The sequence below is a fragment of the Oncorhynchus gorbuscha genome, linkage group LG09, assembly GCF_021184085.1.
Source record: "Oncorhynchus gorbuscha isolate QuinsamMale2020 ecotype Even-year linkage group LG09, OgorEven_v1.0, whole genome shotgun sequence".
NCBI classification, from domain to species: domain Eukaryota; kingdom Metazoa; phylum Chordata; class Actinopteri; order Salmoniformes; family Salmonidae; genus Oncorhynchus; species Oncorhynchus gorbuscha.
In genome coordinates, this window is record NC_060181.1 from 85,701,157 (window position 1) to 85,821,156 (window position 120,000).

The 120,000-nt window shown below is 43.7% G+C and overlaps 1 protein-coding gene and 1 long non-coding RNA gene across 5 annotated transcripts; one reads left to right on the forward strand and one right to left on the reverse strand.

Annotated features, from left to right (window-relative positions):
- Nucleotides 1-6,649: 6,649 nt before the first annotated feature.
- LOC124044204 (beta-galactoside alpha-2,6-sialyltransferase 2-like) lies at nt 6,650-107,336 on the reverse strand. Of its 3 annotated transcripts, none has more exons than XM_046363745.1 (6): nt 107,195-107,336; nt 40,272-41,380; nt 30,630-30,727; nt 29,347-29,448; nt 16,112-16,286; nt 6,650-9,666 (listed from the first exon to the last, which is right to left on the reverse strand). In XM_046363745.1, the coding sequence occupies exons 2-6, from the start codon at nt 41,284-41,286 to the stop codon at nt 9,419-9,421; spliced, it is 1,638 nt and encodes a 545-aa protein (XP_046219701.1). In that variant the 5' UTR covers nt 41,287-41,380; nt 107,195-107,336; the 3' UTR covers nt 6,650-9,418. The 3 variants fall into 3 exon arrangements, with proteins under 3 accessions (XP_046219701.1, XP_046219700.1, XP_046219703.1); XM_046363744.1 differs by lacking the exon at nt 107,195-107,336 and adding an exon at nt 93,392-93,603; XM_046363747.1 differs by lacking the exon at nt 107,195-107,336 and adding an exon at nt 79,259-79,442.
- LOC124044205 lies at nt 105,043-108,222 on the forward strand. Of its 2 annotated transcripts, none has more exons than XR_006840455.1 (3): nt 105,043-105,239; nt 106,304-106,848; nt 107,203-108,222. It is a non-coding gene; the product is annotated as an uncharacterized LOC124044205 (long non-coding RNA). The 2 variants fall into 2 exon arrangements; XR_006840454.1 differs by having other exon boundaries at nt 105,064-105,239; nt 106,684-106,848.
- Nucleotides 108,223-120,000: the final 11,778 nt, after the last annotated feature.

The window sequence follows — 120,000 nt, forward strand, 5'->3', positions numbered from 1 at the left end:
AACAAAGGGAGACAACGTGGAGATAAGGAGTAGCAAAATCTATATTTATTAAAGAAGTAACTAAGTATAATATACAATGGTGTGTGTAATCAGTAATCAGTAGTGTAAGTGAGTGTTTTGCATGCATGAATGTGATAATGCAGGGTGATGAAAGGTGCCAAAGCAAACAAACAAACGGCCACCAAGAACCACAACACAATCTACAACGGGTGTCTGCATGGAGAGAGTCTCCTCCATGAATGTGGAAGAGGTCTATTTATCCTGGGAGACACCTGGCCCAGGTGTTTCCCATGTAGCTGACGACCCTCTCAACTCCGCCCACCGGCATCCTAATAAGAAAACAAGAACAAAGACAGAATACGGCAGACAGAGTGGGAGGGTCGTCACATTCCCCCCATAAAACCGGGGACCAACAAGGACCCCGAACAACATACCAGCCTCCCGCGTCCCAAATTGACACAGGCCTCTGCGTCCCAAATTGACACAGGCCTCTGCGTCCCAAATTGACACAGGCCTCTGCGTCCCAAATTGACACAGGCCTCTGCGTCCCAAATTGACACAGGCCTCTGCGCCCCAAATTGACACAGGCCTCTGCGCCCCAAATTGACACAGGCCTCTGCGCCCCAAATTGACACAGGCCTCTGCGCCCCAAATTGACACAGGCCTCTGCGCCCCAAATTGACACAGGCCTCTGTGCCCCAAATTGATGAGGGTTTACGTGTTCACACTTACAATTTGCCCCAGCCAACCTCCTCCCCAGACCTCAGCAACCTTCGCACAGGAAGCAACATTTAAGAGGAAAGAAAACAAGACCAGGAGGGAGCAGACAGGACAGAGAGAACATGACAATACGAAACAATGGTTAGTCACGTAAACATTAGGAACAGGGCGCACGAGAGAGCGCATCAGCAATCACGTTTTCAGTCCCCCGGATGTGCCTCACATCGAGATGGAATGATTGTAAAAATAAACACCATCGCATTATCCTCTGGTTTGGACACATCATGGACCTCAAAAAAGTGAGGGGGTTATGGTCGGTGTAGACCACAATAGGTACTACCCCCGACCCGACATACACTTCGAAGTGTTGTAGCGCCCAAATGAGTGCTAGCGCTTCCTTTTCAATAACCGAATAGTTCAACTGATAATCGTTAAACTTTTTAGAAAAGAAACTAACAGGCTTCTCAATCCCAGACACATCTGCTTGCAGCAAAACTGCACCTGCCCCCACATGACTAGCATCCACCTGCAAGGTAAATGACAAATCCATGCGAGGAGCAGCCAGCACTGGAGTTGAGGTAAGCAACCTCTTTGAATCTTCAAAAGCGTGTTGACAACGAGTAGACCAAACGTAAACAGCCTTAGCTTTCAGCATATCTGTCAAGGGAGCGACCACAGTAGAGAAGTTATTACAAAAACTACGGTAATAACCAATCATGCCCAAGAAACGCATCAGTTCCTTTTTAGTAGTTGGTGGTGGAAAAGCATCAATAGCCACCACTTTAGCCCGAACAGGACGCACTTCACCCTGCCCAACCACTTTTCCAAGGTATGTAACGGTCGCCTGAGCAAACTCACATTTTGCCAGATTGATTGTGAGGCGACCTGCAGCCAGACGTTCAAACAAGGCTTGAATACGGGACAGATGTTCTTCCCAAGTATCTGCATAGATCACTACATCGTCCAAATAAACAGCGCACCCGGTCAGACCGGCGACAACCCTGTTCATAAGTCGCTGAAAAGTGGCAGGTGCATTGCGCAGACCGAAACTCATAACTGAATACGAGTACAGACCAAAGGGTGTAATAAAGGCAGAGATTTCACGTGCCCTACTCGTCAGTGGCACCTGCCAATAGCCTTTTAACAGGTCAAATTTGCTCACAAACTTAGCTGCACCGACTTGATCAACACAGTCCTCCATCCGAGGAAGAGGAAATGAATCTGGCTTTGTGACACTGTTTACCTTACGGTAGTCCGTACAAAAACGGTTTGTTCCATCCGGTTTACTGACCAAGATACAGGGAGAAGCCCAACTGGAGAAAGAAGGCTCTGCTATCTTACTCTCCAGCATGTACTTGACCTCAGCATCCAGACAACGTAGTTTCTCTGAAGAAACTCTATAGAACCGCTGACGAATGGGGTCAGCACCTCCAATGTCAATATCATGTTCTATTAAGTTTGTACGTGTAGGTGTATCAGAAAATAAACCTGGAAATCTCTGAATCAGACCAACCATCTCTTTCCGCTCATCAACAGGTAGGTGAGTGAGAAGACTGTCTAAAATATCCAGTGTTTCTGAATTTTTCAATCTACCCTGCAATATACAATCGTCAGGACCAGGAACATCTTCCTCCTCATGCACAGATCTAGCACGACAAGAACCCAAGGAAACAACGGTATCAGCCAAAAGAACAGGTTTACCGTCCTCTGTAGAATCCCACTGTTCAGTCTCAGAGGAACGTGCATAATAGGGTTTTAACAGATTTACATGGCACAGCTGGTGTGCTTTCCTCCGTTCTGGAGTGGCAACTAGATAATTTTGCTCAGTGTACTGGCGCACCACTGTATATGGACCTTGAAACTTGGCTTGAAAAGGAGAACCAACAATTGGCAGCAGAGCAAGAACCTGGTCACCTGGACTAAAGTGACGAGGCTCAGTTCGGCGATCAAATATGCCCTTCATCCTATCCTGTGAAGATGATAACTTCTCTTTAGCCATTTCACCAGCGGCATACAGCCGTCGCCGGAAATCACACACATACGAACACAGGGACTGAGGAGGCTCGGGAGACTTCCAGTCATCCTGGAGAACAGATAAAAGTCCACGCACCCTATGTCCAAACACAAGGTCATTTGGACTGAAACCTGTGCTCTCCTGTGAAACTTCCCTAGCGGCTAACAGTAACCAAGGCAACCCCTCCTCCCAATCCTTATCCATCTCAGTACAATAAGCTCTCAACAAAGACTTAAGTGTTTGATGGAAACGTTCCAGTGCTCCTTGACTTTGCGCGTGATAGGCGCTAGACACATTGTGTTTAATATGAAGCTGTTGAAGAACCTGACCAAACAGATTAGAGGTAAAATTAGATCCTTGATCACTCTGAATGACCTTAGGGATTCCAAACAATGAGAGAAACTGAGTCAAAGCTTTTAACACCGATTTAGTCGTGATAGATCGGAGAGGATAGGCAGCAGGAAACCTAGTGGTCTGACACATCACAGTGAACAGGTAACTGCTACCCTTTTTAGAATGAGGCAGAGGACCCACACAGTCAATAATTAGATACTCAAAAGGTTGGCTGAGTACAGGAATAGGAAACAATGGTACTGGTTTAATAGCTTGATTAGGCTTACCAGTTAATTGACAGGTGTGACAAGTTTTGATAAAATCAGAAACATCCCTCTTTAATCTAGGCCAAAAGAAATGTCTTAATATGCGATTGTAGGTTTTCCTCACCCCCATATGTCCAGCAACGTCACTGTGAGAAGTTTCCAACACCAACTCACGAAGCTTAACTGGTACAACAACCTGACTAATTGCCTCCCCCAGAAAAACACTATCATGAGACACCCACTTTCTCATCAGGACATCCTCTTGGAGAAAATAGCCATGGGCGACATCTCCCAACTGTTCTATAGGCACAATTTGATCACGCAACTCTTCCAACGTGGGGTCATCCCGTTGAGCATTGATTAGATCTGAGCGGGTTACAGATAACGGGATAACAGGGAAAACAGTGACATACTTTGTATTATTATCATTAGTCGGCGCAGTGACTAGTTCGCCACGGCTCATAGAACGTGTCACTGCACACGCAGAGAACACCTCTGGGAAACTCTGTACACTCTCATCAGGAATCCCAACAAATGACGGCTTAGTGGAAACCACTAGAGATGGAAACACAACTGGCCATACCCGCTCACCTGCTAAGTTATTCCCAAGGATAACGTCGATACCCTCAATAGGCAATGAAGGACGCACCCCACAACAACTTCACCCTTCACCAGCCCACAATCCAACATCAGTTTATGCAATGGAACTGACAGAGTGTTCAAACCTATTCCCCTAATTAGAACACTATTCCCCCGAATCAGTCTCAGCAGAAAAGGGTAACACAGACTCCAACACAAATGATTCAGAGGCACCTGTGTCTCTCAGGATCTTCACTGGCACTAGGTCTTTACTTCCTAACATAGACACAAAACCTTCTGTAATGAAAGGTAAATAGTCTGGATCAATATGGACTTTCACATTCTCCTGGGCCTGAGGAAATGAGTCAAGAATGAACTGATGTGGAACAGGTGCAGCTAACGCAGCAGGCTTAGATTTAGCGTAAGCACCCTTTGACCTGAGAAGTGGACATTCGTTTTTCCAATGACCTGAACCTTGACAGTAGTGACACTCCTGCCCAAAGTCAGCCTTACCATGGGAGTCAGGTTCAACCCTAGTTGAATAGAACTCTGCCCGAGAATCAAAGTATCTCGGTGAGCGAAGCCCAAATCTATCCGAACACCCCCACTCTTTCCGAATACGGGGTTTTGCAAAGACACTTTTGTGAGTCAACACATACTCGTCCGCCAAAACCGCAGCTTCAGCAACATTCTTTACTTTCTGTTCATTAATATAAGTGGCAATACGATCAGGAATTGTGTCCTTAAATTGCTCTAACATAATCAGATCACACAGCCCTTGGAAAGTCACAACTGCAGAGGCAGAACACCAGCGATTAAACTGTAAAGATAACTGTCGCGCAAACTCAACATGAGTCTGGTTATCGTCCCTTTTTAAAGTTCTAAATCGTTGGCGGTAAGCCTCAGGGACCAATTCATAAATCTGTAACACAGCTGTTTTAACTTTATCATAACTGGCACTGTCGTGTACACTAAGAGCTGAATATGCTTCCTGCGCTTTACCAGTCAGCACACACTGCAACATTAAAGTGCGGTCAGAATCAGGCCAACTCCTAGCGTCAGCAACCCGCTCAAACAACGAAAAGAATGTCTCGGGGTCCCTTTCATTAAACCGAGGCAATAACCGCAAGTTCCCAACAATATCAAATGTCTCTGGGGCACGACCAAAAGCGGAACTACCCCTAGGTAAATCTGGGTGACCTTCCCAAAACAAACTCTCCCCTGAGATCTTTCCTTCCCTAACCAACTCTATACGTTCTTGTTGCAACTTGATTTTAGCACGCTCCATATCTTGTTTAAATGCCAATTCCTTTTCATATTTCACACGATCATGCTCTAGCTTCTCACGATCATGCTCTAGCTTCTCACGATCATGCTCTAGCTGTAACAAAAGCAGTTCTTTCTGCTGTTCAAAAAGAAGGCTACTAGGACTAACCGATGGAATGGCCATTGTAACGTTATGGGAGACAACAAATCCTCAGCAGAGGCTGGCCCGGTGGTAACTTCAAGAATACCACTCTCCATCAGATTGGCTTTCAATATCAACCTAATAGAATTCTTTAGACGTTTATCACTAATCTCAACCTTGTAGTGTTCCGCGACCTTCAACAGCTGTTCTTTAGTACCTAAATCTAACAATTCCTCTGATGGAGAGCGAATGAACTTATCTACATAAGACGCCATAATCACACAAAAAACAATTCTCGCTCTTCCCTTCTGCTGAGCACACCAGAACACAACCCGAGAATTGACAATCACCCTGAGCACCACAGAAGAGAGATGAGATATGGAGCTTCCCCAAAACCTACAATAACTCAACCCTAGTCTTCGTGCAGATTTGCGGTGGGAATTTACGCACTGTAGCCCGCTGGCAAGGAAATAGAACTCCCCAGCATGCTGGCAAATTCCACCAAGCCACGGATGTGCCCCCGAGACAACTGCTCAGTCCACAGACACCACACAAAAATAACAAACATTAACCATGCCCAACATATTCCAAAAAATGAAACACGTCGCTAAACCTATCAGGGGAAAAAGGCTATAGCTCCGGGTAGCAAGTTCCACTACCCTACCCAAATCTCCCACCGAGGTACACAGCAGATTACTCACTTCAGACTGACGTCCCAACAGAAAGTAGAACAAGAGTTCAGGCTAGGCAGGGCCTGGAAACTAACCATTATACTCTCTCCAACATAGCACACAAACCAAACAAAAAAGGCAACCAATACTGGGCCGATCACACTCAAACACCATATTCAATCCAAACACGTACCTCCACGGTCTCCCAAACCAATAGTTCAAAGATCCCGGATGAGCCCCCACTTGTCACGAACCGGCTCAAAGCCCGTAACAAAGGGAGACAACGTGGAGATAAGGAGTAGCAAAATCTATATTTATTAAAGAAGTAACTAAGTATAATATACAATGGTGTGTGTAATCAGTAATCAGTAGTGTAAGTGAGTGTTTTGCATGCATGAATGTGATAATGCAGGGTGATGAAAGGTGCCAAAGCAAACAAACAAACGGCCACCAAGAACCACAACACAATCTACAACGGGTGTCTGCATGGAGAGAGTCTCCTCCATGAATGTGGAAGAGGTCTATTTATCCTGGGAGACACCTGGCCCAGGTGTTTCCCATGTAGCTGACGACCCTCTCAACTCCGCCCACCGGCATCCTAATAAGAAAACAAGAACAAAGACAGAATACGGCAGACAGAGTGGGAGGGTCGTCACACTAACACACATCTCTTATTTGCATTCTGTCACTGACTGCCAATATCAACCCCTTCCATGTTTTCCCTGGCCAGGGAATGGTCACTAGGCTGGCCGCTACAGAGAGAACTACAGTGACAAATAGGTTAGATGGACAAGTACATGATCTGTTTGTTTTCATTGGGTCAGCTGGGGATAAAGGTGAGGCTTAGTAGTTGTAAGCGGATTTGTGGTTGGAAACAACTGAGCCTCCATTGTCCATTCCAGCATGGCCAGATATTGATCCTACAGAACAAACTATTAGACTAGGTCTCTGAGAAATCCCCCATCTCCTTTCCTTTCCTTTACACACACACACACACACACACACACACACACACACACACACACACACACACACACACACACACACACACACACACACACACACACACACACAATAGCTAGCTGAAATATACTGTAGGCAAGTCTGGCACAGAGTCAGGGTAAATAACAAAGCCATTAAAACACAAAGTGAGTCTGGAGATATTACTGCTTGAAATCCCTGCCATGATAAGAAATGTCCTCCGGCAGCGCACCAGGGCAGGCTGCTGCAAGCTCAGGCAAAATAGTCATTTCAGACCAATATTGGAGTATTGAGTCAAAATGACGACGGTAAAGACATAATGAACGATAGTCTCAAGGTAGAACTATACTACGCTCTGCTGTATGCCTGGGAGGCAGGCTAGCTACTGAACCCTGCAGACTGAAACCCTCATTCTCTTGACTCCATCAAATGGCACAGTCAGGGTAGTGCTCGTAGAGAGAAGTGCCCTAAGGAGAGGTTTGATTACATTCAAAGTGACAGGTCAATCAGCGCAGTAGCTACAGCTGCTTTTAAAGAGGCGTCAGATTGCCTTTTAGCATGGGGTGGACACTGGACAGTATGGGAATTTGACTAGAGATCTCTCCTACTCGCCACTAATAGAACACAGGACGGTTTGAGCTATGGGCGGATTAGCAGGCTTCTTTAAATCTCAGCTATTAAACAATGAAATAAGCAACAAAAAGTTAAACAATGACACTGCAGTTAAATGGATGACATATGTGGATAATCAGTCTGAGGGTTTTGAAAGGCAACCCAGTGTTCTTTTGGCCACTAGACACAGGGTTATAGCTGTTTTGAGAATGTTTTGTGAGTCCTTTCTCTTACCACCTAGCTCCTTTCCACTAGCCTCATCATTTGGTGTACTGGATTAAACCTAAGAATGGGCAACCAATGTTTTTTCCAGGGTTTGGTACCCAACTACCCACCAGACATGCCTTTGAAGTGGCAGCCTGTCATTAGCCAGTCTTAAAGTGCTAAGCTTGGGGATTGGACAGGAGAGTAACATAAAGCGCAGTAGCAGCAAACAACACTCAAAATCATTAACAACAACAAATAAGAATAGAAAATAACATTTAAGGAATGTCAAATACAGCAACATGTGACAGTTGGAGATCAAAAACAATGTACCTCCATCTTGGTTAGATAATACTTAGAAGGCCAAGAGAGTTTGGTGTAGTTCCAGTGTGCCTGTATGTACAATGTACAGGTGTGTGTTGTGTATGTATTGTTTTAAGTTACATCTCCAATACAACTTCAGGTGTGTTACATGTTGTCGGCAGTGTGGCTAGTGGACGTAGAGTTTGTACCTTTTCAAAAGTGTGTGTTCGATCTGGACGTGTGTGAGACATTCAGTGCGGACCACTGCTCATTTTCTTAAACATTAATTTACCGCCCCATGAGAGCCATAACCCACCATTAAAAAACACAAACACCCACCATTAAAAAAACTGTGGACTGTCCTTTTAAGAAAGAAGAGCAACCAGAGCTCTGGAGAAACAACACTTCACAACAGCAAAAACATCCAAATATATCAAAACCGTTTCTCTATCTAAAAACACTTTCCTATTGCTACCCTAGACAGCTCTTCTCTCTTCCGGCTCAGCAATGGCAGAGATAGAGGTGGTCATATTGGGCATGTCTTGGGCTTGTTAACCCTCTGAAGAGGGTTGAAAAGTAGCTGATTGAATGTAATCTGATGACAACAACTGGTAACTGTAATCAGTTACGTTACCAGCAAAAATATTATCATCAGATTACAGATACTTTTGAAAAACTAGCTCATTACTTTTTGGATTACTTTTTAATTCAGAAAGGATGTTTGCGAAAAAATACATTATGACACCTTTCTGTTTTCTCAGTAACATTCAATTAAGCATTGAAAAAAAGCGGCAAGATTAAGTTTGTTCCACCTGAGCGAGTCTGACCGCGAGTCTGACCACAAGTCAGAGACCACTATGATGGCACACCAAATGATGACCACTATGATGACACACCAAATGCATTTGATGGATCTTTTGTCTTCTTCTACGTAATCCAAAAGTAACTGAGCGTAATCAGATTACGTTACGGAGTTTGGGTAATCCAAAAATGACATTACCGATTACAATTTTGGACAGGTAACTAGTAACTGTAGTTGATTACATTTAGAAAGTAACCTACCCAACCCTGCCTCTAAGGAAGGCAAGGTTTTGACCGATGTGGGTTCTGTTGATAAATCCTGACTTATGTAGTTAGACTAGAGCTGTACCCTTCAGTTTGATCCCATCCCACACAGAGGGGCTATGGCTTAGGTTCTCCACTGTTATACGTGGTTCTACATGGTTGCCTCTGGATTCCCCCTAAGGTCAGAGTCCAGAGGGTTCTTATTGCACCGTTTTCCCTTAGACGCATGGAGTCATGGTGGTTCCATGTGTGGCTTCCTAGTTCAGAGTTCACAGTTGACGGTGTTGAAGCCGGGGAGGGTGACACGGCCCTTCTTCTTCAGGTCTCTCACAGGGCCTGTGTTGATGCGCTGCACCAGACTCTTCTCATAGAGCAGCGGGTGGTACGCCCCCAGGGTGCATGCAGCGTCGTAGTAGCGCTCGTGGTAATGGCACAGGTCTGTCTGCCGCAGCGAGGGGATGTACTCGTACACATGGACCTCTTCGCACAGCGCCATCATCAGGAGGATGCCTGTAATTACAACGACAGGACAGAGCATGAGGGGTTAGATATTCTAGCATACACACAAAGTTACATTTTCCACAAAACACACAATCCATTAAGCTTTCCCGACATTTTTTTTTTGATCGACTGAAAGTCATCTGTTCTTTAGACGAATCGATTGGTAGGAATTTTAAAACGTGCATTTTTACATACATATACATTACTAAAATCAACTATATATGTATTGAGCTTGTTTGATGCTTTAAGCGCACTGTTAGATGAAATAAGGCAAATGACTCAAGAGGGAGCCAAAGATCAAGATAAGCAGAAGAAAAAAACCTAACCAGACTATCCTCCTCCCGCTCCTATTGGCTCTCACAGATTCTGCCTTCACTCTCCTGAAGTTGTCGGTTATAGGCTGCATGAGGAGTCAGCAACCTTTCTCACATGGAATGCCAATTTATCTTACATTTTCATGGAACAGTTTCATTTAATTTATAATAATGTCTTCGTATCTCAAATTCATTGTCATGAAAATGAATGAAAATGATACAAACCTAAAAAGTAACATATTGCCATTGCCAACTATGTATAAATAGCCAATAAAGCCAACAAATAAAAACATTGCAGACTGCAGATAGAAAATATCCTGATAAAAATAAATATCCTCTAAAATCACATTGGCTACACATGGCCTGTCACAACGAACATTGTATCAACTATTAACTTGGGTCTGGCCTAAAGCTGGTGCTAGCTAACTTGTAGTCTGGGGGGCCCTCAGAGTTTCCTGAGCCAGGGAGCTCGTTACAAACACAGCTGTAGGCTATTTGCGCAATAAGAGGTCATCAGGGGCCTGTTTTATGATGTTTCCACTGGATCAGAGGATGACATTCTCTTTCATGCTGAGTGGTTACTGAAAGGGAGAGAGAGAGCTGGAAGGATGTTTCCACTGGATCAGAGGATGACATTCTCTTTCATGCTGAGTGGTTACTGAAAGGGAGAGGGCTGGAAGGATGTTTCCCCTGGATCAGAGGATGACATTCTCTTTCATGCTGAGTGGTTACTGAAAGGGAGAGGGCTGGAAGGATGTTTCCACTGGATCAGAGCATGACATTCTCTTTCATGCTGAGTGGTTACTGAAAGGGAGAGAGCTGGAAGGATGTTTCAATCAGAGCTTGACATTTGAGGGTTAAAAGGGAGAGGGCTGTTTTCCATTCTCATTATGCTGATGTTAAAAGGGAGAGAGCTGGAAGGATGTTTCAAATACATTGAGGAACTGTTTTAATTCTCAATGGATGTAAAAACAGACGTTGAGAAGCTCCACAGCTCATTAGTGGTGGTGCGTTAATAAGAAACATCATCAGATCCTCAAATGGACACTATAGGTTTACTTCTATGCGTAATCTGGGGCGTGTCCTTACTCGACAGAAGCGCTTCAAACAAAAGACAATGACTAAATTGACAAAGCTTGTAAATGGAATGAAATAAACCAAAACTTGTTTCTCACAAGTGTGCACTCTGAAAAACAATGTGTCCCCTCGGACAACGAGAACAGTAAAATACTGGAATAATAATATATTGAATCCATTAACAGAAATGACTGTAACCAAACAAACATTGTAGATTAGAAAATATAGGAATTAAGTCAAAAGTTTGGACACCTACTCATTCAAGGGGGTTTCTTTATTGTTTTACTATTTTCTACATTGCAGCAGCAGTAACTCTGGGTCGACGGCACTTGAAAAAAAAATCAAAGTTCTTGACATTTTCCGTATTGATTGACCTTCATGTCTTAAAGTAATGATGGACTCTTGTTTTCTTTGCCTATTTAAGCTGTTCTTGCCATAATACGGACTTGGTCTTTTACCACATAGGGCTATCTTCTGTATACCACTAATCACTGAGCCAACTGATTAGCTGAAACGCATTAAGAAGGAAAGGAATTCCACTTTTAACAAGGTTAATTGAAATGCATTCCAGGTGACTACTTAATGAAGCTGGTTGAGAGAATGCCAATATTGTGCAATCTATTTTGATTTGATTTAACACTCTTTTGGCAAAGAGGCAAAGAGTGGCTACTTTGAGGAATCTCAAATAAATTTGGATTTGTTTAACACTTTTTTGTTTACTACATGATTCCATATGTGCTATTTCGTAGTTTTGATATCTTCACTATTATTCTACAATGTAGTAAAAAATAAAGAACACCTACTTATACTTTTGACCGAGAGTGTGTGTATGTATATGTATGTATATATATATATATATATTCTGGATACCCCCAAATCCATCCCCGTTTTCACACTCCTTAGTTGATCATTTTCTCTAAATCTAAATGCAAAGATTCCAGCCAATGTTTTAAGTAGGCAAAACTGTCATTGTCACTTTCACAAGATTTGTAGTAATCTGACATTTTAATTATCATCAAAACCAACGTAATAGCGAAGGAGTGTCTTTGATTTGATGGCCTGCACATTCGAGGTCTGCGCCACACAACCGTTGGACCCAATGAGGTGTTTCTGTGCATGAGCTTAACTAGCTAAAGTCGCCATGACGTCGCCTACAAGTGTTATCTGGGAATTCTGTTGGAGAAGCAGTTTCTGCCTATCTTCACACTGTACTGTCTTTGATGCTATACTGCTGATGCAGTGAGGTCCGTAGAGGGGCTTTTCCTCTCCGGCCTACCTCATTTCCTGTTTAGCTTTGAGACATCGGAGAGAAATGTGACAGGTCAAACTCAGGGAACGGATACATTTGTCCAACCTCTCGAGGGAGACGGAACAAAGGTTACACCAACTCACTCTGCGGGTGACCGTTCCACGACCTCTCTTGCTAGTGTGTGTTGTTGCTATAGACAAAAAAGGGAGAAGGTCACCAAATAACCAAAGTGCAAATGAAGTGTTATTTGCCAAGAATAGAAGTGACATCATATCAGAACTCTGTTCATACAACCCAGAGAAATTGCATGATACAGGTCATAGAACCATCAGCTGCCATGGTAACATGGAACAATAGAAACATGGAGCACATAGACAATGATAAAGGATCTCCATGTACGAGTCCTGGTTGGTTCATGCAACCAAAATGAGCAAAAAGAGAAGATGGATTATGATGTTTTTTGCTTGTCATTGCTGTAGAAACAGCCTTCCCCTCCACCTCTTCCTTCTGTCCTGCTCACCTCACCCCCTTCTGCCATATCTACCCTACCTGTTCCCCCCTCAAATCTCTCCCTCCCCACTAATATCTCCTCCCTTCCTCAGTTCTACAGGTGTTTCCTGATCCTGTTCCGGTGTGAACGGCGCTCCACAGAGAACGGCGTCTCCTCCATGCCCTCCAAGACCACCGTCATCCAGCTCAACCGGCGTGTCTACAGCAACACGGTGGCGTGCACCGCCCGGGTCTCCACTGGTATCCACAACCATGGCTGCAGCACCCCGGCCACTGAGCGCAACAATCCTCCCGAGGTCACTTCCTGAGCAGGCACGCCGGGATGACCAACGGGGAAGAGTGAATGATGACCGTTGGATGATGATGATACAGTAGCTAGCTAGCTGAGCGGTGTACTGTGCAAACCAATAGACCATCACAACGTGAACGCTCTGAGCCCCATGCATAAACACCCTCGGGGGTCTCTCCTCTGCTCGTGCCCAGCCACTTTGATTTGTTTACTGATCGCTGTATTTACCTGTGCATGTGTGTGGATGTGGGAGAGAAAATGTCCATGCGTGTGCAAGAGAATGTAAGTTTATGTGAGTGGATGGGGCGGAGGGTGTAATATAGTGAGCATGTGTCCTGCATGCATAAGAGGAAGTGTATGTGTATGTGTGTGCATGTGTGTGTGTATGAATTCTGTGTATGTGTGTATGAAATTTGTGTCTGTGTGTGGCTATGAATTCTGTGTATGTGTGTGTATGAATTATGTGTGTGTCAATTAAGTGTGTATGTATGAATTATGTGTGTATCTATGAATTCTGTACTGTATGTATGTGAATTATGTGTGTGTGTGTATGAATTGTATGTGTGTGAGAATTATGAGTGTACCATTTGATGTCACTCTGCTCTATTGACAGTCTGCTTGTCTTGGTGTAAATACCATCGCTCAACACACTGGCAAACCACAAAACACACAGCACCAAGTGAAAAGGTGTATCTCTGTCACCCCCCCCCCCCCACACACACACTCACTCACACACACTCCGACCCCACGCATCGAACACACACACACACACACACACAGCCAGTGCGTATCCCACTCCCAGCCTCCGTGCTGTCCGAACTGTGAAGACTGATTCCCCAAAGTAGTGACTACATAAGGCTCTGGAAAAAGTAGAATAAGATGCAGCCACGGACTAAAGTGCAATAAGCTATGGGATATATTAGGTATATTATATTGGGATATCCAGTAAAGGCTACAAGACTGAAAGTTTATCAAGAGAACAAAGACTACTTTCTACAGGAAATAGATGAGTTCAGCTCAGAAGGATACAGGTGACTGCTACACTGGTGGCTGTGGGTGATCTGGCAGCTGCGGGAGATCTGGTGGCTGTGGGTGATCTGGCAGCTGCGGGAGATCTGGTGACTGTGGGTGATCTTGAACTTTTCTATTGAGTAACTACATGGATTTCAAATACGGGGAACGGGACTTTGCCGGACCTGCCAGCATTTTGATTGGGGAGAATTGGCTTTCAATTCATGAATTCATGTGTGACGTTTGGGGTGCCCCCATTCTCCACATCTTGTGCCACCCCTCGCCCCCTTCATGCAAACCTGTACAAAGAAAGTGCTGAATTCAGTCTCTCTGTGTTTGTGTGATTTGTTGTTTCACTGGTCGACTGAGCAATCCAAACTGACCAAATTATCTAAACAATATGTAATATCACACTGCAATACACCACCACATCACTGGGGACAATAAAATCTTTGAGACATCGTTCCCCCCAAATGGGACTAAACGACTACCGTATAACTAAACAACACCCAAATCCCACCGCAACACAAAATACCGCCCTGTAACAGTAATGCTTGCATAATCTATTCAGAAATAACTGGTCTTAAGAGGTCGGGAGAAGGGGAGTCTGGGGAGTTACAGCAGAAGACACGTCAACTTCCTGTGGCTATTAAAAATCCACTGGAGTCTGCATTATCTACTCCACACACACACACACACACACACACACACACACACACACACACACACACACACACACACACACACACACACACACACACACACACACACACACACACACACAATTTAGACAATCAAGTACATTAAAAATAGAGAAATATGAAAGGCCAATCAATCAAGTGCTCATAAAGGACCAGCTCCTAGATGGCATCCAACAGTCTGTCTTCTGTTTACTCTGGTCAAATACTATGATTTAGCTGGTCCAGACTGTTCACTCTGGTCAAATACTATAATATAGCTGGTCCAGACTGTTTACTCTGGTCAAATACTATGATATAGCTGGTCCAGACTGTTTACTCCGGTCAAATACTATGATATAGCTGGTCCAGACTGTTTACTCTGGTCAAATACTATGATTTAGCTGGTCCAGACTGTTTACTCTGGTCGAATACTATGATTTAGCTGGTCCAGACTGTTTACTCTGGTCGAATACTATGATTTAGCTGGTCCAGACTGTTTACTCTGGTCAAATACTATGATTTAGCTGGTCCAGACGGTTTACTCTGGTCAAATACTATGATTTAGCTGGTCCAGACTGTTTACTCTGGTCGAATACTATGATTTAGCTGGTCCAGACTGTTTACTCTGGTCAAATACTATGATTTAGCTGGTCCAGACGGTTTACTCTGGTCGAATACTATGATTTAGCTGGTCCAGACTGTTTACTCTGGTCAAATACTATGATTTAGCTGGTCCAGACGGTTTACTCTGGTCAAATACTATGATTTATCTGGTCCAGACTGTTAACTCTTGTCAAATACTATGATTTAGCTGGTCCAGACGGTTAACTCTTGTCAAATACTATGATTTAGCAGGTTAAGGTGGTGGCTCAGGGGAATTAGAACAAACAGGATTCACACACACGCTCACACACACACCTCTACCTATTGTCATAATTGCTGTATCTAGGGCATAGAAAATTGCACATAATGCCAACCCCCCCCCACACACACACTTATGTCGTTGGCATGGCGACTGGGCCCCGAGGTGACAGGAGGACTGTAATATATAATAATAAGTACATTGTTCTGATGATGACATTCGCTAGATTTTAATAGCCCAATGAGTGGTGCTATAGGACGGGTGCTGTATGGCTGTTTTATAATAATACAATAACAGGACTCCAAGCACTCTATTACACAACATAGAGGTCGACTGGCCGCATCTCACACTCTCTAACGTTAACATTAGAACCACAGAGCCGGCTTTATAGAACCCCTGTGTAAGTGTGTGAGCGTAATGTGTGTATGCACGTGTACTTGTACGTGTATGCAATAGTCTCACCTATAAACCCAGAGGAGGGTGGGTTGGGCTGGATGGTCTCCTGGGTGTTGCCCTGGATCACGTCCCAGAGATGCCACACATATTTCGGGTGTAGGACGTAGAAGGGCTGGGTGGGGTGGAGCCTCCGGTGCTCCACGTACGGACCGAACAGGTTATAGTCTGGACTGGCATACCACTGTATGAGAGAGAGAGGGGAAAGAGAGAGAGGGGAAGAGAGAGAGAGTGAGAGAGGTTTGAGAGGGAGAGAGAGAGAGAGGTTTGAGAGGGGGAGAGAGAGTTTTGAGAGGGGGAGAGAGAGAGAAGGAGGGTAATAGTTATAGTCTACTCTAGACTGACATGCCTAAGACAAAAAGAGACAGACCGACACAAACAGACAGCGAGAGAGGCAGAGACTGACATACAAACATACAGAGACAGATAGTACTTTCCCTTCTGCAGTCATTTGCAGGTGTGTGTGTGTTGAAGTCGGAAGTTTACATACACTTAGGTTGGAGTCATTAAACCTAGTTTTTCAACCACTCCATAAATTTAGAGGTAAAAAACTACGGTTTTGAGTTATTAAAACTTGTTTTTCAACCACTCCACAAATTTCTTATTAACAAACTATAATTTTGGCAGGTCGGTTAGGACATCTACTTTAGGACGTCATTTTTCCAACAATTGTTTACAGACAGTTTATTTCACTTATAATTCACTGTATCACAATTCCAGTGGGTCAGAAGTTTAAATACACTAAGTTGACTGTGCCTTTAAAAACAGCTTGGAAAATTCCAGAAAAGGATGTCATGGCTTTAGAAGCTTCTGATTAGAGGTTGACCGATTAATCGGAATGGACGATTAATTAGGGCTGATTTCAAGTTTTCATAACAATCGGAAATCTGTATTTATGGGCACCGATTTTGCAGATTAAAAAAAAACATGTTTTAATACTTTTATTTAACTAGGCAAGTCATTTAAGAACACATTCTTATTTCCAATTATGGCCTAGGAACGGTGGGTTAACGTTTTATGGCTGCAGGGGCCTCTTGAGTAGCTTGGATGAAAGGTGCCCATATCAAACGGCCTGCTCCTCAGTCATAGCTGCTAATATTTGCATATTATTATTAGTGTTGGATAGAAAACACTGAAGTTTATAACTGTTTGAATTATGTCTGTGAGTATAACAGAACTCATATAGCAGGCAAAAACCTGAGAAATTCCACTTCCTGTTTTTTTCTTCTGGAGGTGGCAGATTTTCAACCAAGGTATTGAAATTACAGCAAGATATGGATGAGTTTTCACTTCCTACGCCTTCAACTAGATGTCAGCAGTCAATAGAACTTTGTCTGATGACTCTGTGAAGGGGGGTCGATTGACACAGGAAATAGTCACCACAGCCATGAGTGGACCATGCTTTCACCAGGTGCGTTCACAGATGAAGGACCTGTAACCTCAGAACCTTTGGACATTTTGTCACGTTATAGTGGACGTGCTTTGTGACTTTGGAATTGTTTACCAAACGCGCTAACCAAAGTAGCTAATTGGACATAAATAACAGACATTTTCGAACAAATCAAGCATTTATTGTGGACCTGGGATTCCTAGGACTGCATTCTGATGAAGTTCATCAAAGGTAGGGAAACATTTACATTACATTACATTTAAGTCATTTAGCAGACGCTCTTATCCAGAGCGACTTACAAATTGGTGCATTCACCTTATGACATCCAGTGGGACAGTCACTTAACAATAGTGCATCTAAAACTTAGGGGGGGGGGGTGAGAGGGATTACTTATCCTATCCTAGGTATTCCTTAAAGAGGTGGGGTTTCAGGTGTCTCCGGAAGGTGGTGATTGACTCCGCTGTCCTGGCGTCGTGAGGGAGTTTGTTCCACCATTGGGGGGCCAGGGCAGCGAACAGTTTTGACTGGGCTGAGCGGGAGCTGTACTTCCTCAGTGGTAGGGAGGCGAGCAGGCCAGAGGTGGATGAACGCAGTGCCCTTGTTTGGGTGTAGGGCCTGATCAGAGCCTGGAGGTACTGAGGTGCCGTTCCCCTCACAGCTCCGTAGGCAAGCACCATGGTCTTGTAGCGGATGCGAGCTTCAACTGGAAGCCAGTGGAGAGAACGGAGGAGCGGGGTGACGTGAGAGAACTTGGGAAGGTTGTATTTTCTGGTTTCTGTTGACTCCAACATGGCGGCTAATTTGGCTTCTGTTCTGAGCTCCGTCTCAGATTATTGCATGGGTTGCTTTTTCCGTAAAACTTTTTTTGAAATCTGCATTAAGGAGTGGTAATCAAATCACTTGAGGTTTTTGGAACTAGTGAATCTTAACGCGCCAATGTAAACTCAGATTTTTAAAAATATAAATATGAACTTTATCAAACAAAACATGCATGTATTGTGTAACATGAAGTCCTATGAGTGTCATCTGATGAAGATAATTCAAGGATAGTGATTCATTTTATCTTTATTTTTGTTTTTGTGAATGCTATAGTTTGCTGGAAAATGGCTGTGCTTATTGTGGTTTGGTGGAGACCTAACCTAATCTTTTGTAGGGTGGCAGGGTAGCCTAGTGGTTAGGGTAGGGCGTTGGACTAGTAACCGGAAGGCTGCAAGTTCAAATCCCCAAGCTGACACGGTACAAATCTGTCGTTCTGCCCCTGAACAGGCAGTTAACCCACTGTTCCTAGGCCGTCATTGAAAATAAGAATTTGTTCTTAACTGACTTGCTTAGTTAATTAAAGGTAAAATACATTTTAAAAAGTAGTGCTTTCGCTGAAAAGCCTACTTGAAATCGGACACTTTGGTGGGATTAACAACGAGAATAGCTTTAAAATTATTTAAGACACATGTATGTTTTAGGAATTGTAATTATGAGATTTCTGTAGTTTGAATTTGGCGCCCTCTATTTTCACTGGTAGTTGTCATATCAATCCCGATATCGGGATTGCAGCCATAACAGGTTAACTGCCTTGTTCAGGGGCAGAACGACAGATGTTCACCTTGTCAGCTCGGGGGATCCAATCTTGCAACCGTACAGTTAAATAGTCCAATGCTCTAACCACCTGCCTCTCATTGCATTCCACGAGGAGCCTGCCTGTTACGCGAATGCAGTAGAAGCCAAGGTAAGTTGCTAGCTAGCTAAAGTTATATTATAAAAAACAATCAATCAATCATAATCACTAGTTATAACTACACATGGTTGATGATATTACTAGTTTATATAGCGTGTCCTGCGTTGCATATAATCGATGCAACACTGGGGGATGATTTAACAAAAGCGAATTTGCGAAAAAAGCACAATCGTTGGACGACTGTACCTAACCATAAACACCAATGCCTTTCCTAAAATCAATACACAGAAGTATATATTTTTAAACCTGCATATTTAGCTAAAAGAAATCCAGGTTAGCAGGCAATATTAGCCAGGGGAAATTGTGTCACTTCTCTTGCGTTTATTGCACGCAGAGTCAGGGTATATGCAACAGTTTGGGCAGCCTGGCTCATTGCGAACTAATTTGCCAGAAATTTACATAATTATGACATAACATTGAAGGTTGTGCAATGTAACAAGAATATTTAGACTTAGCGATGTCACCCGTTAGATAAAATACCGAACGGGTCCTTATTTCACTGAAATAATAAACGTTTTGAAATTCGAAATTTGAAATGAGAGTTTCTGGATTCGACCATATTAACGACCAAAGGCTCATATTTATGTGTGCTATTATGTTATAATTAAGTCTATGATTTGATAGAGCAGTCTGACTGAGCGATGGTAGGCAGCAGCAGGCTCGTAAGCATTCATTCAAACAGCACTTTCGTGCGTTTTGCCAGCAGCTCTTCACAAGCACAGCGCAGTTTTGACTTCAAGCCTATCAGTCTAATGGCTGGTGTAACCGATGTGAAATGGCTAGCTAGTTAGCTGGGTGTGCGCTAAAAGCGTTTCAAACGTCACTCGCTCTGAGACTTGGAGTAGTTATTCCCCTTGCTCTGCAAGGGCCGTGGCTTTTGTGGAGCGATGGGTAACGCTGCTTCGAGTGTGGCTATTGTCGATGTGTTCCTGGTTCGAGACCAGGTAGGGGCGAGGAGAGGGACGAAAGCTACACTGTTACACTGGCAATACTATAGTGCCTACAAGAACATCCAATAGTCAAAGTTATATGGAATACAAATGGTATAGAGAGAAATAGTCCTATAAATACTATATTTAACTACAACCAAAAACCTATTACCTTGGAATATTGAAGTCTCATGTTAAAAGGAACCACCAACTTTCATATGTTCTCATGTTCTGAGCAAGGAACTCATACGTTAGCTTTTTTTACATGGCACATATTGCACTTTTACTTCTCCAACACTTTGTTTTTGCATTATTTAAACCAAATTGAACATGTTTCATTATTTATTTGAGGCTAAATCTGATTTTAATTGGTGTATTATATTAAGTTAATATAAGTGTTCATTCAGTATTGTTGTAATTGCCATTATTACAAGCACATTTTTAAAATATTTTTATTTTTATTTTTTTTAAATCGGACGATTAATCGGCATCGGCTTTTTTGGGCCTCCAATAATTGGTATAGGAGTTGAAAAATCACAATCGGTCGACCTTTACTTCTGATAGGCTAATTGACATAATTTGAGTCAATTGGAGGTGTACCTGTGGATGTATTTCAAGGCCTACCTTCAAACTCAGTGCCTCTTTGCTTGACATCATGGGAAAATCAAAAGAAATCAGCCAAGACCTCAGAAAAAAATTGGAGACATCCACAAGCCTGGTTCATCCTTGGGAGCAGTTTCAAAATGCCTGAATGTACTACGTTCATCTGCACAAACAATTGTACGCAAGTATAAACACCATGGGACCACGTAGCCGTCATACCGCTCAGGAATGAGACGCGTTCTCTCTCCTAAGAGATGAACGTACTTTGCTGCAAAAGGGCAAATCAATCCCAGAACAACAGCAAATGACCTTGTGAAGATGCTGGAGGAAACAAGTACAAAAGTATCTATATCCACAGTAAAACGAGTCCTATATCGACATAACCTGAAAGGCCGCTCAGCAAGGAAGAAGCCACTGCTCCAAAACCGCCATATAAAAGCCAGACTACAGTTTGCAACTGCACATTGGGACAAAGATCTTACTTTTTGGAGAAATGTCCCCTGCTCTGATGAAACAAAAATAGAACTGTTTGGCCATAATGACCATCGTTATGTTTGGAGGAAAAAGGAGGAGGCTTGCAAGCCGAAGAACACCATCCTAACCTTGAAGCACGGGGGTGGCAGCATCATGTTGTGGGGATGCTTTGCTGCAGGAGGGACTGGTGCACTTCCCAAAATAGAAGGCATCATGAGGCAGGAAAATTATGTGGATATATTAAAGCAACATCTTAAGACATCAGTCAGGAAGTTAAAGCTTGGTTGCAAATGGGTCTTCCAAATGGACAATGACCGTAAGCATACTTCCAAAGTTGTGGTAAAATGGCTTATGGACAACAAAATCAAGGTTTTGGAGTGGCCATCACAAAGCCCTGACCTCAATTCTATAGAAAATGTGTGGGCAGAACTGAAAAAGCCTGTGCGAGCAAGGAGGCCTACAAACCTGACTCAGTTACACCAGCTCTGTCAGGAGGAATAGGCCAAAAGTCATCCAACTGATTGTGGGAAGCTTGTGGAAGGCTACACAAAACATTTGACCCAAGTGAAACAATTTAAAGGCAATGGGGCGGCAGCGTAGCCTAATGGTTAGAGCGTTGGACTAGTAACCGGAAGGTTGTGAGTTCAAACCCCCGAGCTGTCGTTCTGCCCCTGAACAGGCAGTTAACCCACTGTTCCCAGGCCATCATTGAAAATAAGAATGAGTTCTTAACTGACTTGCCTGGTTAAATAAAGGTTAAAAAAAATGCTACCAAATACTATTTGAGTGTATGTAAACCTCTGACCCACTGGGAATGTAATGAAAGAAATAAAAGCTGAAATAAATCATTCTCTCTACTATTATTCTGACATTTCACATTCTTAAAATAAAGTGGTGATCCTAACTGACCAGGGCATTTTTACTCAGATTAAATGTCAGGAATTGTGAAAACTGAGTTTAAATGTACTTGGCTCAGGTGTATGTACACTACCGACTTCAGTTGTGTTGTGACAAGGTAGGGGTGGTATACAGAAGACAGCCCTATTTGGTAAAATACCAAGTATTTTATGGCAAGAACAGCTAAAATAAGCAAAGAGAAACGACAGTCCATCATTACTTTAAGACATGAAGGTCAGTCAATCTGGAACTTTTCAAGAACTGTGAAAGTTTCTTCAAATGCAGTCACAAAACCATCAAGCGCTATGATGAAACTGGCTCTCATGAGGACAAATACAGGAAAGGAAGACCTAGAGTAACCTCTGCTGCAGAGGATAAATTCATTAGTTACCAGCCTCAGAAATTGCAGCCCAAATAAATACTTCAAAGTTCAAGTAACAGACACAGTTCAACATCAACTATTCATAGGACACTACGTGAATCAGGCCTTCGTGGTCAAATTGCTGCAAAAAAACCTACTGAAGGACACCAATAAGAAGAAGAGATGTGCTTGGGGCAAGAAACACGAGCCATGGACATTAGTCCGCTGGAAATCTGTCCTTTGGTCTGATGAGTCTAAATTTGAGATGTTTGGTTCCAACCTCCGTGTCTTTGTGAGGCACAGAGTAGGTGAACGGATGATCTCTGCATGTGTGGTTCCCACCGTGAAGCATGAAGGAGGAGGAGTTAAGGTTTGGGTGTGCTTTTTTAGGAACACTGTCAGTGATGTATTTTAGAATTCAAGGCACACTTAACCAGCATGGCTACCACAGCATTCTGCAGTGATACACCGTCCCTTTTGGTTTGTGCTTAGTGGGACTATCATTTGTTTTTCAACAGGACAATGACCCAAAACACACCTCCAGGTTATGTAAGGGCTATTTGACCAAGAATGAGAGTGATGGAGTATTGGATATCAGAGCGACGTCAACTTACCAGCACTACGACCAGGAATACGACCTTCCCTAGACAGATCCTTTGTTCAAACGATCCAAGGAATTTGAACTGATTTCAGGGTCTGACCCAAAACAACGCAGAAGAGGTAGATGGAGTGGCCTTCTGGTCAGACTTCGGAGGCACGCACACCACCCACCGCTTCAGAGTATATTACTTGCTAACGCCCAGTCTCTAGATAACAAGGTAGATGAAATTAGAGCAAGGGTTGCTTTCCAGAGAGACATCTGGTATTGTCACATCCAAATATAACAGTGTAGTTATTCCCTCCGCAAGGCAATCAAACAATCGAAATGTCAGCATAAGGACAAAGTGGAGTCGCAATTCAACGGCTCAGATACGAGACGTATGTGGCAGGATCTACAGACAATCAGGGATTACAAAAAGAAAACCAGCCAAAAGAAAATTGCCCGCTTTGAGGATAGCACAGTGCCACCGACACGGCCTGCTAACAAGGACTAGGTGAGTAAGACATTTAAACGTGTCCTCAACGTCAACATTGAAGAGGTGACTCCGGGATGCTGGCCTTGGCAGAGTTGCAAAGAAAAAGCCATATCTCAGACTAGCCAATAAAATTTAAAGATTAAGATGGGCAAAAGAACACAGACACTGTACAGAGGAACTCTGAGCATCCCAGAGTCGCCTCTTCACTGTTGAAGTTGAAACTGGTGTTTTGCGGGTACTATTTAATGAAGCTGCCAGTTGAGGACTTTGATGACTCATCGGTTTCTCAAAATAGACAGTTTAAATGTACTTGTCCTCTTGCTCAGTTGTGCACCGGGGCCTCCCACTCCTCTTTCTATTCTGATTAGAGCCAGTGAAGGGAGTAGTACACAGCGTTGTATGAGAGCTTCAGTTTCTTGGCAATTTCTCGCATGGAATAGCCTTAATTTCTCAGAACAAGAATAGACTGACGAGTTTCAGAAGAAAGTTCCTTATTTCTGGCCATTTTGAGCCTGTAATCATACCCACAAATGCTGATGCTCCAGATACTCAACTAGTCTAAAGAAAGCCAGCTTTATTGCTTCTTTAATCAAAACAACAGTTTTCAGCTGTGCTAACATAATTGCAAAAGGGTTTTTTATTGGCTGATTTTTAATGGAATATCTACATATGTGTACAGTTGCCCATTATCAGCAACCATCACTCCTGTGTTCCAATGGCACGTTGTGTTAGCTAATACAAGTTTATCGTTATAAAAGGCTATGAATTAGCCCAATTTGGAGCAGGATGAAAAAACAATTGTTACGAGGACTGTGAATAAATGTTTCAACAAATTGTGGGCTGATAAGTGTTCATTAAATTAAAAAGGGCTGAGTGGTGAATGGCAGGCAGCTCTCAGGGACAGAGAGAAGGAGAGAGACAGCACAGTGATGGAGAGAGACTGGGTCAGCAAGTTAACAGCTTGACGTCTGGGCCCTACTGAGGTAAAACTATTAAACACACACACTGCCTTGAAGGTAGTGTGTGTAGATCTGTGTGTTTGTTTTGCAACATTTCAGGCAACACCTGCTAACCGTCTCCACTTATGTTCCCACCTGTTTAATTAAACAGCGTATTAGTCTAACAGCCATTGTAAAATGTATTCACCAGAGAGAGAGAGAGAGAGAGAGAGAGAGAGAGAGAGAGAGAGAGAGAGAGAGAGAGAGAGAGAGAGAGAGAGAGAGAGAGAGAGAGAGAGAGAGAGAGAGAGAGAGGCATGTCTCCTGAAGTGATGACATAACAAACAAGAGCTAAGGACTAAATAATTCAAATCTATTAGAAAAGAGAAGAACTAGGGGGGGGGGTGATTAACCTGCTGGACCCAGGAGTCCCATGAAGTCTATTAATCAGTGATTCACAATAATCATCATAGCCTTGTCCTTTACCCCAGGACTTATTACTGAGCATGCACCACAGCTCAGAGAGAGATAGGGATAAAGTGAGGGGGGTACATGAAGAAAGAGGAGGATCAGAGAGAGAGGCTGATTGGTCCTGTGGCATAATAATCGTGGAATAAAGAGAGGAGGTGAAAGAGGAGGGGGAAATGAGGAAGGGGAGACAGAGAAGGTAGGGAGAGAGAAAGAGAAGGTAGGGAGAGAGAAAGAGAAGGTAGGGAGAGAGAGAGAGAAGGTAGGGAGAGAGAAAGAGAAGGAGGGGAGAGGGAAAGAGAAAGTAGGGAGAGAGAAAGAGAAGGTAGGGAGAGAGAAAGAGAAGGTAGGGAGAGAGAAAGAGAAGGTAGGGAGAGAGAGAGAGAAGGTAGGGAGAGAGAAAGAGAAGGAGGGGAGAGGGAAAGAAGGAGGGGAGAGGGAAAGGAGGGGAGAGAGAAAGAAGGAGGGGAGAGAGAAAGAGAAGGTAGGGAGAGAGAAAGAGAAGGTAGGGAGAGAGAAAGAGAAGGAGGGGAGAGAGAAAGAGAAGGAGGGGAGAGAGAAAGAGAAGGTAGGGAGAGAGAAAGAGAAGGAGGGGAGAGGGAAAGAAGGAGGGGAGAGAGAAAGAAGGAGGGGAGAGGGAAAGGAGGGAGAGAGAAAGAAAGGAGGGAGAGAGAAAGAGAAGGTAGGGAGAGAGAAAGAGAAGGTAGGGAGAGAGAAAGAGAAGGTAGGGAGAGAGAAAGAGAAGGTAGGGAGAGAGAAAGAGAAGGTAGGGAGAGAGAAAGAGAAGGAGGGAGAGAGAGAAAGAGAAGGAGGGGAGAGGGAAAGAAGGAGGGGAGAGAGAAAGAAGGAGGGGAGAGAAAAGGAGGGGAGAGAGAGAGAGAAGGGGGAAACCTAAAACTAGCAGCCTTATGACTGTCAACATACATGTAGGTGGCGATAAAGAAGAAACCGTGAAATATATAAAAGAGGAAGAAGAGGTGGCAGAGGAGGGAAATAGGGAAGCAATGTCAGAGGAAAAGAAGAACAGAAAAGGAGGAGAAGAAAAAGGGATTGGAGAGAGGAGAAAGGAGGAGGCTTGCGGGTTATAGAAAATTTACATGTAATAATTAGACAGTGTGTGGGTGTATGATGTAGCAGTCTGTCCCATCAGGCCGTGGGTTAGAGAGACCAACAAGGCTAACTTGTCCACGTGTGGTCTTTCACAACTACAGTTCCTCATTAACATTACTATCCGGCGCCGACAGAGATGGCCGCCTCGCTTCTCGTTCCTAGTTTTTTACGTGTTATTTCTTACATTGGTACCCCAGGTAATCTTAAGTTTCATTACATACAGTCGGGAGGAACTACTGGATATAAGAGCAACGTCAACTCACCATCATTAGGAATACGACTTTCCCAACGCTGATCCTGTGTTTTGCCCACCACCCAGGACAGTGGATCATATCCCAGCCAGCGAACAAAAACAACGTCGCTGTAAAAAGGGCAGACGAAGCGGTCTTCTGGTCAGCAGACACATTGACGGCCCTGAACGAACTTCATTTGACTCTATGTAAACTGGAAACCACATATCCTGAGGATGCATTCATTGCAGCTGGGGATTATAACAAGGCTAATCTGAAAACAAGACTCCATAAATTCTATCAGCATGTTGATTGTGCTACCAGGGCTTGTAAAACCCTAGATCATTGTTATTCTAACTTCTGTGACGCATATAAGGCCCTCCCCCGCCCTCCTTTTGGAAAAGCTGACCACGACTCCACAGGAAGCACCCGCACAGGTCTGTTCAACGCTGGCCCAAACAATATGATTCCACGCTTCAAGATTGTTTCGATCACGTGGATTGGGATATGTTCCCCACTGCGTCAAACAACAACATTGACGAATACGCTGATTCGGTGAGCGAGTTTATTAGCAAGTGCATCAGCGATGTCGTACCAACAGCAACTATTAAAACATTCCCAAACCAGAAACCGTGGATTGATGGCAGCATTCGTGTGAAACTGAAAGCGCGAACCACTGCTTTTAACCAGGGCAAGGTGACTGGTAACATGACCGAATACAAACAGTGTAGCTATTCCCTCCGCAAGGCAATCAAACAAGCTAAGCGTCAGTATAGAGACAATGTAGAGTCGCAATTCAACGGCTCAGACACGAGGTATGTGGCAGGGTCTACAGTCAATCACGGATTACAAAAAGAAAACCAGCCCCGTCGCAGACTAGGATGTCTTGCTACTAGACAGACTAAACAACTTCTTTGCTCGCTTTGAGGACAATACTGTGCCACTGACACGGCCCGCAACCAAAACCTGTGGACACTCCTTCACTGCAGCCGATGTGAGTAAAACATTTAAACGTGTTAACCCTCGCAAGGCTGCAGGCCCCGACAGCATCACCAGCCACGTCCTCAGAGCTGGCTGGTGTGTCCTTATCCCAGTCTGCTGTTCCCACATGCTTCAAGAGGGCCACCATTGTTCCTGTTCCCAAGAAAGCTAAGGTAACTAAGCTAAACGACTACCGCCCCGTAGCTCTCATTTCCGTCATCATGAAGTGCTTTGGGAGACTAGTCAAGGACCATATCACCTCCACCCTACCAGACACCCTAGACCCACTCCAAATTGCTTACCGCCCCAATAGGTCCACAGACAACGCAATCGCAACCACACTGCACTCTTCACTAACCCATCTGGACAAGAGGAGTACCTATGTGAGAATGCTGTTCATTGCCTACAGCTCAGCATTTAACACCATAGTACCCTCCAAACTCATCATCAAGCTCGAGACCCTGGGTCTCGACCCCGCCCTGTGCAACTGGGTACTGGACTTTCTGAAGGGCCACCCCCAGGTGGTGAGGGTAGGTAACAACATCTCCACCCCGCTGATGCTCAACACTGGGGCCCCACAGGGGTGCGTTCTGAGCCTTCTCCTGTACTCCCTGTTCACCCACAACTGCGTGGCCATGCACGCCTCCAACTCAATCATCAAGTTTGCAGACGACACTACAGTGGTAGGCTTGATTACCAACGACGACGAGACGGCCTACAGGGAGGAGGTGAGGGCCCTCGGAGCGTGGTGTTAGGAAAATAACCTCACACTCAACTTCAACTAAAACAAAGGAGATGATCGTGGACTTCAGGAAACAGCAGAGGGAGCACTCCCCTATCCACATCGACGGGACAGTAGTGGAGAGGGTAGTAAGTTTTAAGTTCCTTGGCGTACACATCACGGACAAACTGAATTGGTCCACCCACACAGACAGCGTGGTGAAAAAGGCGCAACTGCTCCGTCCACAACCGTAAGGCTCTCCAGAGGGTAGTGAGATCTGCACAACGCATCACTACCTGCCCTCCAGGACACCTACACCACCCGATGTCACAGGAAGGCCATAAAGATCATCAAGGACAACAACCACCCGAGCCACTGCCTGTTCACCCCGCTCCACAAGGCGAGGTCAATACAGGTGCATCAAAGCAGGGACCGAGAGACTGAAAAACAGCTTCTATCTCAAGGCCATCAGACTGTTAAACAGCCACTTTAATCATGCAAAAATGTATCACGAGCCACTTTAAATAATGCCACTTTTATGTTTACATACCCTACATTACTCATCTCATATGTATATACTGTACTCTATACCATCTACTGCATCTTGCCTATGCCGTACTGTACCATCACTCATTCATATATTTTTAGGTAAATAATTCTTCATACTATATACACTTTAGTGTGTATAAGGTAGTTGTTGCGCCCATGCTCTACCAACTGAGCTACAGAAGGACCACACTCATCCCTTTACACTTGTGTATAAGGTAGTTGTTGTGGAATTGTTAGATAATTCATTGTGTTTATAGATCATCACTCATTCATATATTTTTAGGTAAATAATTCTTCATACTATATACTATATGCCATTTAGCAGACGCTTTTATCCAAAGCGACTTACAGTCATGTGTGCATACATTCTACGTATGGGTGGTCCCGGGAATCGAACCCACTACCCTGGCGTTACAAGCGCCATGCTCTACCAACTGAGCTACAGAAGGACCACACTCATCCCTTTACACTTGTGTGTATAAGGTAGTTGTTGTGGAATTGTTAGGTTAGATAATTCATTGTGTTTATAGATCTGACAATGCAGTAATAACCAATCATTACGCTACACTCGCATTAACATCTGCTAACCATGTGTATGTGACAAATAACATTTGATTTGATCGTGACCGTGGCCCATCCTCCACCCATTCAGCAGGACTTTGGGGCTCTGCTGGGTGACGTTCTTTACATATTGCCTGCTAGATGCCGTTACTGGGCTTCTCAGACAGAGTGGGCAAGGTAAGAAAAGAGAATAGTGTCTGCCTCAAACACACAGACACACACACCTTGTGTAGGTTGACAGCATACGGAGCAGGGTCCCAGGCCACCAGAGTCACGTTCTTATACAGGGAGCTGGTGTTGAAGCGGTGATCAGGATTGGCCAGGATCTGTTAAGGGGAGGAGTCAAAGTTGACACAGGAAACTAGATGCAGCATTGCAGTGCCCATACAAATGGAATAGAAACTGAAATCTGGAAACTGACTATAGGTCTATAACCCCTAACCTGTAGAGTAATATAATATTAACTCTAGGTCTATAACCCTAACCTGTAGAGTAATATAATATTAACTCTAGGTCTATAACCCCTAACCTGTAGAGTAATATAATATTAACTCTAGGTCTATAACCTCTAACCTGTAGAGTAATATAATATTAACTCTAGGTCTATAACCTCTAACCTGTAGAGTAATATAATATTAACTCTAGGTCTATAACCTCTAACCTGTAGAGTAATATAATATTAACTCTAGGTCTATAACCTCTAACCTGTAGAGTAATATAATATTAATATAACTGCCCTAACTCTAGGTAATATAATATTAACTATAACCTCTAACCTGTAGAGTAATATAATATTAACTCTAGGTCTATAACCTCTAACCTGTAGAGTAATATAATATTAACTCTAGGTCTATAACCTCTAACCTGTAGAGTAATATAATATTAACTCTAGGTCTATAACCTCTAACCTGTAGAGTAATATAATATTAACTCATTCATAACTATGTATTTCTTGTAGTAAAATAGTAGCTACAACAAATGTTAATTTTGTCTCTGGAACAGGAGAGAAGAAATTGGATTTCTTTCTTTCAGCATCTCTTGAGAGAATGGGAATGTGCGGTTAGGAACTCAATCACATAAAACTGACAGTATTTCAAACACATAAATGCATCCAAGTCGAACTGAAATCTCATCAGAAATATGTTTGATCGTTTTCACAGTGTTTCATTTCTTTACAACCGGTCAAACTGATGTCATTTGTAAATGGGAAGAATGGTATGTTTTCTCCCTGGCCCCTAAACATCCTCGTTGCACGAGAGAAGCAGAAATGAAAGAGAAAACTGGACGATTTCTGACATTCTGGTGAGCAGCGCTTTATTTAGTCTTCTAGAGCAAGAATTATGACCGAAGAGAATCTTCATGTGTCTTATTATAGACGAGTTGACAAATAGCCTACCAAATGTCAGAAATGACAACTAGAAAAATCTCAATTGGGCTTAAATAATTTTATAATAAGCACCCCATGTGACAAATACTTCCTTCATCCCTGACTGACACACACACACACCTGCGAGTTAATGATGCGGATGGTGGTCTTGTTCCCCACGTCCCTCTCATAGCCCTCTGTAGGTGCTGTGTTGAACCGCAGAACTGCATCATGGGAATCTGGGGGTTAGGCAAAGACAACATAAGTCAATTTAATGTCACTGAACAAAGAAAATCTAATGTCACTCAACTAAGAAAATCAAATGCCACTCAGCTAGGAAAATCAAATGCCACTCAGCTAGGAAAATCAAATGCCACACAGCTAGGAAAATCAAATGCCACACAGCTAGGAAAATCAAATGCCACTCAGCTAGGAAAATCAAGCATCATTCAATTTAGACAATCAAGTGTCATTAAACTAAGTCAAAGAGAAATATGAAAGGCCAATCAATCAAGTGCTCATAAAGGACCAGCTCCTAGATGGCATCCAACAGTCTGTCTTCTGTTCACTCTGGTCAAATACTATGATTTAGCTGGTCCAGACTGTTCACTCTGGTCAAATACTATGATTTAGCTGGTCCAGACGGCTTACTCTTGTCAAATACTATGATTTAGCTGGTCCAGACTGTTCACTCTGGTCAAATACTATGATTTAGCTGGTCCAGACGGCTTACTCTTGTCAAATACTATGATTTAGCAGGTTAAGGTGGTGGCTCAGGGGAATTACGACAAACAGGATTCACACACACACACACACACACACACACACACACACACACACACACACACACACACACACACACACACACACACACACACACACACACACACACACACACACACACACACACACACACACACACACACACACACACGTTAACCTATGGCTCAAACAGACAAAGAGGGTTATATCCACAAAAGGTTATATCCACAAAGAGCCCAACAGAGAGAAAGAGAGCGTGAGAGAGAGAGCATGAGTACCTGCATCTTATTTACCTCCTGCAGTTGAGCTGAAGCACTTCACTAGCAAGTCTCCCTGGCCTGAAAGAAGTGACCTCCCTCCCTCCATCCATAGAGACAGAAAAAGCCCTCTGCTTTCAGCCATAGTCAAAACACTTGATCTGAATGACTGGTAAGCGTGAATAGCCATTTGACATGAACAATCCGGTACATGAACGATCTGGTGCAGGATTCAGCTCTGTTATTTGTACATGACAGTATCACTACTCATAGACACAAAGAGCGCAGCCTTGTGGTCAACGTGTGTAACTGAAGAGACTTTGACAGGCACTGGTCTGCTCTTCCAGTATGAACTGTATGACCCATCATCAATCACCACCAGGAAACTAGTCTAGTCTAGAGGCTATCAACAGGCTAGTACACAGCATAGAGACAGGGAGTGTGTCCTACTGGCCTGCACACACATGAACGGACACAGATACACACATAGGCCTCCACGCACGCACACACACACACAGTTATGATTGATGGTCATGGCTAAACTCAGCCACTCTTAATCAGTCTCTCTCCACTGGTCGAGCAGTCCATTGTGACTTCAGCAGGGCTACATGACACTAGGATGAACGATCATGTATAGTTGAGCTGACACTTCCAAAGGATGGACTTCCACAGCAAAGCTATCCTCCACTTCCTCAATGACACCAGTAAACCACGTGGAAGCTATTGGCATTCAGTAGATCAACACTTTGCTTAACCCCCGTGGACGGACTCCCAGTCCTCACTGACAATCAAAGAGTAGGTTTTGGTCTTCATGCCTCTAGCTCGTACGGCCGATGGACAGGACCATTTATTTGTCCCAGGACTATACCTGATTAGAGTAATGCATGCACAGTCTTCATCTCAAAAGGTACTTCTTAGATTTCAAATGAACAACCATGTACAAGCCACATGGTCATGGCTCTAATAGTGACTAAGGTAAGTGATAGCCAAGGAAGGGGGGTCTATTTGGAATTCAGAAGGACGGTGTGTGATAGGGGGTGGAGGTGGAAAGATGTGGAGGGAGAGAGCGGTGAGGTGGTGAGAGGACTTGGAATGGGGGTCTATTTGGAATTCAGAAGGACGGTGTGTGATAGGGGGTGGAGGTGGAAAGATGTGGAGGGAGAGAGCGGTGAGGTGGTGAGAGGACTTGGAATGGGGGTCTATTTGGAATTCAGAAGGACGGTGTGTGATAGGGGTGGAGGTGGAAAGATGTGGAGGGAGAGAGCGGTGAGGTGGTGAGAGGACTTGGAATGGGGGTCTATTTGGAATTCAGAAGGACGGTGTGTGATAGGGGGTGGAGGTGGAAAGATGTGGAGGGAGAGAGCGGTGAGGTGGTGAGAGGACTTGGAATGGGGGTCTATTTGGAATTCAGAAGGACGGTGTGTGATAGGGGGTGGAGGTGGAAAGATGTGGAGGGAGAGAGCGGTGAGGTGGTGAGAGGACTTGGAATGGGGGTCTATTTGGAATTCAGAAGGACGGTGTGTGATAGGGGGTGGAGGTGGAAAGATGTGGAGGGAGAGAGCGGTGAGGTGGTGAGAGGACTTGAACATAAAAGGCCGTTGAGGGTGTTATTCAGTCGATTCACAACATGGTGGCAGCAAAACAGTACAGATGACAACAGATTCAAAAGACCTCTCACTTTACGGACTATAATCCCAAACACACGCTCACATGCTTGTACACAAACACACACACGCTTGCACACACACACACACACACATAGCCATGAAGGAAGGAAAGGATGGGAAGACAGGAAGGCATTTCCACCTCAGGAGTTCAGAAACACCTACTGGGACTAAATCAAATCAATCAAATTAAATTTTATTTGTCACATACACATGGTTAGCAGATGTTAATGCGAGTGTAGCGAAATGCTTGTGCTTCTAGTTCCGACAATGCAGTGATAACCAACAAGTAATCTAACTAACAATTCCAAAACTACTGTCTTATACACAGTGTAAGGGGATAAGGAATATGTACATAAGGATATATGAATGAGTGATGGTACAGAGCAGCATACAGTAGATGGTATCGAGTACAGTATATACATATGAGATGAGTGTGTAGACAAAGTAAACAAAGTGGCATAGTTAAAGTGGCTAGTGATACATGTATTACATAAGGATGCAGTCAATGATGTAGAGTACAGTATATACATATGCATATGAGATGAATAATGTAGGGTAAGTAACATTATATAAGGTAGCATTGTTTAAAGTGGCTAGTGATATATTTACATCATTTCCCATCAATTCCCATTATTAAAGTGGCTGGAGTTGGGTCAGTGTCAATGACAGTGTGTTGGCAGCAGCCACTCAATGTTAGTGGTGGCTGTTTAACAGTCTGATGGCCTTGAGATAGAAGCTGTTTTTCAGTCTCTCGGTCCCAGCTTTGATGCACCTGTACTGACCTCGCCTTCTGGATGATAGCGGGGTGAACAGGCAGTGGTTCGGGTGGTTGATGTCCTTGATGATCTTTATGGCCTTCCTGTAACATCGGGTGGTGTAGGTGTCCTGGAGGGCAGGTAGTTTGCCCCGGTGATGCGTTGTGCAGTCCTCACTACCCTCTGGAGAGCCTTACGGTTGAGGGCGGAGCAGTTGCCGTACCAGGCGGTGATACAGCCCGCCAGGATGCTCTCGATTGTGCATCTGTAGAAGTTTGTGAGTGCTTTTGGTGACAAGCCGAATTTCTTCAGCCTCCTGAGGTTGAAGAGGCGCTGCTGCGCCTTCTTCACGACGCTGTCAGTGTGAGTGGACCAATTCAGTTTGTCTGTGATGTGTATGCCGAGGAACTTAAAACTAGCTACCCTCTCCACTACTGTTCCATCGATGTGGATAGGGGGGTGTTCCCTCTGCTGTTTCCTGAAGTCCACAATCATCTCCTTAGTTTTGTTGACGTTGAGTGTGAGGTTATTTTCCTGACACCACACTCCGAGGGCCCTCACCTCCTCCCTGTAGGCCGTCTCGTCGTTGTTGGTAATCAAGCCTACCACTGTTGTGTCGTCCGCAAACTTGATGATTGAGTTGGAGGCGTGCGTGGCCACGCAGTCGTGGGTGAACAGGGAGTACAGGAGAGGGCTCAGAACGCACCCTTGTGGGGCCCCCGTGTTGAGGATCAGCGGGGAGGAGATGTTGTTGCCTACCCTCACCACCTGGGGGCGGCCCGTCAGGAGGTCCAGTACCCAGTTGCACAGGGCGGGGTCGAGACCCAGGGTCTCGAGCTTGATGACGAGCTTGGAGGGTACTATGGTGTTGAATGCCGAGCTGTAGTCGATGAACAGCATTCTCATAGGTATTCCTCTTGTCCAGGTGGGTAAGGGCAGTGTGCAGTGTGGTTGAGATTGCATCGTCTGTGGACCTATTTGGGCGGTAAGCAAATTGGAGTGGGTCTAGGGTGTCAGGTAGGGTGGAGGTGATATGGTCCTTGACTAGTCTCTCAAAGCACTTCATGATGACGGAAGTGAGTGCTACGGGGCGGTAGTCGTTTAGCTCAGTTACCTTAGCTTTCTTGGGAACAGGAACAATGGTGGCCCTCTTGAAGCATGTGGGAACAGCAGACTGGTATAGGGATTGATTGAATATGTCCGTAAACACACCGGCCAGCTGGTCTGCGCATGCTCTGAGGGCGCGGCTGGGGATGCAGTCTGGGCCTGCAGCCTTGCGAGGGTTAACACGTTTAAATGTCTTACTCACCTCGGCTGCAGTGAAGGAGAGACCGCATGTTTTCGTTGCAGGCCGTGTCAGTGGCACTGTATTGTCCTCAAAGCGGGCAAAAAAGTTATTTAGTCTGCCTGGGAGCAAGACATCCTGGTCCGTGACTGGGCTGGGTTTCTTCTTGTAGTCCGTGATTGACTGTAGATCCTGCCACATGCCTCTTGTGTCTGAGCCATTGAATTGAGATTCCACTTTGTCTCTGTACTGACACTTAGCTTGTTTAATAGCCTTGCGGAGGGAATAGCTGCATTGTTTATATTCGGACATGTTACCAGACACCTTGCCCTGATTAAAAGCAGTGGTTCGCGGTTTCAGTTTCACGCGAATGCTGCCATCAATCCACGGTTTCTGGTTTGGAAATGTTTTTATCGTTGCTATGGGAACGACATCTTCGACGCACGTTCTAATGGACTCGCACACCGAATCAGCGTATTCGTCAATATTTCCATCTGACGCAATACGAAACATGTCCCAGTCCACGTGATGGAAGCAGTCTTGGAGTGTAGAGTCAGCTTGGTCTGACCAGCGTTGGACAGACCTCAGCGTGGGAGCCTCTTGTTTTAGCTTCTGCCTGTAGGCAGGGATCAACAAAATGGAGTCGTGGTCAGCTTTCCCGAAAGGGGGGCGGGGCAGGGCCTTATATGCGTCGCGGAAGTTAGAGTAACAATGATCCAAGGTTTTACCACCCCTGGTTGCGCAATCGATATGCTGATAAAATTTAGGGAGTCTTGTTTTCAGATTAGCTTTGTTAAAAATCCCCAGCTACAATGAATGCAGCCTCCGGATAAATGGTTTCCAGTTTGCAAAGAGTTAAATAAAGTTCGTTCAGAGCCATCGATGTGTCTGCTTGGGGGGGGATATATACGGCTGTGATTATAATTGAAGAGAATTTTCTTGGAAGATAATGCGGTCTACATTTGATTGTGAGGAATTCTAATTCAGGTGAACAGAAGGATTTGAGTTCCTGTATGTTTCCTTCATCACACCATGTCCCGTTAGTCATGAGGCATACGCCCCCGCCACTCTTCTTACCAGAGAGATGTATGTTTCTGTCGGCGCGATGCGTGGAGAAACCCGTTGGCTGCACCGCCCTGGATAGCGTCTTCCCAGTAAGCCATGTTTCCGTGAAGCAGAGAACGTTGCAGTCTCTGATGTCCCTCTGGAATGCCACCCTTGCTCGGATTTCGTCAACCTTGTTGTCGAGAGACTGGACATTGGCAAGAAGAATGCTGGGAAGTGGCGCGCGATGTGCCCTTTTTCGGAGTCTGACCAGAACACCGCCTCGTTTCTATCTAGATTTTGGTCAAAATGTAGTTATTGACATAGCCTTATTCCATTCAGTGTTCTCTACCTAAATAGTATTATAAATACCCTAATTCATGTCGTTAAATTGAAAAGAATAAGATTTTTTTTAAATAGCTGACACTGTTCAAACCAATGAGGGTTCTGAACTTTAATAATATAATAATAATATATGCCATTTAGCAGACACTTTTATCCAAAGCGACTTACAGTCAACTATCTCAGAATTTTATTTTAGCAGATAGAACCTTATAATTCCAAGCTCTCAATTTGCCGTAACTAAGTGTGGTCAATGTGGTTTTATTTCCTGTTCGCCAATCTATACAGTTAATTAAACTAGATTTGTCTCTTCTAACCACAGAGGTTCAATACTGAATGAGTTTATTATGTGGCTCATCACAAAGGCCTTTACCATGCAGGAGTTCCCCCAAGGCCGGTCGGTTGGTTGTTTGGTCGGTTGGTGAGTGGCAGTTGTTGCTTCTAGATGTTTCCACTTCACAATAACAGCACTTACAGTTGGCGGGGGCAGATCTAGTAGGGTAGACATTTGACAAACTGACTTGTTGGAAAGGTGGGATATTTTAATCTCTGTCACATATGGAACTGCTCGCATTAGGACCGCAGTTTATAACTGGATATTATCAGTGAATTGCATTTGGGAAAATATTTGAAAATAAGTTTTATTAGCTGCTTCATTACAGGAGTTGCATGTTCAATAAAGCCTTTTGACTGTGAGACAATAGGCTTGCCATTGTTGAATGTTTCCATTAACCTTTTGTGACTAGGGGGCAGTATTTTCATTTTTAGAAAAATAACATTCCCGTAGTAAACGGGATATTTTGTCAGGACAAGATGCTAGAATATGCAAATAATTGACAGCTTAGGATAGAAAACACTCTAACGTTTCCAAAACTGTAAAAATATTGTCTGTGAGTATAACAGAACTGATATTGCAGGCGAAAGCCTGAGAAAAATACAATCCGGAAGTGCCTCATGTTTTGAAAGCGCTGCGTTCCAATGTGTCCCTATTGAGCAGTGAATGGGCTATCAACCAGATTACTTTTTCTCCGTATTCCCCAAGGTGTCTACAGCATTGTGACATAGTTTTACGCATTTATGTTGAAGAATACCCGTAAGCGGCTACATTGCGCAACTGGTCACCTGATGGCTCCCAGAGTGATTCTCGAGTAAAATACAGAGGTAGCCATTATTCCAATCGGTCCTACTGAAAAACCAATTGTCCCGGTGGATATATTATCAAATAGATATTTGAAAAACACCTTGAGGATTGATTATAAACAACGTTTGCCATGTTTCTGTCGATATTATGGAGCTAATTTGGAGTATTTTTCGGCGTTTTCGTGACTGCAATTGCCGGGGGATTTCTCAGCCAAACGTGAAGAACAAACGGAGCTATTTCCCCGACAAAAATTATATTTTTGGAAAAAAGGAACATTGGCTATATAACTGGGAGTCTCGTGAGTGAAAACATCCGAAGCTCATCAAAGGTAAACTATTTAATTTGATTGCTTTTCTGATTTCCGTGACCAAGTTACCAGGTTACCTGCTGCTAGCTGGACAAAATGCTATGCTAGGCTATCGATAAACTTACACAAATGCTAGTCTATCTTTGGCTGTAAAGCATATTTTGAAAATCTGAGATGACAGGGTGATTAACAAAAGGCTAAGCTGTGTCTCGATATATTTCAGTTGTGATTTTCATGAATAGGAATATTTTCTAGGAATATTTATGTCCGTTGCGTTATGCTATTTAGTGTCAGTCGATGATTACGCTCCCTCATGTGGGATGGGGAGTCACTAGCTCTTAATGAAAAATGTCCTGTCCTTGTAAGCATGCATAGTATCAAAGAGGAAAAGGCAACACTCTCGCCAAAATCTGTCCTAAATAAGTCCAATGCGTTTCTATGGGCTTATTTTCGGCCTTCTCGCCTTGAGCCGGCTTCCATTGTAATGGCGGAAACATAAGCATCTCGTCATTATATACAGATCTCTGATAGTATTTAATGTTGGTCATTTTACTTATTTTTTTAAAGAATACAGTTTGTTGACTGGTTAATGAGGGTCAGTTAGTCTGCAGCAAAATTTACCAAAATTTGCATCCCTAATCTACATGGGTGATGTGAACGAACTTGATTTGTTACCAGTTGCTTCCCCCCCCTCCAAAGTGAGCCATCTGTCCCGGAGTTCACACTCCCCGTACACCATACAGCCTCCAACACAGAGAACAGAACACACAAACACACACAGATAATGCAATGCAGTCGGCCAAAGTATTCTAAAAGTCTATAGAGGATCTCCAAACTAACTCATCAAGACCCTTCTGGGGATCTGATTAGCTTTGAATTACTTATGCCAAAGCCCTTTCAGCCAATCACAGAGATTGTTACTACAGGGTGACAGATATCTGCTACTCAGTGTGTGAGAGACAGTATAGAGCCCAAGCCAAAACGTCTCTCTCTGCTAAAATAAACTAATACTATGCTAGAGGCGAATGGGGAAGTCGATAGAGTGACATGACCATTTGACTTTCCAATCAATGCTGTGGATGTCACGGCGTAAAGAGTCATCATTCTCCCCTCGCACAGACACTGCCATAGAGACAGGGTTGCCACAGAGACAGTTGATCAGGATCAATTATCTATTTCACACAGTCACAACACCGTCACACCACAGTCACAACACAGTCACAACACAGTCACAACAGTCACAACACAGTCACAACACAGTCACAACACAGTCACAACACAGTCACAACACAGTCACAACACAGTCACAACACATAGGGTATTATTCATTAGGGTATTACTTTAAAACATTTTATTTAACCTTTATTTAACTATTGGGTAAAGGGAAAACAGAGTTGTTGTTTTTTAATCTACTGTACCGATAAAAGTTTCCCAGTTCTCTTTAATCCCTTAATCCCATTTAACCTGCATCCCTCCATCACCCTGCCTTCCCATTTAACCTGCATCCCTCCATCACCCTGCCTTCCCATTTAACATGCATCCCTCAATCACCCTGCCTCCATTTAACCTGCATCCCTCCATCACCCTGCCTTCCCATTTAACCTGCATCCCTCCATCACCCTGCCTTCCCATTTAACCTGCATCCCTCCATCACCCTTCCTTCCCATTTAACTTGCATCCATCCATCACCCGGCCTCCATTTAACCTGCATTCCTCCATCACCCTGCCTTCCCATTTAACCTGCATCCCTCCATCACCCTGCATTCCCATTTAACCTGCATTCCTCCATCACCCTGCCTTCCCATTTAACCTGCATCCCTCAATCACCCTGCCTCCATTTAACCTGCACCCATCCATCACCCGGCCTCCATTTAACCTGCATTCCTCCATCACCCTGCCTTCCAATTTAACCTGCATCCCTCCATCACCCTGCCTTCCCATTTAACCTGCATCCCTCCATCACCCTGCCTTCCCATTTAACCTGCATCCCTCCATCACCCTGCCTTCCCATTTAACCTGCATCCCTCCATCAACCTGCATCCCTCCATCACCCTGCCTTCCCATTTAACCTGCATCCCTCCATCAACCTGCATCCCTCCATCACCCTGCCTCCCCATTTAACCTGCATCCCTCCATCACCCTCCCTTCTCTCTCCACCTCCTCTGCTCCCCTCTACCTCTTTTCCCTCCCCTCCCCTCCCTGACCCCTCTACCCTCCACTCACCGATCTCCTTCCCCAGGCCTGAGTGCAAAATAGCCCCAGCAGAGGTCACCACAGCACAGCTCCTAAAGCCTCTCTGGGCCCCTTGTCTGTAGAGCTGCTCCAGGGCCAGGCGCGGTACCAAGCGGGCCCAGCCCAGTGAAGAGAAAGGCTGCTCAGACCCGTCCAGCGTCCTCAGCCGGGCCTGGTCCTTCAGCTCACACAGTAGTTCCCTGGAGCTCTGAGCAGCTCGCCGGCCTCCTTTATAGGATACGTGGTGCTTGTTGGCACTCAGGTAGTCCCGCTTGGCGTGCTGCAGTCGCGGGGACAGCATCCCAGAGGACACTTTTCCCCGCCAGAGTCGCTGCACCAGTGAGACAGACTTGGAGGAGTAGTCCTCCTCTAAACCCTCCTCTTCTTTTCCTCGCCTCTCCCCCCCATGATCCCCCACCATGATCCACCTCTTGTGGCTTTTGTTCATCTCTACCCCCGCTTCATCCTCACGTGAGGACCGGCGTGTGGTTCGATTGGGCCCCCGGCCAGCGGTCCAGGCAGGTCTCTCACTGTTTCGAGTTACTGTCTGGTCGGAGTGGGAACCCACGTTCTCCGTGCTAGAGGAGGACCAGGCAGCCAGGGTCTGGGCGTCCAGGTATTCCTGCTGCTGGCGGCTGTCCCCCTCAGTCTCTTGGCTGGTCCCGTAGCTCAGCTCCAGGCCAGGCTCAGGGGTGGTGGAGGAGGAGCTAGGCTCGGAGTCTGGGTAATGGTTAGGGTCTTGGTCGGGATATTCTGTGGTAAAGGTGTTGTAGGTGGGTTCGGGCCGGGAGCCCATGATGGAGCGGTGCTGCTGGTGGGAGGCGCCTTGGATGGAGGCCAGGCGCCGTGTGTCGGGGTGCTGGGAGAGCGAGGAGCTGGCGGAGGTCAGGGGCTCGTTGTACACAGGGGTATCCAGGAAGTAGGAGAGCAGAGCCAGGAAGAGGAGGGCCCATGCCAACATGCCCACCAACAGCAGCCTCCGCCACTGACGCATACTGGACTTCATCTCCTTACAATCTCTCACACACCTATAACCACACCAGGCCAGCTCCAATCAGCAGTCAGAAGCCAGGACACAGCAGAAAGGACAGCCGGAGGGCCTGCAGAGGTGAGAGGTCAAAGGTGACAGTTAGTCTTCACCTTAAGTGGACCTGAATGTTTTGACTTTGATTAAAATAAATCCCCAGTCTTTTCAGATGTATTGGTGTGTGTGTATCTTATTGTCTTTTCCTAGACTTACCTCACCTGGTGCCCCTATACCATCTAGTGCCCCTATATATAAATCTTCTCAAACTAACGTGGAAATTCTGGTAATATCTGAAACTTGGCTAAAGAAGACTGTGCCGGATACTGACGTGTCTCTGGCTGGTTATAGATCTGGCAGAGGTGAAGGTGTCAGATTTACAAAAGACAACTTACATTTTCAACATGTGCTCTTCGCCAATTGTCTGACTTGCTATCTAACTTGGTGAATCTGAAAGATTAATTTTGAGTGATATTAATCTGGATTAGTTAATGTCAGTTTCTGATATGCTGATATCTTTCAGCCTCATTTGATAACTGAACGAAGCCGCCTGTCACGCCTTGGTCATAGTATTTTGTGTTTGCGTTATATATTTGGTCAGGCCAGGGTGTGACATGGGTTTAAATGTTGTGTTTCGTATTGGGGTTTTGTAGGCATTGGGATTGCGGCTGAGTAGGGGTTTGGCTGCCTGAGGCGGTTCTCAGAGTCAGGTGATTCTCGTTGTCTCTGATTGGGAACCATATTTAGGTAGCTGGGGTTTCACTGTGTATTTCGTGGGTGATTGCTCCTGTCTCTGTGTAGTGTTCACCAGATAGGCTGTAATTAGGTTTTCACGTTCCGTTTGTTGTTTTGTATTTGTTTAGTTATTTCATGTATCGCTATTTTTTCATTAAAGACATGAGTAACCACCACGCTGCATTTTGGTCCGACTCTCCTTCAACAAACGAACGCGTTTACACCGCCTCAACTTTAAACACACTGAAAAATCTATTTTACAGTGCCTTGCAAAAGTATTCAACGCCCTTGGAGTTTTTCCTATTTTGTTAAAAATATGTGCACTTGTATTCACCCGATTTGCTATGAAGCCTCTAAATAAGATCTGGTGCAACCAATTATCTTCAGAAGTCAAATAATTAGTTAAATAAACTCCACCTGTGTGCCTTCTAAGTGTCACATGACCTGTCACAAAAGGCCCCAGAGTCTGCAACACCACTAAGCAAGGGGCACTACCAAGCAAGCGGCACCACGAAGACCAATGAGCTCTCCAAACAGGTCAGGGACAAAGTTGTGAAGAGGTACAGATCAGGGATGGGTTATAAAAAAATATCAGAAACTTTGAACATCCCACGGAGCACCATTAAATCCATTATAAAAAAATATGGCACCGCAACAAACCTGCCAAGAGAGGGCTGCCCACCAATACTCATGGACCAGGCAAGGAGGGTATTAATCAGAGGCAACAAAGAGACCAAAGATAACCCTGAAGGAGCTGCAAAGTTCCACAGCGGAGAATGGAGTATCTGTCCATAGGACCACTTTAAGCCATACACTCCACAGAGCTGGGCTTTACGAAAGATTAGCCAGAAAAAAAGCCATAGTTTAAAGAAGAAAATAAGCAAACACTTTTGCGCTTCGCCAAAAGGCATGTGGGAGACCCCCAAACATATGGAAGAAGGTACTCTTTTCAGATCTGATTTTTCTCCCCTTTTTGGACATCAAGGAAAACGCTATGTCTGGCGCAAACCCAACACCTCTCATCACCCCGAGACCAACATCCCCACAGTGAAGCACGGTGGTGGCAGAATCATGAGGGGGGACGTTTTTCCATTGGCAGGGACTGGGAAACTGGTCAGAATTGAAGGAATGATGGATGATGCTAAATACGGGGAAATTCTTGATAGAAACCTGTTTCAGTCTTCCAGAGATTTGAGACTGGTACGGAGGTTCACTTTCGAGCAGGACAATGACCCTAAGCATACTGCTAAAGTAACACTCCGGTGGTTTAAGGGGAAACATTTAAATGTCTTGGAATGGCCTAGTCAAAGCCCAGACCTCAATCCAATTGAGAATCTGTGGTATGACTTAAAGATTGCTGTACACCAGCGGAACCCATCCAACTTGAAGGAGCTGGGGCAGTTCTGCCTTGAAGAATGGGCAAAAATCTGAGTGGCTAGATGTGCCCAGCTTATAGAGACATACCCAAAGAGACCACTCTCTGGCAACTTGTCTGGACCTCTGGCAATCTCTATGGGGGTACCACAGGGTTAAATTCTCGGGCCGACTCTTTTCTCTGTATATATCAATGATGTCGCTCTTGCTGGAATTTTGGAATTTTTGTTAATGAGTTTAATCACCATTGTCCGTTGCCTGCATAAGAGATGGAAAGCTACCTAAATCTTGGCCTCACATTATTACAAAGAGAAATTATAGGAATTTCAATGAGCAACAATTATTGTCTGATCTGGGAATGTATGAATGGGGGGATTGTGTCAGATATCTCTGACTTGGATCAGGCCCGAAATTGTTTTACTTATTTGCTACACTCTATTGCAGATAAGCATGCTCCGTTCAAGAAACTTAGGGTAAGGGACAGACTATTATGGACTACAAAGGGAAGACCAGCAGCGAGCTTCCCAGTGACACAAGGATTCCAGATGTGATAAATGACTTCTATGCGCGATTCGAGGCAAGCAACACTGAGCCATGCATGAGAGCACCAACTGTTCTGGATGACTGTGTGATCATGCTCTTCATAGCAGATGAGTAAGACCTTTAAACAGGTCAACATTCACAAGGCCGCAGGGCCAGACAGATTACCAGGACATTTTGCAAGTGTCTTCACTTCACTGCATTGTCGGAACTAGAAGCACAAGCATTTCGCTACACTCGCATTAACATCTGCTAACCATGTGTATGTGACAAATACATTTGATTTGATTTTTCACTGACATTTTCCACCAGACCCTGACCAAGTCTGTAATACCTACATGTTTCAAGCAGGCCACCATAGTCAATGTGCCCAAGAATGCCATGGTAACCTGCTGAAATGACTATCGACCCGTAGAACTCACGTCTGTAGCAATGAAGCGCTTTGAAAGGCTGGTCATGGCTTACATCAACACCATCATCCCAGAAATCCTAGACCCACTCCAGTTCGCATACCGCCCCAATAGATCCATAGATGACACAATCTCTATTGCACTCCACACTGCCCTTTCCCACCTGGACAAAAGGAACACTTATGTGAGAATGCTGTTCATTGACTACAGCTCAGCTTTCAGCACCATGGTGTGCTCAAAGCTCATCACTAAACTCATCACTAAGCTAAGGACCCTGGGACTAAACACCTCCCTCTGCAACTGGATCCTTGATTTTCTGACGGCCGGCCCCAGGTGGTAAGGGTAGGCAGCAACATCTTCCACGCTGATCCTCAACACAGAGGCCCCTCAGGGGTGCATGCTTAGTCCCCTCCTGTACTCCCTGTTTACCCACAACTGCGTGACCAAGCACAACTCCAACACCATCATTGAGTTTGCCAACGACAATGGTGGTAGGCAACGTCGAGACAGCCAATAGGGAGGAGGTCAGAGACCTGGCCGTGTGGTGCCAGGACAACAACCTCTCCCACAATGTGATTAAGACAAAGGAGATGATCGTGGACTAGAGGAAAAGGAGGGCCAAGCAAACCACCATTCACATCGATGAGACTGTAGTGGAGCAGGTCCAGAGCTCCAACTTTCTCGGTGTCCACATCACCAACAAACTATCATGTTCCAAACACACCTATGACAGACAGTCGTGAAGAGGGCAAGACAACGCCTATTTGCCCTCAAGAGACTGAAAAGCTTTGGCATGGGTCATTATATCTTCAAAATGTTCTACAGCTGCACCATCTAGAGCATCACTGCCTGGTATGGCAAATGCTCGGCATCCGCATGCACGGCACTACAGAGGGTAGTGCGTACAGCCCAGTACATCACTGGGGGCAAACTTCCTACCATCCAGAACCTCTATACCAGGAGATGTCAGAAGAAGGCCAACAAAATTGCCAAAGACTCCAGCCACCTTAGTCAAATACTGTTCTCTCTGCTACTGCATGGCAAGCGGTACCAGAGTGCCAAGTCTAGGTCCAAAATGCTCCTTAACAGCTTCTACCCCCAAGCCATAAGACTGCTGAACAGTACTATTTGCATTGACCCCCTTTTTTTTACACTGCTGCTGCTCCTCGCTGTTTATTTTCTATACAAAGTAACTTTAGTTCATTTAGTAAATATTTTCTTAACTCTTATTTTTCTTAAAACTGCATTGTTGGTTAAGGGCTTTTAAGTAAGCATTTATAGTAAGCGCTACACCTGTTGTAGTCAGCGCATGTGACAAATAACATCCGATTTGAAAATCTAAATCAATATTCTTCTTGAACTGTGTATCTGAGAATTTTGGGAATCCAGCTGCCTTCTGGAAGGGAGTCAAATCTCTGAAACAAAACTCCACCCCCTCATTACCCCAGCAGGGTATGACAGCCTCTGGTCCCATAACAGATAAGACAGACGTTCTAGACTATCATTTTACAGATGCATGTTGAAAACATTTTTGGGAGATGTGATGGATCATTGGGGATCATTCAATTCTCCCTTTCTTTTGTGGTTCAGTGAAATCATCCCATGTGAAGAGTCAACTCATTTAATTAAAGTTTGTAACTAAATAGTTTGTTAAATTTCTATTAGAAGGATTTAATCATTTGCAATTATGTCTACTTATAAGGTCAAATGTTTGTTTCTGTCTCCATATGATATGGTAAATATATCCAATGCAAAAAACATCTACATTTAAATGGCATTAATATTAATTTGCATATATTTCCCTTAATTCCCATATATTCCTGTTCATTCCCAAATATTCCCAATAATTTCTACCAAAAGTGCCCATCATTGGTAACTTTATGTATATAAAGTGGTTCTTCAGAGGCTCCCCCCACTACATTAGCTCACGTACTAACTGGAGATCCAGCCATTTTCACACCGGCTCTCTGGACTGGCCGCTTCTGGAGGTTCATATGTCTCCACTGAAGTCAGCGAAAATGTTTTTAGTTTTGTATGCCCCAGCTCATGGAATAGCCTTCAGGCTGCCTTGAAATTAGACTCGCTTCTCTCCATTGAACAGGACAGTTTAGATGGAGTTGGAAGGAGGTGATATGTGAGAGTTGTTTGTTTTGATGAATCTTGTTGTATTTATGGTATGTTCACAGGGCTCCCTAGCAAATGAAACCCTGGTCTCAATGGTGACCCACCCTGTATAAATAAAACAATTTATAGAAATGTAAATAAATGTATTACAGTCCATGTGTCTTCCAGAAGAAAATGGGGCACCACTGGGAAATAAAAGGTACTAATTAGCGAGGAGACATCACACATGAGAGTTTGTGTTAGCTTATTACCAATAACTAACTACAGTGAACAACATTACAGTTCGGGTGAAAAGGTTAAACCGTTAGGGTTAGCAGAAGTTAGAAAGGGGAACCTTTGCTTTAGGAAACTTTGTGGCCAGTGACAGTCCTTGTCAACAGTGTGGGAACAGAGGATAATATACACGTAGAGTGATGAGGGGATGTCAAACAGGTGTGCGGAAAAACAAGACAAAACAAATGGAAAATGAAAGGTGGAGCGGCGATGGCTAGAGGACCGGTGATGTCGAGCACCGCCCAAACAAGGAGAGGAGCCAACTTTGGCGTGACAGTCCAAAAGTGGGGTTGTGATGGAGACGTGAATGAGGATGTGTTTTTGAAGTTCTTTCCAATGTTTTAAGGGTTGATGAAAAGTTTATTTCCATCCTGACTTTCACATAAGTCCTTTGTATTGGTGTAGACTTGATGGACCAGATGGGACTCATTCCCTCCCAAACCAAAAGGAGAAACCAATGTTTTCTCTGGTAGGCACAACCTACCTGGCACCCCTATAAATAATAACCTCAAGTCAAAACTGTTACAATGTATAGCAGCCGTTTTAAATCAGACCTGTGAACAAATATTTTAACTCTGCCTGAAAAAAAAATCATTCACCTTTTATGATGGCAACAACGTCCTTATTTGCTGTATACTTTGAAGTATTGGTATTAGGCCAATAGTATCTAAAGGAAATACACTGAACAGAAAGATAAACACAACATCTGAAGTGTTGGTCCCATGTTTCATGACATGAAATAAAAGATCCCAGAAATGTGCCATACACACAAAAATCTTATTTCTCTCAAATATTGTGCACAAATTGTTTTACATCCCTGTTAGTGAGCATTTCTCTTTTGCCAAGACAATCCATCCACCTGATGCATGAAATGCGTTTTGGATTGGATTAGCACAGAGCAAAATACCTGAAATAGCTCATCAACTGTGAAGTGGGTCCAGTTAAATGAGAAATGGGACGAATGGTAGCCTATCCTAACTTGTTGTAGGCCTATTGTCACGGCTCCTCCTCTACAGCTGCAGCGATCGGTTAGCTGCAAAGTTGGTGAGGGAAATAAAAGTCTCCAACTTCAGCGATTTTTGCAATTCGTTCCAGTCACAGGCAGCAGAGAACTGGAACGAAAGGCGGCCAAATGAGGTGTTGGCTTTAGGGATGATCAGTGAGATACACCTGCTGGAGCGCGTGCTACGGGTGGGTGTTGCCATCGTGACCAGTGAACTGAGATAAGGCGGAGCTTTACCTAGCATGGACTTGTAGATGACCTGGAGTCTGGCGACGAATATGTAGCGAGGGCCAGCCGACTAGAGCATACAAGTCGCAGTGGTGGGTGGTATAAGGTGCTTTAGTGACAAAACGGATGGCACTGTGATAAACTGCATCCAGTTTGCTGAGTAGAGTGTTGGAAGCTATTTTGTAGATGACATCGCCGAAGTCGAGGATCGGTAGGATAGTCAGTTTTACTAGGGTAAGTTTGGCGGCGTGAGTGAAGGAGGCTTTGTTGCGGAATAGAAAGCCGACTCTAGATTTGATTTTCGATTGTGGAGTTGTTTGATATGAGTCTGGAAGGAGAGTTTACAGTCTAGCCAGACACCTAGGTACCTATTGATGTCCACATATTCAAGGTCGGAAGCATCCAGGGTGGTGATGCTAGTCGGGCGTGCGGGTGCAGGCAGCGAACAGTTGAAAAGCATGCATTTGGTTTTACTAGCGTTTAAGAGCAGTTGGAGGCCACGGAAGGAGTGTTGTGTGGCATTGAAGCTCGTTTGGAGGTTAGATAGCACAGTGTCCAAGGACGGGCCGGAAGTATATAGAATGGTGTCGTCTGCGTAGAGGTGTATCAGGGAATCGCCCGCAGCAAGAGCAACATCATTGATATATACAGAGAAAAGAGTCGGCCCGAGAATTGAACCCTGTGGCACCCCCATAGAGACTGCCAGAGGACCGGACAGAATGCCCTCCGATTTGACACACTGAACTCTGTCTGCAAAGTAGTTGGTGAACCAGGCAAGGCAGTCATCATAAAAACCGAGGCTACTGAGTCTGCCGATAAGAATATGGTGATTGACAGAGTCGAAAGCCTTGGCCAGGTCGATGAAGACGGCTGCACAGTACTGTCTTTTATCGATGGCGGTTATGATATTGTTTAGTACCTTGAGCGTGGTTGTGGTGCACCCGTGACCGGCTCGGAAACCAGATTGCACAGCGGAGAAGGTACGGTGGGATTTGAGATGGTCAGTGACCTGTTTGTTGACTTGGCTTTCGAACCTTAGATAGGCAGGGCAGGATGGATATAGGTCTGTAACAGTTTGGGTTCAGGGTGTCTCTCCCTTTGAAGAGGGGGATGACTGCGGCAGCTTTCCAATCCTTGGGGATCTCAGACGATATGAAAGAGAGTTTGAACAGGCTGGTAATAGGGGTTGCGACAATTTTGACAGATCATTTTAGAGAGAGAGTGTCCAGATTGTCTAGCTCGGCTGATTTGAAGGGGTCCAGATTTTGCAGCTCTTTCAGAACATCTGCTATCTGGATTTGGGTAAAGGAGACATGGTGGGGGCTTTGGCGGGTTGCAGTTGACCGGGGTAGGGGTAGCCAGGTTCCAATCCTTGGGGATCTCAGACGATATGAAAGAGAGTTTGAACAGGCTGGTAATAGAAATAGAGGGTCCAGATTGTCAAGCCCAGCTGATTTGTACAGGTCCAGGTTTTGCAGCTCTTTCAGAACATCTGCTATCTGTATTTGGGTAAAGGAGAACCTGGAGAGGCTTGGGCGAGGAGCTGCGGGGGGGGCGGAGCTGTTGGCCGAGGTTGGAGTAGCCAGGCGGAAGGCATGGCCAGCCGTTGAGAAATGCTTGTTGAAGTTTTCGATAATCATGGATTTATCGGTGGTGACCGTGTTTACCTAGCCTCAGTGCAATGGGCAGCTGGGAGGAGGTGCTCTTGTTCTCCATGGACTTCAGTGTCCCAGAACTTTTTGGAGTTGGAGCTACAGGATGCAAATTTCTGCCTGAAGAAGCTGGCCTTAGCTTTCCTGACTGACTGCGTGTATTGGTTCCTGACTTCCCTGAACAGTTGCATATCACGGGGGCTATTCGATGCTATTGCAGTCCGCCACAGGATGTTTTTGTGCTGGTCGAGGGCAGTCAGGTCTGGAGTGAACCAAGGGCTATATCTGTTCTTAGTTCTGCATTTTTTGAACGGAGCATGCTTCTCTAAAATGGTGAGGAAGTTACTTTTAAAGAATGACCAGGCATCCTCAACTGACGGGATGAGGTCAATGTCCTTCCAGGATACCCGGGCCAGGTCGATTAGAAAGGCCTGCTTACAGAAGTGTTTTAGGGAGCGTTTGACAGTGATGAGGGGTGGTCGTTTGACTGCGGCTCCGTAGCGGATACAGGCAATGAGGCAGTGATCGCTGAGATCCTGGTTGAAGACAGCGGAGGTGTATTTGGAGGACCAGTTGGTCAGGATGACGTCTATGAGGGTGCCCTTGTTTACAGATTTAGGGTTGTACCTGGTGGGTTCCTTGATGATTTGTGTGAGATTGAGGGCATCTAGCTTAGATTGTAGGACTGCCGGGGTGTTAAGCATATCCCAGTTTAGGTCACCTCACAGAACAAACTCTGAAGCTAGATGGGGGGCGATCAATTCACAAATGGTGTCCAGGGCACAGCTGGGAGCTTGAGGGGGCTCGGTAGCAGGCGGCAACAGTGAGAGACTTATTTCTGGAGAGAGTCATTTTTAAAATTAGTAGTTCGAACTGTTTTGGTATGGACTTGGAAAGTATGACATTACTTTGCAGGCTAACTCCTCCCCCTTTGGCAGTTCTATCTTGACGGAAAATTTTATAGTTGGGTATGGAAATCTCCAAATTTTTGTTGGCCTTCCTGAGCCAGGATTCAGACACGGCAAGGACATCAGGGTTAGCAGAGTGTGCTAAAGCAGTGAGTAAAACAAACTAAGGGAGGAGGCTTCTGATGTTGACATGAAACCAAGGCTTTTTCGATCACAGAAGTCAACAAATGAGGGTGCCTAGGAACATGCAGGGCCTGGGTTTACCTCCACATCACCCGCGGAACAGAGGAGGAGTAGTATGAGGGTGCGGCTAAAGGCTATCAAAACTGGTCGCCTAGAGCGTTGGGGACAGAGAATAAAAGGAGCAGATTTCTGGGCATGGTAGAATATATTCAGGGCATAATGCGCAGACAAGGGTATGGTGGGGTGCGGGTACAGCGGAGGTAAGCCCAGGCACTGGGTGATGATGAGAGAGGTTGTATCTCTGGACATGCTGGTTGTAATGGGTGAGGTCACCGCATGTGTGGGAAGTGGGGACAAAGGAGGTATCAGGGGTATGAAGAGTGGAACTAGGGGCTCCATTGTAAACTAAAACAATGATAACTAACCTGAACAACAGTATACAAGGCATATTGACATTTGAGAGAGACATACAGCGAGGCATACAGTAATCACAGGTGTTGAATTGGGAGAGCAAGCTAAAACAGTAGGTGAGACAACAACAGCTGATTAGCTAGCACAACAACAGCAGGTAAAATGGTGTTGACTAGGCAGGGAGGGTCGGATTAACTACACACAGAGCCTGAGAGCGGCTGGGGCTGACAGATAAAACATAAACAAGCAGAATGGAGTACCGTGGTTAATGGACAGTCCAGCATGCATCAGCTATGTAGCCAAGTGATCAGTGTCCAGGGGGCAGCGGTGGATGGGGCAGGGAAGCTAGACTGGCGAGTATTATCCAGTTTAAAAAAACTGTCTGGCTGTGCAGAAGGTAAAAGCAGTTAGCAGTGGCTAACAATGACTAAATAGCTTGTAGCTAGTTAGCTTCTGGAGGTTCTTGAATGTGTTCTAAAATGAAAAATAATAGCGATTCCGTATCACATTGGGTGAGGCAGGTTACCGGAAGGTATAATCAAATTAAAAATCGAAAAGAGACTGAAAGTAAATATGGGTCCAGTGAGTGGTTGGGCTGGCTGGGGACGCAGCGATTCAGACAGTTAGCAGGCCTGTGCTAACAAGCTAACAGTTAGTAGGCCGGGGCTAAACAAGCTAGCAGTTAGCAGGCCGAATTAGCAAGCAAGCAGATAGCAAGGGCTAGAAAGTTAGCCTTTGGGGGACGTCGCAATGGGGTGAGTCTGTTATAAATGAGGCCTCAGAGCTCTATCAATATCACATCAATTCCCCAAAACAACTACAGTGTATGTTTTGTACTAAAGGTTTCTCTTTAACTTCTGCTAACGCTAATGGGCTAACCCTTTCACCTTATCGGTAGATGTTAACACTACGTTGCATATTTAGCTCTTAACGCTCCGCATGGTGAGTGGGTACAGTATACTGTGGATGATCTGACTATGATGTGAAATTCTGGTACAATACACAAGCACACACACACAGAGTAATAATAAATCAACCGTTCTACAGCCCGTTCTAATACGTTTTGGGCCTGTATTGTTGGAACACATCTCTGGAGACAGGGAAACTATGAGAGGGCAGGAAAGAACTAATCCTGAGAGGTATCTCCCCTAATTATGGTTAATCTGGCCCTGAGGGCTGACCCTGTAGTGGCCAAGCCCAGGGAAGGAGCTCCAACCTGGGGAGTAGCGATCTCTGGGGAGCCCCTGTGGTTGTCCAGACCTCCCACACCAGGCCACACTGAGAAGCCAAGAAGAAAACGCTGACCCTGGGTTACACTGAGCCAGGAGGTAGGGTGAGGCCCAAGGGAGGACAGAGAGGAAAGGGTACACACACCGTGGAATATGAAATTACAAGGAACAAAAAAAAGTGGAGGCTATTATAGCAGCAAAGCGAGGACCAACTCCATACTAATGCCTAGGATTTTGGAATGAGATGTTGGACGAGCAGATGTCCACACACTTTTGGTCATGTAGTGTGTACACACTTTTTCTTCCCTTGTATTTTGTGAATCAGTGTTCTCTCTCTCTCTCATACAGTGCCTTGCAAAAGTATTCACGCCCCTTAGCATTTTTCCTATTTTGTTGCATTACAACCTGTAATTTAAATTGATTTTGAATGTAATGGACATACAAATTGTCCAAATTGGTGAAGTGAAATTAAAAATTAATTTTAAATAATTTTAAAAAATACAAACGGAAAAGTGGAGCGTGCATATGTATTCACCCCCTTTGCTTTGAAGCCCCTAAATAAGATCTGGTGCAACCAATTACCTTCAGAAGTCACATAATTAGTTAAATAAAGATTATGCAAAGCTGTCAAAACAAAGGGTGGTTATTTGAAGAATCTCAAATCTAAAATATATTTTGATTTGTTTAACACTTTTTTGGTTACTACATGAATCCATATGTGTTATTTCATAGTTTTGATGTCTTCACTATTATTTTACAATGCATAAAATAGTACAAATGATCCTGGAATGAGTAGGTGTGTCCAAACTTTCTTTTTTTTAACCCCCTTTTTTCCCCAATATCGAGGTATCCAATTGTTAGTAATTACTATCTTGTCTCATCGCTACAATTTCCGTACGGGCTCGGGAGAGACGAAGGTCGAAGGTCATGCGTCCTCCGAAACACAACCCAACCAAACCAACCCGCACTGCTTCTTCAACACAGTGCGCCTCCTATCTGGAAGCCAGGCGACCTGGTTAGCGTGCACTGCGCCCGGCCCGCCACAGGAGGCGCTAGTGCGCGATGAGACAGGGACGTTGATGTTGGTCGATTAGGCCTGGCTCGCAGTCGGCGTTCCAAGTCATCCCAAAGGTGTTCGATGGAGTTGAGGTCAGTGCTCTGTGCAAGCCAGTCAAGTTTTTCCTCCTCCACCAAACTTTATGCATTCGGGCAGGTACCGTTTTCCTTGCATCTGCCAATCCCAGATTTGTCCTTCGGACTGCAATATGGTGATTCATCAATCCAGAGAACATGTTTCCACTGCTCCAGATTCCAATGGCGGCGAGTTTTACACCATTACAGCCGACGCTTGGCATTCAGATTTTTACACGCTACACGCTTCAGCACCCCGTTCTATGAGCTTGTGTGGCCTACCAGGAGCTGTTGTTGTTTCCACTTCACAATAACAGCACTTACAGTTGACCGGGACAGCTCTAGCTGGGCAGAAATTTGACGAACTGACTTGTTGGAAAGGTGGCATCCTATGACGGTGCCAGGTTGAAAGTCACTGAGGTCTTCAGGACGGGCCATTCTACTGTCAATGTTTGTCTAAGGAGATCGCATGGCTGTGTGTTCGATTTTATACAGCTGTCAGCAATGGGTGTGGCTGAAATAGCCGAAGTAACTCAAATATACTCATTTAGTGTATTTACAAGGACACATTCTCCTGCTAAACCCACTCAATCATGGTCACACACACACACACACAACTTCTACTTCTGCTGTACCACCCCGCCTCATTGCCCCATCCTCACCCCAGAGCGGGCCAGAACCCTAGGGCTGTACCCTGCTGGGTGTTATGAAGCCACCATGGTGTTCCACCAACCTAACTGCTACCACTCCACACGTCACTGTCTGGCCTGCCAATACTGCTGCAGCACATCACTGCAGTGGACTGATTGACTGACCCTAGCAGTCAGGTCAACTTCACACATACGGAGTAGAACCTAAGGAGTATAACCTACAGAGTAGAACTCTGTCTCGGCTCTAGAAATAAAATTATTTTTGGAATGATGAATTTGCTCAATGATTAGCCAGAATCTGTTACTATCGGCAGCCGTGTTGTGTGGAAGATCATGCTGCTACTGCTCTAGCAGGCAAACACAATGAAGGGAAACTGTGAATTACATCGCTGTAAATTATTCCGTTGGCACTTCCACCGACATGCAAAGCACACAATTCAATCACCGTTGTCAAACACAAATAACTGTTTTTTTACCATATGTGAAGAATGAGAAAGGGGGGAAATAATTGACCAAATTGGGTCACACTTCAAACAAACCAAGGTACAAATGCTTCATAGGGCATTCATGTGCCCTACATCGATGTTTCACAATTAATTTATGAGCAAAGTCATCAAGGGCGATATAAAAGGTCCATAAATGTGGTCTTTACCAAATATTGTATAATCATCAAATAATCATTTTGCCAGCCTTTATATAGTATGATGTATGCTATATATTATGTGTATGAATGATTTCTGAAGCATCTTTTCTGTATATAAGCATCAATATATAAAGGGTTGTCGTTTTCTTGAACTTGGTCCCAAATACTGTATGAGGAAAAACATGGATTACGGCATCTTCTCTATGAGTACCAACCCTCCCTCAGCCGTGAGTCTGTGTATCCCACGCTAAGTGGGAAGCGGAAGAGAGATGTGTGGTGGTTTGTAAATGAGTGAAAAGAGAATAATTAAGTCTCAGGAGATTTGGGGTTCTCATTAAAAACACTGACTTCAAGCAGACAGGAAGGAAGGAGAGGAAGAAAGATGAAGAGTGTTGAAGAGTATAATGTATGATTGAGTTCTGTAGTAGAGGGTTAAAGACAAACCAACATTTGACAGTAGAGTATAATTAAGCAATATGGCTAATATACCACGGCTAAGGGATGTTCTTTCGCACAACACAACGCGGATCACAAACCCCTGAGGTGCCTTATTGATATTAGAAACTGGTTACTAATGTAATTAGAGCAGTACAAATACATGTTTTGTCATACCAGTGGTATACGATCTGATATACCACGGCTGTCAGCCAATCAGCATTCAGAGCTGGAACCACTCAGTTTATAATTCCTTCTACTGTGTATATATACACACACACACACATCAATGGTACTGTCACGTTCGTCATAACGAGGAGACCAAGGTGCAGCGTGATAGGAATACATACTTATTTTAATGAAGAATAAACACTGAACAAACTATACAAAACAACAGTGAAGCTATGAGACACGAGTACTGACAGGCAACTACACGGACAATAACATACAAAATACTTGTGGCAGATGGCTACCTAAATATGGTCCCCAATCAGAGACAACGATAAACAGCTGCCTCTGATTGGGAACCAATCTAGGCAAGCATAGACATATAAACATCTAGCTATACAACAACCCCATGACATACAAAAAACCCTAGACAATGCAAAAACTACACAAACCACCCTGGTTACACCCTGACCCAACCAAAATAATAAAGAAAACAAAGATAACTAAGGTCAAGGCGTTACAGGTACTACACACAGGTAAAGCACAGGCTAAGCATTTTGTTCCTCATACATTATTTGAGTGTTCTAAAGTGAAGGTGTACAGTACATTTTGTTCTGTCCAAAACATCAAGCCCTTCTCCTTTAATATGTATCTGTCAACAGTCCATGCTGGAAGCATGCTGTTGGATGCTCAACTTCAAATCCACTCCTAGCCCCTATCAGCTAGCCCAGTTTATTTCATTGTTTATTTTTATTTCACCCTTATTTACCCAGGTAGGATAGTTGAGAACAAGTTCTCATTTGCCACTGCGACCTGGCCAAGATAAAGCATAGCAGTTCAACACATAAAACAACACAGAGTTATACGTAGAATAAACAAAACATTCAGTCAATAATACAGTAGAAAAAAAGAAATATACGGTTCCCCGTTTTTTTTCGTACTACGTCATCTAATTGCAGTGGTGTAAAGAACTTAAGTAAAGATACTTTAAAGTACAACTTAGGTCGTTTTTGGGGGAAACTGTACTTTACCATTTATGTTTTTTACTTTTACTTCACTACATTCCTAAAGAAAATTCTGTACTTTGGTCATCCCTACTGCCTCTGATCTGGCGGACTCACTAAACACAAATGCTTTGTTTTTAAATTATGTCTGACTGTTGGAGTGTTACCCTGGCTATGTGTAAAAAAATGTTTTTTAAAATTCGCAACCCATATTATCAGCCTGTTTAACCTCTCTTTCGTATCGTCTGAGATCCCCAAGGATTGGAAAGCTGCTGCAGTCAAAGGGGGAGACACCCTGGACCCAAACTGTTACAGACCTATATCCATCCTGCCCTGCCTATCTAAGGTCTTCGAAAGCCAAGTCAACAAACAGATCACTGACCATCTCGAATCCCACCGTACCTTCTCCACGGTGCAATCCGTTTTCCGAGCCGGTCACGGGTGCACCACAACCACGCTCAAGGTACTAAACGATATCATAACCGCCATCGATAAAAGACAGTACTGTGCAGCCGTCTTCATCGACCTGGCCAAGGCTTTCGACTCTGTCAATCACCATATTCTTATCGGCAGACTCAGTAGCCTCGGTTTTTCTGACTGCCATGCCTGGTTCACCAACTATTTTGCAGAATGAGTTCAGTGTGTCAAATCGGAGGGCATATTGTCCAGTCCTCTGGCAGTCTCTATGGGGGTGCCACAGGGTTCAATTCTCGGGCTGACTCTTTTCTCTGTATATACCAATGGTGTTGCTCTTGCTGCGGGCGATTCCCTGATCCACCTCTACGCAGATGACACCATTATGTATACTTCTGGCCCTTCCTTGGACAATGTGCTATCTAACCTCCAAACGAGCTTCAATGCCATACAACACTCCTTCTGTGGCCTCCAACTGCTCTTAAATGCTAGTAAAACCAAATGCATGCTTTTCAACCGTTCGCTGCCTGCACCCGCACGCCTGACTAGCATCACCACCTTGGATGGTTCGACCTAGAGAATATGTGGACATCTATAAGTACCTAGGTGTCTGGCTAGACTGTAAACTCTCCTTCCAGACTCATATCAAACATCTCCAATCCAAAATCAAATCTAGAGTCAGCTTTCTATTTCGCAACAAAGCCTCCTTCACTCACGCCGCCAAACTTACCCTAGTAAAACTGACTATCGTACCGATCCTCGACTTCAGCGATGTCATCTACAAAATAGCTTCCAGTACTCTACTCAGCAAACTAAATGCAGTTTATCACAGCGCCATCAGTTTATCACAGCGCCATCCGTTTTGTTACGCACCTTATACCACCCTAGTTGACTGGCCCTCGCTACATATTCGTCGCCAGACCCATTGGCTCCAGGTCATCTACAAGTCCATGCTAGGTAAAGCTCTGCCTTATCTCAGTTCACTGGTCACGATGGCAACACCTACCCGTAGCACGCGCTCCAGCAGGTGTATCTCACTGATCATCCCTAATGCCAACACCTCAGTTCTCTGCTGCCCGTGACTGGAACGAATTGCAAAAATCGCTGAAGTTGGAGACTTATTTCCCTCACCAACTTTAAACATCTGCTATCTGAGCAGCTAAACGATCGCTGCAGCTGTACATAGTCCATCAGTAAATAGCCCACCCAATTTACCTACCTCATCCCCATACTGTTTTTATTTATTTACTTTTCTGCTCTTTTGCACACCAGTATCTCTACCTGCACATGACCATCTGATCATTTATCACTCGTGTTAATCTGCTAAATTGTAATTATTCGCCTACCTCCTCATGACTTTTGCACACAATGTATATAGACTCTTTTTTTCTACTGTGTTATTGACTTGTTTATTGTTTACTCCATGTGTAACTCTGTGTTGTTGTCTGTTCACACTGCTATGCTTTATGTTGGCCAGGTCACAGTTGTAAATGAGAACTTGTTCTCAACTAGCCTACCTGGTTATATAAAGGTGAAATAAAAAATGTTTTAAAAATTGTTTGCTTAATATAAGGATTTTTTATTTATTTGTACTTTTACTTCTGATACTTAAGTATATTTAAAACCAAATACTTTTAGACTTTTACTCAAGTAGTATTTTACATGGTGACTTTCACTTTTCTATTAAGGTATGTTTACTTTTAGTCAAGTATGACTATTGAGTACTTTTTCCACCACTGACTACTGCAACACCGTTTCCTCTGCCATATACCCTCACATTGGTGCCACAAAACAGAGACGATGATTTGGAGGTTCGCGGAAAAACTTTTGGACATTGATTTAGTGATTGTTAGGGATGCACAGAAATTCCATGTGTGGAGTTTTTAGTTGAGATTATTTGTTTGCAATATGTTAAGACTCTAATTCATACAATATGTTATGAATTTATTGTGCTAAAAAAGATCCCATACTGCATTTTTTTCTCCCCAATTTTGTGGTATCCAATTGGTAGTCACGATCTTGTCTCATTGCTGCAACTCCCCAACGGACTCGGGAGAAGCGAAGGTCGAGTTATGCGTCCTCCGAAACATGACCCGCCAAGCCGTGCTGCTTCTTAACACACTGCTCCCTTAACCCAGAAGCCAGCCACACCAACGTATCGGAGGAAACACCATTCAACTGATGACCGAAGTCAGCTTGCAGGCGCCCGGCCAGCCACAAGGAGTCGCTTGAGTGCAATGAGCCAAGAAAATCCCCCCCGGCCAAACCCTCCCCTAACCCAGTCACAGCCGGCTGTGAAACAGCCTGGGATCGAACCACAGGCTGTAATGGTGCCGGACCTCTGCACCACTCGGGATTCTGGACTGCATCTTTGTTTCAGATCTACAGAAGCATTCTCACCATTCACACAATCCCTATAGGGCTATACACTCATCACCATCTTTTTAACACTCTATAAAATCTCTCATTGTGTAAAAAAAGAGAGAGTTAAGACTGTTCGCCTAAGCGTTAGCAGGCCCTTTACCCCAAGGAGGTTCATGGTAATTACTTTACATGGCAGACAAAACCACATACTGAAATAGAGAGAGAGGGAGAGGGGGGATAGAAAAACAAAAGGGAGATACAATGAGAAACTATTGTATGTAAGGGTGAGCAAGAGAGAGAGAGCGAGAGAGTGTGTGAAAGAAAAAAGAGGAACTAGGATGAGAAAGGGGGATTATGGTGTGGGAGAGGAAGGGAATGAAAGAGGAGAGACAAAAGACAAAGGCAGCATGACAAGGGAATAAAAGAGGAGAGACAAAAGACAAAGGCAGCATGACAAGGGAATGAAAGAGGAGAGACAAAAGACAAAGGCAGCATGACAAGGGAATGAAAGAGGAGAGACAAAAGACAAAGGCAGCATGACAAGGGAATGAAAGAGGAGAGACATGACAAAAGACAAAGGCAATGAAAGGGAATGGAGAGAGACAAAAGACAAAGGCAGCATGACAAGGGAATGAAAGAGGAGAGACAAAAGACAAAGGCAGCATGACAAGGGAATGAAAGAGGAGAGACAAAAGACAAAGGCAGCATGACAAGGGAATAAAAGAGGAGAGACAAAAGACAAAGGCAGCATGACAAGGGAATAAAAGAGGAGAGACAAAAGACAAAGGCAGCATGACAAGGGAATAAAAGAGACAAACAAATATACAACCGAGGACTACAAATATACAACCGAGAACTACAAATATACAACCGAGAACTACAAATATACAACCGAGAACTACAAATATACAACCGAGAACTACAAATATACCCTGTCAAACAGAAGGACGAGGCTCTCAGTTTTTTTATTTCACTGGGCAAGTCAGTTAAAAACAAATTCTTATTTACAATGACGGCCTACACTGGCCAAAACCGGATGACACTGGGCCAATTGTGCGCCGCCCTATGGGATTCCCAATCACAGCCGGATCTGATACAGCCTGGAATCGAACCAGGGTGTCTGTAGTGACGCCTCAAGCACTGAGATGCAGTGGCTTAGAGCGCTGCGCCACTCAGTTGATGCTGGTTGATAAGACTTTACCAAAATGTTACCAAAGTCATGTAAAGAACCATGGCATAACTACAGCCAGAAAGAACCCAAGATGGGAGAGATTTTAATGTGAACAGTCTGTATGGAAAATAATTTAGCTCACAGTTCCATTCAAACCGCAAAACTGTGAACTGAGATGCACCCAATCACCTCATCTGCCCTTGAGCAATGCAGTTAACCCACACAACAACTCCTCAGAGGGATTCGGTTAAATGTGGAAGACGCATTTCTTCTAAATGCATTCAGTTGTGTAACTGACTAGAAACACTATTTTTTCTCTTTACACATCCTTTTATATACATGTTTTCCATCTACGCACAATACCCCATATAGACAAAGCAAAAAACAGGTTCTTAGAAATGTTTGCAAATGTATTAAACATAAAAACTGAAATATGACATTTACATAAATATGCAGACTTTACTCAGTACTTTGTTGAAGCACCTTTGGTATAGGTATTTGGTATTTTATTAGGATCCCCATTAGCTGTTGCAAAAGCAGCAGATACTCTTCCCGGTGTCCACACAAAACATGAAACTGAATACAGAACATCAATAGACAAGAGCAGCTCAAGGACAGAACTGCATACATTTATGTAGTGATTACCACCTCAAGTTCAATCTTGGTTTCATCAGACCAGAGAATCTTGTATCTCATGGTCTGAGGTTCCTTTAGGTTCCTTTTTTTCCCAAGCGGGCTATCATGTGCCTTTTACTGAGGAGTGGCTTCCGTCTGGCTACTCTACCATAAAGGCCTGATTGGTGGAGTGCTCCAGAGATTGTAGTCTTTCTGTAAGGTTCTCCCATCTCCACAGAGGAACTCTGGAGCTCTGTCAGTGTGGGTTCAAGGCCATTCTCCCCCAATTGCTCAGTTTGGCTGAGCGGCCAGCTCTAGGAAGAGTCTTGGTGGTTCCAAACTTCTTCCAATAAAGAAAGATGGAGGCCACTGTGTTCTTGAGGACCTTCAATGCTGCGGAAATGTTTTGGTACCCTTCCCCAGATCTGTGCTTCTGCACAATCCTGTCTCAGAGCTCTTAGTCCTTCAACCTCATGGCTTTTTTTTAACCAATTTTTTTTCACAATTTTGTGATTAGATCTTGTCTCATCGCTGCAAATCCCAACAGGCTTGGGAGATGCGAAGGTTGAGTCATGCGTCCTCAGAAACATGACCGGCCAGGCCACATTTCTTAACATCCACTCGCTTAACCTGCTGCAACCAATGTTTCAGAGGAAACACCTTTCAACTGACGAATGAAGTCAGCCTGCAGGCGCACGGCCCACCACAAAGTGACGCTAGAGTGCAATGAGCCAAGTAAAGCCCCCCCGGCCAAACCCTCCCCTAACCCGGACGATGCTGGGCACCACCATATGGGACTCCCGGTCATGGCCTGGGATAAAACCCCAGGCTGTAGTAATGCCGCAACACTGCGACGCAGTGCCTTAGACCGCTGAGCCATTCGGGAGGCAATGACTTGGTTTTTGCTCTGACATGCACTGTCAACTGTGGGACCTTATATAGACAGGTGTGTGCCTAACCAAATCATGTACAATCAATTGAATTTACCACAGGTGGAATCCAATCAAGTTGTAGAAAAAGCTCAAGGATGATCAATTGGAACAGGATGCACCTGAGCTCAATTTCGAGTCTCACAGTAAAGGGTCTGAATACATTTTGTGTAGGTTTTGGCTTTGTCATTATGGGGTATTGTGATGTCATTATGGGGTATTGTGTGTAGATTGATGAGGAAAATGTTTTATTCATCCATTTTAAAATAAGTCTAAGGTAACAAAATGTGGAAAAAGTCAAGGGGTCTGAATACTTTCCGAACGCACTGTGCCTCAGCATTTTTGTCACTTAGATAAGGGTGACAAGACATGAATTGACCCCGTGTGTACTTGATTGAACTCACAGATTCGCACTTTCAAGACTATTCTATTTGTGCTATTAGGTCGGGCCAGCAGGGCTAGATAAAACGTAACACTATTTCTACTCAGGTTTGCCAGTCATCACTTTGGAACAGCCACTGTCAGAAGATTGCTATTGAAACCAAATCGTGCTCTATGACCCATCACAGCCTTGTACTAAAACTATAATGCAATATTGGAATCCATTCACATTAAGAGTTCATATTACATTAGACTTTCCTTAGACCAAAGGCATTTTTACGAGTATCGATTCTCTCACAGTATATGACAGCAGAGCAGACACCCGAGTCGCTCGGATATTAGAACATTTCAATTAACAAATCACAGCGAGCAAAGGATGGAATGGAATAAATGTAATTAATAGTTTTTAGAGGAAGAGAGAAAAAAGGGTGGTGGAGAGAGGGAGTAGGCAAAGATAGAGGAAAGGAAAGAAAGAGGAAGAAATGTAGATGTCACACAGGAAGGGTAAGATGCACAGGAAGAATATAAATCAATGAGGTCATATCCTGCCTGCCAGACTACATGAACAGTGCATCCGTCTTCACTCGCTCTCTGCTCCTCACCTACAGGTTCACCCACTTGCAGGGGCCAGAGAGGTGATATTACTCTCATATCCAATACTGTATCTAATAACGGCAAGCGTTTTAGTTTGTTTTGCTGAAAGGGCATATTGGATCTCCCAGCTCGAGTGCTAGTGGAGGCAAATGCCAGCTCAGAAGGTTGCTATGCTAACCCCCCTAGTTTGGCCTGGAGATGTTCAGGAATTTTCCTGAATTAAATATAAAATAACTGAAATGTAAACAATGTTAAAGAAATCCCATAATCCCCAGGTTTGAGGGTGGTCTGAGTTGGCAACCCTGCTTTATCCTATTACCATCAAGTTGCCTATAGCTGCCACGGGATAGCATAGGGCTGGATCAGATTACAGTGATGTAAAGGGTTATAGTAAAGTAGGACTGTTCCATTGGATTAGGGCTGGATTGAGCAGCAGTATGTCATAAAATAGGATTACTCCTAGAGGATAGGATAAGGTAGAGTGGTGAAGTGAACCGGTAGCAAAAAAGTGTGCATGGATCTCCTGCTCACGCCCACTCCCTCTCATTCTCTCTCCCGCTCTGCCTCTCGTTCGCTAAGTAGCTTGTTTTTAGTTACAGGTTCAGGAATGGCTGAAAAAGCTAAACATTTACCTACAACTAACTGTGCAAATAGCAGTGCTGGGTGGTCTGAAAAGTTATAGTCGTTTGATTAATAATACTCTTAGCAAAAATGTTCATCTTTCATTTACAACCTGTAGAAACTATGAGAATAAAAGGTTCAGAACTTTTGTGAAACATCACAGCACAGTTGAAAAATAGATGGCAAATAGAAATGAAAACTGGATGGTTTTCAGGGATAGATGGGAGGGGTTGAGGGTGGTACTAAAGAAAAAGAGGGATAACTAAAAAGTCAAATGCACTGTGCCCGTAATATGCAGATGTATACATTGGAAGTAGAAGTCTAAGTATTAATGTCCATTAGTTTACTCCAATTAGGATGGCAGGGTTAGGGGAAATAATACAACAAAACAAGAGAGAGGACTAAGGAAGATGGCAGGGTTAGGGGAAATAATACAACAAAACAAGAGAGAGGACTAAGGAAGATGGCAGGGTTAGGGGAAATAATACAACAAAACAAGAGAGGACTAAGGAAGATGGCAGGGTTAGGGGAAATAATACAACAAAACAAGAGAGGACTAAGGAAGATGGCAGGGTTAGGGGAAATAATACAACAAAACAAGAGAGGACTAAGGAAGATGGCAGGGTTAGGGGAAATAATACAACAAAACAAGAGAGAGGACTAAGGAAGATAGCAGGGTTAGGGGAAATAATACAACAAAACAAGAGAGAGGACTAAGGAAGATGGCAGGGTTAGGGGAAATAATACAACAAAACAAGAGAGGACTAAGGAAGATGGCAGGGTTAGGGGAAATAATACAACAAAACAAGAGAGGACTAAGGAAGATGGCAGGGTTAGGGGAAATAATACAACAAAACAAGAGAGGACTAAGGAAGATGGCAGGGTTAGGGGTAATAATACAACAAAACAAGAGAGAGGACTAAGGAAGATAGCAGGGTTAGGGGAAATAATACAACAAAACAAGAGAGAGGACTAAGGAAGATGGCAGGGTTAGGGGAAATAATACAACAAAACAAGAGAGAGGACTAAGGAAGATGGCAGGGTTAGGGGAAATAATACAACAAAACAAGAGAGAGGACTAAGGAAGATAGCAGGGTTAGGGAAATAATACAACAAAACAAGAGAGGAGGACTAAGGAAGATGGCAGGGTTAGGGAAATAATACAACAAAACAAGAGAGAGGACTAAGGAAGATGGCAGGGTTAGGGGAAATAATACAACAAAACAAGAGAGAGGACTAAGGAAGATGGCAGGGTTAGGGAAATAATACAACAAAACAAGAGAGAGGACTAAGGAAGATGGCAGGGTTAGGGTTAGGGGAAATAATACAACAAAACAAGAGAGGACTAAGGAAGATGGCAGGGTTAGGGAAATAATACAACAAAACAAGAAATAATACAACAAAACAAGAGAGAGGACTAAGGAAGATGGCAGGGTTAGGGGAAATAATACAACAAAACAAGAGAGAGGACTAAGGAAGATGGCAGGGTTAGGGAAATAATACAACAAAACAAGAGAGAGGAAGATGGCATGGCAGGGTTAGGGGAAATAATACAACAAAACAAGAGAGAGGACTAAGGAAGATGGCAGGGTTAGGGGAAATAATACAACAAAACAAGAGAGGACTAAGGAAGAGATAAAGATGTGAGGAGAAATCAAGATGAGAGATGGAGGAAGAGAGGGATGGAGATGGAGGGAAGCAGAGCAGCAGATCTCAGTTGGAGAGAGGGATAATCTGTTGTTCATATCTCCTCCTCCTCTTCCTATGAGCTAAACATTGGAGGGTAAATCCGTCCCACACACTCAGCCAAAACCTTAATCCATCGGCCAACAATAGCATTATTTCAGAATAAAAACACTTCTCTCCTCTCCTTCCTTCTTTCCTACCTTTCCTTATAACTTTCCTGCCTTCACCCTTACTTCCCTGATACTTTGTTTGTGTGTGTGTGTGTGTGTGTGTGTAATACAACAAAACAAGTGTGTGTGTGTGGCAGGGTTAGGGGAAATAATACAACAAAACAAGAGAGGACTAAGGAAGATGGCAGGGTGAGGAGAAATAATGAGAGATGGAAACAGAGAGGGATGGAGATGGAGGGAAGCAGAGCAGCAGATCTCAGTGGCAGTTGTTCATATCTCCTCCTCCTCTTCCTATGAGCTAAACATTGAGGGTGTCCCACACACTCAGCCAAAACCTTAATCCATCGGCCAACAATAGCATTATTTCAGAATAAAAACACTTCTCTCCTCTCCTTCCTTCTTTCCTACCTTTCCTTAGGACTAATACTTTGTGTGGAAGATGGCAGGGTTAGGGAAATAATACAACAAAACAAGAGTGGACTGTGTGTGTGTGTGTGTGTGTGTGTGTGTGTGTGTGTGTGTGTGTGTGTGTGTGTGTGTGTGTGTGTGTGTGTGTGTGTGTGTGTGTGTGTGTGTGTGTGTGTGTGTGTGTGTGTGTAGTGCCTTCAGAAAGTATTCATACCCCTTAAACTTTTCCACATTTTGTTGTGTTAGAGCCTGAATTTAAAATTGATTAACACAACACCCCGTAATATCGAAGTGGAATTGTTTTTGTTTTTAAAATTACAAATTAATAAAAAATTCAGAGCTGAAATGTCTTGAGTCAATAAGTATTCAACCCCTTGGTTATGACAAGCCTAAATAAGTTCAGGAGTAAATATTTGCTAAACAAGTCACATAATAAGTTGCATGGGCTCACTGTGTGGAGTAATAGGGTTTAACATGATTTTTTTTATGACTACCTCATCTCTGTACCCCACACATACAATTATCTCTAAGGTCCCTCAGTCAAGCAGTGAATTGCAAACAGATTCAACAAAGGCCAGGGAGGTTTTCCAATGCCTCACCATGAAGGGCACCTATTGGTAGAAGGGTAAACAGAATGAGAAAAGGAGACATTGAATATCCCTTTGAGCCTGGTGAAGCTTTTAATTACCATTTCACCGTAGGGATGGTGCCAGGTGTCCGGTGTCCGAAGAGTTCAATCTTGGTTTCATCAGACCAGAGAATCTTGTTTCTCATGGTCTGAGAGTCCGTTAGGTGTGTCATGTTCGTCATATGAAGGAGACCAAGGCGCAGCGTGAATAGAGTTCCACATATTTTGAATGAACTGAAACTCACCGAAAACAAAACCAAACAACCAACCGTGAAGCTACTAGTGTGCACACAGGCACCTAACTGTAGACAAGATCCCACAATAGAAAGTGGGAAACAGGGCTGCCTAAATATGATCCCCAATCAGAGACAACGATAAACAGCTGTCTCTGATTGGGAACCATATCAGGCCAACATAGCAATACAAAAACCCCTAGACATACAAAACCCTAGACCTACAAAACCCTAGACCTACAAAACCCTAGACCTACAAAACCCTAGACCTACAAAACCCTAGACATACAAAACCCTAGACATACAAAACCCTAGACATACAAAACCCTAGACATACAAAACCCTAGACATACAAAACCCTAGACATACAAAACCCTAGACATACAAAACCCTAGACATACAAAACCCTAGACATACAACAACCCTAGACATACAAAACCCTAGACATACAAAACCCTAGACATACAAAACCCTAGACATACAAAACCCTAGACATACAAAACCCTAGACATACAAAACCCTAGACATACAAAACCCTAGACATACAACACTAGAGTACCCACCCTAGTCACACCCTGACCTAACCAAAATATATATAAAACAGAGCTATCTAAGGTCAGGGCGTGACAAGGTGCCTTATGGCAAACTCCAAGTGGGCTGTCATGTACCTTTAACTGAGGAGTGGCTTCTGTCTGGTCACTCTACCATAAACACCTGATTGGTGGAGTGCTGCAGAGATGGTTATCCTTCTAAAATGTTCTTCCATCTCCACAGAGGAACTCTAGCGCTCTGTCAGAGTGACCATCAGGTTCTTGGTCACCTCCCTGACCAAGTCCTTCTCCCCCAATTGCTCAGTTTGGCCGGATGGTCAGCTCTAGGAAGCGTCTTGGTGGTTCCAAACTTCTTCCATTTAAGAGTCCACTGTGTTCTTGGGGACTTTCAATGCTACAGCCATTTTTTGGTACCCTTTCCCAGATCCGTGCCTCGACACAATCCTGTCTTGGATCTCTACAGACAATTCCTTTGACCTCATGGCTTGGTTTTTGCTCTGACATGTACTGTCAACTGTGGGACCTTATATAGACAGGTGTGTGCCTAACCAAATAATGTACACTCAATTGAAAATACCACAGGTGGAATCCAATCAAGTTGTAGAAACAGCTCAAGGATGATCAATTGTAACAGGATGCACCTGAGCTCAATTTCGAGTCTCACAGCAAAGGGTCTGAATAGTTATGTAAATAAGGTTTCTGTTTTTTTGTTTTAATAAATGTGCAAACATTTCTAAAAACTTGTTTTCTCGTTGTCATTATGGGGTATTGTGTGTAGATTGACGAGGGGAAAAAACTATTTAATATATATTATAATAAGCTTAACTTAACAAAAATGTGGGGAAAAAGAAAGGGGTCTGAATACTTTCCAAATACACTACATAAATTAGATTTCTGTATTTTATTTTCAACAGATTTGCAAAAATGTCTAAATACATTATTTCACTTTGTCATTATAGGGCATTGTGTGTAGATGGATGAGCAAAAAATACATTTGATCCATTTTGAATTCAGGCTGTAACAACAAAATGTGGAAAAAGTCAATTCTTTCTGAAGGCACTGTATGTGCACTAGGCTGTATGTGCACTAGGCTGTATGTGCACTAGGCTGTATAATACAGCCTAATAATGAGTTATTGTGGTTATCATGTCATTAGGGTTATCATGTCTTTACTGTTATTATGGTTATCATGTCATTAGGGTTATCATGTCTACTGTTATTATGGTTATGATATTACTGTTAGTACTCATTTGATATTGTTATTATGGATTAGTACTGTATTTATAGTAATTCTGTTATTTATATTATAATTATTACAGTTATATTTTAGTACTGTTATGATGTTAATGTCACGTTCGTCGTAAGAAGCGGACCAATGCGCAGCGTGATGTGAATACATGATATTTGAATGAAGACGAAGAACACTTAACTATACAAAACAACAAACCGAACGTGAAGCTAGAATAACACTAGTGCAGACACAGGCAACTAGACATAGACAATAACCCACCAAATACCCAAAGAAGATGGCAACCTAAATATGGTTCCCAATCAGAGACAACGATAAACAGCTGCCTCTAATTGAGAACCAATCTGGTCAACCATAGACATACATAACACCTAGATAGTAAATGACCCCGTAAACCTACAAAAACCCTAGACAGTAGAAAAACACATACATCACCCATGTCACACCCTGACCTAACCAAAACAATAAAGAAAACAAAGAATACCAAGGTCAGGGTGTGACAGTTAATGTTATTATAGTTATTATGTTAGTGTTATTGTGGCTGTTATGTTATTGTTATTATGATTATTACCTTATTTCTGTTATCTTATTATTTATTTATATTACGACTCATTGTTATTACTGTTATTATGGATGTTATTACTGTTAAGATTATTATGTTATTACTATTGGTCTGTTGTAGTCTTACTGTTATTGTGTTTGTAATAACTGTTATGGTTATGTTAGTAATGTTAGGATATTACCGGTATTGTGTTAGTACTGTTCTGTTATTCCTGATATTGTGTTAGTACTGTTCTGTTATTCCTGGTATTGTGTTAGTACTGTTCTGTTATTCCTGGTATTGTGTTAGTACTGTTCTGTTATTCCTGGTATTGTGTTAGTACTGTTCTGTTATTCCTGGTATTGTGTTAGTACTGTTCTGTTATTCCTGGTATTGTGTTAGTACTGTTCTGTTATTCCTGGTATTGTGTTAGTACTGTTCTGTTATTCCTGGTATTGTGTTAGTACTGTTCTGTTATTCCTGGTATTGTGTTAGTACTGTTCTGTTATTCCTGGTATTGTGTTAGTACTGTTCTGTTATTGTTCTGTTATTACTGGTATTGTGTTTGTACTGTTCTGTTATTACTGGTATTGTGTTTGTACTGTTCTGTTATTACTGGTATTGTGTTAGTACTGTTCTGTTATTACTGGTATTGTGTTAGTACTGTTATGTTATTAAAGTTAGATGTTATTACTGTTATTATGTTATGATTTATTACTGTTATGGTTATATTACGTCAGTATTGTTATGATATTACTGTTATGTAGTGACTTACGGTATTATTGACATTAAGTTATAACAGTGGTGGGTGTTTGTATTGTTATTGAGTTACTGAATAACTGCTAAACCCACATTATAACAGATCCCAAGAGTTTAGATTATCAAAACAAAGGAAAAAAAGAGGCGCCCTTATTATAACACAACAATACAAACACCCACCACTGTTATATTACTGGGGTGGCAGGGTAGCCTAGTGGTTAGAGCATTGGACTAGTAACCGAAAGGTTGCAAGTTCTAATCCCCGAGCTGACAAGGTACACATCTGGTGTGTGTTTGTATTGTTGAGTTATAACAGTGGTGGGTGTTTGTATTGTTGAGTTATAACAGTGGTGGGTGTTTGTATTGTTGAGTTATAACAGTGGTGTGTGTTTGTATTGTTGAGTTATAACAGTGGTGTGTGTTTGTATTGTTGAGTTATAACAGTGGTGTGTGTTTGTATTGTTGAGTTATAACAGTGGTGGGTGTTTGTATTGTTGAGTTATAACAGTGGTGGGTGTTTGTATTGTTGAGTTATAACAGTGGTGGGTGTTTGTATTGTTGAGTTATAAGTGGTGTTTGTATTGTTGAGTTATAACAGTGGTGGGTGTTTGTATTGTTGAGTTATAACAGTGGTGGGTGTTTGTATTGTTGAGTTATAAGTGGTGGGTGTTTGTATTGTTGAGTTATAACAGTGGTGGGTGTTTGTATTGTTGAGTTATAAGTGGTGGGTGTTTGTATTGTTGAGTTATAACAGTGGTGTGTGTTTGTATTGTTGAGTTATAACAGTGGTGGGTGTTTGTATTGTTGAGTTATAAGTGGTGTGTGTTTGTATTGTTGAGTTATAACAGTGGTGGGTGTTTGTATTGGTGAGTTATAACAGTGGTGGGTGTTTGTATTGTTGAGTTATAACAGTGGTGGGTGTTTGTATTGTTGAGTTATAACAGTGGTGGGTGTTTGTATTGGTGAGTTATAACAGTGGTGGGTGTTTGTATTGTTGAGTTATAACAGTGGTGGGTGTTTGTATTGTTGAGTTATAACAGTGGTGGGTGTTTGTATTGTTGAGTTATAACAGTGGTGGGTGTTTGTATTGGTGAGTTATAAGTGGTGGGTGTTTGTATTGGTGAGTTATAACAGTGGTGAGTGTTTGTATTGTTGAGTTATAACAGTGGTGGGTGTTTGTATTGTTGAGTTATAACAGTTATAACAGTGGTGGGTGTTTGTATTGTTGAGTTATAACAGTGGTGGGTGTTTGTATTGTTGAGTTATAACAGTGGTGGGTGTTTGTATTGTTGAGTTATAACAGTGGTGGGTGTTTGTATTGTTGAGTTATAACAGTGGTGGGTGTTTGTATTGTTGAGTTATAACAGTGGTGTGTGTTTGTATTGGTGAGTTATAACAGTGGTGTGTGTTTGTATTGGTGAGTTATAAGTGGTGGGTGTTTGTATTGGTGAGTTATAACAGTGGTGGGTGTTTGTATTGGTGAGTTATAAGTGGTGTTTGTATTGTTGAGTTATAAGTGGTGTTTGTATTGTTGAGTTATAAGTGGTGTTTGTATTGTTGAGTTATAAGTGGTGTTTGTATTGGTGAGTTATAAGTGGTGTTTGTATTGTTGAGTTATAACAGTGGTGGGTGTTTGTATTGTTGAGTTATAACAGTGGTGGGTGTTTGTATTGTTGATTAAACAGTGGTGGGTGTTTGTATTGTTGAGTTATAACAGTGGTGGGTGTTTGTATTGTTGAGTTATAACAGTGGTGGGTGTTTGTATTGTTGAGTTATAACAGTGGTGGGTGTTTGTATTGTTGGTTATAACAGTGGTGGGTGTTTGTATTGGTGAGTTATAACAGTGGTGGGTGTTTGTATTGTTGAGTTATAAGTGGTGGGTGTTTGTATTGGTGAGTTATAACAGTTATAAGTGGTGGGTGTTTGTATTGTTGAGTTATAAGTGGTGGGTGTTTGTATTGGTGAGTTATAACAGTGGTGTGTTTGTATTGGTGAGTTATAAGTGGTGTTTGTATTGTTGAGTTATAAGTGGTGTTTTGTATTGTTGAGTTATAAGTGGTGTTTGTATTGGTGAGTTATAAGTGGTGTTTGTATTGGTGAGTTATAAGTGGTGTTTGTATTGTTGAGTTATAAGTGGTGTTTGTATTGTTGAGTTATAAGTGGTGTTTGTATTGGTGAGTTATAACAGTGGTGGGTGTTTGTATTGTTGAGTTATAAGTGGTGTTTGTATTGTTCATGCTTAGATCATGCTTCATTCACCATAGAGAAGAATAATACATGTTTACAACTGCTAATTGATCACATGGTGCCAGAAAGAATGCATGTCATTATAGAACATTATGAGGGTTGTAGAATCCCTGAAGGGCTGTGATCTCCACAACAGAACATCTGCATTAGTGTTTCAGAACATATGTTCTAGCTCATTATAGTGGTATGCAGGCTGGCACCTCTTTCTCTTTGTAGCTGGCTATTTATGGTAGTGAACTGGCTAGGCCACGCTCCCCTTGGGGGGGGGGTTGTTGTAAAGCCCACAGGTGTGCAGTGCTATCTCTCTCCTGAACCCCCACAAAACACACCAAGAACTGCACACAAACCCCACGGTATAACTACAGAAGGACACTGTTGTGACATCTGCTGATGTCCTCTGAAGGACAGATGTGTGATACTAGGATATTCAACGCAGCATAGAACATGCAGTACAGTACCTTATAATGACTTTCCCCTCCCCACCACAGTAGACAAGGAAAGAATCAGCTATGTTGTCTGAAGATTTGAGCAAGTACATAGGCAGAGATATCTGTCCTTAATTGGGGGGGTTATGGTTTAAGAGCAGCGGTTATATGAGCCCAGCCTTCAAAGGAGGAGGGTTGCAGTCATCCAAGACCAGCTGGGGCCCTCACTCTGTCTGTCTGTCTCTGTCTGTGTGTGTGTGAGAGGGGAGGAGGATGAGGGCCAATGAGAAACACGTGGGAGAGGTAATTAGACAGTAATAATTGGTTATAAACACCCTGAGAAGTCGTATAGGAGCTTTAGTGGGACGTTTGTTTAGCTGATGTGTCATTCTATAAGTCATCTGTTTTTCAGTGTGGTATACTGTCTATGTTTGGGCAATGCAACTAGAGCAGGAAAAACTCATTTTTCTAGATGCACCTAGTTGGCAGAGAGAGGTCAATCTGTCAGAAGAGATGTGCATCCTAGTTCAGGGGTCGTGTTCTGTGGTCGTAGTTTAGTGAAACCACACACCCTCGTATAGTCCACCAACCCTAACATGTGAAAGCCTGTGATGTAATCAGCTCAAATCCTGTTAACTTCTCGCTGGAACATAATGTTTTAGCACCTATGTGTGTGTGCACGCACTTCACCTCCGGGGCTATCAGAGGTTATCCGAGCCTGTCTAAGCCCCTTATGTAATTGACGGTCTCTTGTCCTGTGATTAGTGGTAATTTATTGCGGGCCGTAGTCAATCAAAATAGATGGCTGAGTTTCCCAGCCTTTACAGACTAAGACAACTTCTTAGACGTCTTGTCCTGCGGTGTTGCAGGATTTGAAAACATTTTCTATTCAAAACATATATAATAATTTCAAACCTCACTGCGAGGCAGTGCCTCAGACCGCTGCGCCACTCGGGAGACATAACATTATTTTCCTACTGCACAAACATGTTTTTTCGCTCTGTCATCGCCTACAGACAGACCACTCCCCTGGGTGAGGTCACCTGAGATATTCTGGTCCCCCAGAGCGTTTACAGACGGGCATCCTTCCTATGGACATTACTCCCAAATGGCCCTCCAGAGGATGATGAGAACAGCGTATAGGGCCAGGGGGGGAAGTGTCCTTTAAGTGTCCCTGTGAGTTGACTCAGTCCACTTCTTCAAATGTCTGTGCCGCTGCCAGCCCCTGTATTTATGGGCCAGAATGGGAGATGTAGTGCTGCTGTAGAGCTGGGATCCTTTCACAGGACCTTGTTCCTGGCTAGGCTGCGTTTCAGAGCACTCAGCGGTCTGTCTCCACAGCCCAAAGGCTGTCATTAAAAGACGTGTGATTTATCAGAGAGAGGATGCGCTGTGAAGGTCGCAATTACACAAGAGACCATGCACTGGCTGGACTCTTGTCTGGTCTGTCCTCTGTTCTCTTCCCTTCCAGGGTTTTCTCTGGATCAAAAAGGGGCTTAGGTGGTGGGCAATGGGCACGGTCAGAACGACTGAATTTTAGAGACCCCCCCATCTTGACCTTGTGGAGAATTGTTTGCATTTTTAAAGCACATTTTCTGAAATTCTACACATTTTGCCTTGGAGCTGACAGAAAATGTTATGGTTTTAAAAAACCTTTCCTGCGATTTGACATGGAGCTGAGAAAATATTGTGCAGTGTTAAAGCAAATTTCCTGCAATTTTGTGCATTTTGACAAGGCAAATGCTGTTTGTTTTTGGTTGTGTTTCAGATCTTTTTCCCCAATAGAAATTAATGGTAAATAATGTATTGTGTAATGTTCGAGTCACTTCTGTTGTAAATAAGAATAGAATATGTTTATAAACTGTTCTACATTAATGAGGATACTACCATGATTAGGGATAGTTCTGAATGAAACGTGAATAACGCGTCACACCCTGACCTTAGTATACTTTGTTTTCCTTGTTATTTTGGTTAGGTCAGGGTGTGACATGGGTGATGTATGTGTTTTGTCTTGTCTAGGGGTTTTTGTATGTTTATGGGGCTGGCTCCATTCTAGGTATTTTGTATGTCTATGGTTGCCTAGATTGGTTCTCGATTAGAGGCAGCTGTCTATCTTTGTCTCTGATTGGGAACCATATTTAGGCAGCCATATTCTGTGGGTACTTTGTGGGTGATTGTTTCCTGTCTCTGTTCTCTGCACCAGATAGGACTGTTTCGTTTTTTCCACGTTTGTTATTTTATATTTTGTGCAGTGTTCACGTTTTGGTCTTTCATTAAAATATGCTGAACACGAACTACGCTGCATTTTGGTCCGATCCCTGCTACACCTCTTCAGACGAGGAGGAAATCAGCCGTGACATATTGTGAACTATTTTGCAACCTGTATGGTGAAACTGGTATACTTCTTTTATTCATGACGAATTTCTTTGACCCGTTTTGGCCTTTAATACAGCACCGACAAACAAGTTCCTTCCCCCTTCCACTTTCCTCATCCATTTTTGAAGAAATTATGTAATTAGTTGGTTGTAATTTTGGATAGAGGAGACATTTCCATATATTTTTGTTAGGTGCATGTGTGACAACCAGTCCTATTTATTATATAATTTTTTTAAAGATTGCAGTTTTTACATTTTTCACAAAAATATATATATATATTTGTTTTTATCAATTAGTATATTTGAGTTTTACTATAATATTTGTTCTGTCTTTTCTGGTGAAACTGAAATAGTAACCTACTTTCTAAGGCTTGTTTTAAAAATAGCGATATTTTGGAGATTATTTCATTTTCAAATAATGGAAAGTGAGAGGTTGTAATCTGAATAAAGGGGAAAAGATCATTCTTGAACATGGTGTTGGCCATTACTAATCTGAGAGAACCAGTTTGGATTTAGGTATAACTTTTGTATGACTGAAGCCTTTAGTGAGGTCTAATGCTTTAATATTTAATCATTTCTGCCCTCCGAATTAATATTCATTATATAAATAGGCCCGTTTAATTTAGTCTTGCTTGCCATTCCAAATAACATTATCTTTTTTGTTCGTATAATTTAAAAAACAAGTTGTTAGGTGTAGGTAGGGCCATAAGGAAATCGCTAAACTGGGAAATAACTAAAGACAAATCTGGGATTTTTCCACAAATAGACAGGTATTTTCCTTTCCATCTAGCAAGATCTTATCTATTTCTGATAACTTTCTATTTAAATATATTTATTTCGTTCGGGATATGATTACCGTCAGACCATTAAACTGCACGGTAATGGAAAATATATATATTTTTTGTGATCCAGAGAGGTTTGAAAAATTACCTAGATCTATCTTCTGAGGCTGTGGCTCACATTGTGGGTTTAAAAGAACATGAATCAGGTGCTGTGTGTATTAGCACGCATAGGGTGTAATGTCTGTGCTTGTCCATTTAAGATTTTAAAAATTATCTTGAACAAGGATTGTTACTCAATCAATGAGTCAAAGCAGTGCTACTGTCTGGCTGTGAAAAAAACCTGGCAAACTAACAAATGTGTTTTCACACTGCATGATTAACTCATTGGTCATGTATTTTGGAGAGATCACTGTCTCCCTTTCCCTCTCACTCTCTCTCTCCCTCTATTTTCATGTCCCTCCTCTCTCTCCCTGTCACTCTCTTTTCCTCTCTCCCTCCGTATTTATCTCTCCCTCTCCATTTTAAATTAAATGTCCTCCACTCTCATACTTACAGGAAGTCTTTACCCTTCCCATGGTGCACTGGTGGGTGTTGGAGGACTAAATTGGTGTGTGTGGGGGGGGGGGGGGGTGTCCGTCCAGGTGGCTGCTAAATATAAGCATAGTGACAAAGGTAGAGGCACACAGTTTGGTGCTGTTGGGGATTGTTTGTTATAAGCCTTATGATCTAACAACTAGGTGGAGCACTGACACTGTGTATGTGGGCGGGGGGCTGGCTGGCTTTCGGCCTGACACAGGCCCTCCCCGTTCTGAGCCACAGGTCAGGTGTGAATCCTGTGGAACAGATGGAAGGTGATAGAATCACAGATGTGTGAATGGGGTGTATGTGTGTTGTTGGAGAGGGTTCGGGTCCCCTATGGTACATTATCTAGGGTGTAAGTAACTCATTCAATAACAAATATGTGAAAATAATACAAATTACAGTACTAGCACAACGGTACCTGTTTGAGAGTATTTTAGCACTACAAATGCAGACACTGCCATTATAAAGATGATCATCAATATTCAAAGTTCTTTCCATGGTACAGTATGGGAACAATTCACCTCGTTTTCTTTTCTTTTCACTAACAATGTGATGGTTTAGTAAGAGATTGCTACAGGGGGAGGATATTTAGACAGAGACCATAATCCAGTAATAACCATAATAAGTCATAACATAATGACATACTAACAGTACTAACATAATAACCATTATAACTAACATAATAACAATAATAACAGTAGTATCATAATAGCCATAATAACAGTAATATCCTAACAGGAATAAGTCATAACATAAATTATTACATCTCAGTAACAACCACGACATTAATATCATAACAGTAATAAGTCATAACTAGAGGTCGACCGATTATGATTTTTCAACGTCGATAACGATACCGATTATTGGAGGACCAAAAAAGGCCAAATCTGATTAATCGGACCATTTATATATAAAGTATATGTAACGGCTCTCTTCTATCTCCTCCTCTGACGAAGAGGTAGAACAAGGATCGGACCAAAATGCAGCGTGATGATGATTCGTGATATAATTTTAATGAAGCAAAAAACAATACAAGCGGAAACTACAAAATAATGAAAAGTGAAAAACTGAAAACCCCCTATCTGGTGCAAACACAAAAACAGGAACAATCACCCACCAAACAGCCCTATCTGGTGCAAACACAAAGACAGGAACAATCACCCACCAAACAGCCCTATCTGGTGCAAACACAAAGACAGGAACAATCACCCACCAAACAGCCCTATCTGGTGCAAACACAAAGACAGGAACAATCACCCACCAAACAGCCCTATCTGGTGCAAACACAAAGAAACAGGAACAATCACCCACCAAACAGCCCTATCTGGTGCAAACACAAAGACAGGAACAATCACCCACCAAACAGCCCTATCTGGTGCAAACACAAAGACAGGAACAATCACCCACCAAACAGCCCTATCTGGTGCAAACACAAAGACAGGAACAATCACCCACCAAACAGCCCTATCTGGTGCAAACACAAAGACAGGAACAATCACCCACCAAACAGCCCTATCTGGTGCAAACACAAAGACAGGAACAATCACCCACCAAACAGCCCTATCTGGTGCAAACACAAAGACAGGAACAATCACCCACCAAACAGCCCTATCTGGTGCAAACACAAAGACAGGAACAATCACCCACCAAACAGCCCTATCTGGTGCAAACACAAAGACAGGAACAATCACCCACCAAACAGCCCTATCTGGTGCAAACGCAAAGACAGGAACAATCACCAACCAAACAGCCCTATCTGGTGCAAACACAAAGACAGGAACAATCACCCACGAAACACTCACAGAATATGGCTGCCTAAATATGGTTCCCAATCAGAAACAACGATAATCACCTGACTCTGATTGGGAACCGCCTCAGGCAGCCATAGACAGGCAGCCAAAACACCTAGACTAAACACACCACAATACACCCCACAAAACACCTAAGACAAAAACACACCACAATAACCCATATATATATATATATATATATATATATATATATATATATATATATATATATATATATATATATATAATGACAATTATTACAACAATACTGAATGAACAATTAACACTTATATTAACTTAATATAATACATCAATAAAATCTATTTAGTCTCAAATAAATAATGAAACATGTTCAATTTGGTTTAAATAATGCAAAAAAAGTGTTGGAGAAGAAAGTAAAAGTGCAATATGTGCCATGTAAAAAAGCAAACGTTTAAGTTCCTTGCTCAGAACATGAGAACATGTGAAAGCTGGTGGTTCCTTTTAACATGAGTCTTCAATATTCCCAGGTAAGAAGTTTTAGGTTGTAGTTATTACAGGAATTATAGGACTATTTCTCTCTATACCATTTGTATTTCATATACCTTTTACTATTGGATGTTCTTATAGGCACTTTAGTATTGCCGGCCTAATCTCGGGAGTTGATAGGCTTGAAGTCATAAACAGCGCTGTGCCTCAAGCATTGCTAAGAGCTGCTGGCAAACGCATAAAAAGTGCTGTTTGAATGAATGCTTACGAGCCTGCTGCTGCCTACCACCGCTCAGTCAGACTGCTCTATCAAATATCAAATCATAGACTTAATAATAATAAAAACACACAGAAATATGATCCTTTGGTGATTAATATAGTCAAATCCGGAAACTATAATTTCGAAAACAAAACGTTGATTTTTTCAGTAAAATACGGAACCGTTCCGTTTCGCAACTAGCCAGGCGGACCAAACTGTTGCATTACCCTGACTGATTGCCCTGAACGCAAGAGAAGTGACACAATTTCCCCTGGTTAATATTGCCTGCTAAAATGAATTTCATTTAACTACATATGCAGGTTAAAAATATATACTTGTGTAGTGATTTAAGAAAGGCATTGTTGTTTACGGTTAGGTACACTTGCACAACAATTGTGCTTTTTCGCGAATGTGCATTTGTTAAATCATTACCCTTTTGGTGAAGTTGAGGTAGGCTGTGATTCGATGATAAATTAACAGGCCCTGCATTGATTATACACAATGCAGAACAAGCTAGTTAACCTAGTAATATCATCAACCATGTGTATTTAACTAATGATTATGTGGAGAATGTTTTTATAAGAAAAGTTTAATGCAAGCTAGCAACTTACCTTGGCTCCTTGCAGGTCCCTTTGATGCTGAACTTGTGTAACAGGTGGTCAGCCTGCCATGCAGTGTCCCTCGGCCATAAGGCCGATTACCAATTGTTAAGAAAACTTGAAATCATCCCGAGGCCAATTTAATCAGTCGACCTCTAGTTAAAACTCACCAATACAAACACCCACCACTGTTATAACTCACCAATACAAACACCCACCACTGTTATAACTCACCAATACAAACACCCACCACTGTTATAACTCACCAATACAAACACCCACCACTGTTATAACTCACCAATACAAACACCCACCACTGTTATAACTCACCAATACAAACACCCACCACTGTTATAACTCACCAATACAAACACCCACCACTGTTATAACTCACCAATACAAACACCCACCACTGTTATAACTCACCAATACAAACACCCACCACTGTTATAACTCACCAATACAAACACCCACCACTGTTATAACTCACCAATACAAACACCCACCACTGTTATAACTCACCAATACAAACACCCACCACTGTTATAACTCACCAATACAAACACCCACCACTGTTATAACTCACCAATACAAACACCCACCACTGTTATAACTCACCAATACAAACACCCACCACTGTTATAACTCACCAATACAAACACCCACCACTGTTATAACTCACCAATACAAACACCCACCACTGTTATAACTCACCAATACAAACACCCACCACTGTTATAACTCACCAATACAAACACCCACCACTGTTATAACTCACCAATACAAACACCCACCACTGTTATAACTCACCAATACAAACACCCACCACTGTTATAACTCACCAATACAAACACCCACCACTGTTATAACTCACCAATACAAACACCCACCACTGTTATAACTACCAATACAAACACCCACCACTGTTATAACTCACCAATACAAACACCCACCACTGTTATAACTCACCAATACAAACACCCACCACTGTTATAACTCACCAATACAAACACCCACCACTGTTATAACTCACCAATACAAACACCCACCACTGTTATAACTCACCAATACAAACACCCACCACTGTTATAACTCACCAATACAAACACCCACCACTGTTATAACTCACCAATACAAACACCCACCACTGTTATAACTCACCAATACAAACACAAACCACCACTGTTATAACTCACCAATACAAACACCCACCACTGTGGGTGTTATCCCTTCTTTCATTTTAGCGGTTGGAGCGAGTGGTCGCATCTGCACGTCGCTCCAACGGGTAGTATAACTTTTTCACTACTTTTTCATTATATTTCATTATATCACAACGGTTTGATTTGTCTTATCTTAGCAATTTCTTCTCAGCTAGCTACATAGCCGTCTTTGTATCAAAGATAATTGCGTAATTATCGTATTTCGCCGTCCTAACGTAGTCTTCACTAGCCAGCTAGCTAACGTCCACTGATTAGCTGCACTGGAGAAACTGTTACACTCAACTGAACGACTTGATCAGTGTAGTGTTAGCTAGCTACATAGCTGTCTTTGCTGTCTTCGTATCATCGTATCATCGTATCCAAGATAATTGTGTTGTTTAGGTTTAGAGTGTGTAGTCTTAGAGTGATTATCTTAATTTACCGAGGTTAGCTAGCCAGCTATTTGTCGTCCTTAACGTAGGTGACTCTGCTAGCTAGCCAACAGCTAGCCAACGCTAGCCAACGTCTTCTGTATAGAACTCAACTACCCGGTCGCATTCACAGGTTGTATCACATTTTCACTTCATTTTCATTACAGTACAACGGTTTGATTTGTTTGATCGTAGCTAGCTACTTAGCTAGCTACATAGCCGTCTTTGTATCAAAGATAATTGTGTAGTCTAGAGCGATTTTCTAGGTTCGCTAGCCATCTATTGTCGTTCTTTTAACGCAACGTAACGTAAACAACACTGCTAGCTAGCCTGCTAGCCCCCGAATAGCAACACTGCAGAAACTATTACACTCAACGGAACGACTTGATTAGTGTAGTGTCAACAACGCACCCACTGCCAGCTGACCTACTTCAGCAGTACTGTATCATTTTAATCATTTTAGTCAATAAGATTCTTGCTACGTAGCTTAACTTTCTGAACATTCGAGACGTGTAGTCCACTTGTCATTCCAATCTCCTTTGCATTAGCGTAGCCTCTTCTGTAGCCTGTCAACTATGTGTCGGTTTATCCCTGTTCTCTCCTCTCTGCACAGACCATACAAACGCTCCTCACCGCGTGGCCGCGGCCACCCTACTCTGGTGGTCCCAGCGCGCACGACCCACGTGGAGTTCCAGGTCTCCGGTAGCCTCTGGAACTGCCAATCTGCGGTCAACAAGGCAGAGTTCATCTCAGCCCATGCCTCCCTCCAGTCCCTCGACTTCTTGGCCCTGACGGAAACATGGATCACCACAGACAACACTGCTACTCCTACTGCTCTCTCTTCGTCCGCCCACGTGTTCTCGCACACCCCGAGAGCGTCTGGTCAGCGGGGTGGTGGCACCGGGATCCTCATCTCTCCCAAGTGGTCATTCTCTCTTTCTCCCCTTACCCATCTGTCTATCGCCTCCTTTGAATTCCATGCTGTCACAGTTACTAGCCCTTTCAAGCTTAACATCCTTATCATTTATCGCCCTCCAGGTTCCCTCGGAGAGTTCATCAATGAGCTTGATGCCTTGATAAGCTCCTTTCCTGAGGACGGCTCACCTCTCACAGTTCTGGGCGACTTTAACCTCCCCACGTCTACCTTTGACTCTTTCCTCTCTGCCTCCTTCTTTCCACTCCTCTCCTCTTTTGACCTCACCCTCTCACCTTCCCCCCTACTCACAAGGCAGGCAATACGCTCGACCTCATCTTTACTAGATGCTGTTCTTCCACTAACCTCATTGCAACTCCTCCAAGTCTCCGACCACTGCCTTGTATCCTTTTCCCTCTCGCTCTCATCCAACACCTCCCACACTGCCCCTACTGGATGGTATCGCGCCGTCCCAACCTTCGCTCTCTCTCCCCCCCGCTACTCTCTCCTCTTCCATCCTATCATCTCTTCCCTCCGCTCAAACCTTCTCCCACCTATCTCCTGATTCTGCCTCCTCAACCCTCCTCTCCTCCCTCTCTGCATCCCTTGACTCTCTATGTCCCCTATCCTCCAGGCCGGCTCGGTCCTCCCTCCCGCTCCGTGGCTCGATGACTCATTGCGAGCTCACAGAACAGGGCTCCGGGCAGCCGAGCGGAAATGGAGGAAAACTCGCCTCCCTGCGGACCTGGCATCCTTTCACTCCCTCCTCTCTACATTTTCCTCCTCTGTCTCTGCTGCTAAAGCCACTTTCTACCACGCTAAATTCCAAGCTTCTGCCTCCAACCCTAGGAAGCTCTTTGCCACCTTCTCCTCCCTCCTGAATCCTCCGCCCCCTCCCCCCCCTCCTCCCTCTCTGCAGATGACTTCGTCAACCATTTTGAAAAGAAGGTCGACGACATCCGATCCTCGTTTGCTAAGTCAAACGACACCGCTGGTTCTGCTCACACTGCCCTACCCTGTGCTCTGACCTCTTTCTCCCCTCTCTCTCCAGATGAAATCTCGCGTCTTGTGACGGCCGGCCGCCCAACAACCTGCCCGCTTGACCCTATCCCCTCCTCTCTTCTCCAGACCATTTCCGGAGACCTTCTCCCTTACCTCACCTCGCTCATCAACTCATCCCTGACCGTTGGCTACGTCCCTTCCGTCTTCAAGAGAGCGAGAGTTGCACCCCTTCTGAAAAAACCTACACTCGATCCCTCCGATGTCAACAATTACAGACCAGTATCCCTTCTTTCTTTTCTCTCCAAAACTCTTGAACGTGCCGTCCTTGGCCAGCTCTCCCGCTATCTCTCTCTGAATGACCTTCTTGATCCAAATCAGTCAGGTTTCAAGACTAGTCATTCAACTGAGACTGCTCTCCTCTGTATCACGGAGGCGCTCCGCACTGCTAAAGCTAACTCTCTCTCCTCTGCTCTCATCCTTCTAGATCTATCGGCTGCCTTCGATACTGTGAACCATCAGATCCTCCTCTCCACCCTCTCCGAGTTGGGCATCTCCGGCGCGGCCCACGCTTGGATTGCGTCCTACCTGACAGGTCGCTCCTACCAGGTGGCGTGGCGAGAATCTGTCTCCTCACCACGCGCTCTCACCACTGGTGTCCCCCAGGGCTCTGTTCTTGGCCCTCTCCTATTCTCGCTATACACCAAGTCACTTGGCTCTGTCATAACCTCACATGGTCTCTCTTATCATTGCTATGCAGACGACACACAATTAATCTTCTCCTTTCCCCCTTCTGATGACCAGGTGGCGAATCGCATCTCTGCATGTCTGGCAGACATATCAGTGTGGATGACGGATCACCACCTCAAGCTGAACCTCGGCAAGACGGAGCTGCTCTTCCTCCCGGGGAAGGACTGCCCGTTCCATGATCTCGCCATCACGGTTGACAACTCCATTGTGTCCTCCTCCCAGAGCGCCAAGAACCTTGGCGTGATCCTGGACAACACCCTGTCGTTCTCAACTAACATCAAGGCGGTGGCCCGTTCCTGTAGGTTCATGCTCTACAACATCCGCAGAGTACGACCCTGCCTCACACAGGAAGCGGCGCAGGTCCTAATCCAGGCACTTGTCATCTCCCGTCTGGATTACTGCAACTCGCTGTTGGCTGGGCTCCCTGCCTGTGCCATTAAACCCCTTCAACTCATCCAGAACGCCGCAGCCCGTCTGGTGTTCAACCTTCCCAAGTTCTCTCACGTCACCCCGCTCCTCCGTTCTCTCCACTGGCTTCCAGTTGAAGCTCGCATCCGCTACAAGACCATGGTGCTTGCCTACGGAGCTGTGAGGGGAACGGCACCTCAGTACCTCCAGGCTCTGATCAGGCCCTACACCCAAACAAGGGCACTGCGTTCATCCACCTCTGTCCTGCTCGCCTCCCTACCACTGAGGAAGTACAGCTCCCGCTCAGCCCAGTCAAAACTGTTCGCTGCCCTGGCCCCCCAATGGTGGAACAAACTCCCTCACGACGCCAGGACAGCGGAGTCAATCACCACCTTCCGGAGACACCTGAAACCCCACCTCTTTAAGGAATACCTAGGATAGGTTAAGTAATCCCTCTCACCCCACCCCCCCTAAGTTTTAGATGCACTATTGTTAAGTGACTGTCCCACTGGATGTCATAAGGTGATTGCACCAATTTGTAAGTCGCTCTGGATAAGAGCGTCTGCTAAATGACTTAAATGTAAATGTAATGTAAATGTTATAACTCACCAATACAAACACCCACCACTTATAACTCACCAATACAAACACCCACCACTGTTATAACTCACCAATACAAACACCCACCACTGTTATAACTCACCAATACAAACACCCACCACTGTTATAACTCACCAATACAAACACCCACCACTGTTATAACTCACCAATACAAACACCCACCACTGTTATAACTCACCAATACAAACACCCACCACTGTTATAACTCACCAATACAAACACCCACCACTGTTATAACTCACCAATACAAACACCCACCACTGTTATAACTCACCAATACAAACACCCACCACTGTTATAACTCAACAATACAAACACCCACCACTGTTATAACTCACCAATACAAAACACCCACCACTTATAACTCACCAATACAAACACCCACCACTGTTATAACTCACCAATACAAACACCCACCACTTATAACTCACCAATACAAACACCCACCACTGTTATAACTCACCAATACAAACACCCACCACTGTTATAACTCACCAATACAAACACCCACCACTTATAACTCACCAATACAAACACCCACCACTGTTATAACTCACCAATACAAACACCCACCACTGTTATAACTCACCAATACAAACACCCACCACTGTTATAACTCACCAATACAAACACCCACCACTGTTATAACTCACCAATACAAACACCCACCACTGTTATAACTCACCAATACAAACACCCACCACTGTTATAACTCACCAATACAAACACCCACCACTGTTATAACTCACCAATACAAACACCCACCACTTATAACTCACCAATACAAACACCCACCACTGTTATAACTCACCAATACAAACACCCACCACTGTTATAACTCACCAATACAAACACCCACCACTGTTATAACTCACCAATACAAACACCCACCACTGTTATAACTCACCAATACAAACACCCACCACTGTTATAACTCACCAATACAAACACCCACCACTGTTATAACTCACCAATACAAACACCCACCACTGTTATAACTCACCAATACAAACACCCACCACTGTTATAACTCACCAATACAAACACCCACCACTGTTATAACTCACCAATACAAACACCCACCACTGTTATAACTCACCAATACAAACACCCACCACTGTTATAACTCACCAATACAAACACCCACCACTGTTATAACTCACCAATACAAACACCCACCACTGTTATAACTCACCAATACAAACACCCACCACTGTTATAACTCACCAATACAAACACCCACCACTGTTATAACTCACCAATACAATATAACAAATACAAACACCCACCACTGTTATAACTCACCAATACAAACACCCACCACTGTTATAACTCACCAATACAAACACCCACCACTGTTATAACTCACCAATACAAACACCCACCACTGTTATAACTCACCAATACATAACTCAAATACAAACACCCACCACTGTTATAACTCACCAATACAAACACCCACCACTGTTATAACTCACCAATACAAACACCCACCACTGTTATAACTCACCAATACAAACACCCACCACTGTTATAACTCACCAATACAAACACCCACCACTGTTATAACTCACCAATACAAACACCCACCACTGTTATAACTCACCAATACAAACACCCACCACTGTTATAACTCACCAATACAAACACCCACCACTGTTATAACTCACCAATATAACAAACACCCACCACTGTTATAACTCACCAATACAAACACCCACCACTGTTATAACTCACCAATACAAACACCCACCACTGTTATAACTCACCAATACAAACACCCACCACTGTTATAACTCACCAATACAAACACCCACCACTGTTATAACTCACCAATACAAACACCCACCACTGTTATAACTCACCAATACAAACACCCACCACTGTTATAACTCACCAATACAAACACCCACCACTGTTATAACTCACCAATACAAACACCCACCACTGTTATAACTCAAATACAAACACCCACCACTGTTATAACTCAAATACAAACACCCACCACTGTTATAACTCACCAATACAAACACCCACCACTATAACTCACCAATACAAACACCCACCACTGTTATAACTCACCAAAACACCCACCACTGTTATAACTCAAATACAAACCCACCACTGTTATAACTCACCAATACAAACACCCACCACTGTTATAACTCACCAATACAAACACCCACCACTGTTATAACTCACCAATACAAACACCCACCACTGTTATAACTCACCAATACAAACACCCACCACTGTTATAACTCACCAATACAAACACCCACCACTGTTATAACTCACCAATACAAACACCCACCACTGTTATAACTCACCAATACAAACACCCACCACTGTTATAACTCACCAATACAAACACCCACCACTGTTATAACTCACCAATACAAACACCCACCACTGTTATAACTCACCAATACAAACACCCACCACTGTTATAACTCACCAATACAAACACCCACCACTGTTATAACTCACCAATACAAACACCCACCACTGTTATAACTCACCAATACAAAACACCCACCACTGTTATAACTCACCAATACAAACACCCACCACTGTTATAACTCAACAATACAAACACCCACCACTGTTATAACTCACCAATATAACAAACAAACCCACCACTGTTATAACTCAACAATACAAACACCCACCACTGTTATAACTCACCAATACAAACACCCACCACTGTTATAACTCACCAATACAAACACCCACCACTGTTATAACTCACCAATACAAACACCCACCACTGTTATAACTCACCAATACAAACACCCACCACTGTTATAACTCACCAATACAAACACCCACCACTGTTATAACTCACCAATACAAACACCCACCACTGTTATAACTCACCAATACAAACACCCACCACTGTTATAACTCACCAATACAAACACCCACCACTGTTATAACTCACTCTCACCAATACAAACACCCACCACTGTTATAACTCACCAATACAAACACCCACCACTGTTATAACTCACCAATACAAACACCCACCACTGTTATAACTCACCAATACAAACACCCACCACTGTTTATAACTCACCAATACAAACACCCACCACTGTTATAACTCACCAATACAAACACCCACCACTGTTATAACTCACCAATACAAACACCCACCACTGTTATAACTCACCAATACAAACACCCACCACTGTTATAACTCACCAATACAAACACCCACCACTGTTATAACTCACCAATACAAACACCCACCACTGTTATAACTCAAACCAATACAAACACCCACCACTGTTATAACTCACCAATACAAACACCCACCACTGTTATAACTCACCAATACAAACACCCACCACTGTTATAACTCACCAATACAAACACCCACCACTGTTATAACTCACCAATACAAACACCCACCACTGTTATAACTCACCAATACAAACACCCACCACTGTTATAACTCACCAATACAAACACCCACCACTGTTATAACTCACCAATACAAACACCCACCACTGTTATAACTCACCAATACAAACACCCACCACTGTTATAACTCACACCACTGTTATAACTCACCAATACAAACACCCACCACTGTTATAACTCACCAATACAAACACCCACCACTGTTATAACTCACCAATACAAACACCCACCACTGTTATAACTCACCAATACAAACACCCACCACTGTTATAACTCACCAATACAAACACCCACCACTGTTATAACTCACCAATACAAACACCCACCACTGTTATAACTCACCAATACAAACACCCACCACTGTTATAACTCACCAATACAAACACCCACCACTGTTATAACTCACCAATACAAACACCCACCACTGTTATAACTCACCAATACAAACAAACACCCACCACTGTTATAACTCACCAATACAAACACCCACCACTGTTATAACTCACCAATACAAACACCCACCACTGTTATAACTCACCAATACAAACACCCACCACTGTTATAACTCACCAATACAAACACCCACCACTGTTATAACTCACCAATACAAACACCCACCACTGTTATAACTCACCAATACAAACACCCACCACTGTTATAACTCACCAATACAAACACCCACCACTGTTATAACTCAACAATACAAACACCCACCACTGTTATAACTCACCAATACAAACACCCACCACTGTTATAACTCACCAATACAATATAACTCAAAAACACCCACCACTGTTATAACCCAATACAAACCACTGTTATAACTCACCAATACAAACACCCACCACTTATAACTCAACAATACAAACACCCACCACTGTTATAACTCACCAATACAAACACCACTTATAACTCACCAATACAAACACCCACCACTGTTATAACTCACCAATACAAACACCCACCACTGTTATAACTCAACAATACAAACACCCACCACTTATAACTCAACAATACAAACACCCACCACTGTTATAACTCACCAATACAAACACCACTTATAACTCACCAATACAAACACCCACCACTGTTATAACTCACCAATACAAACACCACTTATAACTCACCAATACAAACACACACCACTGTTATAACTCAACAATACAAACACCCATTGCTGTTATAACTCACCAATACAAACACCCACCACTGTTATAACTCAACAATACAAACACCCACCACTTATAACTCAACAATACAAACACCCACCACTGTTATAACTCACCAATACAAACACCACTTATAACTCACCAATACAAACACCACTTATAACTCACCAATACAAACACCACTTATAACTCAACAATACAAACACCCATTGCTGTTATAACTCACCAATACAAACACCACTTATAACTCACCAATACAAACACCCACCACTGTTATAACTCACCAATACAAACACCCACCACTGTTATAACTCAACAATACAAACACCACTTATAACTCACCAATACAAACACCCACCACTGTTATAACTCAACAATACAAACACCACTTATAACTCACCAATACAAACACCCACCACTGTTATAACTCACCAATACAAACACCCATTGCTGCTATAACTCACCAATACAAACACCCATTGCTGCTATAACTCACCAATACAAACACCCATTGCTGCTATAACTCAACCTATAAATACCAACCCGTGTTATAAGTTAACACAGACACACACCCCTGTTGTCATTCATCAACAATACAAAGACACACCCATTAAACTGTCCTGCTGCACACAAATAACTGGGGCTGAGAATTGCCGGTGACCTCACGATACGATATCACCATAATACTTAGTTGTCGATAACATTTGTACCTCAATTCTATATGTATCACAATTCTACAAATATGTATTGTGATCCGATACTAAGATTTTAATGCGATTCAATGTTCCAAACATATTGCTCACTGTTATGTCTGCAGCAGAGGGACAAGAGAGAGCCATGAAAAACAAGTATTGATATAGTATCGTCTAAAATAACATTGTGACAGAGAACTATTTATGATTTTTTTTGCCCAATCACTACAAAGAACACACTACCAAGGTAGCAGAGTTCCCTCAGCAACCCCAATCAGTAAAAGCCCTCTGGGTTTCACCTTCCACATGCTGCAGAAGGACACCATTTCAAAAGAGTGAAACTGTGACTCACACTTTGTTTTGGTATCGGGATTTTACTTGTTGTTTTTTGCATTCATCACCTTAGAAATGCTGTTGGTTCAAGGACTGTAGGTTGATCCAAAAATAGATTGGTGTATGCTGCTGAATATATTACACAGAAATCATGTTTCTTTCATTCCTCACCTCTTTTTCCGTCAGATGAGTCTTGGTTTTGATTTGTTAGGTGATGGAATAAAAATGGCTCGCTGTTCTAAAAACGTAGCCCTGTCTGTAGATCCCAGACAAAGAAAGAAGGAATCTGACCACTTCAAAGCCTCTACCACATACACTCCCAAACCAAAACTGTTAGCTAGCTTATGGGGATCATTTCTAAAACTCTTCGTCCTTGGCACTTGTGTCTTTTCATTTCTCATAATCTCTCTCAAAATGGCGTAACTACCGGCACTTCGTTCAATTTGTCTAATACTGTTGGGTTTTATTCAAACAGCTGTTAAAGCCAATAATGATACGGTTTAAATGGTCCAGACAGCGAGCTGCCAACGACCGCCTGCCAAACTACCATTGAATGTCCACAGGACTGGCATGGCCACTGTGTTGAACGTAACTGAATGAAGGAGATCAAATCCAATTTGATTTGAACCAGTCACTGTAGCCAACTTGAAGTCAGCCCTCAAGGAAACTCAATTAAAAGTCCCCCAGTAAAATACTAGAGGAAAAGTATTTGCTTTTAAATATACTTAAGTATCAAAAGTACATGTCATTTCTAAAATACATATAAGTATCAAAAGTAAAAGTATAAATAATTTCAAATTCCTTACATTTAAAACAAAAAACAGACGGCAATGTTTTTTTTCTTATATTTTACAGATAGCCAGGGGCACACTCCAACATTATTTACAGATAGCCAGGGGCACACTCCAACACTCAGACATTATTTACAGATAGCCAGGGGCACACTCCAACACTCAGACATTATTTACAGATAGCCAGGGGCACACTCCAACACTCAGACATTATTTACAGATAGCCAGGGGCACAACACTCAACATTATTTACAGATAGCCAGGGGACATTATTTACAGATAGCCAGGGGCACACTCCAACACTCAGACATTATTTACAGATAGCCAGGGGCACACTCCAACACTCAGACATTATTTACAGATAGCCAGGGGCACACTCCAACATTATTTACAGATAGCCAGGGGCACACTCCAACACTCAGACATTATTTACAGATGCCAGGGGCCAACACTCAGACATTATTTACAGATCAGACATTATTTACAGGGGCACACTCCAACACAGATAGCCAGACATTATTTACAGATAGCCAGGGGCACACTCCAACATTATTTACAGATAGCCAGGGGCACACTCCAACACTCAGACATTATTTACAGATAGCCAGGGGCACACTCCAACATTATTTACAGATAGCCAGGGGCACACTCCAACACTCAGACATTATTTACAGATAGCCAGTGGCACACTCCAACACTCAGACATTATTTACAGATAGCCAGGGGCACACTCCAACACTCAGACATTATTTACAGATAGCCAGTGGCACACTCCAACACTCAGACATTATTTACAGATAGCCAGGGGCACACTCCAACACTCAGACATTATTTACAGATAGCCAGGGGCACACTCCAACACTCAGACATTATTTACAAACCATGCATTTAGTTGGAACAGCGCCTCTTCAACCTCAGGAGGCTGAAGAAATTTGGCTTGTCACCCAAAACCCTGACAAACTTTTACGGATGCACAATCGAGCGCATCCTGTCGGGCCATATCACAGCCTGGTATGGCAACTGTCACGCCCTCAATCGCAAGGCTCTCCAGAGGGTGGTGCGGTCTGCACAAGGCATCACCGGGGGCAAACTACCTGCCCTCCATGACACCTACATCACCCAATTTCACAGGAAGGCCAAAAATATCATCAGGACAACAACCACCCGAGCCACTGCCTGTTCACCCCGCTATCATCCAGAAGGTGAGGTCAGTACATGTGCATCAAAGCTGGGACCGAGAGACTGAAAAACAGCTTCTATCTCAAGGCCATCAGACTGTTAAACTGCAATCACTAACATAGAGAGGCTGCTGCCTACATTGAGACCCAATCACTGGCAACTTTAATAAATTGATCACTAGTCACTTCATACAATGCACTCTAAATAATGCCACTTTAATAATGTTTACATTACTCATATCACATGTATATACTGTATTTTATACCATCTACTGCACCTTGTCTATGCCGTAAGGCCATCGCTCATCCATATACTTACATGTACATATTCTCATTCACCCCTTTAGATGTGTGTGTATTAGGTAGTTGTTGGGGAATTGTTAGATATTACTGCACTGTCAGAACTAGAAGCACAACATGTCGCTACACTTTGCACTAACATCTACTAACCATCTGTATGTGGCAAATACAATTTGATTTGATTTTAGTAACATTAGTTGGATGGAGGACAGGACACCTCCAATCTCACATTATAGAAAGGCATGGTCCTCCTTAATCAAACGTACTTCTTATGCCACAGACAGGGTTTCACCACACACACACACGTGGAACTTATGACCTTATATTGCTAATTTAACATGCAGTCTAAATAAATGAAATTGTCTAATTTCATGAGCTAACAGTACTGTGTTCAACTCAAATGAGTCAAATACAGGAAGGCGTAATACAATTGGACAGCTATGAACAGGCAAATATTTACATAAAGATTCCATACAAAGTAGGAAAGTAGGGCTGTTAAATGTGTGATTTGGCTACAATGTTGCCGCACGAGGTATTGCATGCTTTAATTAGGATCCAAAGGACCCTAAATCTATCAAGTATTAGGCTCATGAATGATGTTGATAGCCTAGGATTATTTATTTTTTAAACTATTTTAACGGTGCAGTTGGCTATGGTTCTTTCATCATTCTGACCCTGCAAAGATAAACCCGTTAACCTAAACCGTTCAGGCTATTTATTTGCTACTGAATATTCTTGCTTAATTATGTTTAATTTGTATGTCCATTCTAGAAACCAAATTGACCGCTGGCTGAATCTCTTGTAGCCACATATTTTGCCAATTGACTGCTCGTCATTACAATGTAGTCTACCGCGGGGCTGTTAGCACAACGCGCTCTGAAGCGTGAGGAGCAACTGCCTGCAAATCCTGCGGGGAGCCATTAAAGCCTTACCTAGGAAATATGTTTGTCTTCATTGTTTTAGAAGGCAGTCTAGTGTCCGTTTTTTCCTCCGTTAACCGAGCTGTGCGGGCAGTGGTCCGGTTTCACAGCGCTGTTTGAAATCAGATTCATGAAAGCTGCACATTCGGTGTCGTCTCACATTGTCGCAAGCCTTTTTCGTGCACCCTCAGCATGAGAGTGGTGGGCGGAGCCTCGATGTCTCTTTTGCTTTGAGGTTGTAACCTAGCGTGAAATATGTCGCCTTTGAGTGTTTGGGATCAACCACGAGTTTATTTGAAGCTTTCCTAAACATGAATAATACCTTGCACCCAGTTCGTAGCGCATGGACTCTACAAGGTGTCCAAAGCGTTCCACAGGGATGCTGGCCCATGTTGACTCCAATGCTTCCCACAGTTGTGTCAAATTGGCTGGATGTCCTTTGGGTGGTGGACCATTCTTGATACACACGGGAAACTGTTGAGGGTGAAAAACTCAGCAGCGTTGAAATTCTTGATACAAACGAGGCTGCTTGCCACTACTACCATACCATGTTCAAAGGCGCTTAAATATTTTGTCTTGTCCATTCACCATCTGAATGGCACACATACATCTCAATTGTCTCAAGGCTTTAAAAAAACCTTCTCTAACCTGTCTTCTCACCTTCCTCTACACTGATTGAAGTGGATTTAACAAGTGACATCAATAAGGGATCATAGCTTTCACCTAGATTCACCTGGTCAGTCTACATCAGTGGTTCCCAACCTTTTTCAGTTACTGTACCACCAACAATGTTGCTCTGCCCGTAGTACCCCCTCATAGTGTATTTTGCCAGTAGGCCTACGGTCTCATGACTCTTCTCAAGTACCCCCAGTGGGTAGGCCAAGAACACCCCAGGGGTCCTAGAACCCCTGTGGTTAGGAAGCTCTGGTCTAGGTCATGGAAAGAGCAGGTGTTCTTAATGTTTTGTACATTCAGTGTATAATAATACACTTTGATGTAGAAAATGGTAACTTAAATATTTTCCTCATAGGCCTGCTTGTGTGGTGACAACTCATAGCCTATCATGAAAAACTTGGAGCCTAATATGCTTGACTGCTGAATCTGTCAAATCAGTATCCAGACTTACATGATGAAGACATATTATCTCTAGGACACTTAATAGCAAAGCATTTCGCTACACTCGCATTAACATCTGCTAACCATGTGTATGTGACAAATAAAATTTGATTTGATTTGATTTGATTTGAACAAAGTCACATTTATATGTAGTCCCATGGAGGGAGGCATGGCCGTTGCATGTGTTTGTGTGTGTGTGTATCTTACTGACTTTTCCTAGACTTACCTTACCTGGTGCCCCTACATCACCTGGCACCTTTGTGTGTGTATCGTGTGTGTGCTTTTATGTGTGTGTATCGTGTATGTGCGCTTTTTTCTGAGTATATCGTGTGTGTGTTTGTTTGAGCTCCACTTTTGGTTTGTGTGTGTTCGTCTTTCGTGTGTGTGTGTGTGTATATAAACTGTCTGTGGGCGTGTGTTTTCCTACGCCGCTGCCTGTGTGTTTGTGCGCTGCTCACTTAATTGTCTCATCAGTAAATGTCAAACGTCCAAATGGCTCCACGTCCCAATTTATTTATTCATTTGTGCTCCATCAGACGCAGCCACTGCTGTAGCACACTGCAATTACAACAGAACACAGACATATTACCGTGAATAATAAATAACTACACAGAGAGAAGCTGGCCAGCCAGATGGCCATGTACTGTCACAGTTATAGAGAGAAGCTGGCCAGTCAGATGGCCATGTACTGTCACAGTTACACAGAGAGAAGCTGGCCATGTACTGTCACAGTTACACAGAGAGTAGCTGGCCAGCCAGATGGCCATGTACTGTCGCAGCTCACAGGGAGAAGCTGTCCAGACAGATGGCCGTCATTGTAAATAAGAATTTGTTCTTAACGGACTTGCCTAGTAAAATAAAGGTTAAATAAAATAAATATATTGTCATACAGCAATGGCCTATAGGAAAAACGTTGTAGATTAATAAATAGTAGTAGCAGAGATTACCCATGCACCTTAGACTAACAGAGGATGTGCTGCACTAAAAGACTGACACACAAAATCACAGAACACCACCAAAACTCACTAATACTAATACACTAATACAACCTGTACACAGAAACATCCATTTATACACACACTTACAGATCTATTTACTGAAAATTAATGCGTGATTAGTTGCACACACTCACACATAGATTTCACCGCTTGGGGCGGCAGGGTAGCCTAGTGGTTAGAGAGTTGGACCAGTAACCGGAAGGTTGTAAGTTCAAATCCCTGAGCTGACAAGGTACAAATCTGTCATTCTGCCCCTGAACAGACAGTTAACCCACTGTTCCTAGGCCATCATTGAAAATAGGAATGTCTTGCTAAACTGACTTGCCTAGTTAAATAAAGGTTAAATAAAATATCCCCCCACACACACATATGCACAGACAGATGTACACACAAACACTCATAGACCCCTTCAGAGCATATGACTCAGACTGTCACAGTTGAGCTGTCACTGTGTGAATTCTCTCCCACCTCAAATTACATAATGTATGTGTACATAAAGGGTTGGGTGTGAGTGAGCGCGTGTCTGTGTAAATTGTCTATATGGCCTAAGCAGTTTCAGGATATAAATCATATTAAATTGCCTCAGGCTATCCTGAAACCTCTCACCTCCCCTCCTTCTCCTCTTCCCCCCCCCCTAGGTCAGGTGAGGTAGCTGAGCTCTGAACCAGGTGCTCATCATCTTATCCAGGTATGCCAGTGTCCATATATGTACAGTACAGAGTGTCAATCATCAAGACTTCATATCCCTGTCTTTGTACCCGGGCTTGGATTAGTGTGTGTGTGTGTGTGTGTGTGTGTGTGTGTGTGTGTGTGTGTGTGTGTGTGTGTGTGTGTGTGTGTGTGTGTGTGTGTGTGTGTGTGTGTGTGTGTGTGTGTGTGTGTGTGTGTGTGTGTGTGTGTGTGTGTGTGTGTGTGTGTGTGTGTGTGTGTGTGTGTGTGTGTGTGTGTGAATATCTCACCTTTCAACATGCAGTAACTCCTCTGAGCAGTTTTTTTTAACATAGAAATTTACCAGGCTGCTTTAAATACTTTAAGAATCTGCATGTGAACCTGCATCTGGCCTCCTATTGGAATACATAGATGACTCTCCTCATCTCCATATTACCCTTATCCTCACCATCGTAGATTACTCTCCTCCTCACCATTGGAGATTACCCTCCTCATTTTAGATGACTCTCCTCCTCACCATTGGAGATTACCCTCCTCATTTTAGATGACTCTCCTCCTCACCATTGGAGATTACCCTCCTCATTTTAGATGACTCTCCTCCTCACCATTTTAGATTACTCTCCTCACCATTGGAAATTACTCTCCTCATTTTAGATTTACTCTCCTCATTTTAGATTTACTCTCCTTATTTTAGAATCCTCTCCTCACCATTGGAGATTACTCTCCTCATTTTAGATGACTCTCCTCCTCACCATTGGAGATTACTCTCCTCATTTTAGATTACTTTCCTCCTCACCATTTTAGATTACTCACCACATTTTAGATTGTGCTCATCCTCACCATTTTAAATTACTCTCCTTACCATCAAAGACACACTCTCCTTCCATGCCCCCCATTTGAGATGAAATCACCTCTCTCATTAGCGGGTGAGCTTTTTCACTTTCTCTCAATGATGGGGTTGGTGCTGTAGTTCGGTAGCCTCCTGTCTGTGATGTTTTGAAACTGTAGAGCAGTGTTTGGGTGAGGAGAGCGTGATTAGTGTGTCGCCAATGTGGTTTACTTAATCTCCTAATGAATTAGTCTCTATGTCATCATTATCATTATCTGATGTATGTCACCACTGTTACTGTGGTCCTTGTCTTCCTGCTCTCTTTCTCAACGCTGTCATCATCATTTTCTTCCGGGTTGGAGCGAGCGGTCGCATCCGCATTTCGCTCCGCAGGTAGTATAACTTTTTAATTACATTTCATTACATTTCATTATAGTACAACGGTTTGATTTGTCTAATCTTAGCAATTTCTTCTTAGCTAGCTACATAGCCGTCTTTGTATCAAAGATAATTGCGTAATTATCGTATTTCGTCGTCCTAACGTAGTCTTCACTGCTCTGCCCAGCAGCTAGCCAGCTAGCAAACGTCCACCGATTAGCAGCACTGGAGAAACTATTACACTCAACTGAACGACTTGATTAGTGTAGTGTTAGCTAGCTACATAGCTGTCTTTGCTGTCTTCGTATCCAATATAATTGTGTAGTTTAGAGTGTGTAGTCTTAGAGTGATTATCTTAATTTACCGAGGTTAGCTAGCCAGCTATTTGTCGTCCTTAACGTAGGAGACACTGCTAGCTAGCCAACAGCTAGCCAACGTCTTCCGAATAGAACTCAACAACCCGGTCGCATTCCGCTTCGCTCCACAGGTAGTATCACATTTTCATTTCATTTCATTACAGTACAACGGTTTGATTTGTTTGATCGTAGCTAGCTACATAGCCGTCTTTGTATCAAAGATAATTGTGTAGTCTAGAGCGATTTTCTAGGTTAGCTAGCCAGCTATTGTCGTTCTTTTAATGCAACGTAACGTAATCAACACTGCTAGCTAGCCAGCTAGCCCCCGAATAGCAGCACTGTAGAAACTATTACACTCAACGGAACGACTTGATTAGTGTAGTGTCAACAACGCAGCCACTGCCAGCTAGCCTACAAAGTCAACAACGCAGCCATTGCCAGCTAGCCTACTTCAGCAGTACTGTATCATTTTAATCATTTTAGTCAATAAGATTCTTGCTACGTAAGCTTAACTTTCTGAACATTCGAGACGTGTAGTCCACTTGTCATTCCAATCTCCTTTGCATTAGCGTAGCCTCTTCTGTAGCCTGTCAACTATGTGTCTGTCTATCCCTGTTCTCTCCTCTCTGCACAGACCATACAAACGCTCCACACCCGCGTGGCCACGGCCACCCTAATCTGGTGGTCCCAGCGCGCACGACCCACGTGGAGTTCCAGGTCTCCGGTAGCCTCTGGAACTGCCGATCTGCGGCCAACAAGGCAGAGTTCATCTCAGCCTATGCCTCCCTCCAGTCCCTCGACTTCTTGGCACTGACGGAAACATGGATCACCACAGATAACACTGCCACTCCTACTGCTCTCTCTTCGTCCGCCCACGTGTTCTCGCACACCCCGAGAGCTTCTGGTCAGCGGGGTGGTGGCACCGGGATCCTCATCTCTCCCAAGTGGTCATTCTCTCTTTCTCCCCTTACCCATCTGTCTATCGCCTCCTTTGAATTCCATGCTGTCACAGTTACCAGCCCTTTCAAGCTTAACATCCTTATCATTTATCGCCCTCCAGGTTCCCTCGGAGAGTTCATCAATGAGCTTGATGCCTTGATAAGCTCCTTTCCTGAGGACGGCTCACCTCTCACAGTTCTGGGCGACTTTAACCTCCCCACGTCTACCTTTGACTCTTTCCTCTCTGCCTCCTTCTTTCCACTCCTCTCCTCTTTTGACCTCACCCTCTCACCTTCCCCCCCTACTCACAAGGCAGGCAATACGCTCGACCTCATCTTTACTAGATGCTGTTACATTTACATTTAAGTCATTTAGCAGACGCTCTTATCCAGAGCAACAACTACAGACCAGTATCCCTTCTTTCTTCTCTCTCCAAAACTCTTGAACGTGCCGTCCTTGGCCAGCTCTCCCGCTATCTCTCTCAGAATGACCTTCTTGATCCAAATCAGTCAGGTTTCAAGACTAGTCATTCAACTGAGACTGCTCTTCTCTGTATCACGGAGGCGCTCCGCACTGCTAAAGCTAACTCTCTCTCCTCTGCTCTCATCCTTCTAGACCTATCGGCTGCCTTCGATACTGTGAACCATCAGATCCTCCTCTCCACCCTCTCCGAGTTGGGCATCTCCGGCGCGGCCCACGCTTGGATTGCGTCCTACCTGACAGGTCGCTCCTACCAGGTGGCGTGGCGAGAATCTGTCTCCTCACCACGCGCTCTCACCACTGGTGTCCCCCAGGGCTCTGTTCTAGGCCCTTTCCTATTCTCGCTATACACCAAGTCACTTGGCTCTGTCATAACCTCACATGGTCTCTCCTATCATTGCTATGCAGACGACACACAATTAATCTTCTCCTTTCCCCCTTCTGATGACCAGGTGGCGAATCGCATCTCTGCATGTCTGGCAGACATATCAGTGTGGATGACGGATCACCACCTCAAGCTGAACCTCGGCAAGACGGAGCTGCTCTTCCTCCCGGGGAAGGACTGCCCGTTCCATGATCTCGCCATCACGGTTGACAACTCCATTGTGTCTTCCTCCCAGAGCGCTAAGAACCTTGGCGTGATCCTGGACAACACCCTGTCGTTCTCAACTAACATCAAGGCGGTGGCCCGTTCCTGTAGGTTCATGCTCTACAACATCCGCAGAGTACGACCCTGCCTCACACAGGAAGCGGCACAGGTCCTAATCCAGGCACTTGTCATCTCCCGTCTGGATTACTGCAACTCGCTGTTGGCTGGGCTCCCTGCCTGTGCCATTAAACCCCTACAACTCACCCAGAACGCCGCAGCCCGTCTGGTGTTCAACCTTCCCAAGTTCTCTCACGTCACCCCGCTCCTCCGCTCTCTCCACTGGCTTCCAGTTGAAGCTCGCATCCACTACAAGACCATGGTGCTTGCCTACGGAGCTGTGAGGGGAACGGCACCTCAGTACCTCCAGGCTCTGATCAGGCCCTACACCCAAACAAGGGCACTGCGTTCATCCACCTCTGGCCTGCTCGCCTCCCTACCACTGAGGAAGTACTGTTCCCGCTCAGCCCAGTCAAAACTGTTCGCTGCTCTGGCCCCCCAATGGTGGAACAAACTCCCTCACGACGCCAGGACAGCGGAGTCAATCACCACCTTCCGGAGACACCTGAAACCCCACCTCTTTAAGGAATACCTAGGATAGGATAAGTAATCCTTCTCACCCCCCTTTAAGATTTAGATGCACTATTGTAAAGTGACTGTTCCACTGGATGTCATAAGGTGAATGCACCAATTTGTAAGTCGCTCTGGATAAGAGCGTCTGCTAAATGACTTAAATGTAAATGTTAAATGTAAATGTATTTTCTGTTCAGTATTATGATCATATAATGGAGTCAGGGAGTGTATCATCTTCTTCATTTTTGGTTTCTAAACATCCTCTGAACATCTGGTCATTGCTCGGATCCATCCCAACGTGCCGTTCGCCGTCACTGTAATCAGGGCTGTTAGCGACGCAAAGGAGCATAGCCGTTTCCATAGCGATGGAGCCATCTTATCTCCGCGGTCATCCTGGTCATTTTATCCCATCTGTTTCCACTGCTTAGCGTGTCGCCACTGATTACGTCAACAGGTCAAAAAGCAGTGTTGACACAACACCCGTCCGAGTACAACTGGTTTGGCTCTTAGAAGATGGGCTGAAGGCAGGGACACCAGGAACAGCATTTTGACTTGGATTATAGCATTCTTTATAATGTTCTCCATGGGTTTTAAACTTCTGTGCATTGCATTCTTTATAATGTTCTCCATGGGTTTTAAACTTCTGTGCATTGAGAGGTGACTCCATAATTAACCTCACCCCTAACCCTCAAGTTGTAGTTGTCCTTGATTGAATAGTTGTGATGACAGATGGCCATGCTACCAAGGACATGATTGACTAAAAGTAATGCATGGCCATCTAGTTGTCAGGGTTGGGGTCAACATCAAATCAAATTTTATTAGTCACATACACAGGGTTAGCAGACGTTAATGCGAGTGTAGCTTGTGCTTCTAGTTCCGACAGTGCAGTAATATCTAACAAGTAATCTAACAATTCCCCAACAACTACCTAATACACACACATCTAAAGGGATGGAATAAGAGTATCTACATATAAATATATGGATAAGCAATGGCCGAGCGGCATAGGCACGATGCAATAGATGGTATAAGATACATTACTCATCTCGTATATACTGTAAGATATGTAAACAGTATTAAAGTGGCATTGTTTAAAGTGACTAGATATTCTATGTAGGCAGCAGCCTCTCTGAGTTAGTGATTGCTGTTTAGCAGTCTGATAGCTTTGAGATAGAACATGGCAGGGTTGGGGTCAACATGGCAGGGTTGGGGTCAACATGGCATGGGGTCAACATGACAGGGTTGGGGTCAACATGGCATGGGGTCAACATGGCAGGGTTGGGGTCAACATGGCAGGGTTGGGGTCAACATGGCATGGGGTCAACATGGCAGGGTTGGGGTCAACATGGCATGGGGTCAACATGGCAGGGTTGGGGTCAACATGGCATGGGGTCAACATGACAGGGTTGGGGTCAACATGGCATGGGGTCAACATGGCAGGGTTGGGGTCAACATGGCATGCGGTCAACATGACAGGGTTGGGGTTTTCAATGCTTTTCAATGAGGAACATTTTGAATTTGAATTGACCCCAACCCTGATGCATGGGCAACAGCAGGCATTCTTAATAGGTTGAGCCAATCTCTGACCACTGCTGGCAAGATTTGATGTCCCTCAAATTGATTAAATACAGTGAGTGACGTGGATCTGTAGACATGTTCTGCAGCACATGCAGCATTTGATCTGACGAATAACAATAAAACTGAAAGATTCTTGGAATCTGTGGGCGTAGCAGGACAGGTAGGATGACTGACAGTAGTGAGGGTGAACAGGTGGTCGCGGGTTAGGTGACTGTGTGGAATGGAGGAGACTGAGGCAGGAATTGCTTTAACCACAAAGTGATCTATTTACTGAATAGTTTGTTTGTGTGCAGCATAACAAAGGAAACAGAATGACATGTATCCAATCAAATCCATAATCACAAAAGCCAAAGCATAATACTAATTATTCTCATCATTAACATAATAAATTAATGCAGCAATTCAGTTCAATATGAAGCATAGATTATTTTAGTTTTTGGTTGGTATTTTACCCCCCTTTTTCTCCCCAATTTCATGATATCCAATTACGATCTTGTCTCATCGCTGCAACTCCCCAAAGGACTCGGGAGAGGCAAAGGTCGAGTCAAAAGTCCTCCAAAACATAAGTCGCTAGAGCTCAATGAACCAAGTAAAGCCCTCCCGCCAAAACCCTCCCCTAACCCGGACAAAGCTGGGCCAAACCCTCCCCTAACCCGGACAAAGCTGGGCCAAACCCTCCCCTAACCCGGACAAAGCTGGGCCAATTGGGCACCGCCCTATGGGACTCCCGGTTATGGATCAAACCCGCATTTGCAGTGACACCTCAAGGATTGCGATGCAGTGCCTTAGACCACTGAGCCACTTGGGAGGAACAATATGAAGTATGATTGAATCATTTAGGATCATAACCATTCATCATAATCCTGATAACAATAATGCAAATAAATCAATCAGCTATCAATTATTCAATCTATAATCTCAATCAGTTTGATGGACCATTGAACATTAATATTAACATAATAGGTTTGAAGCGAGAACTCCAAGTCGCGCTCTGCAGTAATAACTATAAACAATAACTGATGGCCCGCTCTGCAGTAATAACTATAAACAATAACTGATGGCCCGCTCTGCAGTAATAACTATAAACAATAACTGATGGCCCGCTCTGCAGTAATAACTATAAACAATAACTGATGGCCCGCTCTGCAGTAATAACTATAAACAATAACTGATGGCCCGCTCTGCAGTAATAACTATAAACAATAACTGATGGCCCGCTCTGCAGTAATAACTATAAACAATAACTGATGGCCCGCTCTGCAGTAATAACTATAAACAATAACTGATGGCCCGCTCTCCCGAGCGCAATCTATATATATTTTACATTTAACTAGGCAAGTTAGTTAAGAACAAATTATTATTTACAATGACTCCCTACCCCGGCCAAACCTGGATGACACTGGGCTAATTGTCCTATGGGACTCCCAATCATGGCCAGATGTTATACAGTCCAGATTCAAACCAGGGACTGTAGTGACGCCTCTTGCACTGAGATGCAGTGCTTTAGACCGCTGCGCCACTCGGGAGCCCAAATAAATAGTTCAGATGAGAGATATGGGGATTCACGTTGATTTGTGGATGCACACAATGTCTGGATAAGACACAGTTGGGGGAGAGAAAGCAGCGAGGTCGAGCGGTGGCGATTTCGTCCTTTTAATGAGTTGAGATCTGTCGGACATTTCCACCAAACCTAATTAAAGCGCTCTGGCCCAGCCACGCAAACGGACATGAATTAAAGCGCTATTCCACCAACTTCATGGACCTTCTCCACAAACACTTTGACACAAAGAGAAAAGGTACACCACTACAAACCCACAACACAAAATGCTCGATAACCCATACAACAATACCACAATGTGTTTGCAAAGTGAGTGTGATAGCGCCCATGTGCGTATGCGTGTTTCTGTACCTGTGTGTGTGTGTCTCTTCACAGTCCACACTGTTCCATAATGTGTACTTTAATTTGTTTGCTTTTTGTCTGATTCTACTGCTGCATCAGTTGCCTGATGTGGAATAGAGTTCCATGTAGTCATGGCTCTATGTAATACTGTGCACATCTCATAGTTTGTTCTGGATTTGGAGATTGTGAAGAGACCTCTGGTGGTATGTCTTGTGGGGTATGTATGGGTGTCTGAGCTGTGTGCTAGTATTTTAAACAGACAGTTCGGTGCATTCAGCTTGTCAACACTTCTTACAAAAACCTGTAGTGATGATGTCAATCTCTCCTCCACTTTGAGCCATGAGAGATTGACATCCATATCATTAATTTTAGCTTTCCATTTGCATTTAAGGGCCTGCCGGGCTGCCCTGTTCTGAGCTAATTGTAAAAGTTCCTCTTTTTGACACCTGACCACACAACTGAACAGTAGTCCAGGTGTGACAACTAGGGCCTGTGGGACCTGCCTTTTTGATAGTGTTTTTAATAAGGAAGAGCAGGGCTTTATTATGGACAGACTTCTCATCTTAGCTACTGTTGTATCAACATGTTTTCACAATGACAGTTTACAATCCAGGGATACTCCAAGCAGTTTAGTCACCTCAACTTCCTCATTATTCAAGAAGCTGGTTCAGAGTACCAGTCAAAACTTTGAAAGTTCCACAGGGGGGGATTATGTTGGAGAATCTCCAGTCCTCTGGTAATTTTACAGTACCTATACTGCTTTCTTTGAAGTAGAAAGTAAAGTCAATATAAGGTTAATTATTAGACATGTGTAAGCAAAAAGAAGGCTGAACCCATGTGAATATACAATGCTGGAACAACATCAAGTTAACCATTAGACATGCAAAAACAGAAAAATAATGTAAGCAGAATCCATGTGGATGAAGCAAGGTAGACCAACAGACTTGACTGGTCTGGGCCATAACTGACTTGTGAAAGCTACTGGACATACGCATGGGTTAATCATACAAAGACAACATCGGCCTGAACTTGTGAGGACCTTTGGACAGAAACATTAGCTAATCAGTTATAGGCACCATTAGACCTGCAGTAGGAGTGTGCATGTCTGTGTGTCACGCCACCAATAGAATCTATGCCCAAATGTCTGAGCCAATCAGAGAATAGAAATGGATTGGGGTGGCCAAGGCTAGAAGGTATTAAGAATTTACATGAAGTGGAGTGACTTATGTAAGGGTGAAACTGTATAAAAGCAGAGTACTGAGAATGGAGAGATCAGTTCTTACATGGAATTGCTCGGCTTTGTTACTTTTGTAATGAAGTCTATTTGAATTCACAAGCTCCGGTATCTGAAAAATATTTGTTTCAACATTTCTACGACAGACACCTACTCATTCAAAGGTTTTTATTGATTTTTTACCATTTTCTACATTGTAGAATAATAATGAAGACATCAACACTATGAAATAACCCAAATGGAATCATGTAGTAACCAAAATAAAGTGTTAAACAAATCAAAATATATTTAATATTTGAGATTCTTCAAAGTAGCCATTCTTTGCCTTTATGACAGCTTTGTAATCTCTTGACATTCTCTCAACCAGCTTCATGAGGTAGTCTGGAATGCATTTCAATAAACAGGTGTGCCTTGTTAAAAACTAATTTCTGGAATTTCTTTCCTCACTTAATTTGAGCCAGTCAGCTGTGTTGTGATAAGGTAGGGGTGGTATACCGGAGATAGTCCTATTTGGTAAAAGACAAGTAAGACCAAATAGATCATATAAGCAAAGATAAATGACAGCCCGTCATTACTTTAAGACATAAAAGTCAGTGAATCCTGAACATTTTTTAAGTGCAGTCGCAAAAACCATCCTGCGCTATGATGAAACTGGCTCTCATGAGGACCGCCATAGGAAAGGATGACCCAGAGTTACCTCTGATATAGAGGATAAGTCCATTAGAGGTACCAGCCTCAGAAATTGCAGCCCAAATAAATGCTTCACAGAGATCAAGTAACAGGCACATCTCAACATCAACTGTTCAGAGGAGACTGCATGAATCAGGCCTTCATGGTCAAATTGCTACAAAGAAACCACTACTAAAGGAGACCAATAATAAGAAGAGACTTGGCCAAGAAACACGAGCAATGGACATTAGACCGGTGGAAATCTGAAATGTTTTGTCTTTGTGAGACGCAGAGTAGGTGAACGGATGATCTCTTCATGTGTGGTTCCCACCGTGAAGCATGAAGGAGGAGGTGTGATGGTGTAGGGGTGCTTTGCTGGTGACACTGTCAGTGATTTATTTAGAAATCAAAGCACACTTAACCAGAATGGCTACCACTCTCTTCCCCTGATCTGTTTCACCTGTCCTTGTGCTCGTCTCCACCCCCCTCCAGGTGTCACCCATCTTCTCAATTATCCCCTGTGTATTTATACTTGTGTTTTCTGTCTGTTTGTTGCCAGTTCGTCTTGTTTGTTCAAGCTTACCAGCGGTTCCCAGCCTCTCTTTGCTAGTCTTCCCAGTTTTGACCTCTGCCTGTCCTGATCCTGTACCCGCCCTCCTGACGCTGAGCCTGCCTGCTGTCCTGTACCTTTGCTCCACCTCTGGATTACTGAACCCTGCCTGTCCCTAACCCTGAGTCCACCTGCCGTCCTGTACCATTGTCTTACCCTGGATTTTCAACCACTGCCTGCTTTGGCATGTCTTTGCCTGCCGCTGTTGCTACAATACAGTGTTACTTTGACAGTCTGCATCTGGGTCTTACCTTGATTCCTGATAACCACAGCGATACGCCACCCAATGTGGTTTGCGCTTAGTGGGACTATCTTGTGTTTTTCAACAGGACAACCTCAATCCAATTGAGACGGTTTGGGATGAGTTGGACCTCAGAGTGAAGCAAAAGCAGCCAACAAGTGCTCACCCTCTGTGGGAACTCTTCAAGACTGTTCAAGCATTCCAGGTGAAGCTGGTTGCGAGAATGCCAAGAGTGTGCAATGCTGTCATCAAGGTGAAGGGTAGCTACATTGAAGATTCTAAAATCTTTATTGGTTACTACATGATTCCATATGTGTTATTTCATAGTTTTGATATCTTCACTATTATTCTATGATGTAGAAAATAGTAAAAAATATAAGTGATAATTTACTAAACTTAGAACCAGCTATTAAAGACTACCAGAACCCATTGAATTCTCCAAATACATTGGATGAGCTTTAGGACAAAATACCCTCAAACCCTTTTCTCAAACTCTATACCAACCCCCCCCCCCCGACAGGAACATAGAACCTAACAGGTGGTGGCTGCAGTAGCAGTAACAGAAAGCAGTAGCTATCATTTTCTAAATATTTACTTACTTCAATAGGTTCTCCCACTGCCGCTGTTTTCTGGGTAATCTTCAAAGTTTCTGGTGGCAGCAAAACACAGTCATGTGGACGATTGGATGACTTCCAACAGACTGACTGGTTTTCCAGCATGGCGCCTGGTCTGGTTGCTACAGTAGGTGATCTGTGAAGAAACTACAAGCACTCTATAGTGGCACAACCTGTTTTACTTATCTGTACACAATATCATTGGTTGATAGATAATCAAGTCAAACCAATCTACACCTGGGGCCTGTTCAGGAGAATGGAAATTTCCAGATTTTTCGGATAGAAACATTTTGTGTAGATCAAACATGATCTACTTTCAGATTGAAATATTATGGGACATTGTGTGTGTGCTCCATTAGTTGAAGGTAGCAAATCCAAAAGTTTCTGAAGAGTAGTCACTTCCTTAGATCTGTGTTCAAATCTTTTTTTTAAGTAGTTGCTTTCTCAGATCTGTATTCAAATAGTTACATTGGAGGTGACTACAACTATCTGTTCCGCTAAAAAAATTGTTACTTTCCACAAAGCGTATTTTAAACTATAGTTGTCAAATGTGTCGTGCCCACTGTCCACAAAATGGACAACTGAGCTGCACTTTATAACCTCCTGCCAAATGTATGACCACATTAGAGACACATATTTCCCACAGATCAGAGAGAGAGAGAATGAGCCAAATGCTTTGTCGGTCATTACAGAGTGAAAACACACCAACCTTCAGGCCACGAGAACCCTTTGGAAACTAGCTATGACTGTAAACACAACGCTACACCTCTGTGTGTGTGGCTAGCTCTCTCACCTCTCTCCAAAGACCAATTAGTACCCACCCCCCTCTCCCTTTACTTTCTCTCTCTTATCTTCAACTCCTGTCCCCTTCTCTCCCCCTTTCCCTTTTTCTCTCAACGTCATTCGCACTTTGCATTCTGTTCTCGCTCTCAATTTTCACAAGAAATTTGAACCCTCTGGGGTTTCCCAGCATCCTTTACACTTTCTCAGAATCTCTTTTTTTGGCGGGGGGGCAGCGTCGTCCGGGTTTGGCCGGTGTAGGCCGTCATTGTAAATAAGAATTTGTTCTTAACGGACTTGCCTTGTTAAATAAAACAAAATCAACAAATACATATTTAAAATATAACCCCTTCTCAATTCACAGAATGTTAGGGACTTTCCTCCTGTGGTCGCCTCGGTTACTCTGTCACCTTCTCTTTTCCCTCCAATGTTCTCTAGCTCTCTGTTCTTCACACCGTCTCTTCCTCCGTTCATCTGTCGTTTACCCGCTTACTCTCTCTGAATTAGAAAATGGTGTTCCCCCCACCAGTATGCGCACACACACACACACACACACACACACACACACACACACACACACACACACACACACACACACACACACACACACACACACACACACACACACACACACACACACACACACACACACACACACACACACACACACACACACACACACACACACACACATCATACCCATCTAATTAAACAGTCTCCTCTTCATATCATCAAGGCAAGGTGCTAATACAGGTCTGTATTTCAATACGATAAACACATTTTGATCTTAATGTCTTACACAAATTACTTACGTCATCACATCATCTGTGGGATATAGTCGGCTAAGCTTGGCACGTTTTTCATATTTTTTTCTCTTTTACAGACACACATGCACACACACACGTCAAATCTGTCATACACTCTCTCCCCTGATCCTTCTCAGTAATTTGCTCATTATCAGGCTGGTGGTGAGATGTAAGCTGGATGTAATGTCTGTAATGGTTACATGGTGTTTGACAGATAAGGCTCCGGGCTCACTGTCAGGACTGTCAGAATCAGTCCAATCTGACAACCAGTTGGGAAAAGGTTGATTCCTGAAAACACTTGCACAGACACGAATACACTGACATACACACACATAACCACACGCACACAGGGACACGTCCACTTCTATCTACACAAACAGGATTGCTCACACACAAGCACAACACACTTATACCCAGGCACAATAATGGAGAAATGGTTCCAGTTCACTTCTAGTTGTTTCACAGTTACTGGCATCTCTCTCATGTCTCTTTCTCTCCTCCCCCTCACTCCTTTTAACACAACCAGACATGGTGGGGATGGTAATAACCACGACACCTTCCCCTGGCAGAGCTCTGTCATTCTCATACTCCTCCGACAAGGGCTTCGTTACGCTGGCCCGCCGCTCGCTGGGAAGTAGGTTGTTGCCATGGTGACAGAGCGCTTGACGGATAGGTCTGTGTATGTGCACTGGCCCTCAGTGAGGAATGTCTCCATCGGTTGCTACAGCTCCACCAGCGAGACGCTAAGCAATTAGCAGCTCTGTCACGCCACACGAAACACACACACACAAACACCTATTCACACACACACACACATATATGTCAATAGTCAAGACATACATACACACGTACGCACAAACGCCTAGACAATACAAACACTTGACTTATACAACAACAACAATGCAGTCACATCCTGTACAAACAGAGGCAGTCACACACACACACCTATTCACACACACACACACATGTCAATAGTCAAGACATACATACACACGTACGCACAAACGCCTAGACTCAATACAAACACTTGACTTATACAACAACAACAATGCAGTCACATCCTGTACAAACAGAGGCAGTCACACACACACACACACACACACCCTATTCACACACACACACACACACATGTCAATAGTCAAGACATACATACACACGTACGCACAAACGCCTAGACTCAATACAAACACTTGACTTATACAACAACAACAATGCAGTCACATCCTGTACAAACAGAGGCAGTCACACACACCTCACAGACCGCATATTACACAGCCACACACACTCTGTTTTTCTCAGCATATCAGATTATTTTTCATCAGCTGTACAACAGCACACACAACCACACACACGTCCAAACTCCAAACAAACAAACCAACAGCCAGGCCCTCTCAGATCTATATATAACACACCGTGTTCACTCTGCTGTTGTGACACAGTTGTCATGGCTCTGCAGCCCTAATCTGATGTGCAGGAAGTCTTTGTGTGAAGTCAAGCATTCTGATTTACAACACAATAGTTCCATCACTAGTCCACAATCAAAACAAGAGAGTTGAGATTATTCAAATCGGCTATATATTTTTCACAAATATGTTACAGGCAACTTTGATTATTTGGCACTACTTGTCCTATTGCTGAGGTATTATCTAGGCAGATCTGGTCTCTTTCATCCCCAGAACTCCTACTGTAGCCACTACGCAGAGCAGAAGTTGCTCTCGGAGCAACATGTCAAAGAGATAACACAGTCAGTTAATGCAAATAGCCTCGGTAAGAACATTAGCACTTTACAGGGGGGTGGATCCATCATAAAGGAAACATGATGCTGTCGAATGAATCATATAGCATCGCTCATACAGAACTTCTAACAACAAAATCCTTTTATGACAAAAGTTCAAACTTAGACCCAAGTTGTTTTCTGTGTTATTTGCCAGAACACTGCAGTGCACTTTCACTAGTTGTGACAGGTGATGTTAGTCTCATGATAGCCTTTTCTGACTTCAAATAAAGTTGATGACAATTTTCATATCCCTCTTTTTATCGCTCTCTCCCATCCTGCACTCCTAGTCCTTCCTAATATTTCCCTCTTATTGTTCTCATCCCTTTATATTTCGGTCGTTCTTTTGAAGGACACATCCGAGTGTTTGGCAGTGGACTAATGCAAAGCCTTCCTTAGAGGATTTGTGTGTGTTGAGCGCATTAAGACCTGATTTCTCCCTCTCCTTTTTTCACTCATCCCTCCCTCTTTATCTTCTTTCTCGCCTCAAACATAAATACCCAGTTGTCAGGAGACTGTTGTCCTCTTACATCTCGTTTGACCGTACATCCTTCATTTAATGCAGATATTTAAAGATCAACCGTGCAGAAATCGCCACTTCCTGGTTGGTACAATTCTAATATGTCACGGCCTGACCATAGAGAGCCTTTTAATATCTCTATTTGGTTTGGTCATGGTGTGATGTGGGATTGGCATTCTATGTTTTGTTATCTATGATTTGTATTTCAATGTTTTGGCCGGGTAGGTTTCTCAATCAGGGACAGCTGTCTATCGTTGTCTCTGATTGAGAACCATTTCAAATCAAATGTCACATACACATGGTTAGCAGATGTTAATGCGAGTGTAGCGAAATGCTTGTGCTTCTAGTTCCGTGCAGTGATAACCAACAAGTAATCTAACTAACAATTCCAAAACTACTGTCTTATACACAGTGTAAGGGGATAAGGAACATGTACATAAGGATATATGAATGAGTGATGGTACAGAGCAGCGTCAGTGGTATCGAGTACAGTATATACATATGAGATGAGTATGTAGACAAAGTAAACAAAGTGGCATAGTTAAAGTGGCTAGTGATACATGTGTTACATAAGGATGCAGTCGATGTTGTAGAGTACAGTATATACATATGTATATGAGATGAATAATGTAGGGTAAGTAACATTATATAAGGTAGCATTGTTTAAAGTGGCTAGTGATATATTTACTTAGGTAGCCCTTTCCCACCTGTCTTTGTGGAAAGTAACTTTGTTTATGGCACTGAACCTTCACGTTGTTTGGTATTGTTTTGTTTCGGCGCCATCACCTAATAAAAGGGAATATGTACGCTGACCACACTGCACCTTGGTCCTCTTCTTTCAACAGCCGTTACGTAATAGTTCACCTAATTTCCGTTTGTGACAAAAACAAGCATGTATAGTGTATGGAATCATTTTACCATCTAAACCACTGTGAAATATATGTTCCATAACCAAAAGTATTGTATTGTCAGCTGTTTGAAGCAGGTGTACAAAACTGAAGGTAAAAGAAGCAACAACAAAACATTTAAGTACAGGAAGCATAGAAATAGCGCATGTAGAACAGATCTACCACTTTTTAGACGTGCTTTTAATCAGAATGACATATCTATAGCACACAGTATGTGAATTTGGTCTGGTCATCCCAAAAAGTGATATATTGCAGCTTTAATAGAGAAGCCACCACCAACCTCTCATCTGGTCACTGGTCATCTGGTCAGTTAGTTTGTTTAATTTTTCAACTTGCTATTCCTGGAACTCCTTACCCTAAGTGAGCACTGTGCCACTCGTCATGCCTGGCTCCCCTCAGAGCCTATCAGCACCTGCAGGTCACAAAAACAATGGAGGCTGATTGCAGAGTAGCGGAGAGCGTGGAGAAGCTCACTCATGAGAGGAGAATACACTCCTCAGAGCCAATCAAACTTGCTAGCTTCAAACAGTAGCTTCAAACACACTCACCAACTCCCCTAACCCCCCCAGGAGGAAATTCACCCTGGTCAACTCCCCTAACCCTCCAGGAGGATATTCACCCTTGTCAGCTCCCAACACACGCGCCAACTCCCTTAACCCTCCAGGAGGATATTCACCCTGGTCAGCTCCCAACACACACGCCAACTCCCCAAGCCCTTCAGGAGGATATTCACCCTGGTCAGCTCCCAACACACATGCCAACTCCCCAAGCCTTCCAGGAGGATATTCACCCTGGTCAGCTCCCAACACACACGCCAACTCCCCTAACCCTCCAAGGATGAAACTCACCCTGGTCAGCTCCCAACACACTCGCCAACTCCCCTAACCCTCCAAGGATGAAACTCACCCTGGTCAGCTCCCAACACACTCGCCAACTCCCCTAACCCTCCAAGGATGAAACTCACCCTGGTCAGCTCCCAACACAATCGCTACACTCTTGGAAAAAAGGTTATATCTAGAACCTTAGAACCCTTTTGGTTCCAGTTAGAACCCTTTCTAAAGGGGGTTCTACATGCAACCCAAAAGGGTTCTACATGGAACCAAAAAAGGTTATTCAAAGTGTTCTCCTATGAGGACAGCCAAAGAACCCTTATGGAACCCTTTTTTGAGTGTGGCACACAACACATCTGCTACAATACCACCCCATGACGTGGATGACACTTCCCTAGCACAACATCAACCTGCCAGCGTTGTCCGGGTTACAGTTTGGCCAGGGTAGACCGTCATTGTAAATAAGAATTTGTTCTTAACTGACTTGCTTAGTTAAATCAAGTTTAAATAAATACAATTAAAAGCGTAAAAACATGTTCTCCAACAGTGTTACTTTTGAAACCAATTATTTCGCTACACTCACAATAATACCTGCTAACCATGTGTATGTGACCAATAACATTTGATTTGATTTAAAGGATGTCAAGCTGCTTGCTTAGTGAGGACCACTTCCTCCTAATTCAGCTCACACCCAGGACCTCTTCCTTGCCAGTACAGGTCACCACCCTCCTGAAGCATCTTCCCAGGCAGCGCCATCCAAAAAGCTAGCTATTCAGTGGCGTAAGTAGTAGGTGACACTTCGCGTTGAGGAGTAGGTTTCACACATCCCCATGTGCTACACATAGTTGAGTTACCTAGAGACATTTGTACAAGTATTTTCCTGTACTGGTCCAATTACCAAAGGAGCGGGCAGCAGGGAACTTTAAACACTTGAGTGTGAGGAGAAAACATCACAATGAGCATCAGAATGTAGAATGGCCAGATAGTAATGGAATCGACAGGAATTTTACTTTCAGTCTGCTGTTCCGTGGACGAGGGCTTCTTGATATCGGTACGCAAAAGGGACAAGAGATAAGGTAACAGACATCAACAGAGGGATGGAGGAAAATATGTATTTTGAGAGGACAATAATTCTGCCTCAATCGGATGACCTTCAGTTCCACAGAGCTGAACGCATGGAGAGTTTGGGCCAAGTTATTATACTGTTGCAAAAGGTGCAGAGGTCTTTCATTAAATACCATTGATAACATCAACCATGGTCAAGGAAATATACCACATAGTTACAGTATAATACATTTTAGATGCCTTTCTGGAATCTCAAGGTTACCTAACATACAGCATTCTGATTCACTGCTTGGGTCTGAACAATATTAGGTATGCTGGAAATAGTGGAAATAGTTGTACTTGGAATCAGAAGGGAGCATTAAAAACCCACCATCCCAATGCTCTGCAGAATTCAAGGCAACAACACACCTCCACATGCTGTACATGATCATAAGTACACAGTGCATATCATGACATTCACACTTGAAACAAATGATGAGGGTCACTACACACACTTTGAAAACAACAGCACCACAACACAGTGGAGGGTATCCGTACAAATACAGTTTACACTCAAACACACACATGATAATGTACTCACACACACACCAAAACACTCAAAGGAGGCCTGTTTGCACTCGGTGTCAGCCAGAGAAGCCACCAGTTTTGCTTAGTGGGTGTGGGAACACCACCATGTAATTTGACTTGTACTCTGGTGGCTTCAAACCACTGTGTGTTCTCGAGTTCCAGACTGCCAGGGCTGGCCCTCCTTCAGACAATAATGAGCCAAAATGGCCACCAGTCTCACCAAGCTGGGGAAGTACTGACTAGGCGTACATGTTACTGGGAGACAGGAGAAACGGAAATAGCATGGCAGAATTAGAAAGGAGTAGAAAGGAGAGGGGAATGGACAGGAGCACATTTAGATTAGGTCATTTTTCCGGTTCCGGTTGGAGCGAGTGGTCGCATCTGCACGTCGCATGTCGCTCCAACGGGTAGTATAACTTTTTCATTATATTTCATTATATCACAACGGTTTGATTTGTCTTATCTTAGCAATTTCTTCTCAGCTAGCTACATAGCCGTCTTTGTATCAAAGATAATTGCGTAATTATCGTATTTCGCCGTCCTAACGTAGTCTTCACTAGCCAGCTAGCTAACGTCCACTGATTAGCTGCACTGAGAAACTATTACTATTACACTCAACTGAACGACTTGATTAGTTTAGTGTCAGCTACCTACATAGCTGTCTTTGCTGTCTTCGTATCATCGTATCCAATATAATTGTGTTGTTTAGGTTTAGAGTGTGTAGTCTTAGAGTGATTATCTTAATTTACCGAGGTTAGCTAGCCAGCTATTTGTCGTCCTTAACGTAGGTGACTCTGCTAGCTAGCCAACTCTGCTAGCTAGCCAACAGCTAGCCAACGCTAGCCAACGTCTTCTGTATAGAACTCAACTACCCGGTCGCATTCACAGGTTGTATCACTTTTTCACTTCATTTCATTACAGTACAACGGTTTGATTTGTTTGATCGTAGCTAGCTACTTAGCTAGCTACATAGCCGTCTTTGTATCAAAGATAATTGTGTAGTCTAGAGCGATTTTCTAGGTTCGCTAGCCATCTATTGTCGTTCTTTTAACGCAACGTAACGTAAACAACACTGCTAGCTAGCCTGCTAGCCCCGAATAGCAACACTGCAGAAACTATTACACTCAACGGAACGACTTGATTAGTGTAGTGTCAACAACGCACCCACTGCCAGCTGGCCTACTTCAGCAGTACTGTATCATTTTAATCATTTTAGTCAATAAGATTCTTGCTATGTAGCTTAACTTTCTGAACATTCGAGACGTTTAGTCCACTTGTCATTCCAATCTCCTTTGCATTAGCGTAGCCTCTTCTGTAGCCTGTCAACTATGTGTCTGTTTATCCCTGTTCTCTCCTCTCTGCACAGACCATACAAACGCTCCACACCGCGTGGCCGCGCCACCCTACTCTGGTGGTCCCAGCGCGCACGACCCACGTGGAGTTCCAGGTCTCCGGTAGCCTCTGGAACTGCCAATCTGCGGTCAACAAGGCAGAGTTCATCTCAGCCTATGCCTCCCTCCAGTCCCTCGACTTCTTGGCACTGACGGAAACATGGATCACCACAGACAACACTGCTACTCCTACTGCTCTCTCTTCGTCCGCCCACGTGTTCTCGCACACCCCGAGAGCGTCTGGTCAGCGGGGTGGTGGCACCGGGATCCTCATCTCTCCCAAGTGGTCATTCTCTCTTTCTCCCCTTACCCATCTGTCTATCGCCTCCTTTGAATTCCATGCTGTCACAGTTACTAGCCCTTTCAAGCTTAACATCCTTATCATTTATCGCCCTCCAGGTTCCCTCGGAGAGTTCATCAATGAGCTTGATGCCTTGATAAGCTCCTTTCCTGAGGACGGCTCACCTCTCACAGTTCTGGGCGACTTTAACCTCCCCACGTCTACCTTTGACTCTTTCCTCTCTGCCTCCTTCTTTCCACTCCTCTCCTCTTTGACCTCACCCTCTCACCTTCCCCCCTACTCACAAGGCAGGCAATACGCTCGACCTCATCTTTACTAGATGCTGTTCTTCCACTAACCTCACTGCAACTCCTCCAAGTCTCCGACCACTGCCTTGTATCCTTTTCCCTCTCGCTCTCATCCAACACCTCCCACACTGCCCCTACTCGGATGGTATCGCGCCGTCCCAACCTTCGCTCTCTCTCCCCGCTACTCTCTCCTCTTCCATCCTATCATCTCTTCCCTCCGCTCAAACCTTCTCCCACCTATCTCCTGATTCTGCCTCCTCAACCCTCCTCTCCTCCCTCTCTGCATCCCTTGACTCTCTATGTCCCCTATCCTCCAGGCCGGCTCGGTCCTCCCTCCCGCTCCGTGGCTCGATGACTCATTGCGAGCTCACAGAACAGGGCTCCGGGCAGCCGAGCGGAAATGGAGGAAAACTAACCTGGCATCCTTTCACTCCCTCCTCTCTACATTTTTCCTCCTCTGTCTCTGCTGCTAAAGCCACTTTCTACCACGCTAAATTCCAAGCATCTGCCTCTAACCCTAGGAAGCTCTTTGCCACCTTCTCCTCCCTCCTGAATCCTCCGCCCCTCCCCCTCCTCCCTCTCTGCAGATGACTTCGTCAACCATTTTGAAAAGAAGGTCGACGACATCCGATCCTCGTTTGCTAAGTCAAACGACACCGCTGGTTCTGCTCACACTGCCCTACCCTGTGCTCTGACCTCTTTCTCCCTCTCTCCAGATGAAATCTCGCGTCTTGTGACGGCCGGCCGCCCAACAACCTGCCCGCTTGACCCTATCCCCTCCTCTCTTCTCCAGACCATTTCCGGAGACCTTCTCCCTTACCTCACCTCGCTCATCAACTCATCCCTGACCGTTGGCTACGTCCCTTCCGTCTTCAAGAGAGCGAGAGTTGCACCCCTTCTGAAAAACCTACACCCGATCCCTCCGATGTCAACAATTACAGACCAGTATCCCTTCTTTCTTTTCTCTCCAAAACTCTTGAACGTGCCGTCCTTGGCCAGCTCTCCCGCTATCTCTCTCTGAATGACCTTCTTGATCCAAATCAGTCAGGTTTCAAGACTAGTCATTCAACTGAGACTGCTCTCCTCTGTATCACGGAGGCGCTCCGCACTGCTAAAGCTAACTCTCTCTCCTCTGCTCTCATCCTTCTAGATCTATCGGCTGCCTTCGATACTGTGAACCATCAGATCCTCCTCTCCACCCTCTCCGAGTTGGGCATCTCCGGCGCGGCCCACGCTTGGATTGCGTCCTACCTGACAGGTCGCTCCTACCAGGTGGCGTGGCGAGAATCTGTCTCCTCACCACGCGCTCTCACCACTGGTGTCCCCCAGGGCTCTGTTCTTGGCCCTCTCCTATTCTCGCTATACACCAAGTCACTTGGCTCTGTCATAACCTCACATGGTCTCTCTTATCATTGCTATGCAGACGACACACAATTAATCTTCTCCTTTCCCCCTTCTGATGACCAGGTGGCGAATCGCATCTCTGCATGTCTGGCAGACATATCAGTGTGGATGACGGATCACCACCTCAAGCTGAACCTCGGCAAGACGGAGCTGCTCTTCCTCCCGGGGAAGGACTGCCCGTTCCATGATCTCGCCATCACGGTCGACAACTCCATTGTGTCCTCCTCCCAGAGCGCCAAGAACCTTGGCGTGATCCTGGACAACACCCTGTCGTTCTCTACTAACATCAAGGCGGTGGCCCGTTCCTGTAGGTTCATGCTCTACAACATCCGCAGAGTACGACCCTGCCTCACACAGGAAGCGGCGCAGGTCCTAATCCAGGCACTTGTCATCTCCCGTCTGGATTACTGCAACTCGCTGTTGGCTGGGCTCCCTGCCTGTGCCATTAAACCCCTTCAACTCATCCAGAACGCCGCAGCCCGTCTGGTGTTCAACCTTCCCAAGTTCTCTCACGTCACCCCGCTCCTCCGTTCACTCCACTGGCTTCCAGTTGAAGCTCGCATCCGCTACAAGACCATGGTGCTTGCCTACGGAGCTGTGAGGGGAACGGCACCTCAGTACCTCCAGGCTCTGATCAGGCCCTACACCCAAACAAGGGCACTGCGTTCATCCACCTCTGGCCTGCTCGCCTCCCTACCACTGAGGAAGTACAGCTCCCGCTCAGCCCAGTCAAAACTGTTCGCTGCCCTGGCCCCCCAATGGTGGAACAAACTCCCTCATGACGCCAGGACAGCGGAGTCAATCACCACCTTCCGGAGACACCTGAAACCCCACCTCTTTAAGGAATACCTAGGATAGGTTAAGTAATCCCTCTCACCCCACCCCCCCTAAGTTTTAGATGCACTATTGTTAAGTGACTGTCCCACTGGATGTCATAAGGTGAATGCACCAATTTGTAAGTCGCTCTGGATAAGAGCGTCTGCTAAATGACTTAAATGTAAATGTAAATGTAACTGTGGTGTACTGTGAATTTAGTAACACTATTAATACTACAAGTAGTTAATTCATATTTTAAGCACAATGGTTCCCATGACCATGTCTGCCAACTTGGAAAACAATTGTGTAATCTTAAGGTAGCACTTGACTTTAAATGACCTGGTATTTATTATGAAAATATATAGTGAAATGGTATGAAAGTACACAGCAATAACCTATGAATTACTTACTTGTCTGTTCCTTATAATTCTTAACCAACAATTATCTCTAGTTAAGCAGCTCAGTTCACTGACCCTCCACCAGCTGGCATAACACCCTATGAAAGTCCCGCCTACTTCAATCAATCAATCAATCAAATTTACATCAGCTGATGTCACAAAGTGCTGTACAGAAACCCAGCCTGAAACCAGCACTTCCTGGTATATGTCCAATACTGTTTTTGAATGGGATTCAAGCTTACATTATCAAATGAATGAAAACATGTTCATTTAAGATATATGTCCAATACTGTTTTTGAATGGGATTCAAGCTTACATTATCAAATGAATGAAAACATGTTCATTTAAGGTATATGTCCAATACTGTTTTTGAATGGGATTCAAGCTTACATTATCAAATGAATGAAAACATGTTCATTTAAGATATATGTCCAATACTGTTTTTGAATGGGATTCAAGCTTACATTATCAAATGAATGAAAACATGTTCATTTAAGATATATGTCCAATACTGTTTTTGAATGGGATTCAAGCTGACATTATCAAATGAATGAAAACATGTTCATTTAAGATATATGTCAAATTATAATTGCATTCCTGGATAAATTTACTTCTTTCTAGCTGATACCTTTCATGAAGGTTTTCCATTGCGTTTATTTTTTCATAATCGAAAACCTTCATAAAAGGCATTGGGTAAAGTTAAATACAAATATAATTTTACATATCTCTTAAATGACCACATCTTCATGAATATGATGATATAATCTTGATAGCAATTTCAAAAAACAGTATGGGTCTTGCGCCAGGAAGTAGGCGGGACTTTCATAGGGTATGGGCTACATGCTGAATGTCCACTGAAGTCTGGTAGCACACGCACACACTCACACTCATACTCACACTCACACACACACACACGCACACGCACACGCACACGCACACGCACA

What these genes read in the sequence shown, in the direction of transcription:
- LOC124044204 (XM_046363745.1), bottom strand. Translation starts at nt 41,286, where the DNA reads ATGAAGTCCAGTATGCGTCAGTGGCGGAGGCTGCTGTTGGTGGGCATG. An exon ending in TCCGCATCATTAACTCGCAG is followed by an intron (nt 29,449 to 30,629) that starts GTGTGTGTGTGT and finishes TCCCCTTAACAG; the next exon opens with ATCCTGGCCAATCCTGATCA. An exon ending in ATGCTGTCAACCTACACAAG is followed by an intron (nt 16,287 to 29,346) that starts GTGTGTGTGTCT and finishes TCTCTCATACAG; the next exon opens with TGGTATGCCAGTCCAGACTA.